We start from the raw sequence: 121896 nt of genomic DNA, 5'->3' as shown, positions 1-121896 counted from the left end.
AAGATATCCGTAACTGATTCCAGAAATACGAAACCATCCCACGTAAAACTATGACCCTACTCTTCCTCCCAGTACCAGTAGTGATCACCATTACTAACACATGTGTTTACTATACTGAGAGCTATTAATGTTACAGTTTCTATCCCGGCATCCTTCGATGTGATTATCTTTTTTCTAACACATTATAAAACGATTAACAGCCCAAACACAACAACAAAAATATCAGTGATATTTGAACCAAAACCAAACGTTCCCGAACCGTCTGACTTGAAGCTACACAGGAGAATCTATGTCTACATCATCTGGACACCAACTGTAATCGTTTCTCTTACCACAAACAAACAAAAAGTCCGAAACGATCCGACATTAAATAGTAGTGTTTTTGTTTATTTGTTCCACCAGTTGATAGTCAGACAGTACACTAAGCCACCGCATGCACGATCAGCGATCGCGTATCGTTCGCTAGGCGCCTGTTTGGCGCGTTTTCGTAATCCGAAATATCAGATCAACACCGAGGGTTATAAACATTGCACGGAGGAGAGTATCAACTAGCGGAGCAATTCGCAATAAATAAATACCTTTGCTACCTTGGGGAGGGCACACGCGCACGCGCCTGCCACTAAACACTAAACGCTAAACAAAAACAAAATACTAAGTTGAGCATAAGTTCCGCAATGCCTTTGCGCATACTACAATCTACACCACCGTTCTAGAAACGGCTCGTGATACTGTGCTGTCGGTGCGACGGCCGCGCGCGCGATCCGCTACAATCGGACCCCGTGGACCGCATACACCGCACGACAAACGCGAAACCCGCGCGAATCCCTAACGTACACCAAGGTTCGATGTCAGTCTACTTGGCGTTTCTTTGAAAGCGCTTACCTAACAATGGGGAGGGTTACCGTTTGCTTCTTTGTTTGCCTACGTACTTTAGATTAAATAAATAAACTCTAAAACGGATCCTTTTAGTTTAATCTTTGTTAGTGTCACAGGACGACAGGGCGCGTCGGGCGGGCACCGCGTCTCCTGGCACCGGGCTGCTATGCTGGTAGCAAATCGCTCTGCAGAAGCAGCAGCTTTAGCAGAGCAATCGCCGCAGCAGTACTAATCAGCTGATTAAATATAACGATAATCACCGGTAATATATGTATAAATGTATATGCATATGTATAGATCAGTAGTGAACGGGTGACAACATCCGCTCGAGATACTAGAAAACACGCACACCAAAAGTTTAATTTAACTACCAACCCAGGGTCTTAATAACAAAACAAAACACACGTGCTCACACGCACACAGACACGCCCAAAAGCTGCCCAAGCTGCCCCCTGGATAGGAGGCGGCAAGCCATTTGGTGTGTGTATGTGTGGTAGTATGATATACTAAACGCGTTCTTCCACACTATTACCTAACAACCCTATCCCCATTAGATAAATGGTTTACTCTCGATCTCTCGTTCTCTCCCTCTCTCTTTATCTCTTTCTATCTCTCTCTCCCCCTCTCATTCTCTCTTTCTATATCTCTCTCGCTCTCTCTCTCTCTCTTTCGCTTTCGACTTCTCGAATAGTAAATTATTGATTAATAAATATTGCATTAAACCCGAGAAGATGAAGAATGAAAGAGATGTGTACACGTGTCTGTGTGGATGTGTGTATGAATGTGAGTGGGACAGGTGATGAGGGAGAGGAAAGCTAAGTCGATCGTCACCACCCTGTTGCGGTGACCACTACACGTCTTATGCCACGCGCAGCATACAGGATGTACTAAATCCTTACACATACCGTCATTTATACGATCTTACACTGTTTCTTTCGTGTGTGTGTGTGTGTGTGTGCTGCTGCTAGCATATAGAGAGACTAAGGACTGTGTTGGGTATGTGCCTGTGCTTGCTGCACAGGCGACTCCGCTCACTGGCTGCTGGCGTTCAGGTCCATCGGGCGCACAGCAGCTCCACCAACCACCGGGCCGTTGTGCCGCGACCGGAACAGACGCAGCGTCATCCACGTGGCGATCGAGTTCATCGGTGCGTTGTGCGTCTGCGACCGGTTCGCGATCATCTCCTTCTGCAGCTGATATCTGTACAGCAGCGAGCCGGCAATCAGGGCGGAGATGATCGTCGCCGAGATGACGAGGATGAAGAGAATGCTGAACCCGGGCACCGGCATGCAGATGCCGTACACGACCTCCTCCGTAATCTTGCCCTGGAACACGGTGACCGCCTCCTGCTTGCTGTCCGGGTTGAACGCCAGGTCCGCCTCCGAGATGACGTCGTAGATGCCGCTCACGCCGATGTCGGCCGAACGGGCCTTCCGGTCGGTGACGCGCACCGAGCGCCGCTGGCGCAACCGCACGCCCGCCTGGTTGTAGCTTTGGTTCTGCACATCGTCCGCGTCCAGGTTGAGCGCGCGCGGCCCAGCGACGGCCGGCAGCCCCATCCGCTTCTCCGCATCCATCTGGCGCGGCCCGTGCGGGAACTTGTCGTCATCCATCGGCGTGCCCGGACCGGGCATCGGTTTCTGCTGCATCTGGTGCTGCTGCTGTTGCAGCGGCTGTGGCGGATACTTGCCTGGTCCTAGGCCCATGCCGGGCATGCCCGGCATACCGCCGCCAACGCCCGGTGGCCCCGGTGGACCCTGCGATTGCTTCTTCATCATGTCAGCGGACAGTGCGGAATGGTCGCTCAGGAACAGTGACTCGATATCGTCCATCGGTTCCCGGTTGTGGTGATGGTACTGCAGGTAGCTGTCCTTCTTCTTTGCCGGCTGGTTCGGCATCGGCTTCTTGTATTGGTTCAGATGCTTCTCCGTGTGGATGATATCGTCGTAGTACACGTCCTGGCCGTTCATGCCCGAGTCTAGGTCTTCCACCGAATCGCCCGCCAGTATGTCGTTGCTGTTCTGGTTCACCAGCGTGTCCTTGCGCTCCAGCAGATCGTGCTGCTTCGCGGCGCTGCCCGGGACGCCCGCCGGACCGGCCCCAACCGGAGCCCCGCTGTGCTGGCAGTGATCCAAACAACCGTGACGGCAAATTTCCACCTTACACTTGATGTGCACGCTGAGCGCGTCCGGGAACTTGAACGCATGGAAGAACGCGTACGTAATGACTGATGCCTTATCGTCTGGGGCACGCGCCTTCAGGAAGCGGGAAATCATCTTCGGTCGCAGTACGCATCCATACTCGTCCGACAGCTTGATCACGTGGCCGGCCCCGTCCGAGGCGACGCACGACTTTACCCGCATGTCGAACTCGCCGCGGAAATCGTTGATCGCCACGACGAGCGTCATGGTGGAGCCGAGCGGCACGATACCACTGACCGCCGGTGCCCAAGGGCCCTTACCCTGCTGTATCTCCATCCAGCAGTCCACGTTATCTCCTGCGAAAACAGCAAGCGGGGAAAGAGCTCAGGTTGGTGAACTACGAAAAGCTGAGGTGCAGCAATCGGGCGAACAAACTTACCTCGGAAGTCTAGCTGAATAACGTCCAGGTCGGCAATCACCATCGGCGGCTTGGAAGCCGTCTTCTCGTAGTCGTTGAACCATTCGCAGCGCAACCGCTTCGCCTCGTCCCACACCTCCAGCAGATCCTTGTCGTACTGGACCACAACCGTGTTCTCGTAGAACTGGCCGTTCAGGTCGGGTTTGGTGCCGCACCGCGAGTACGAGATGCGGAAGGTGAAGAACGTTTTCCCGGTGGACGGAGGCACATAGATGCATCGTGGATCGCTATGCTGACCTGGGGGGTGTGAAAGAATGGAGAGAATTAGGGTATGCAATCCACGTTATGGGTCCAACGGAATCATTCGTTTGAATCTTCAATGAAAAAAGTCGTATCTAGAAAATCGTAATCGTATCTAGAATCTAACTCATCTGAAAGCTTTGTAAAGGATTCACAATTTTTTCTCAGAATCTTCAAAGAAGAATACCACATAATATCTGAAATTCAAATCTTGGTTGGTTGATTGTTTGGTTTACAGAAACTTTAAGCATCTCTGATTCATCCGTCTCACAATTTCAAATCTTGGAACGCATGTCTTTGGAAATACGTCTCTAGAAATAAGATTATCAAGAGCTCAGAGTATGATTCTTTTTTTATGTGTATGAATCATGAATTTCAATAATCATGAATCCTAGGATATGATTGATTCTTGTTGATTAATCTACATGTATTATATGATTCTACACCTTATCTGATATGGCTAGACGACTTTCTTGTCTCTAGGTTATATGACCTGCAGGTATATGCAAATGAAATTTTCAATTTCTTGAATTCTGGACAATTCATAAATCCTAAAGTATTCAGATATTGGTCAAGATATGTTAAGAAGTTGTATGTATATCTTTGAAGACTCCTTGATAGCCCATTACAATCCTGTATCCAATGCATTCAACACAACCTACAACACGTGCCAGCAGTGCGTTACTCACCTTTTGAGCTTACGATCCCCTCGAACGGTGCCGAGAATGACAGATGAACGTCCATGTGGTCCTTGCCGCACATTACCTCCAGCGCCGTTATCGAGGGCATACCATCTGGGCGCTCGACCGGCCATATTTCGTTCGTTGGTGCCGCTAATTGGATCTATTGGCGAGATGCAAAGAGTATACACATTACCGCCGTGGGCCAAAAACTTGTGGGCGACTCGTGGTCGCAACATACAAAGAAAGCATAAAAAAGGAAATAGAGAGAAAGGGAAGCAAGGCAAGAGAGTGAGAGCAAGAAGGTGGAGAAAAAATGGAATCGTATCGTCAGCCTATGCAAGAGTGGTTTCTGAAGCAACCACTAAATGTGTGCCAGAAGGAAACTAGTTTTTCCCGCTAGAATTAAACCGGACACTCGCGACCCCTCTGCACATGCAGTGAGTGACCCGTGTCATCGCTGGAGCTGGGTGTGCAAATTGTTTTTCGCCCCGTTTTGCTGCACCGTGCACTCGCACTCATCGTCAACCCTTGGGCCCGAATCATATTGGAACGTGAACGGGACGTGAATGGAACCCAGTCCGTGTATTGGCAGTTCCTGTTTTGCGGCTCCGGGCTACCTCGCCCATCAATCTGGGCGGGCGTCGTCGCTGCGAACAAAATTGACGGGTACAACTTCCTAAAATGTTCGCATCGAACACGGCAACCCAAATCCGCGGGAAGGTTTGGCCCATCGGTCCCCAAAAAAGTAGGTTGAGCTGCTGTCATTAACAAGTGTGGAGTGGTTTCCTTTCCTGCTCGCATTCTGACGTACCGACGTGGTGCGTAAAGCTATTCGCTACATCCCGCACGGAGGCCAGCGGCTGAGCGTCAACCGTGGCCTCTCTCGCCGCCTTCGGCTAGCGCCTCTCACCAAGCCTCACACACGTTTGTGTGCTAGTGTGCATGTATGTGTATGTGTGTGCACATTCCCAAAACCGGACCGGCGGCAGAGAGAGAGAAGGTTCTTCCGAGACTGACCATCCCGACCCATTGCGGGTGAATCTTGCCCGGGACCGGAAACTTTATTGTACCCAACCCGCCGGTTTTAATTATACTTTCATTTTTCATTGCTAATGGGATTCGATTGCTTCGTTTCCACCGGTATCTCACTTTAGTGCGCCCCTTTTACCCAATCTCGAAGGTGTGTGTGTCTGTATGCTTCTAGATACGTTTTCGATCGTTGCCTCTTATTATTGTTTTTTAATCCCGGACTGTCCAGGCCACGGCTACCGAGCACTCGGTTGTGGTGGGCCGAACTGTGGCCCCTTTCTAGAGCCCGTTTGCGCCCTGCCCCTGGCCGGCTGAGGCAGCGAGAAAGGTGAACCGAAAGTGTGGAGACAACAGCGCGGGCGAATGATCGTGCGCTGGCGGCAGAGTGCGTGCGAGAACAGGTTGCTCTTTTTTTGTCTTCTTTTTGGGTTGGAATTGGGCATTGGTAGAAGGGAATGCCCACATATATCATTATCGGGATGTCGGAATTTTAATTTATTTCTTCATTGTATATAGCCTATGGCCGGGCTATGTTCGGTACACCCGGGGGAACGGACGGTGAAGGATTGAGTTCCTGGGAAAGCGTTCTTCCAAAAGAGCTGGCAGGTATTGGGGAGGTATGCGGCGATGTAGCGAGAGGAGGGGAGAGAGTAGATAAGGAAGCATTAACGAAATGCTATGTAATTTTGATGCAATCCGCCCCGAGTGGGAAAATCAAATTAGCATGAGTGCCAACTCATCCAGTGTGTACATTGTGCCAGATCTCGGTGGAATGGCTTATGTCGGATTTCTTGGGGAAAATGGGGTTGTTATATTTTTGGGGGATTTTTGGTTCAGCCGCTGACATAGTATGCATTAGCTAGTACTTACCAGGTAGCATAGTGCAATCAGTACAATTCGATGGGCCCACATGTTGCTAGGACCCCTACCCGTGCTCCACATGGTTGGAGCCGTCCGAGAACTGTTGTTGGGTTGAGCTGAAATGAAATGTGCAATGAGAGAGAAAGAATTACTACCGGGTGGCTCACTCAACCGAGCCGCATTAATTTAATATCTAGAATTGATAGTCCAACAGCTCTTGCAAAGATCGATACTATGAACCTGCGCCAAACAAACAAAACAAAAAACAAACATTTGAAATTCAACACCTTACGCGCTTGACTGCGTAGAGAAAATTGATCCCACTGCAGGCCTTTTATTTCCAGTACTTTTTGGGACAGAGCTACGCGGGATCAACAAGTGGCCGTGAGGTCCACCGCGAAATGATACCTTGGGACGGTCTCATCGACCGCACCAGCTCGATTGCATCTCCCGACCTGTGGCTGTGTGTCTCACGAGTCCGACAATGACGCTACACTTTCCGGTGGAATTCTGGAGCAATGCCGGGGCTGCGTCACTTTCACCCGAACGCGATGATGCAGGCCGGGAGTCCCCGAGAGTTGACGCACGGGCCCAAGATGAAATGGAGTTGATTTATTTGTTTGTATGGTGATTAGACAGCTATTTTTGCTGCTTCCCATACCCCGGGGTTTTTTGTTGTTGTTGTTCTCTTCTCATTCAACCTTCCATTCATTCATTCACAAAGCTTTGGGCTGCTTGGTGGCGTCGGGCCACGGCCGTGGGTTGTGCTATGACCGGAGAAAGATGAGTGTACCGATTCACCTTACAATGTCGACTGACAGATCGGGCTGACACGCTACGGTTGTGGCTGTGCGCATTAGCATCTGCACGCCAACCGAGGCGCCGCGTGTACCGTTTAGCGGAGAGCACTTTCGTGTGCTGTTTTGTGTGCTCCGAGCGATTGGTGAGGCACTTTACAAACGAGACCATTCGCTAGTCTAGCACGCTACTGTTGGTGGCTCAGTGGCAAGTGGTAGCTATTGGTGGAGATGTACCTACTGCAAGATGTAAAGATAACTGATTTCGTTATCCAAACATCAGTAGCTCGTTACATATCATCAAAGCTACCATAGTTACTTCAGCAAGCTGCTTTTGAATTGTTTAACATCTAGCACAGTAAGACGACCAGATTAAAAAAAAATAATTACCTTTTGCTAATAGTAGAAACAGATTACTAGCAGCTCTAGCTATCGATTGAAAAGTAACTTTGGCTTCTCAAACCCATTCCATCCCTACATATAGGGGCATTGCAGCACAACTCTCTGTTCCGTTGAGCAATTATTTCGGAACGGTGCTCGGCTGCCGAACACTGATTGACCTACTGTCTCTGTGAGGCCGTTCGACACGCAGCAGTGACAGGTGCTGTTTACGATTTAAGTGAAATCTTACTGCGCTTTCGGAGCGGAACGGAACTTCTTCCCGAGATGCCGATGAACGAAATGTGTGTGTGTGTGTGTGTGTGTGTGTGTGTGTGTGTGTGTGTGTGTGTGTGTGTGTGTGTGTGTGTGTGTGTGTGTCTGTGTATTCGTCCGGAGATAATGGTTGAAAATGATGGTGCAGCGGTCTCATTATGCACTCATATTGCGTGTTATTTGACATAATTTGAAAGCACACCCCTGGACCCCTGGAGTGTCATCTGCCCATCAAAACGAGCACAGGGACTGATTTCGTGCGGAGAGGAGGAGCGATAAATATCTGCTAGAGCTCACAGGCCACAGTGAATGCTCCATTTCTTAGACACCGATCTCAGACGTCTTCTTCCGTCGTACGATACAAATTGGCGTCTATCGGAAAGGCTCTGGTGAAAGCTTCTCCAAACCACTTCCAGCGGGATGGGGTTCCCTTCTTATTTATTGAATAATTAAAATATTATGCTTTTAATTTGACAGCACCGGCAGTGTGTGCCGGCCGCGCAACGAAAGCCGTTTCTCACGCTCAGCCCACAGATACACGGCGAATACGGCGTGATGAATTATTCAAACGAATCAAGCAAAAAGCCTTCATAATTCGGTGCACGATAAAGCAAACCGACGACGAACCTAACGCCAAACAAACTGTTGCGAGTGCGCTGCCGGCGCAAACCGAGGCCCCAAAAGCGAGAAGTGTGGTGCGAGGTTTGCCGTTTTTCTTTCACCCTCTGCTTTCAATTTGTGTACATCTTTGCGCCACATCGGCAAATCGGAGGAGCTGGGAGAGCATTCGCCATTATCGCCGAGCGTTCGCAGCATCGCACAAATGTGGAATGCGGTATCCGTGCGGCGCGGCTTGACACCCGGGCAGGCGGGAGCGCTTTCACTGCGGCGTTCGCCTTGCCCGAGAGCGCTTGCCCGACATTCCGGTTCGCCTGGGCTGCGGCGCTGAATTGAAAGCGTCTTCGGACCATGCTGGGCGGCCGAAACGGCTTGGGCAGGTGTGTTTTGATAGTGGATCCTCAATTCTTGGCTAATGCTAAACGCTTGACACTTGGACGCTCATCCGCTCAATGTCTTCAAAGTTCCTCTGGGGAAATCTGAGGCTTACCGTACCTTATCCACTACCAAACCCCCGTGGGAACGCGTCTCTGTGTAATGAAAAATGACTCCCATGCGGTGTGTGTGTGTGTGTGGTTGATCGAGGAAATTAACATCCATCAAGCGGATGCTAGCGTCTGCCTGGGTGGAAAAACCCGCGTGAGATGTTTTGTTGTGTTTTCCCACCTGATGGCGAACTCGCTAGACACACTCACACACGCCGCGGAAAGAAAGCTGGATCGAAGCGAAAAACGTTCAAGATGAGACACTATCAACCTTCAGGTCCTCCGATGACGATCGGTACCATTAAACCAAGTTGTACACTTTTTTAGTAGATCGAGCCATATTGCTGGTATGCCCCAGAGTCGTACACGAAGCGTAGTGCACGAGCTAGCGAGAGCCAAAGAGAGTGAGCGAGAGAGAAGGATAGATAGAGAGAGAGAGAGATACGAAAGACAAGATGGAACAAAAACGAAACGAGTACTCACCGGCTCGGCTGTAGGGTGAGCGAAAACAGAAAACAAAAACCTGCACCATGGGAAGAACGAAAGCGCCAAGAAAACGAGGGCATTATGAGAAAAAGAAAGTTTCTTTCGCCTCTCCTTTCTTCCGTCGAGGGCAACTGCACCGGCGCTCTGTGGTTTGTGTGTGTGTGTGTTCTCGCGGGCCAGGTTGGTATCTTGCGCCGCACCTAGCACAGGAATGTGGGCTCAGTGTTGTCAAAACGGCAAGCCCAGCATCCTTTTTCGCGCTGGATAGCGTGTATGTTTCAAAATCCTGAAGTTTTGCGTCGCAACTGCAGTCGGCTCCAGTTTGGGCAATGGAGGAGCGCTTAATGGATTTTTAATTATTGATCGATCACACCGACACACATGCCTGCACAAAGTATGTACGGGTTTTGATCCAAAATGCCATCTACGGTAAGGTTTCATTTTGTTGTTGTTGGTTTGACAGGTGTACCTGCGGATATTTCCCTGGAATAGTTGTACCAACAGGTTATATTCGTGTTGAAAAATCCCTGGTCAACGCATCTCTAGCCGATGGCAGCATTGCAAACCCGCTAGACTCACTAACTGCCCCACGTCCATCATACACTAGCAGCTATCTTCGCGATCTTAATTGTAGCTGCAAGAAACTGGAACTAATTTCAATCCAACTTCGGAAAAAGAGAAACTTGGCCGACGAACGGTACCCAACCGGTGTCGTTTATCGCTCAACACTTTCCTCCCTAACAGCCATGGCAGGCGCGCGCCATCAACACCGCTGGACCGGCTGGACCGAGCCGTACTGCTTGGATGTGTGCCGCGGTTAGCCGCCTCAAAAGAGCCTTATCTCTGAAAGCGGAACAAATACCGTCCGCGAAACACATCCGGACATTCGCACCTCCAAGTTTGCGCAATACCCAACCCACAAAAGAAAAACAAGGAATGCTAAATACTAGTCGGAAACGTGTTGGGAAGATATTTGAGGGCTAATCGTCACCAGACACTTTGCGCACATTCGGCAACTGATTTGTGAAGGGATTGCCTTAATAATCCGACAGTGAAGAATGGTGCCGCCATCTGCAAGGGGGAAGCGCATCCGACACCTTCCATGAAATGGTCCGGACCGTATCGATGACCGTACACGAGCGCACATTTCTGCCACTTTAGCGATCGCACCATTTAAGGTACGCTAATTGGGTTCGTCGCCTGCTTCTGGACCGCATGTTTGCTACCGCTCCGCGAAGACATTCCAGCTTCACAAGCTCCAAGAAGCGGTGCAGTGGGGCGAAGGGGAGGGCATGGGAAACGAAACCATAAAATCGTTTTGAACGGTGCGCACGGTGAAACCCATCGAGAGAAAACGGGGGAGAAAATCCCCTTGTCATTAGATAATGACAACTAATAACGCTTGCGGTTTATCGTTATCTGCGGAGCGTTTTCACTCGGGAAAATTTTCTATTTTCTTGTCGTTTTCGTTTATTATCTGCACGGTTGCAGCACTCGCGTTCTCTCTTTTTCTCGGTCGCTTTCTATCTCGTTCGCTGTCACCCTGTGTCGGTATGGGCCGCGTACCGTTGGTTCTGGAGCCCGAACCGGTGAACGTGGAGGAAATAATCGGTGAAAGCATAATTCCGTTTGATTGACTTCAAGCAAAGCCGCACGGCCGCTCTTCTCACCAAGCCCGGACGGAGAGCGGATCGGCGTTAGTAGGCAACGGTGGCAACCTCCTATGCCTTCCCGCATATCGCCGTACACTGGGGAGATTTTTCGTGCGAAAATGGTTTCGGGAGGAGCCAGCGCCACGCTTCAGGGTTTAGGGGTTACTTCCTCAGGGAAGTATGGTTACCTTGGCGCAATCGCATTGATTTATATCTGGGCATTAGCGTGGGCATTTGGGGAGCGTTTCTTCCCAGGCTTAACTTGGTCGGCCGAAATTTGTCCCATTAGGCAGCGATTGCATACCCGACAGTATCTCCCGGCTGCTGGGGAGTGGTACGGAGTCTGCACGCGGGTCAAATCACGCCACTTGCACTCAACCAGTACGTAGCAGGGGCAAGATGCCGGACCTTCGAGAGACGACACCAGCGAAGGAAATACCGATGTACCGGTTCGCAGTCTTCACGTCGATTAGAAAATCTATTGCCCGCTGCTTGGGAAAGCTGCAGCACACTGCCTGGGTAGTCGAGTCGGTCCAGGGGAACCGGACTCCGTAGTACCTCCGTGTAGCCAGCGGAGCGTGTGTACAGTACCCCCTTGTCATTACGAATTACCGAATCTCGGCACGGCGGAACTGCCATGAATTAAACATACGATTCTGCGGACACCTCCGGGCGGCTCCAAGCCCCACGGACGCTACCCGTGCTTGGGATATTAACCCCGATATTAGCGATTCATCGACTCGACCGTGTTTTAAGCCTCGGTGCCTTGGCGGGTTTTACCTTGCTGCTCCGTATCACCTGCTGACCGATTTCGCTACCGCCCGTTATGGGAAAGGCGAGCGGGCGAGAGTTGGCCGCGAGAGCCAAACCTCGATCTACGGTGTGATGCCTTACGGATGCAGAAAGGCACAGAGGAAGAAGAAAAAACATATACACTTGTGGCGTGTATGCGAGAGGTGAAAACAGAAAGAGAGAGTGTGTGTGTATATGCTGCAGGAGAATGAAACTTAGTTTCACCAACCCCATTTTCAAAAGACGTGCGCTCGTACACACATTCGTTCCTCCGATTTTCACCACACCACACTTTCTGTGTGAGAGCGCGGACCCGTACGCTCAGATAGCTGGTGGCGCGGACGGAGAGGCCTAGCTCATCAAGCGGTTAGCGGAAAATCGAACGGGATGAAAAGGGCTGCCAGAGGTGGCCGTGGGTCGTCCGGGACGCTGCGGCTAATCGGCGCAGATCTTACACACGGGCTCCAATCAAGGCTTTCCAATTCCCAGTCGCGCTCGGGCAACTTAACGGCGTGTGCGCGGCACCATGCAGCCACGTGCGCAATGGCGCGCATGACCCCGTTGCGATTAGCTGCTCACCTTTTGGCAAGGACACATACACACGCATCCGCTGCCTATGGACGGAGCATCAGAAGTGCCAATAAAACAGAACAAAAAAAAACCCTCCATTCTGGAAGTAAACAATGTCCCACAAATTCTCCAATTGTTGGAAGCTGGAGCCTCAGAGAACCCGGCCCGAGTTAGGCGGAACTGGAGCAGTGGCGACGGGACCGCTTGCTTACTGACACAAATCAGTTCAGCTTTCCTAGAGTCGAAGACGATTCGAATCCAATTTCATACTTCCCTGCTACCGCTGCTGCTGGCCCGCAGGCTCGCATTACCGTTCCGTACGATCGTACCGCCGTATCGTTTTACCACGCCACATTTTTGCTTCATCTTTCGCATTCGCTCACCTGCCCAGCGTGCAGTGCTGCACTGTTATGCCATCCCTGTATTGCAGAAAAAAAGAAGAGAAGAACATTCCCCCAAGTCCTCGCCACTCCCTTCCCCGGGCATCCTTCCCCCACCGAACGCGGCGAAGGTTTTGCAGAAGAAAGCGCGAACAGCGCGCGTACGGAGCAAATAAAAATGGGAGCAGTAGTGCATCTTCCGATGCACCTTGCACCAGCAAAACCACATTCAACATGTTCCGTTGTCCGTTGTGGTATACAGGCTGGTACAGATACACACAAACACACAGAACCTCTCCGTCTCGTCTTTGCGCGTCTTCGTTCGCCACCGTGTCCGGGCGATGCGTCCAACCCATCTTGAGCAGCGGATGAAGACGGCGAACAAACAGCGTGTGGAGGCGCAAATATGGGTAATATCTTTGCCGATCGAGACGAACAGAGCACGCGCGTGCGCGCACCTTTAATGCACCTTTGGGCATTTGCTTCACCCGCCCTTCCTTCCTTCCACTCGGCTTTGCGACGCCCAAACTTCAGCATTTTTAGCATTTAGGACACCCGAAGCTGCAGATACCGCATTCTTCTGCCGACCGAAAGGAATGTATGCCCACTTCATCATACGACGGTCTTTCTCCTGGACTCCGAGCAGGAAGGGGGGAAAGTCACCCGCGTGAAAGTGAGTGGAGAGATATCGAGTGTCCGCCCGTACCACGTTGCAGCCTAGCCAGGCTTTCGATCCGCGTTCGCCAGCCCGCAAAAGGGTTGCCGGGCCGGAACGGTGCGATGATGCGGAAGAGCGAAGCGCGGAAACAAAATCGCACACAAGGCAAGGGAGGTACAGTACATTCCTGCGTGCGTCCAGTAGCGCCCGGGTGTCGGGCGGGCGCAATGCATGGATGGATGCTTATGTGGAACATGGGCCGCCCGAATGAATCATGCGCGAAACGTGCCGAAGATGAGTCAGGAAATGAAATCTCTGCTCGAGGTACGCGTTGATGCCGCTCGGTTAGCAGTGAGGTCAGTGAGCAAAACATACCTGTGGAAAGCTGGCTGCAGAGGTGCACCAGTGACCCTGATGTCCTGCTGTATCACGGAGACTCCCGGTGCGTGTGATATTTGATGATCGGTTGAATGGCGGATTGATTGGACGTTCGGCAACAGCTTGAGAGGGTCGTACACTGCGTCGCGACCGCTTGGACCGTCCGATGAGTAACAGCTACCAGAGCAGCTAACAGAGCAGCGCTAACTTGCTCTGCCTATACTGGACACTTGGTGGAATTTTTGAACACCGAAACTAAGCACACCCAACAAACCACTCACTGATCACTGATCATGCGCTCCCGACCTACACCTTCTCCAAGCGGTTGGAGATATTCAAAAAAAACTAGAGGAACCTCCGCTCTCGTGTCCTCTGACCTGAATTCCCAGCAAACAGTCCAAGTCCCTTTGCCTTGGCTTGGCTGCTGCAACACTGGAGCGAACCGTTTGGGAAACCGAAGCGTTTGTCGCAACACTGCACCCGACAAACCACGCTGGAAACCTTTCCCCGGGTTTCCGGGCGTACCTCAGATGACGGTGACGTCCACGTCCCGTTTTCACAAAAAAAAAACCAGAAACAACTCAATTCACTCACAGTGCCCAGTGGTTGGGCGCTGCCTTGGGGCGCTGGGTACTGTTGCAACGAAACACTGGTTTTTGCCTTCTTTTACGTACGCTGTGCTCTGGAGCTGGAGACCGTCACGCGGACAGGTTCCGAGGCTTTAACACCAAACAGTTGCCGCTGCTTAAGCGGCACGGCTTAACGGCCGAGTCTAAGACAGGCTGAGGCGAGTAAGGCCGTGAGCGCACGTGCTATCGCGACCAGAGACGATTGGGGAATGTCCAACCGTGCAGCCCAGGGAGCCCGATGTAGCCCGGCCCGCACAAGAGCCACAGCGTTGCCCGAAGCGCCCAAAACGCTCCGCCAGGCACCGGTGCGCGCCCGCTCAACGGGAAACGCATCGCACGAACCGTCGCCACTCTGCCACTGCCTGTGTAACTATCTCTCTTTCTCTCTCACACACACACACACGCGCACAGGGGCTCTCTCTCGCTCTCTTGCGCTCTGCCGGTGTGCACACCGGGACCGGTTTTTCTTTGGCCCCGCAGACGCCATCTCGCTCTCGCGCGGCCTAGCGAAGCAGCCGAAGTCCCCGCAGCGTAGCAGAAGCAGATCAACGATGGTGATAATACAGGAGCGACGAAGGTACCCTCTACACACACAAACACATACATTCTCAGCCTGTGGCAAGTGGGACGAAACCCGCTGAATCGCTTATGACGAACGCAATGTGCCTGTGGTAATGGTGTGTACGTTATTTTTTTGCTTCTGTCTTCCTTCTTCGTCTGCCGAGCCGAGAACGGTGTCAACGGTGGAGCCCCCGTGGAGGGGAAGGGTTGAAGAACGCCACACGCAACAGGCCCCATCGAGCGGGCGCGTACCGTAAACACCGTACGCTGGGGCACGCTGGGAACAAGGGACGGCAGAACCGAGCGAGTTTTGGTAGCGAGATGATAGCGCTTTCTCCGCGGCCTGGCCGGAGTTGTGGTCCGCAAGACGGGAGGTGAAGAGTGTGCTGAAGAAGACTACCCAGTGGTACATTCATCGGGGGACACTGGTCTTCTTGTTTGTATAGTTTAGGTTCGAGGTTGGTTTGTGTCCCCGCATGCCGATCGGCTCAATTCTTCAGGTCGATAAGATGTAACTGATGCGAATTTCCCTGGGTACTCTGATATGCATGATGGGAGTATTCCTCTGTCCTCCCCCTAGACACTACTGCTAATTGCCGATCGGGCGAGGAGCTCGTCACACGTTAGAGTGTCTGGAGCTTGCGCTCCGTGGGGATTCTTCAAGAAACAGGTGGTCTTGACCCTGTTTCGCTGTCAGACACTTGCTCCACATTATCTGTCGGGGTGTCTAGAGGCGGCTAGGGATGACACCATTGTGCCACAGCCCCACTTAGCCGCAGCCCCAGCCATTCTTGACCAGGCATGCAAATTATGGGCAATAAGCAACGAAGATTTCTTGCCCCCAACACAAGGTCTGTATGAAGCGATTTGTTGTTGTTGCGTGGGAACCACTGCCAGCTCGGGTTTACCGTAATCGACGATCCGTGGTGTTTGTTGTTTGCGATACCTTTCCCCCAACAAACAGTTCTTTGCGCCCTGTGCGACACTACAGTCTGACAGTTGTCACCTGTCCTAATTGGGTCAAGTCGCGCTTCCTTTCTGGGGCCTCCCGTCCCACCGGAATCGTCTCATTAAGGATTGGTGCATTTGTTTGCGCGTTACCATCCACGGGAGAGCCGCTCCTCATGCTGCCAGAATGCAGCCGAACCCCCAGCCTGGCCGGGACAGTTGCTGGCCCTGGACTACCTTGGTGGGACTACTGGTTCATCAACATTCTATCGTCCAGCCCTGCGCAGGCAGACGAGGCAAACCGACACCCCGTTATAGTCCGCCCGGTTACGGACTGAAAAAAACCTGCCCCCACGTCCTGGTCCAACTGCGCCATCTGCACATGTGCAGATGGCTCTTTCGCCCGTTAATAACTGTGTCGCGCGGGCTACGTCAATAGGCTGGCTGGCTGCGCATCCGAAATGCGTGGCCAGAAAAGGCTAGCACATGGTCAGCACACGGTCGACGCACACACACACGCATAGATGCACACCAGGTCCAACCTTCCGGAACTGGCCCGTTGCCGGGCAGACACACCGAGCAGTTGCGTTTTTGATCGTTATGTTACGCACGAGAAGCGGCCATAGATAACGGTGAACGTGTCTTACGATTAGCCACAAGCTGGCCGCCTGGAAGAACACACACACTAGGGGTAAGCGAGTGGCCGGCCCGCGATGCAATGTGGATCGTTACAGGTGATTTCTGTATTCAGCGATCTTTCTGTACGAAAGCAATTGAATTATTTAGAGACAGAGCATCCATTGAGTGGACCAAGGGTATCGGGGGCCCAAATTGGGAGGGCCATTGTTTATGATTTATTTTGAAAATAGCTTCTACAATCGTTATAGTTTAATTAGCTAATCGATTAATTTCGATACAAGATTAGCCGAATCACTTATTTCGTCATGCAGGATTTCATCTCATGATAGTTCAATAGCTCAAATAATTGATGTTGCTGAGACGGCTTGTGGGCTTAGACTATACTTTATTTTATAATTATTCTTACGCTATCCTATTTCATCCTAATCCTATCACTAACACTAGTGTGTACATGCTTAGGTCACGCTCTAGGCGTGAACAGTCATCTTTCATCTAAATTAATAGATGTTTCCAATTATTCTCTTAATTTTGTATGAAATTCTGCATTTGACGCAGCTTTAGCTCATGCGAATGAAAATCAATATAAATATGTGTGGTTGTCAAACACTTTTTCTACTAGACTACAACAAGCTTCGCAGTCACATTAAAGTTACTCAAGAATCTGAGATTTTTACAGCGTAACAAGGGGGTCAATTCTAAATGCCAAATGCACGTGAATTGACAGCATCTCCCTCTCTCTCTCTTTCTCTTGTTGGCCTGCTCACGATAGAGCACGTCGATGTGACATGGCCCGGTCAACAACAATTCTCCAGGAGGCTCGGTCCCTGGCTGCATCCATGTACACACGATTTCCGACAGGTCTCGCTTCACCTGGTCCAGTCATCGAGTTCGCTGTGCTCCCCTGCGCCTTATGCTGAACTGGGAATCGTTGTCTAACACCTTCTTGGAGTCCGGCATCCTCATGACATGCCCCAGCCTTCATTCTTTAAAAGCGAATCGTATCTTGCCAGCCTTCGTCGCCGTCAGGATGCTCGGTCCGCCGTACAGCTCAGCAAGCTCGTGGTTCATCCTTCTCCTCCACGCTCCATGCTCGAACACACCGCCAAAGATGGTCCGGAGCATGCGTCGCTCAAACACACCCAGAGCGTTTGCAACCTCCGTTCGAATGGTCCAGGACTCGTGTCCATAGAGGACCACCGGACGAATCAGTGTGCGATATATCTCACATTTCGTGCGGGCTCGAATTCTTCTGGATCTCAGCAGTCAGTGAAGCTCATAGTATGCACGATTCCCCTGTACAATGCGTCACCGGATTTCGGTGCTGATGTCGTTGTCCGAAGTAACGACCGTTCCGAGATAGCATAACTCCTTTAGTACCTCGAGATTGTCGCCGTCAACTAATACACTGCTTCCCAGATGGTTTGAGTCTCCGACAAGCAGGTACTTCGTTTTCGTCACATTGATTCTCAATCCAATTCTTGCTGCTTCGCGTTTGAGTCGGGTGTACGCCTCACACACCTTCGCTGTTGTCCTCCCGATGATGTCGATGTCATCCGCGAAGCCAAGAAATTGGAGAGACCGGTAGAGGATAGTGCCATGGATGTCGTTGTCTAGCCCCGTGCCTCGAATGACACCTTCCAGGGCGATGTTGAAGAGCGGACAGAAGAGTCCATCGCCTTGCCTCAGAACCCTGTGAGATTCAAACGCTTCCGACGTCAAGTTCGATACTCTCACCTTGCACTGCACCCGTTCATGGTGGCTACTAACAGCCGGATCAACTTCCCAGGGAAATGGTACCGCTGCATGAAGTTCCATAGCTCATTCCGGTTCACGGTGGCGTAAGCCGCCTTGAAGTCGATGAACAGGTGGTGCGTTGGGATCTGACGCTCTCGGCACTTCTGGAGGATCTGCCGCAGAGTGAAAATTTGGTCGGTGGTGGATTTGCCTCCAACAAACCCAGCTTTGTAGCTGCTGACAAAATTTGTAGCAAGGGGCACAAGTCTGCAGAACAGGATCTGGGACAGAATCTTGTTGCATTAAGGACTGTGATGGCTCGAAAATTTGAGCAATCCAGTCTGTCGCCCCATATGATGTTGAAATATCGGATCAAGAAAAAAATCCTGAGTTTATCAGACATTTTTTCAAACATATTTTGTAAAACTATTGACAAAAGCCAAATGACAGAAGTCCGAGCTGCATATAAATTGATTGAATTGACAGATATCCATGTGTTATGGCAATAGTTGCATAATAATAATCAAATGAACTCAAATCATTGCAAACAATTTAGAATACCGTATTGACGGTAGCTTATAAACACGTTGTTATATAATAAGCACTGTTCACAAAATATAAGGCAGATTTGCAGATGAATTGCTAATGTTGCTGCCAATCAAAAGTAAGAAAGACTGTGATACATTGCCAAAATTCTATGATTACTTTTTGGTAAAAATTCTATGATTGGTGTAATTTAAACGACCTGACTATCTCTATTGCTAAATGTTGTTGTGATAACTTATCATACGACAGATATGCTAATTATTATCAAATATACCTTGTCAAGCCAGGATATTGATCGAGTAAGTGAGATCCGCGACCTCGGCGTTATCTTGGATAGCAAACTAACGATTAATACACGCTAGAAACATCTACTTCACAAAGCCACCAAAATACTATGTAGTCGATCCGATCCTATGTGTATAGAATCACTTTATGTTTACCTTGTCTGGTCAATGTTCGACTTCAACAGTGTTCTTTGGTAGCCGTCCTCTGATTTATGAAATAATAGAGTCAAATCAGTGGCGCATCTGATTATATGGTACCTCTTACGTGTTTTTCTCGAGGTGTCATCAATAGACTTGACTATCGTACACGTTGCTTATTGTTTGGTCTATAAGTTTATCAGGTTAACATATTAACATAATATTTATAATCTCAGACATTGCTATTGCTCCAACATGTTGACAGCTAATGTTGATTTTCATTTGGAATTCAATTGAAATCGGAACTGGAACTTCGTTTGTGTTGACTCTACCATCGATATATAATCGATCAAATAATCGATAGCGTCTGCGTAAAGATAACTTATAAACAGGAGCTAGTCCAGTTCATTTTAAGTATTACATTTGAATTCATTCAAATATAATATCGTTCAAAGTGATTTTATATTAACTTCAAAGTTTGTATTTAATTACTGATTTTATCGTATTTAGCAGAATCCATCAGCAATGTTATGAACTGAATGAATTTTATGAAGGTATAAAAATATAAAAATGATGTTTGTTTGAAATTTACGAAAATACTGCAAAATATGTAATTTTTTTTTAAATAAATACAGTCTTTCCCCGAGTTACGCAAATTCAAGTTCCGCGAATTTTTAATTTTGACAGTTCAGATGTAAAATCGGTACAATTTTCTGCATCAACTGTCAAATGAAAAATAATTTGCAATTTTTGCAAAAGTATTAAATTACTAAAAAGACAAAAATAACCGAAATTTCTTAACGAATTGTATTTAATAAGTAAAAAATTATATCAATGAACTAAATTCAATCAAACAAGCATTATATGCATTATTCGCGTAACTCTGGGAAAGACTGTATCTGTAGGGAAAGGCCCTACAGATATTACCGTTTAGGACCTATTATTCTTATGATCTTCCACTGATTTGACAGTTTTTTTTCGGATTTCTTTCAGTCTGAAAATATATAAACAATCGGATCCTCGATTCGTTATCAAATCTGGTGGTTGAGTTTTTCCTTGGAAAACAGATTTCATTTATCAAAAAAGTTTTCATATAGATTTGATTGAGTGTTTTCAATGACTGGTTGATGTTAACCTTTATTTTTTTCTATTAACAGTTTTTTGTTTGCACAAAAATCACTGTAGGTCTAGGCCTGCCTTTGATACTGAACTTGGGAAAAAAAGAAATTGATATGTAAACAAAAAAATAACTCACTGTAAGATTAGAGATTCAGTACATGATTAACTTTCACGAGTGAGCCAACAAGGGTACTATCTTAGATAATCTTCAAGAAATAGTGATTCATTGCTATGCAATCTACTTAGCAGGCATAGCGTTCACAATTCGCCACTTGAACCGACGTATGCTATCCAACTTCGGAGCTAACGTCTTGGTCTGTTTAATCAATGCCCGTAGTAACTACGAGCTAGATGAAAACGCCAGCGATACAAACCACCACCGTTGCAAATCCGCAGCAGCTAAGCCCACCAGGAGTTGGAGCGCGCACCCGTTACCGCGTTCCGGAATGTGCCGTCTGTGCTGTGACTGTTTTGATTTACTGCCCATTTATAGATAACAGTACCACAACTCGCCATTCCCGATGCTGCCGCTGGGGTCCTTCGCTGGAGCCTGTGCACTTCTTGCCATTTCCAAATGACAATTGTCGCACAGACGCGGGTACGTTCCGTTCGAAACCGCAGCTACCGCTGGTGAAACGCAGCTCCCACACCGAGCGAAAATTGCCCCCGGGTGTTGGCACGCCTGGCATTAAAATAGAATGAGTCGTCAAGATTGGGCCAACAAAACAAATAGAACCATAGAGTTGCGCGGTGTTTGCTTGTTTTCGCGTTTGGCCGCCCCACTCGAAGGTACGTTCGCGGTGTAAGTGACCTCCAACCGTAGTTCTTCCCTATTTCCTCCCTCTCCCCGTTTGGGAAGGTAGTGTTTTTGTTTTCGAGGTATTGTGATGTTACATTCTTTGTTGTTCTTTCGACGATTTCTGTGTTTCTTTATTTATCTGAAACTCGCAAAGTGTCGCATTTTGGCCAAACCGCTGTTTGCCGATTACGCGAGCATGGGGTGTGGAGGACCCTAAGGGTTTCAATGAAAATGTTAGACAAACGTAGTTTAACACCCTTACTCATATTTGTACGTCGCACAAATGTAATTTCGATTAAATTTACAATATTATTTGCTCATTGATGTACTGGAGTTCCTCGACATACGACTGTATTTAGGAGCGAAGCTAAGCCCCCAGACCTAAGTGTGAGGTGACAAAGTCAATCTTTAGACTATACATTGCTTTTAAAGACCCTATTACATTAAAGGAATAGTTCCGGATTTTTTTCTGTCGTTGATTTCATTTGACATAAAAATCGGAATTACGAATACTTTCTATTTCAAATATTATATTTTGGCGAAGGATAGTAGACAGTGGAATTTTCGTTCTTGACAGAATCTACATTCAAAACCAATTCATTTTTCCTTGCAAGGCAAAAGCTGTGAAAAGCCGTTTGACGTACCAATTCCATTCGCAATTCCCGAATGTGAGGCCCAAGGGCCTTAACAGTAGTTAAAGAGTAAAAAACAAGAATGTCGTGTATTTAAATCAAATAAATATTCGATAATATAGTAATTTTATTGCATAAAAAGTATACAAATATTCAAGTTCGGTGTTTAGAGAGCCGTCATAAATGTGTATTTAAATCTTTAAATTTCATCAAAATGGCAACTTCAAACTGCCGAAAATCTCGGAAAAGCGATTCACCGTGACTGGAGTGGATAGTATGTATAGGATTTTCTGTAAAAAAATGGGAAAAAACGTTTAGTGTCATTTGAAATGGTGTTTGAATCCTTAAAAAAGCCTAGCGGCTTATGCATTTCTATGAAGAGCTACGAGCTACGAAACTTATTCGTCAATCTTCAGGCATTCCAACAAAAAAAAGTTAACATAAAACCATAATTTAACATCATTCACAACGCCCACATCCTGAGCTACAGTTGTCTGTCAAAGTTTTGCGGGAACACCCTCGAAATAAATTCCAAAATATACGTCACATAACTAAGAACTGTGATAAGTTTACTGTCTTTTCCCGAGTCATGCGACACTCGAGTTCTCGAGAGCATCTTTTTAGTTTTGACCGTTCATACGTTAAATCGGTAAAAAATTCTCCAAGAATTGTCAAATGCAAAATAAATTGCAATTTTGCAAAATATTTGAAATCACTTAATACACAGAAATAACTGTTTTTTTTTCTACACGAATTGTTAGGAATAAGTAATAATGTTCATACAAGTTTTATAATATATTATAAAAAAAAACTATTTATCAACCGTATTCTGACTGAAAAACAATATTCAATATAACAACAATTTAAATCTGGGAAATACTGTATTTCGAGTACACTGAGCAGATGTAACTTCTGTAAGTAGTAGTTCAGGAATAAGAACTATCCCCGAAGAGCGAATGAACTGCTTCTGAGAATTGGAATTCGCACAGCGCGTGTCCATAATGCCCCGCACTTCCCGTACGCGCAACAGCCTCTGGCACGCAACTCTCACACAGCGCGAAATGTGCATCGACCAGAGCATCCGCTGCAGGGCCAACTCTCGTAGCATTTGCCACAGTTCCAAAGGCAGCATTTTGATAGCGACCAATTTCACTCGAGCCCGAGCTGTTGCAGCGACCCTTTCGCAAATAGGCTGCAACCGCGCGGAAGAAAAAATAATGCAACGGAAACAATAATTCTGAACGCCTTCGCGCCCTATCGAGCGCGGGCTGGGGAAAGGGAAAAAGTGGGCCACAGCACGCAGTTTCCGGCAAGCGTTACGCGATCGTTGCCCTATTAATGGGGCTGACCGATGCGATCGATCACTTGATAAGAGATCGGAAGGGTGGTCCCTCGATGGTGCGGATGGTAGAAGATCACTGGCACAGCAGCAATGTGCTAGTGGCACTTTCGCCCGCCTACGCCTTTCTATCCGCACAATCCCATCCCCACACGAAGAAACTTCTCGTTAGAACAGGCTGCCCTAGAACCGTACACACATACACACACACGCACAGTAAACGCCAGAAAACGGAGGCACCAAATCAAAAATAGGAACGAACCGAGAAATAGATCACATTATTCCTCGGCTAGCACCCAAATGGCAACCCGGTTTGTTTGCTACGGCTTTTAAAATATATTAAATTATTTGCGCGGCCCGTTATCAATATGTTTTGAAACGGACGTCCCGCTTGCGACCGCTTGCCTGCACGGTCCGGTACGCACTGTGCCTGTCTGTCTGTCTGTTTACCTCCCACCGTTGGTGCGGTGCGGTCGCGCCGCCTGCCAAGATGCCCCACACGCAGCCGTGTGTCAACAGGCCCGTGATGCGCACCCCTTCTATTGACAAGAGGTTATCGGGCCAAGGGAGAGGAAGCGGAGGGTGGAGCGCGCGCTGGGGAAGGGGGAGGAAATACCCGCGCGAGGCTTCGCTTAGAACGTACGACGCAGCGTACTACCATCCTTCTTAAACTACGGCTAACCGGGGCGCCGCTCGCCAGTACGGCACGGGACGTTGGCACGGCACGATTGGCCGTCGGATAGACCAAACATTTTGGTTGGTGCCGCAGTGACAAACGGTGACTGAGTGTGCAAGCAGCCGAGCACCTGGGATACCAGTGGCAACGATGCATCCTGCAGCGGACGACCAGCGTCGAGCCGAGGACAGTGGTAGGCCGTTTTGGGTGGCGGGCACCTTGAGGAAGCGCGAGGATCAGTGGGTTTAGTTTGTGCGAATTCTTCCCCATTTCGTTCGAGTAGCTTGCGGCGGATTAACCTTAGCTTAGCATGCGGGTAGAAGTTGTTGACAGGGGACAGGTGTGCGAATCGCAGTAAAAAACACGTGCTCAAGAACCCGGTGGCCGTACAGTGCAGTGCAGCAATCAACGGGCCATTACGGCTTTACGACTGTTTGCCGCCATCGAAAAATACGGTGGCCCAGGGTTGCCCGCGGGAGATAAGATCCGCCCAACGCAGGCGCTTATCTTTCGCGTTAGGCCACTTCAGGATTTTCAGGTAGCCGTCGCTAGGAATTGGACAAGATGTGCAAAGAGAGCGTTGCAATATCTCCGTGTCTCCGTTCTCAACACATCCGGGGATGGCAGATGGACACGGTGCTCGCAAGAAGTACAGATTTGGTTACGAGCGTCACCCGCGTTGGAGTGAGAGGACTGATCCAAAGATGCCTGAGGATGCGTTATCAGGCGGTACCGAACAGTTTACACGCGACTCTATGTAGACAGAGCATGGGGAGTTTGTGTGAGCGATAGCCTCTATCAACGTTTGTGCAGGGTTTTCCACTAATTGCTGGTCCAACCAGGTGCCTGGAACCTGCATTTCCCATTGCTCGGCCTGAGCCAAGTATCTTGAAGGGACCACTGGCAACCCGTTGGACCTGAGCGACCCTGCTCGATTGGAAATGTCCGACCCATCAATCAAACGCCGTCAATCACCGACCGGGTTCATGTGGCTGTGTTTGCTGAGCCACCGACTGTCAATGACCTTCCGAAAAAGCGATATCTCCAGATCCCGGATCTGCAGCTGCACTTGGGAATGAGCAACCGGATGTAGTTTCGGTGGTCACTAGCAATCTCACCTCACCTTTATCTCTGCTCTGAACCTCTACCATTCTCGCTCCAACGCATGTCTTTCCAGTCGGCAACGGTGCGGCGACACACAAATCGGCCGAAATTGTCATCGACCCAGCGCAGGTTGGTGCGCAGAATGGGAGCGCGACGCCCGTCCAGAGCCATACGTACAGCGAAGCCCTCGCCGTGGTCGGACAGGGCCGGTTCCACACGCTGCTCCTGTTCATTACCGGCCTCTGCCTGATGAGCGTCGTCAACGAGACGGTCAACGTGGGCTTCATCATCTCGGCCGCCGAGTGCGACCTGGAGCTTAGCTTCAGCGACAAGGGCATACTGAACGGGGCCGGCTTTATGGGCGTGGTGGTCAGCTCGTACGTGTGGGGCTTCCTGTCCGACACGTGGGGCCGCCGCCGGGTACTGCTGCTCGCGTCCTCTGGCGCACTGGTCACCTCCGTGCTGTCCACCTTCTCGCCGCACGTCTGGGTCCTGATCGGGGCCCGCTTTCTTGTCGGGATTTTGTAAGTATCCGCTCAAGCTCATGGTCCGGGAAAAGAGTGGTCCAACCACGCTTACCGTTCTGTTTCGGAATTGTGCTCCCAAATCTCAAACTAGCGTGTCCGGCAATGCGGCGACCTCGTACGCGTACCTGGCCGAGTTCCACGGCGAAGCATCCCGGGCGAAGGTGATCTCCTGGGCGGCCATGTTCATGTCGATCGGGCTGATACTGCTGCCGTCGCTCGCCTGGCTCATCATACCGCTGGACGCGCAGCTCGACCTCCGCCTGTTCGGCATGCGGTACGCGATGTGGCGCATCTATCTGCTGCTCTGCTCGCTCGATCTGCTGCTCATCATTGCGGGGCTGCTCTACCTGCCCGAGAGTGGAAAGTTTCTGCTCACCGGCGGCCACCGGGAGAAAGTGGTGCAAACGCTGGCCAAAATCTATCAGCTCAACCGGGGCAAACCGGCGCACGTAAGTAAAGGGTATTCTGTGCGATTTTGTCGCGCCGGGGTGACCGGGGCCGGAGGAAAGCCCTCGCGCGGCACCCGTCGGCCCCGAACGCGACGGCGACGATGATGATCGTGTGATGAACTCCCGCCCGATAATTGGACATGGGAAACAGTGCGGCGAAAGCGTGTAGCCCTTGTGTGTGTACACAATTTGCCAAATCTAGCTTATGGGAAGCGGGGGAGATGGGATGCGCCGGCACTTCTTCTAACGCTAATGAGTAAACCATTGTTTTAGCGCCCAACTTCCCATGTTCCGTGCGCATCTCAAACCCGCCCCTCCCATTAACGATTTTCCCGGTTCATTCATTTTCTTTCCCGCTGCTTTGCTTCTCCCTTTCCACTTTACTCGCCATCACCGGCAGACCTTCCCCGTCAAGTCGATCACCCTGGACGCGATCGACAGTGCGTACGCGGACGAGATGCAGCGGCGGTCGAAGCTCGGGCTGCGCTACCTCTGGCAGCAGACGGTGCCCCTGTTCCGGGTGCCGCTGCTCTGCCACACGCTCAAGGCGTCCGTGCTGATGTTCGGCATCTTCGCCACCTCGTCCGGCCTGTTCCTGTGGGTGCCGGACATCCTCAACACGTACGTGCAGCACCAGGATATGAAGCTGTGCGACGTGATTGCGCTGATGCACGCGAACAAAACGGCGGCCCGGTCCGGCCACAGCGTCTGCCCGATCGCAATCAACGCCAACATCTTCCTGATCACGTCCGCGATGGGGGTCGTCTTTCTCGCCTGCTACATCCTGAACGGCTTCATCATCAACCGGGTCGGCAAGCGGACACTGCTCAGTAAGATATACCTTCCCTACCTCAATTGCTCAGACATCATTTGCACCGCAGGAGATGTTGCGAGAAGTTTGCTGGAGATGTAGTCCTCAGTTAGTTATGGGTTTAGTTGGCAAAAATCTGAAGCCGACTTCGAATCGACTCCGTCAATTTTGGAACTGACTCTGGAAGGTAGTTCCGAGATCATTATCTGGAGTCGTTCGGAATCGTCTAAAGCCGTCCGGAATCGCCCAAAATCCGAGACGTCTGGAGTCACCCAAAGTCGTCCCGAGTCGTTCGGAGTCGTCCAAAGTCAGCCTTCTTTACAAAAATATTGTACCTCCAGTGGACTACGAATGGCTCCAGTCGACTAGAAACGACTCCGAACGACTCTTACCGACTCTGGAGGACTCCGGTCGAATCCAAACGACTCCTACTCCGGGTGGAACTAGTGATTCCCATTTTGCCGAAGTCGGAATCGGACTAACAATAGTCGTAGTCTGATCGGAGTCGTGGGTGCGCTCCAGAGAGAAAATCACTAGTCCTCAGGACCTCTTCAAAAACATGGCTTTAATATTCCCTAGCAACAGCAGCAACTTAAATTGTCCTCTTGGAAATTCAATTTTACGAGAAGATCACTTCAGAAGTTGATATGAGGACCTTGTGAGCAAATGGATCGTTTTGTTTTAATTTCCACTGTTTGAAGATTAACATCCCCAGAGGATGTAAATTCATAATAATATTTCCTTTGTTTTTTTTTTTTAATTGCCTCCTTTAGGGCTCAATTTCTCCAGAAATTGTTCTCTGGGCATCTGCAGTAAATAACTTTTTTGTTTTTCATTTAAATAAAATTTTCCCGAAGTTGATCTTAAAAGACATCCTCAGGCTCTTGCCTACAAAATTCTTCACAACTTTTGTTGGGTAAATAACCCTCCTCGACTTTCAATTGCTCCAGAAGCTGTCCTCAGAAGTCGTCCTCAATAGTCAATATGAATAATAACCTTCCTTGTTTTGCTAAAGTTACTCTCTTAAAGCTTCAATTTCCATTTCAACACACTCTCGCACGACCTCCTCAACAATTTCCTCCCTCTTTTCTTCCCCCTTTTGCCCTATCCCGTCGTGGATTTATCCTGCGTGTACAATACCCAACGCCGTATTCGCCTTCAACAATAGAAATTGCCTTTCTCGTACACGGTACACGGTTTTCCACCGCCACAGCGGCCACCGTGCGAACGGCCATAAAATCGAACCATTTCCCCGTACCGGCGCTAAAATGGGAAGGCAAAAGCGCAGCAGGGAAAAGCGTGTGCTCGCTCAATCTCACACACAGAGCTACAGAGCTCATTTTGCGATAGTATCGGCAGATACTACCCCAGATGCCTGCCGTCGTCCCAAGCCGCGAGCCGTTTCCGCGTGCCGCCCGCAGACGTTGCTACGCGCACCTTAATTATACTGATCGAATCCACATACGGGCACATACGCGCCCCGTTTTCCCAGCTAACCCCCCCCCCCCTCCCCCCCTCTAGCCCAATGTCTCCCCTAGCACCTCCCTCCTGAACTCACACATATTTCATTTTCCATTTTGTATCAAAGTCGTCTTGGTCTTTACCCCATCTCGCCCCATCATTTCTCTCCCTCTCTTTTACGCATCCCACGTGCGCGCGTGTGTGTCTCGCTCTAAGGGGCTGCTGTTGATGCTGCTACATATTTTATATGTGTTTTGCTGTTGTTGTTCTTGCTTCACCACACTCGATTCGTTCACTAAACTACGCCACGCTTTTCTTTTCTTTCTTTTTTACTGGTTTTTTTTGTTGTTGTTGCTGTTGTTGTTGTGCTTCTCGCCTTTTTCTCGCCCGTTTTCCCATCCCACCAGACGGTTGGTTCGTGGTGTGCGGTATCTGCGGGCTCGCCGTGCTGTGGACTTCCGATTTCTATCTGACGCTGATACTGATCGCTGCCTTCGTCTCGTCTGGCTGCCTCGGTGGCGTCCTAAGTGCAATATCGGTCGACCTATTTCCGACTAATTACCGGTAAGCTCTTTTTTTATTATTATTATTGCCCTCCTGCTCTTTCTCTCTGCTTCTTTCTTTCTTTCTCACACACATACATAAGCTGCACCCTTTCTTCATCCGCTTGGAGCTGTTTTTTTTTCATTATTTTCTATTGCCGCTTTTTAGATATATTGTTCGCACTTTCCAGCTGGAGGGTAGGGGAAGGTCTTCCGGTGAGCGATGAACGAGGTGTCGATTAGGTTTAGGGTAGGCTTCCGATTAGCCTCGACTCATCCATACACCTGTCTGTGTGTGTGTGTGTGGTTATGCGCGCGCGAGCGTGTGCCACCCTCCTACAGGAAAGCGGAGCATCGCGCAACTGGGGAGCGCACCAAGGGAAGGGTGATGGAGGGCTGTAATTTAGCAAACAACGATCAGTGTGAGGGATTTTTTTTGTTGCACAAGTTGCAAAATTGGGTTTCCCCCCGCTTGGCTGTGAGCCCATTTTTGGGAAAATTTGTTCCGAACGGGAAGGTTTTCCCAGCGATGCGCAATTTTCACCAATTTCACCAGAACCAAGGTGTAGATCGAATGACTGTACAGGTGTTGATTTAAAATCGCCCGTTGTCGGTTGATCGAGAGCGTGCAAAAACGCAAATATTTAAGAGTAATTGGGTTCGACCGGTAAGCACACATTGAACGCTCCAAACTACTGTTCTATAGAACGTCCTGTAGTGATGGGAATGCAAGTAACTGCTGTGCCATTTGAGACACTTTTTAGCACTGTGGTTTACTTGTCACAGGAAAAGTAAAAATAATTTAAACCAAAAGGAAAAAGCAGATACTTACAGAGTAACGATCAACCAGTGTGTGGTTACGAGTAGTCAGCTACAAATACCTACTAACAAAGTTATTGATGAGCATATTATACTTATCAAATCGGCAAAGGCTGACAATTGCAAACCGTGAGTGTAGCGATGAATAGTAAAAACGGTTTGTGGTTTCAAGTTTATTTCAACTAAAAGATGAAACGATTTGAAGATATTGTAAAACAATAGGTGGAAATAAGACTGTTTGGTTTTGTTAAGGTTGTTTTTTGAGGGCCTTTTTTTTGTTTGCGCTAGTTCAGTACAAATGTTGTCAGTTATTTATTTTACTTTGGTTGATATACAACACAGCCATTTTGAAGCGTCATGTTTAAACTGTCATTACCCCTATCAGCCAGAAAATGGCTACCGAGAGGCTTTCGTATTTTAGCGGAAGTGTATGGTGACCACTGCTTTAGCTGGTCGAACGTGTCAAGGGTGGTTTGAACGGTTTAAAATGTGCAGATTTTTGAAGGCGAAGAACGTTCCGGAAGCACCTTAAGATTTGATTTGATTTAGCCTTTCGGATAGAGAACTGCAGGCAGTACACGATAAAGTTCCTGCACTACACCATCAAGAACTTCCAGAGACTGAAGTATCTCAGCAGGACATCTCTCATCGATTAAATGTAATGAAAAATGGTCCGAATAAAGGGGTATTGAGTCCCAAGTCAACACCTGTTACGAGACGACGAACGCTGTTAGTTCACTTGTGAGCATACAATCCTACGGCATCTTTAAACCAAAGTATTAATAAACACTGAAATTTGAAGTGTTATCCCACCCGTTGCATAGGTTACACATTGATCATTCGAAGTACTACGTGCTTTATTCGCCGGAGCATAATCTGGCTGACCAGCACGTCTCTAATTGCGATAAAGTAAACAAAAATTGACCGTTGTCCTATCATCGATAACGTCCAAAGATTTCATCTTTTTTCACGGTGGAAATCTTACATTTTTTTTTTTTTTTTTTTTGGCTCAATAACCGATGTCGATCAAGGCCTGCCTGAACCCACTTGTGGGCTTGGCTTTCAGTGACTAATTGATTCCCCCCATAGCAGGATAGTCAGTCCTACGTATGGCGGCGCGGTCTATTTGGGGATTGAACCCATGACGGGCATGTTGTTAAGTCGTACGAGTTGACGACTGTACTACGAGACAGGCTGGAAATCTTACATTACCGAAACGATAAGAAAGAGTAGGAATTAGCGACGAGCTTATTTATCGTCCATTTTTTCCCACAGATACCGCTTAATGCTCCTGAGATCAGACATAATTGGAGCACAATATCAAGTATAGCTAGTTTCCCAAGGGTTTTTTATCGTAATTCTTATAAAATTCTCGCAAATAAACTTGCTTGTCAGATGGCGAACTAATTGTGACACACATTTGAAAGCTATAGCTTTTGCTATGATCTAGAATTGAGCTTTAGATAGGTACAGGTGTGCAAGCTAAAAGAAGCAAGGACCTGGGACATTTAAATACTCATTAAAACCCAATGTCGAGTGTGTTAGGTTCGTTCGCACACTTAAACCTTTTCGGTGAGTCGGTCGGGCAGAGCGCAGTGAATGGGTGTAGAACGGTGTCTATAAACAATCGTCGCGTATCTGTTACATCACTCGTTCACACTTACAATTGTCCAAAAAGACTTGCGAGAAGCAGTGACTGCGTTTCGGATACGGAATCGCCGATTGGGTCGACCTTGCGCGTCGAGCTGATGACCGAGGCGGAATTCGAACACCGTGGTAGAAGTTGGTGAATTACGAGTGCAACCTTGCACTTAAGTCGATGAGGGATATTGCTGAACGGTCAAACCTAACAGGCTTTGCCAGCAGATAGGTCAGACAGGTGTACGGGAAGAACCAGATCCAAACATTTGACAGTAATGGAGCTTGTTCTATTCTATTCTATATACTAAATAGAAATTTGAGTCGATTTTTCGACATTTTTGAAATATGTTTGTTGTTAGAAGTCTGGTATGCAAAATCGATCGAGACGGGCAGCCGGCATCGCAGTAGGCGACAAATCGTCAGACCAATTTTCGGAGATGACTTTAAAACACGTTTACGAAATTCGAATGTTAGCCAAAATATAATGAGTTTTGAAATAAGGAAAAATAAGGAATTCCAAAAAAGTTACAATTCGAAAGAACAGTTAGACGTTTCATGGATAAAACTCGCCTACTTGACACAGTTCTATGGAATGCTCGAAACTCGCAATTAGAGCCGGGATAGTTTAGTTATAAAGTAGACCTGATTTCCTTAGCAATATTCAATTCGACATCGAGATATCTTGATTCCAAGAATAGAACAAGCCTGAATGTTTCAACAAAGATTACACGATGAACTTTTTGCAGAGATCAGGATCGAGATCAAATCTTTGCATGTGCCCAAGAGACGTAAAACATAATGGAGTACCTTACAAATTCTGGAAGAAGCATTTCTAAGCCAGCATTCAGTAGCTTATAACAAATAAACGATTTATTTCTACCCCGTTTCAACAGGCAAGTTAACATCGGCTCGGCACCGCTTCAATTCGTGTCAACTAAGCCATTTAACTTAGCTGTGTACTAGTTTTTTTTGTTCAGACCTAGTTGCCCTGCGAGATTTGTAAGTTAAGGGTCGGAGGAGGACTCCCCTATTCAATGCTTGAATTTAAAAATTAACGGTTTAACCTGCTGGAAATAATTACCTCCATTTGATCTCATTTACCCAAACACAAACACACACACACACACACACACACACACACACACACACACACACACACACACACACACACACACACACACACACACACACAAACCTTGACCAACCGATACTTTCTATCTTTAATTTCCCTCTTTTCCGTCTGTTTTAATGTCTTCTTCTTCTTCTTCTTTTGCTGGTTTGTTCCTCACCACCTGTTCGCGGCCGGGCGTAAATCTTTAATTCATCATATCATACACCAAACAACAACGACCTGTGGGTCACTGCGGATCAATGCGCCACCCCAACCCCCCCCCCCCCTCCCATTATTGGGGCACGTGTGTTTACCTTGGACCGCCCTTGTGCCGAAAACGAACCTATACTCCTCCCTCCCCCCCCCCCCCCCCCCCCACCCGGACCGGACAATAATAACGAACAAACCAAATAGGGCAATGGCAATGTGCCTGATTCTGATGACGGGCCGGTTCGGGGCAATGGCCGGCAGCAACATTATCGCCTATCTGCTCACGTACAACTGCAATCTGATCTTCATACTGTTCGGCGGCTCGCTGCTAGGTAGGTGGTAGGCGATACTATGATTCTCACTCACTCTCTCTCTCTCCACGGCCAGCGTGCGCTTTCTAGGGACGAACAGGAATGCTTCCGGATCCCGACAAACGATGGTCCTAGAGGGAAAAAATTGGAAAGATTGACAACTGCAGCATGCCAACTGCAAGAGCAGCAGCAGCAGGGTCGGAAACGCTCCGGCATGTCACTCGTCACCGGTCGTCGTCACGCACCGTCGCACTGCCAACGGCATCAGTCAACGCCGCTCCCTGGTCCCTGGTGGTGGTGGCGGTGGTCAGTGAAGCTGATAGCCATCACCGCGCGGTTTAGCTAGTGCCGTTACAATTTCAAATCAACTCTCATTCGCCCGGCCATAACGTTCGAGCCAACTACCAACACCAGGACAGGGCCGGCGATCCCCCCTCCACCCTTTCCTCGTTACGGACGGGCTGGCGGTGTAGCCTCCAAACAACCTCTAACAACCTGTCTTTCCTCTAGCACTGCACTGCTGCCAAACGGCCCCGAAACGACAAAGCGAGAAAAGGAGAGAAAACATCGCTCCCTCACTAGTTACTTTCTTCCCTATTCCCGTTTCGGTGCTTTTCTTTATTATTTTACTCACTTTCTACCTTCCTCACCTCTCCTCTTTTCTTTTCTTTTTTATTTTTGCTTTGCTTTCTTATGCCGCGCGCGACTGGATTATAAACTGGCTGATCATAACCTCTCGTCTTATCGCGATACTTACACCGATTCCCGAACCACCCTCCACGGCCCGCTTGCAACAGTTTGTGCTCTAATTGGAGCAACCTTAACGGAAACGTGACAGGCCAGCTATTCGAAAAATGTTTAATGGCTGCCTGCCCGAACCCCCCCTCCCCCTCCCCTTGGGACACGTGACAGGTGACTTGCAGAGCTGCCCTCCTCCTCCTTCACCAGCTGGAAAGCAGCAGCAGCAGAACCGTGGGCAAAAGTGTTGCCAGCATCAGTAAACCGTCTTGAAGGATCTCTACTCACACACCTGCTTCCAGCCAAAAAAAAAAAAAAACAATAAGGCACCGAGTAGAACAAAACAACGCCCGTCCCAAGTCAAGCAGAAACTCGGAGCACACTGACGAGTGTGTGATCGTCATAGATCGTCTCGAACAGGTTGAGCTGGTTCGATTTTGCGTTTCTAGTGTTTAGAGTGTATCCAAAGCGCACGCCCTGCCGGTAGTAATTAGGGAGGGATGGAGCAGTTTTCAAATGGGGTGGGAGGGAGATGGGAGAGGAATTCGTACACCCGCGCCCAACCCAGCCCAGCCTTTCGATGCAAAACACTGCACCAACAAAGTAGCAATTAGTTTAGCCCGGGTTTGTTGCGCCCACTTCAAACCGTCGTAGCTGTTTAAGACGTTTTACAAGCAGCACACTCAAAACGTATCCCCTCCTCCCTCTTACCCTCCGGTGTGCGAATGGAAGGTAGGAATGGAGGCAGCAGCATGGAGTCAATAAACGTGCCAGTATCATTATCGGTTGTGAACATGTGCCGCACCACTGTCATTGACTGTCTATTGCCAATAATTAGTCCCTCCGGTGCGGAAGGAATTTCTGTGATTTCTGGACGGGAGGAGAACCCGTACGCCTCACCTAAACGCTCATCCGAACCGACATCCTTAAGCCCGATGTCCGAACTCGCACTCGCACTGACCCGGCGCAAACGGTTCTGCGTCACGCACGCACTCCGCAGCATAATTTTAATTATGATCGATGGTTGGGACGACCAAACCTGCCCGATTGCACACCGGTTCCAGTTTTTTTTTTTGTTTGCGGTCCCCGGGTGTCGCATTCCAGCAGGGTGGAAAAATCAAATCTTGCACGCGTTGTCACTGCACCACTGGAGACATTAATGTGCAGCCAGCGAGAAAGTTTACATAAATTGGTTCAAATGCACAATTGCACACTCAAACACACACATACAGGCGAGATAGGCCGGGTTAACATTGAGTACACTTTCGCCCATTACAGCCAAGTGGATTCGCATTAGTAACTGATATAACTGCCCGCATGCCTAGAGCTTATTCCAGCACAGCCCGATCGATTTGTTGCCTTCAATGTATTTCAATTTTAAACTTTTCAATTTCAATTTGTATGATTGTTAGCCTAGTCAGGTTCAACAATACCTATACCAATTATTATCTAATCTAATGCTAACTGTAAATTAGAGAGTGAAGAATTCAGAAAAAGCAAAGAAGTAGTTTTCTAAGATAGTAACAAAACAGAAATAATAATCCTTATAACGAGCTCTGGAGCACACCCACTATTCCGATCCGACTCCGACTATTGTTAGTCTGGAATCGGACTCCGGATAAAATGGGAACCACTAGTTCCGCCAGAAGTTGGAGTCGTCTCGAATCGTAGTAGGAGTCGTCCGGAGTTGAAGTCATTCTTAGTTGTCCAGAGTTGATCGGAGTCAGTCGGAGTCAATTGGAGCCTTCCTGTGCAATGCGCTTGTGATCAGTCATTTCATTTTGTTGTGTTTTGTTGTCATTCACTTTGCGCGTGTTGCTATTGTTTCAACTCCGGACAACTCCGATCAACTCCGGAGGACTCCAGACGTTTCCAGACGGCTCCAGACATTTTCAGACTGCAGAAAATGCAGGGCGGACCTACCCTCCAGAGTCGGTTTAACGAAATTATCGGAGTCGAATCGGAGTCGACTCCGAATTTTTGCCAACTTTACCCTTTTACTTTCACATGAAAAATCAGTTCACCTTAAAGTACCTGTCGCGACGGACGAAGCTAGGACTATATAGCACCTATTCAGCACCGGTACTCACACACGCCACCGAGACATGGACACTGTCCAAACCTGATGAAACCCTTCTGGCCGCTTTCAAGAGGAAGATGCCCAGAAGGATACTTGGCTCCGTATGTGTATAAGGACAATGGAGGAGCCGCTATAATGACGAGCTATACGAGATGTACGGCGACCTCACTGTGTGCGTGTCAAGCTCGCCAGGCTCCGGTGGGTTGGCTATGTTGTACACATGGTAACGGACGACCTACCCCGTAAATTCTTTCTGGGCCGTCCATAAGGACAGAGGAGGCGTGGTAGGCCCGAATTGAGATGGCAACATGGCGTGGAGTCGTCCGCTATTAATGCCGGGATAACGGACTGGCAGACGAAGGCGCGAGACCGTGAGCGGTTTCGGACACTCCTGCGGCAGGCCAAGACCGCAAAGCGGTTGTAGCGCCGGATAAGTAAGTAAGTAAGTTACGCATCACTAACAACGAGAGCTGGTACGAACGCTAAGATTGGGGGAGCGAAGCGGGGAGAGGAAGGAAAATGGGAATTTTACGGCATGGAAGGGTAAGAGGCTTAATTAAATGCACGAATTCAAGTAAGGAAAGGGTCGTTAGATCCGAACACAGTAAGACATTAAACTGCATTCAAAGTATTTCTCACAATCAACTGACATACAGGTGCGTAACATACCAGTGGTCCAAGGAGTGCCGGTGCGTCAATGCTATCATCAAGAATTTTGGAGATGAAGTGAGCATGTGCTGTATTAAGTCGATTTGCCAGAAAATCAAGGCCTAGAATGCAACATCGAGTGTCACAATCAGGCAGAGGGAGATTTAGACTTGTCGGTTCCCATAATTTTTTAGGATCGTCTCACAATGTATTCATCGTATCCCATAGATTTTTGGTACGTTTCCTTAATTTATTGGTATCGTCCGATTGGATATTAATACAATTGAACCAAAAAAATCTGGAAACCGTTATTGGATCGTGGAAACACACCAAAAAATTATGGGAAGCAACCAAAAAATTATGGGAACCAACCAATAAATCGTGGGAAACCCAGTCGGTTAAGTCTTAAAAAAAGTCGGTTTATGAAACCCAGAGTATTATGTAGTTCTAGCGACTATACTTTCAAGATGTTGATGAATTATAAGTTTTTCGGCGAGCAACACACCAAGGCCGCAAACAAGAGAAGTGCGATTGTGCATAATACCACCAAGATAATAATCATTCCATATAGGATTTCTATTACGACAAAAAGATAACACCTAGACTGACTAGAACACCATTGGGTAAATGAATTCAGATAATTTTGGAATATTCGTCAATCATGCAGGCTACTAATATTAAAGAAATGTTCTAAATCATCAGCGTAAAGCAATTGACCATAAGGAGGGAGAATTTCCTGAATGTCACTAATAGATAAAAGAAAATTGAGGACATCCTTGTGGGACGCCAGATGAATACAGCGAAATACGAGTCAAGGTTTTGTAGACAATTTCTCACGTCACTGAGGAAAGACTTGAGCCAAGCAACAACTTATGGAGTTTGAGCAGTAGAGGCTCATGAGGAACAGTGTCAAATGCAACTTCAAGTCAAGAATTGCCAGAATCTATGGAAGATACTACGGTGGACATAAATTGCATCATATTAGTGACGATGGACCGTTTGGGCATGAAACCGTGATGATTGAAGCTTATCTAATTTAGAATAGAAAATAGGATGGAACACCGGACAACACTTTTGAATATTTTAGGACATGCCGGTAAACAGGTAATTCCTCTATAATTATAAACATTCGTTTTATCATCTTATCTAAATATGGGAAATAGCTAACACGATTTCCATAAAGCAGGAAAACATTTAGTTCTCAATGAATCTCAGTTCTCAGATGCAACTTTTAAGAACTGATGCAAGGATTTTTTAATGCATTGCTGATAGGAACAAAGCAATTCCTATTCGCGATAACGAACAGCATACATTCCGATGCTAGTACGTTGTTGGCCGTACCAGGTACGTGCAACGACAGCGAAATTACCTATCGAAGAAACCTTGACATTCCGATCGAGCGTTCCTGATAAGGTGCCTATCTCTGAGGTTGGATTAAGGTAGTATCAAACTATTGTGCTCGTGGGTAATTATCATAGTGATGGATCATACCGTTCCATCCAACACGATCGGCTCCTCACTCACGACTGTGTATGGACCGGAATTGATTTAGCAAGAACGTTTCTGTAACGTTCAGTTTTGTGCGTTAAAGTGTTTTCTCGCTTGCACAAGACACTCTTATCCAGGTCCGCTCCCGTCTTAATGAACTAAAAATTGAACCAAAAGTGTCACTAGTCATCACATTGCAATAAACAGGGAGCAGGAAAGCATTCTTAAATCAAAGAATATGTACATTTTTGTTTAATAATCTACCATATTGCCTTACATTGTGATACTGCACGGTGCAACTTTCTGGTTACCTTCTATGTGTAGTGAAGAATAAAATACAAAGAAAAAAGCTGTAACATCCCTGAGTTTTAGCACCCGGCGGTAGTGCTCCCGGAGCTAGGCGGCATTTCCTGACATCTACCAAAAACGTTCTTCACAAGAGATTTTTCTTACACAAAATGTGAAACCATTGCCACACTTCCCCAACCGTTCGCAGTTTAACGCCATAGGTTCGATCTAACAACGTATGCGTATCCGGATGACTTGATGTCACAGAGCGTCCCGGGTAAGTATGGCAATTTTATCAGCTAATGTGAAACAAACAAACAAAAAATCCCTTCTGCAATCGTTCGCCTTCCGTTTCGTCATCTATTCTAGTGCCTGCCATGCAGCAGTGTGGCCTAAGCGCAACTCACTCTAACGTCCCACTCCACCGCCGCCACCGTCGTCGCGTGCGCGCGCTATCATAGCATCGTGACGCGGCATGTTTTCGAGCCCCGCCGTGTGATGTCATCCAGCACCGTAATGACGAATCATTTTTTGTTTTTTTTTTTACATCCACCGCAATTCCAATCCGTCATCGGCGCATACACACACACACACATATCGCACATCGTGACGCTTATATCCCGATTTTAGTTGGTGTGATGATGGGGGGGAGGTGCGATTTTTTTTTTGTGCGTTCCGGAGACGGACCCCACTTTCGCTACTATTTCGCCGTGCCGTCGTCCGGTTGTACGCGGGCCGCCGCCTGGCACGCTTCGTTCACCATGCGGTTGAACGTGTCGGCATCGTCGGCGTAGATGTGGTGGCCCGAGCCCTCGATGATGCGCACGTTCACGAAGCTGTTCTCGCCGAGCTGCTTGATCGTGTCGGGCGGGCTGGTGTGCAGCAGCCAGGACTTGGAGCCGTACAGCACGGTCACTGGGACGGTGCGCTTCATCTCGCCGATCCGGTTGAGCATCGGGTTTTTGGCCCACGCAAAGTCCTGCATCATCGAGTGGAAGGCACCTTCGCCGCTGCAAATCGAGAGGGAAGGAGGGTTCAATTAGTTGCTATCAGTGCTGCAAAATTTCACTATTCACTTCTTCTTCTTCTTCTTCTTTGGCTCAACAACCGATGTCGGTCAAGGCCTGCCTGTACCCATTTGTGGGCTTGGCTTTCAGTGACTAATAGATTTCCCCCCATAGCAGGATAGTCAGTCCTACGTATGGCGGCGCGGTCTATTTGGGGATTGAACCCATGACGGGCATGTTGTTAAGTCGTACGAGTTGACGACTGTACTACGAGACCGGCTCAACTATTCACTATGCCATGGCACTATTCACTATGTCATGATAAAATCTGACTGAAACTAAATCCATAGCAGCGTCACGAGCTCTACTGCGACGATCAGTTTCGAGACTCAAACAGTTGGTGCGACCATGTCGTGATTTTCATCGACAGAAAATGTCCTGACCAAGTGAGTCAAGCTACCACGAATATGTTCATTGTTTTCGTTGGTGAATATCTCGTGATGCTCATAACATTTTGCAGCACTGGTTGCTATTGCTTGTTTCGATAAGGCAGGAAGCAGGGTGTTGTTAATTCGTCTCGCCTTTAGTTACAGTCAGCTTTGTTACAGTGCTGCATGAGCTGCCTCCAAGCCCGTTGCACTTCATTTCAATGCAATTGCCAATGGTAAGCAAAGTTGAAATGCGAAAAAAAAAACGATCAAAAGCAAGCGCTACTTACGTCGGGTTCTGCGAGTTGCACTGGTGGATGTAGTTTGAGATGTCCATCCCGTCCGTGATGACGTTGGAAAACTTCATCACAATGTCCTGCCGGAACCGGCTCACCAGCGACGGCCCGTACGGTCCCGCGAACCGTATCGGCCACAGCGGGTTCAGCATCTTCGACACCGCGAAGATCGGCCGCAGCCAGAAACGGATGCGCGCATTGTTTTCGAACTCCTTCGGCTTCTCCGGCATGCCCCACGGGTCGGCCAGTATGAGATGGCGCAGCCGGTCCGGGTAGGAGAGCGCGTAGCTCGCCGCAATGAAGCCGCCCATCGAGTGGCCGAGCAGTATCATCTCCTGCAGGTTCATCTCCCGGCGCCACTCCTCGATCGATTTCACCAGCTGCTTCTCGACCACCATCGGGTCGGTGGAGAAGCGGGGCCGCGAGCTGCGCCCGAATCCGAGCACGTCGATCGCGTACACAGGCCGCTCCCGGGCGAGCGCGTCAAGGTTCAGCACCCACAGCGCGACGCCCGCCCCGAGCCCGTGCACCAGCACGAGCGGCACGTTCGGCGACTCCGTGTTGAGCGAGAGCGTCCAGATCTTGTCCGCCTCGCCGACGCAGTGCCCCACGTCAACGAAGCTACCCCGGTACGGCGTTTTCAGATCTGGAACGTTCGAAACGGGCAAGATTTGTTGGTTTGAGTTGCATCATCTTGGACGGTGGGTCGGTGCGTGTAAGAGAAAGAGCATTTCTGTAGCTACTTACAGGAAAGGATGCGCTTTTCTAGCGCGCGTAACATGTCGAAGGATGTGCCCGTCCACCAGTTGAACCAGCTAAAAAAGCGGATGGAAAACGGCGATGGAAAAACCCACGCCAACAAAAGAAAAAACACGGTTAGCACGAAATTGTAGCCACTCCGTTCGGGCGGCCGTGTCGCGTCGGGTACGTAAATAAATCGCGCGCCTCCCAAAAACTAAAGGAAAAGCACCCCGCTTTTCCGGCTGACCTACCGGAGCGGGGGAAATCCCCCGGGTGTCAAGGGAAAGGGAAAAAGAGGCAAAACTTACCCTTTATCCTTCGCACACAGGGACGATTCGCTGCCGCTGCTGGCCTGGTCGAATGCTGCCGTCGGTGCTGTCGCTGTCGCTTCCGCTGCCATCGCTGCGCGTTCGAGTCACTTCCAACCGCCACACGGCTTACGAATATTATGAAATTCGTTGTGTCGCATGTTTGATTGTCGCGGTTCCTCCCACCAGCGACCTCCAACTCCCGCTCTATCCCCCTCTCGCTTCATCCTTGCTTTCTGATCATATTTTGCAAAAATTACATGCGACGCAGTAGCCCGGGTGTTTACATTACAGCGCCGACCTTTGCCAGGTTTATACCGCCCGGTTCAGGTCTGCTCCATTGTGTACGGAACACACGCGCGGCCGCAATTACATCGACAGTCGAGAGCGGTTGTTGTTTGCGTTTGTGTACTTGAAATAAAATTGCTCAAAATACTTTTTTTTGTTCCGTTAGCTTACACAAAACAAGTGAAACCAACCTGAATCCGTTTAAAGCCCTGAAAATAAAACAAAAAATGCTCAACAGGTCCAATTTTGAACCGTTTGAAATGATCAGGTGCGCAGCCACGGTAGTGACAAAATGGTGAAGAAAATGTCAACTTTGTCAAAACTGCTTGTCAACTTCAAAACAGAGCTCGTGGTCTTATTAAACATATTACACATTCATTAAAACTTTTTATTGACAGAAAGCTACACAGGGCTTTCCAAGTCAGTCTCGAAAGTAAATATTCCCAAAGGCCACAAATCCACTAAACGACCACTAAACGGGTTCTAAACGACTCAAGCTTTCAACCTAAACTGAATATAGCAAAGCTTCGTTTAGCAGATGGCAAACGACTCATGCATTCTAAAAATAGCAAAAAGCTGGTGGCGCCATCTGTTAGTGAGCGGAGCTTTCCTCGCTTGGAGAGGTTTTTTCTTCCCTCTATGGTTTCGCATTAGCCGCATTTCGACGAAACGATGTCTGCTAGCAAACTCCTTTCAAAATCACTGTTTATCAAGGCAACGGAAAATCGAGTGGATTTTTTTATTTGGGAAGATACGTGGGTATCAACACCAACGACCATCACTCAAATCTCACTTGCTTCAGTGCTGGTGGTTTACATTGGAGTTTAGTATTTAAACAATCGTATCGCCGTTCTAGTTCTAGCGATGCATAACCTCAATGCGAAACCATACAACAGTACAGAGGAAATGAGAAAGCTCTCCCCCAAGCGATGTAGCTCAACTGGTTGGGGTATCCCACCAACAGATAGCACCATCAGCTTTTTGCTATTTTTAGAATGCATGAGTCGTTTGCCGTCTGCTAAACGTAGTCTTTCTATATTCCGTTTAGGTAGAGAGCTTGAGCCGTTTAGAACCCGTTTAGTGGTCTTTTAGTGGATTTGTGGCACTTGGGACGGAATAAAAAAAAATGATTCCACCGTACGACGAAATCGCACGCCCGACGCTACCAGTCTGAAAACAATTCTCACTTTTTAAAATTTTGACATGCCCGATGGAGGTCTGCCACGGGCCTAAAGCAATAAACAGTTAGCATTTAATGGTTAAATTTGCAAAAGAGCTCGATATTTCAGATGAGAACGTTCTTTTGTACAGCGCAGATTCGATTTTACCTTCTGCACCAAAACGGCCGCCGTTGATGTCAAAATCGGCAGCCAAACGTCATTTTTGGCGGCGATTTCGATTGACGTCCGGCTAACCGCGTATTTTGAAAGCAAACTGTATGTTCCGTTTATAATGCGTACTGCGAAATTCGGAGCAAGCGGGAGACCCGTTTTTCATAGTATGCGTGAGGTAGAATTCTTTCTCTCTCTCTCTCTCTCTCTCTCTCTTTTAAGCTTACAGAACAAGAGAGAGAGATGAAAGAGAGAGTGAGAGAGAGAGAGAGAGAGAGAGAGAGAAAGTGTGAGCGAGAGCGAAAGATATCTTTTTTGCGAACATAAAATACGTCGCAGAACTTGCGAAACTGAAGCACGATTGCGCTGAGGTGAGTGAAGCATTTCCACCGCGCCTTTCTCAAGCAAACGCCGTCGGCGAAGAATTTAAAACTTGTAATTGAAAAACCTCGTGAGACTTCCATTCCCGCAAGCCCGGAAGTCGATTTTAACTGTGCATTGCGTGTCCTGCTCTCACAACCACTCACACATACACACACACACGCAGAGTTGTATTTTTAGTTCTACTAGGCAGGGTGGGAGCGAAAGAAAACACGCTGTAAGAGCAAGAACGCAATTGCCCCCCTAGGTACACGCACTGAACGTTCGGTTTCGGCAGCATTAAAGCCATAAGAAAGAGAGAAAAGGATTGAAAAAAAAAAAACTCATATTCGCGCTCTCTCCCTCTTTCACACACACGCACACTTGCGCAGATGGGCTCGCGCACACACAGGGAAGCACTGCCGACAGTTCGCTTATTAGCCCCATACGCGCGTGAAGCGTACAGAGCGGGTCTGCCGTGGTTTTAATGTTTTTGTTCGCCCTGCCCGCACGCACGGAAACGCACGGAAAGAACGCAATCGCAACGTAGCCTGAAGTCTAGGCGCAAAGCGGAAAACAAAGTGTAAAAAGGTGTGAGTGTGTTTTTTTTTGTGAGGGCACCGGGGCCCACTAGTAGTGTGTTTGAAATTTTGCGCAAAACAATTCGCCCGCAAACGCAAGCAGAGGAAGCTAGTGATACGCAAGAAACAGAAACGGATTCGCGCAGCACGGCGTCGCGCCAAACGTGCGAGAGTGAAGACAACCCCTTTTCCCCTCCCTTTCCGTCGGTCAGTTGTGCGTTTCGGTGTGTTGTTTTTGTATTCTTTCTATATCGACCCCCCCCCCCCTCCCCACTCGTCGCTTTTTGTTGTTGTTGTACGATTCTCGTGAACAGTGAAAGAAGATTTTCAATTTCCGTCTCAAGCGTGATATCGAAAGCATACATTTTCGACGACAGTTTCTGTGACGACGGCGGCGGCGGCTGCGGCGGTGGCAGCGGCGTTCCAGCCTCCTTTCCGAGCGCGTTCGCCACCCTTCTCCTCCTCCTTTCTGCGGAGGAGTTAACTCAGCGAGCTTGTTCGTGCGTGCGCGCGCGCTTGTGTGTGTGTGTGTGTGTGAGTGAGAAGGAGGTTTCAGTGAGAGGAAAAAGGTAAATTTAGAAGCAAACACCCCCTATCCGCCTCCCTCTTTCCCTTCCCGCTCACATCCACCTTTTCGTTGCGCTTTCGTGCTGCGAGGCTGAGCCTGAGAAACAGGAAAACCCGAAAACTCGTTTTCTGCCTAAAAAAAGTATGATTTTATTATACCCCCCCCCATCCCTTGGTTCATCATTCATCCCGTTCCCCTTTGCATTCTCGGCTGACGTTTTCTATGTGGCCATCCCCTCCTGGCCTCGGGCCCCCAACTTCGTGCTGAACTCTTATCATCCTTTTGCGCCCTTTGCGGGAAGGTAAAAAAACAGCCCGTCAGCCCCACAAACAACCATAACCAGTGCAACGCCAAGTGCCCTTAACACGTGTATGTGTGTATGTGCGTGAAAGTGTAAATTTTGGGGAAAATTTGTCCCAAAATTAAAAAAAAAAAAAAACAAAAAGGACGACCCTCCTCCAGACACGAAGCTGTGTGGTCCACGGTGTGCGGCCATGTTTTGTTGTTGTTGTTTTTTTTTTGTTTTTGGCCTTTGTTACTCGGCACAGTCTCACACGGTAGCTCTTGGTTTTAGTTTTGTTTTTTTTTCCCCGTCGTCTCGTGAATGACTCTGAACCCCCCCCCCCCCCCCCCCCCCTGCACGGACGACCAAGGGTCCGGAGGGATGCCGATTGGAGTGGCGGGGAAGGTGCGTCGATTCGCTCGCCCGATGCAAGTGGAATGCGCCTTTCCTTTTTGGTGTGCGTGTACGCAACTGCGAACGCTTGGTGTTGCCGTCCCTTCGTTCCCTTTCGTTTCTTTTTGTTATCGTTACATTAAAATATTAAAAGTATTAAATCACCTTTCGGTGTAAGGGTTCGTCTGTCCAACCGTAATGTACTAGGCTGCTCAATACGTACAACGTAAAATTAATTGCATTTCTTTTTTGTGTCGGTTTAGTATTGATGAATAATTGAAACGTCATACAATTTCGCTCTCTCTCTCTCTCTCTCTCTCTCTCTCTCTCTCTCTCTCTCTCTCTCTCTCTGTCTCTCTCTCTCGCCCTCTCTTTTGCTCTCTGTAAATGCAGTCCGACAACGCGTCTGTCAAATATACGCACACACACACACGCACCTTTTTACATTCCATCTACGTGAACCCCTTTTCTGCCTCTCTCTCTCTCTTGCTCGCTGTTTCGTCAAATTCTGTGCAATTTTTGGATCTACTTTTTGTAACAACAACAACAACAACAACAACAACAACAAACGCTCTATGTTGCCCACACTCCTCCTCCCCCTCGCACCATGAGTCAACAGTCGCGCAATCCAATTCAGCCGATGCCGCTGTTGTTGGTATTGTTTTATTTTGTGTTTTTTTTGTTGTTGTTGTTGCTGCTTATTCTTGCTTCTTCTTCTTCTTCTGGCTGGTCAACACTCCTCAATGACCACACATACACACTCCTGTGTGTGCGCCGGGTGAAACAGAGCTAGAAAGAGAGAAAGGTGTGTGTGTGTGTGCGAGAACAATTCTAATTGCTGCACTTCATTCCCTTTTTGGGATTCACTTCTTTTTGTTGTTGTTGTTTTTTTGCTATTTTAAAATTCAAAACACAAAAAAAAGAGCTTGACAGTTGTGTAAAGTGGAAAAAATATAGATTTATAGAAAGCAGTGATTATCGTTTTGTCTCGAAAAACACTTCTCAAACGGGGAACGGCTTCTCTCGCTGGTTCGCTGTAGCGTTCTCTTGCTCTCCCTTCACTTTCTCACATGCGTTCACACACTCTTTCTCTCTCTCTCTCTCTTTCTCTCCTGCTCTTTGTGTGTGTGTGTGTGTGCTTGTGTTGTCGTCGCTAGATGGGAGAAGATTTTTGACAGTTTGATTTCGTTCCGACCGACAGCAGGCAGCAGCAGCAGCATCGAAAGCAGCAGCAGCAGCATCATTACCAACATCATCACACCGTCATCATCTTCATCTTTCTTCATTTTTGCTGTGTGCATGTGTGGGTGTGTGCGTGTAGTTTTTATTTTTCGGTGACCAGAGCCAGCCACTGTACAGTGTTTTGCATTGTCCTCCTTTCCGAGCGATTTGCGGCATTTGCTCGCGGTGTAAGTGTACTTGCTTGAATGAAACCAAAAAATTAAAAAAAAAATTATAACCGGTCGAGGGAGGGAGCCCGTGGCGCCGTCCGCAAGAAAAAGTGAAGCTATTTCCGGAACGGCACGGTGAAATGCTGCACACATGTATGTGTGTGTTTTTGTGTGGATGCGTTTTGGAGAAGCTGGCTGTGGCTCCACTTGGTGACAGGCGCTCGGACGCCACAATTGCTTCAGGCCACCACCAAACATTTTGATCCGAAAACAGCAAAAAAAAAAACCGCTCACCGTGTCCCGCCACTCGCCTGCGCCTTCCCCGTCGTGTTTCGAGCAATCAAACTCCAAGCTGCATGCCAATCAATGCACACACATACACACCCCGTGTCGCCATCAACCGCTGATCCGGCCCCGTGCTAGAAGAAGTCTTCAATCAACCCGCCGGCGCGTGCAATCCAGGCGAGGAAGCGTGGGAGCGAGTGGTGCATCCTTTAGTGAAGAAGAAGCGGAAGAACAAGAAATCCCGGAATTGACCGTGTTGCCTCAACACCACCCCTTGTCCCGCCATTGTGTCTTACGTTTTGCTGCGTTTTTTTGTTTCCCGTTTTAGGTTCCGGCGGGGCTGAAGAGAGAAAGACCTCCCCCCCCCCCCCCCAGCTCGATGGTGGAAAAGTTAGTAGCAGCAGCACACGAAGGTGTAGCGGTGTAGCAGTGCCAGTGAAGTGAAAAACAACAACAGCAACAAAAAAGCAAACAAAAACAAAGAAGCAGCGGCAATGCGAAGGAGGTCCCAGCAAACTGTTGAGAGCAGGCAACGCTGTGACCGAAAAACAACAAACACTACTGTGAGGGGCAAGGCGATGACCACCGCTGTCCTTGCCGTCGGTAATGGCGTTAGGGGTTAAGGGGGACCCTCAGTAAAAAAAACCCTTCCACCCCAAAACCACCTACCGCCCCCCTTTATAGGGCAGACAACCGCAACGCGGCGCGGATTCATACCACACGCAGTGACCGAGCGAGCGTACGTTTACATACAGACTTTTACACAATTTTGCCATGTCGAAGTGGAACAAGCCGCAGGGCGTCGTGGTCCCGCTGGAATCGCTGCTGAAGGAGCGGCGGAAGGAGAACTGCCCGGCGCCGAGACGGTCGGCCGGGCTGGTTGGCCGCTGGGGCATCACCAGCTTTACCTCGATACGTAGCCGAAGCTATGGTAAGGATATGATGGAATCGCCTCGCTGGCAGAAACTAGCAAAGCATGCAGTTGTAGTGTGTAAAAGGTGTTGCTTACACTTTTTTTTTCTTTGCTGAGAGTGGAACATTTAGACACTGAAACACTAGAATTTCTGTGGTCTTCAATTGGAAAAATATTTTTCCGTCTTTGCCACATATTTGTCGCCGTTGGGAGTTGTAAGTTAGATAGAAACGGGAACGATCGAAGCGATAATTTAAAAGCTACATTAACGATGACTATGGCTGTTTATTTTTTAACCAGTGCGTCATATACAGTGAGCGAAATTAAAATAGCATTACCATGTTTTTTTTAAACAATATTTCTAGATTTGCCTTTCCGAATAGGATTTTTTTTAGTTCAGAATGTTAAAATAACCTGGTTTACACCTTTTAAGCACATTACTTTATTACATTTTGGCAGAAATATTCCTCAAAACAGGTACGAAATATGAATAGTACCACCGCGTTAAACAGCTTTATGTTTTTTTTCTCGAGATTTCGTATAAGTTATGGTTTAGTTTTGATTAATAATCATCAGAAAAGAATGTGTTACTCAAAACGAGCAAATATCTATATCATTTTTTTATTAAAATACCAGGAGACTGATCGCAACATCTGGCGTATGAAAATAAGGTTGAATGCAAAAGTGAATATGGTAAAGTTATATTAAGACCTTGAAGATGGATCAAAAATCGTTTTAAACAGACAATTGAGTCAGCAGGATAGTGAAAAACGTCAACAACTACAGCTTTTCATATAAAACTCGGAGCAAAAACAAGGTTTCAGCGACAGATAGGTGAAGAATCAATACAACAGCTGTGTATCAGTTAACAATAGCTTATCAAAATCGTGCATGATTACCATTTTCATTGTTAAAAATAGTGGTATAACAAACTGTATGATACAATTGCATATATACCAACGTAAGCGATTCTTGATGGGGTTTGTAGAGTTTTCCAAGTCACTTTCGGATGCAAACATTGCTATCCATCGCGAGCAAAATGTTATTCCACACCAATCTGATATTTCATTTCCTTCAACATATTTTTTTAATTATTACAGCATGATTTTCAACACGTCTCAAGCTGGATTGAGTTTGACGGTTCTTTGTTATGTGTTGAAAATCATGTGTTGAAACTGAAATTTCAATTTGAAGCTGTTGAGCTTCAGCTGTTGCTTGCTGCTTGCTGCAGCTTGCTGAGCAGCTGTTGAAAAGCATCTAGGATGCGGCGAATAACAATGTTCACATTCGAAACTGGCTTGGAAAGCCCTGTAAACTATTTGATAGCTGTTGAAAAACAAATAGACCTGTAAACAGTTTTAAAGTGTGAACAAGTCATTACAAGCATGGATTGGATTACTTAAGGCTGGATTTTTGACAATCTTATTGCAGTGATCAAGTGGTCAGCATGCTATCCAGCTCCGACACTAGATAAAAAATTATTTGGTTACCCTGTTTGGGAGCATTTGGAACAGATCGAGTATCACTCAACGAGTCGCTCATGAGTGGGCAGGGTTGTACCACTAGGTTGGCTAGTACAAAATCTATACGGTTTTCTAAATTTTGATCTAGAGGGCTGTGAAATGAGTGAAAATGAGCGTCGCGGCGAACGTTCCCGGGAACGAACGAGTTCGCCGGTACGGCTGATTAACAATATATTAAAGCTGTGCTTGAAAGTTAAAACACGTTAATTTAACATTCTAAACTAGAAAAATCCTTGCCGGAAATGCAAATCCACAATTATTGCAACAAAAAAACTTGGTGGTACTATTTTAATTTCGCGTAGTGTATAAAGCCATGTGGATACAAAAATCATAAATAAGTCTGCTATCGGGGTTGTGAGGCACATTTTTTTACAACCAAAATTAACTTCAAATTAACACGAGGTGCAGAAGATGTTATCGGGACATGTTAGTAAAGCGTGTTTAGCATTAAAGCGGAATTTTAGAACAAGCTAGACCTTCACTATAACAAGCTGGGAATATGCTAAGATGCAAAGAAGTTTTTCAACCCGCAGAATGATCATGTCAACATTATTTAGTTAACAAAATTAGATGTTTTGTGTAGATACAAGAATTGTTCAATCTAACAGAAATGGCTTTTTGGTTAAAATTTGATAATTGTAAAAATGGCAAACATATCCTAATTGATTCGCACCAGGATCAAAGTGTATCAATTATGGCTATAGTATGTCATCGTTATGACGTTTATTTTGTTTTGGGTTGCCAGCGTTTCGCAATGAGCCATGAATCGTGTATGCTACACCAAAAAACTCTTTTTCCATTGTGGCTTTTACCCACAACAAGCAATAATCGGTTAACGGAACATAATTAAGTGTGTGAAAAACATAAAATACGTTAAAATAATCATTTTAGATCACTATCGCAGAGCTAATCCTTGTAGAATGCTGCTAATGGGCAAATTTGCTATAATATCGATAACACACATTGAAACACTGGTTTGCACACGCTCGGCAAACCTTCTTATCAGTTGAAAACTGTATGCCATCTACTGTTTCCGCGCGATGCGCAAAGTAGTGCAGATCACAAAGGTCTATGTTAAGAAGCTGGTTTAAATGACGAAGCGTAGCTATTATTCAAGCATTAATGAAATTTTTAAACATTCTGGTAGGGATGTGTTCAATTTTAAACGATCGGGGAAGAACAATTATAATTTTTTTTTCGTATGCCACCATTTCTTCGTTATTTTGTTTAAATTGGTTCTAATTTGTAACATTTTGTTCATCACTCATGCTTAACATGGATATCAATTCGTTTCGATTGCGAAAATAACAACGAAATTCCCGATTTGGTCACTTGTAAACTTTGCACTGCGACTAAAATGACCAAAAGTTTTAACCAATGCGTCCATAACATGCTGTGACATTGATAGACATACGAAAAAATAAAACGCACTTTTTATAGGAATTTTGCGAAATTTTACCGTGAAGTCATTGGCTCCAAAATGATGAATTTTAGATAAAATCAGGGTTCGATGTTTAAAAATATCTAAAACTCTTACAGTGCTGCTCGCAGCAAAATGTTAAGAGATGTCAAACATCTAGACTACACATTTTAAAAAGGGTGGTATATTATGTAAGTGGAAGTGGCCAGGACGGAGTTACTGAAGCACAAAGGTTTTATAATGTTCATATTTGTTTAAACAAAGTCTATTCGTAGCTTCAGAAAGCAAATCATCTGGTTTAGAGCTAAAATATTGTTCGTTCTAGCCGTAATAGGTGCTGCTATATCCATAATTGATGCACTTACTCTAATTGCTGATGTCATCGGAATGCATTATCCACGCAACTCGCAGGAAAATTGTATTTATTTATTTTTTGGGCTCCATTCCTTGTTGTAATCTTCTCGAACACTAGCGTCCCTTGTGTTGATCGTAATTAAAATAAAGATCAAGCGAGGTCGCACTAATTAGCTTTATTTCATTTTCAATCTCAATTCACGTCAAGCCTGGAAGTTTAGCTCGATTGCTTCCAGGAAGTTGCATTTTGTTTTTAAAATAAAGTTCAGCATTAAAAAAAATCTATCGAAACGGACGGGTCAACACACCAAATCAAATCTCAAAGACGATTGTAAAATGCGCTCACAAGATTGGCACGTGAGCCAATATGATAAGGAATTAGGGAAACATGTTGATTGCAAGAACCTACACACTTGCTCTAGTATGTTTACCACGATGCATGCTTTGGATGAAGCAAAATTAATCAAAACTGTTGCGCCAAGTATACAATTAAAAGATTAATTAAATGCTGTACTAATGGTTCCCTTCGTTTGCTTTTGCGCTACAGTTGCGGAGTACAATAACGTGGATCTGAAGGATGCGACCGGGCTGGACCTCGGCACCGGCGAATCGCCGGACAGCGTCGTCAACAATCTGCTCGGCTCGAACAACAGCGAGCCGGCCCGGCCGCGCAAGTTCTTCAAAAGCCGCAACACCATACCGCCGCCGCCGCCACCGCCCCCGACCGACCATCTCGGCCATCACTCGCCGTACGGGGCGAACGCGGCGGGCGGTGGGTACGGTGCGGCCGGCCCATCCGATCTGTGGGGCAACCGGGCGAACGTGACGACGACATCGCCCCAGCAGCAACAGTTCTATCAACCGCTGCCGGCGGCCGCCGCGACCCCGCAGTTCTCGCCCACCGGGCCCCAGTCGGCGAACGTGGGGCAGCACACCGGTGACGCCGGTCTCGGTTACGCCATGCAGCAGCAGCAGCAGCAGCTACTGCACACGCTACCCGTTACGAAGGAGAAAAAACCGGGCCGGAAAAAGAAATCGCTCGAACCGGCGGATGGTGGTGGTGCGGTTGGGCGTAGTAAGCCAGCCGCCAGCGCCAAACCGCCCAAAAAGGAGAAGGAGAAGAAGGAGAAGCGTCCGAAGAAGGCGAAAAAAGAACCGGCAGCGCCCGGAGCCGGCGACCAGGAGCAGAAGCAGCAGCAGCAGCAGCAGGAGCAACCGAAACGCAACTCGTCCCGCATACGGAACCGGGTGGTGAACTACAACGAGGACGAGGATAGCAACGATTACGGCCGGACGGTAGCGGGGCGGTCGACCGGCAATCATCAGCCGACCCTCGGTACGCCCGAGTACGGCAGCCTGGGACCGCCGGCCACCGACCCATCCTTTGCCGGTGTGCTCGAACAGCAGCAGCTCCATCAGGATGCCCACGTGACGACGGCGACGTACCAACCGATGGCACAGCGGCCCGTGTCCTCCTCTTCTTCCCCGGCCGGCGGCTACCATTCCGGTGGGGAGGGACGGTACGGGGTTAAGCCGACCACAACGACGGTGACAACGCCGCTGCCATCGCCCGGCGAGCATCGGCCTATCCTGCTGCGCATCTCCAAGGTAAAACAAAAAATATTTTAATTTCGTAATGGCTGTAAATTGTATTGTAAAAATTATTGCTGTAACGTTGTATGGCTTCTTTTTTCACACAGTCCGTTTGTGCGTTACTTCAACTTTATTTGTTCAGTTGATTTTTGGAGCCTTCCCTTTCTGTAGAAGGAAAATGGTTTAACATACTCACGTACAAACAAACAAACAAATAGCTTCACGGGTAGAACAAGGCGGTTCCGTTACAGACATAGTATTGTGCCGCCGTACCTGAATGTAAGGTACATATGGTTTGCCATCATTTCGTTCTTATGCTTTGCAGGGTTTGTTGGTAAGGTGTGTTGTGCACACTTTCTTGCGATTTTTTGGGCGATTTTTGCGATGAAAATTTGTTACAATGTGTTTAACCATGCTCCAGCATTAAATTTTCTGGATTTTCAAATTAGTTTCTCTATTTATAAAAATCGCAAACTGTTTAGATCGGCGGCTGTTTTGGCTCGCAGTTGTTGGGGATCATTTTGACGTTCCCTGAACGTTTAAATCTTTGTTTGATATGAAAAAAAAAAAACAAAATAAAAATATCTTTTTCTCCAGCTTAAGAGCATTCATGCTTGAGTTTTGTCTTGAAATAGCAAGTATATTAATTTTGATCAAATTAGCACAAACACAACAATACAAGAACAACAAAAATGAGTTGTTCATTAAAATCTTTATCGGCTTTTTAGGGCCGCATTTAATCCACGAGCCGCAGTTTTAGATCTGTTCGATCGGTTGGAACATAATAAAATAGTACTGCAATGTTCTAATCCTGTAGAAATTTGTCGTGGATAAACCTATCGGTCCACTAAGGTTAGAAAAGAACAACTAAAGTTAGAAAAGACCTTCACCGACGGGTTACTTCAATATGAATGCGATTCGGTTACTTGCCTTTTTGAGGCATTACTGTTTCCGAACAGCAAACCTATCGCAGAGCTCTTAAGTTGATATTCACTTCTTCAATATTTTGAAAAACATACATGAATCCCTGGAGAAATTTAAATCTTCATGGATTCGTGAATCTTATAGTTTGTCCTGAAGTTTGTCCGTCTGCCACCTAAATGAACCACATTACAATTAGACTCGGGTATATGAAAATGTTGTGGCAGCAGATACAGTTCCGCAGCAATACGTTCAGACTATTTTTATTTATTATAAGAATTGTGAACGTATATTTGCTCTTAAAGATGACTTAAAAAAACAAGTTTATTTTATATGGTTCTAATTTGTATTTGATGTGCCAATGGGCCCAAAAATAATCCTGCAGCAACACAACATCAAACAAATCGGTTTGTTTCTCTTGCAATGCAATTGTTGTCGCAACTTGAGTATGACAGCTCTTTCATACTAGTGTTGGGTTTCATGAATTTTTCAAACATAATTTCATATGAACCTTTAGCGATGAGAGATTCGAATCGCGAATCGAATCACCAAAGATTCCAAAATCATATAGATTCATAAATCTCTAAAGATTCATGAACCACTAAGTATTCATGAATATTGAAAGAGTCTTGAATCATCAAAGATTCATAAACCTATAAGATTCACGAATCTATTTAGATTCATAAATCTCCAGGGATTCATACATCTTTAGAGATGTATGCTTTTCAAAATATTGAATTTGCGCGACCCCGTAGTACAGTGGTTAATTCGCACGACAGTAGGTGAATCCCTTGGGATTGATGAATCCCTAGAGATTCGCGATTTTTTGGAGCTATATGAATCTTGTGAGATTTAGATTCATTCATCATTTAATAGATTCATTAAGACTCATGAATCAGAATCAGATTTACCAAACACTAGTTCCTCAGTTTCTCGAATAATGTTTCCGAGCTACATTCACAGAGGCTTAAAGTCATGTATTAAAATAATTGAAAAAAAATCAAACAATTGTACCTTCGTTACCGATTTTCATCACGAGCACACGAACCCTGCCCTATCTCGATTTCTCCTTTCGCCTACTGACGTGAAGTGTGCGAGTCAATATCTAACCCACACGCACCACCACACACACACGCGCGCGCGCACATGACGTGTAGATATGGGGATGGCCACGGGTGTTAGAGCGCGCGCACAGACGGAAAACCCGCCCGTGTCGCTGTGTGCGTCCGCTTTAGCCGGGCCCTACAGCTGTAGACAGTGCGGCGTACAGGCGGTTGCGGTGCGGCTGTGTGCGTGTGTTTGAAAACTGTAACGTACCATTCGTCAGTCGAGCAGCAGCAGCAGCAGGAGGCCGTACGGTGCATTCATATTTGTTCGCTCCGCGCGTCGAGCCACAGTTACACGCGCGCGCGCTCGTTCGCACGAACAGCCGTAGTTAAAGGGTTTCGAAGTTTTCGCGTTCACCCGGTGCCTCCCACAAGTGCCTTTTACATTCCCCCCTCATCCCCAATACCTTCGATCCCCCCTCCACCCTCCTCACTAACCCCATTTGTAGAAGTGTCGTGCCAAAGAGAAAAAAGCACCGTGCCCGTGCGACGTAAACTGTGTGTTGCCTTGCTCAGCAGCATTATTTTGCCCGCGCTTTTCCACTAAAGAGCTGGGTGTCGTTTTTTATATTATCATTGTCCGGCGGTTGCCTACAGTTGTGGCTTTTCTGCTATCAAACGCACACGGCGTGTGCTGCACACATGCCGATGACTGGTAAGTTGCTGTGGGTGAAATTTTCCTTCATTCGCTTCGCGCGGCGGACCCACTGCTGCAGCAAAGTGGAACAACACGATGGGCGATACACAACAAACAAAAGGGGGAAACATGACCCACATGACACTCTGTGTGCGCTGCTATGTGTGTGTGTGTTTGTGCCTGCCTGTGCATCCTACAGATTGTGTGTGTGTGTCGAGCCCTTCGTTCCGCCGACATCTATTGGCACTTTCGCGCGCGCGCGTGTGTTAAAGATGGCGGCGGTGGCAGAGTGGCGCGGGTAACCCTGCAGACGGCAGCAGCAGCCGGTCGCATTTCTTTCCGGCCCTCTATCGCTTTCGGCAGGGGTCGGCAAATGGTTCCAGAAGTCGAATGAAATGAATTGCCAAAGCCATGTTTTTAGACTTTTTTCGTGAAGATTTTTTAAATAAACTATTTTTATTATGGTAAATTTACTAGTTTTTGGCAGGGTAACTAAACACGTGAAATTATGTAAAAAGTGGTAAAAAATGTCTCACAATTATTATGTGAAAATATTGACATTTACTACGATATTTCTTCTATCAAATGCGATAAATTCACGATTAATGCAATAAGTTAATAGAAAAGTACTTATTTGTGAGTCAGTCAGTGCCATACGCTATACCTGTCAAGCTGTCACTTTTCTTCCATGGCTGCTTTGTTTGTACCGTATTGCTTCGAATTACGAATTTCGACACTGAAGACATTTTTGGCATTTAATATTTCCTTACTAATTCATCCTAATACCTAAGTTAACTGAATCAAACCTTCTTACTTTGATAAAACATAAAAGATTTGCAATACATTTACTTAAAACATTGCAAAAATGCATAAATTAACAACGATATTTTGATTCATTTTCCGCACATTTTCAACTTCATGCTTCATATTACGGACGTTTTGATTTAAATTCCATACAGCCACAAAATTTCGACAATAATCTTGGCTTTTGCATACACACTACTACTTTTTTTTTTGTTTTTAACGTATTTAAAGTACGAACACCCAATTCTGAGTGTCAGTGTCCTCCTGGAATGGTAAAGACGATGGTCTTATTGAAATTGGTATTATCACTGTCGAAACACATATTTTTATGCAATTAATCACAATTTACTCCGGTTGTCCGGAATTAAAAACAAGATAAAAAATCTCGCTTTTTATTCCGGACAATATTAAATACGTGTTTTAGTGAACTTCAGGGCACAATATGTAAAAACACTGCTGTTATCACGTTGATAAATACTTCTGTAATGAATTCCGATGTACTTCAATGAATCCGGATAAAATTTATAAGAATTTTAGACGAAATTATACTGGCGTCGGTTATTAGCAAAACTACTAAGAATGCTTCCGGTGGTGAACTGACCGACAGAAAATATTTATTTACCGTGTCATCAGGGCCTACTATGGGTCAGATACATTTTTAATTTATTGTAGTACATCATGTCAAACATCTAAAATTAAAATGAAGCGTGTTCATGGACTGGTTATAAAGATATCCAATAAAAACATGCCGAATGTCCGGGATTTGAATCATAACTGTACATCAAATCAAAAAGGCAGTCTAAACGGGCAGCACGATGACCAAAATGAGCAACATAAAATTAATATTTAAAGTGCTTTTTACACCAATCTTAGGAAAGTAAGAGTGTTAAACTCTTATAAACATAATTTACTACATATAAACATTAATTGATAAAAACAATTCTGATCCATATTCGCGTTACCGTAAATAGGAACAAACTGCCAAAAATAGGAGCAAAACCAATATTTGCATTTTTACGAATAAGTCTAAAAAATTGGCTTTGAAATGGCATTTAAAAAATAGCGTAACATATTACGATAGTTTATCATCGAAAATAACATCAATTTCATGAAAAAAAAAATAAAAAAAAATGTAGGTGAATAAGTAGTTATTGTAAAACTGCTGCACTAGCCTGCGGAAATCTGGTACAGTTACCCAGCTTATTTTGTTTTGACGTTCTAGCAGGCGAACGTTGATGACCCCTGGACTTGTAGGGCGACAGTATTGTATATTGTGTGTGTGTCAAATAGGCTTCACACGTCTACCCATACACGCACGCAAAAAGTGTGCGCGCGCCCGCACCCTCCCGCCCGCTGCGGAGCCGCACTATTGTTCGAGCAATCTTTGTGACGTCACACAGCAGCAGCAGCAACAGCAGCAGCATGCCTTGTAAACAAGGGAGTTTGGCAGATCATTATTTTGTTGCCCTTTTTACGCGTCTGAAGAGAGATGGGAAGGTGCAGCAGTAGGCGCCGTTGAGAGTTTTTTTTTCCTTTTTTTTAATGTTTTCACCTTCCGACAAGTGTGTTTGTGCGTTTGTTAAGCGCATGATTAAGTAGGGATTTATTTTAAAAAATGAAAACAAAAGAAACCATTAGCTGATTCCGCTTTTTTCCGTCACTTTCCGCGCAGGGTACGTCGATGCTGATCAGTACCGACAGTGAAGAGGTTTCGACGAACAACAGTACGCCGCCGACGCCGGCCCCACAGCATCACTACGGCCATCATCACCATCACCAGCCGCTCGAGGCGCAGCAGCAGCAGGAGCAGCAGCCAGAGGAGGAGGACGACGAGGAGGAAGAGGAGGACTTTGATGGAGATTTGCCACCGCGCACGCTGCTAGCCGAAGCGACGGGACCAACGACGACGACGACGACCGTCCACGACAGCTCGGTCGACTATTTCAAGCAGCAGCAGGAGCAACCGTTCTACAATCAACCGATCGAACCATTTCCGCACAACACCGCAACACCCCCGGCACCGTGCGGTGAGCTCGGAGCAGCAGGCGGGGCAGCCGGCGGTTCGGGCGAGGTGGCCGTGGTCGCACCGGCACCGGCCAAATCGGAGCTGAAGATAAAGATATCGCTCGGCGGCAAGCCGCTGATCAGCAGTACGACCAGCGGCGCAGGGGGGACCGCTGCACCAGGCTCGACCACACCGGGCAGCGGCAGCGGGGCGGCAGGGCCGACCACGACCGGCAAGGGCAGCAAGAGCAGCAGCAGCAAGTACAACTTCAAGAAGCGTGCGATCGAGCGGGAAAAGGCCCGGGTATCGTCCAAGCGCAGCAAGGTGGAGCTTTCGGACGGCGAGCAGCAGCAGCAGCAACAGCAGCAGCAACATCCACTGTCCGTGTCGTCCTCGACCGCGGCGAAACCGGCAGCGGCGGTGCTGCCCCGGCCGAGCTTCCCGCTGCCCGGCACCGACACGTACGAGGTGTTCCGCACCCTCTCCTCCCTGTCCGGCGGGGACGACTTCGACTCCCAGAGCTCGATACTGGGCAGCGCGTCGTCGGACAACAACACGCCGAAGCATACGCTCGCGCCGGGCGAAGACTGCCAGATCATCCACAGCCGCGGCTCGAGCGACTGCGGCAGCGACCTGGAACTGTCCCAGAACAGCTCGACGGCGGCCGCCCCACCCTCGGACGTCTACTCGGAGAGTGAAAACACGCAGGACAACAACAGTCACCCGCAGCCGGGCGGTTTGCTTCGCGGGGGAACCGTTGCGCTCGCGGCAGCCTGCACCACCACGACATCGGTTGCCGCTTGCTCCTCCGAGACCGTGCCGCCGTCGTCGGTTGAGTTGCTGCCGGCCGCAGCAGCAGCAGCCCCCGAGCGGGTGGAGGTGCTGAAGCTGAACCTGAAGAATGTTGTCCCTGCCGGTGCACGCGTCACACGAAACAAGATGAAGCACAGCAATCCGGCGGACGAGCAGCAGGGCGCGGAGGGAGCGGAGGGAACTGGGGCGAAGCAGCCGCTACTGTTGCGCGTCGGTGGTCGATCCGGCCGCACGAACCGTGCCGCAGCGAGCAACAATAACAACAACAACAATGTGGTGGTGCGCGGTACCAGCACGGTGAGCGAAAAGCGCACCCGAAAGCAGACGGACACAATGCAGGCGGAGCAGCCGCGGGACGAGGCGGCAGTGGGCGAGCCGATGCCGCCGCATCGGTCACCATCCGCCGTCGGCACGGGGGGCGAAGCGGCTATGGCCCCGGAAGCACCGGCGGTGGCACCGAAGCCGAGCGTGACGCGCCAGTACAGCCGCCGGAAGAAGAACGTGGTGCCGCCCGACTATCTTGGCGAACCGTCCGCACCTGCCGGGCCGGAGAGTACCAGCGGTGGTGGTGGTGGTGAGCAGCGACATAATGGCGACGCACTCGGGACAGAACAGCAGCAGCAGTCGACGTCGAGCAGTGCGGCAACGCCAACGTCGACAGTGGCGCCGTCCGCCGCCGCGGCGCCTGCACAGGAGCCGACCGTACCGCCAGCCCCAATGCGGCTGGTGCTGCAGAAGAAGGGCACCATCTTCAAGAGCCGCCCGCTGGTCGGCTCGAGCGACGGGGCGACCGACACCAAGAAGCGGCACGTGTACAAACACAAATGGGACCACGGGAACGGGCTGCTGGATCAGGACGGCAAGGCGGGCGGGGATGCGCCCGGTGGCGGTGGTAGTGCGGGCGCGAGCGGTGGTGTTGGGGGTGGAGCGGCCGGCGTCGGCGTGTCGGACGGCGGCCTGCTGGCCAACCACCACCATGCGTACGCGACGGACGGTGCCTTCGACGATGATGTGGACGGCGATGGGCACGAGGCCGCTGGTGGACTGGTCGGAGCTGGAGCCGGTGGGGGCGTTGGAGGTGGTGGTGGTGGCAGCGGTGGCGGCGGAGGTGGATCGTCCGGCCCGAGCCAGCTCGACTTTGATGGAGCGTTCTTCGACGGCGATGCACCACCGTCCGCCATGCCGTCCCGCTCGAAGCGCATGAAAACGTTCGGTGCGGGCGGTAGTGCGGGCGGCGTGCAGTCCGGTGGGCTGCAGGGTACCGGTGGTGGTGCTGAGGCTCGGGGAGCGGGCAGCATGCCGTCGTACTATCAGTACGGACGGGCGCAGCACGCAGCCGGCGACGCGTACGATGGTGCGGCGGGCGCATTCGACGATGACGAAACGGACGGGGGCGACGACGAGTACGGTGGTGGTGGCGGTGGTGCGAAGATGCGGTGCGACCGGCAGACGAAACCGTTCTACACGATCGTGCGCAACGTGAAGAACTCGCACCAGATGCAGGAGATCGGCGAGTTCCAGGAGATGGACGACGACGTCGACTACATACTGAGCGCCCTGCACCCGGACAACCCGATCTCGACCCGGTGCCTGTCGGCGCTACAGCTCGCGACCAAGTGCATGAAGCCGGCGTTCAAGATGCACGTGCGGGCGCACGGCGTCGTGACGCGGTTCTTCCGCGCGCTGTCGGACGCCCACCAGGACCCGAGCCTGGGACTGTGCACCGCCGCCATCATGTACGTGTTCTCGCAGGACAAGCTGAACATGGATCTCGATCGCGATTCGCTAGCGCTGATGCTTAACCTGCTCGACACGGACCACCGGCTGTCGGAGGGTGGCACCGCCGCCCAGCAGCAGCTGCAGAAGAACCGGCAGCGGGTGAAGGAGCTGTGCGAAGAGATCAAGGGCGCCGGCAAGGGCGGCGGCGGCGGCAAGCACATCGATACGGACCGCGTGACGGCCGGGTCGCTCGCGATGGAGTCGCTGCTGTCGCTCACGTCCCAGCGGGCGGGCGAGTGGTTCAAGGACGAGCTGCGCAACCTGGGCGGCATCGAGCACCTGATCAAGACGGTGGCGGAGTGCTACGAGCAGGTGCCGGACCGGGCCGCCGACTGGCAGGAGCCGGACGTGGCGAAGCTGCGCAAGATCGAGCGCTGCCTGCGGGTGCTCAACAACGTCAGCCTGTTTAACTGCGCGAACCAAACGTTCCTGCTCGAGCACCGGGCCGGGCTGCTGGTGCAGATACTGGTCCGGCTGTACCGGCAGGTCGACCGGGACCTGCCGCACTACCCGACGGACGACGCGACGCCCAAGGAGAGCATCGGCGTGCTGCTGCGCGACCTGCTCCAGCCGATGCTGCACATGCTCATCACGCTGACGCACTCGTTCGACGATCAAGGTGAGCGAGAAAGATGATTTTGCTATGGCTTTCCGGGGTGTTTTTTTTTTTTTTGTTTCTTTACTCAAATGGTTCCCCCACCTACAGCTCGCGGTGCCCATCTGGTCGGGAAGCAGCCGGACGTGATCAACAACACGATGAATCTGCTGCTGCGCATCGCCAACTACGTGCCGCAGCGGTGCGTGTTCGATCTGCACCTGCTAGCGCTGACGCTGCTGCTTCATCTCGCCCGCCCCAGCCAGCACAACCGGCAGCAGGTGCTGCGCTACGTCGACAAGGAGACGAACCGGGACGGCTTCAAGGCGCTGGTCGCGTACTTTGACCAGCAGGAGGAGAAGGCCAGGTGGGTGGTTCAAGTGTTTTTTACTCCATTTTTTAGAGGTTTAAATGGGATTACTTCTTTACATTTGGGACGCTTTATCGAATCGAAAGACAGCACTTGATAATTATTGATTTGTTTAGAGCGAAATCTCTTATTACGAGTAATATCTCACATAACGAGCAATGCGTGAAGTCAAGATCACGATCAGTTAACATTGGCCACTTATTTAATTTTGAAAATCACTCAAGCAAATGAGAATTTCGACACTAACAATCGTTTAATATAAAATTAATTTATTTTGCCAGGAGAAGAAACTGACGAGTGCTGCTTGTTTTTGTTGTTGTTGGAATGGAATAGAAATCCATCAATGATAAAGATTAAAATAACTTCAATGCATTTATAGAAATCCTTTAAACACAATCCAGCTGAAGAATATTTACTGCCCACACACATTTTAATTGTGATGAAACTGGCTTCCTTTGGAATTGTGTTCTCTTATGTCCGCAAGAACCACCCGGGCGATGTTGTCGCTCTGCACGCATATCACGCGTACCAAACAATATAATTTGTTCACTTTGGGAATTATTAAAGAAAATACTAAAATAATTGATCACATTTTCAACCAAATGCCTAAATAATTATGCCAAAGATATAGTGAATAGTGTTGGGTAATTTTGATTCAGATTCGTGATTCTGAATGAATCTTTGAAATGATTCAATGAATCTGAACATCGTTTGTAAAGATTCACGAATCTCCAAAACATCATGAATCTCGGAACACTCATGAATTTCGAAAGACTCATGAATTTCAAAAGATTCATAAATCGCAAAAGATTCATATATCTCGAAAGACTCACGAATCTCGAGGGATTCATACATCTCCAAAGATTCATAGAGCTTGAGCTTCTCATTATTCTTCTTCTTGACGTAACAACCTACGTGGTCATGGAAGCCTGTATAGTTTTGGGGCTTTTTGGCATGTACGACGCAGCCGGATAGTTTGTTTTGCTACTGGAAGACGGTCCATGCGAGGCTTGATTCCACGACATGTTGTTTGGTGGGATCGCGCACATGCAATATTTTGAAAATCTTACATCTCTAAATATTCATGAAACCCTGGAGATATATGAATGTTAAAGGATTTATGAATCTTATAGATTCATGTATCTTTCGAGATTCATGAATTCTTGGAGATTCATAAATTCTTGGAGATTCATAAAATTTTAGAGATTTATTAATCTTTGAAGAGTCGATTCGAGATTCGAATCACTCATCACTGATGATTCATATGAGTGAATCTAAACTAAAGATTCATGAAACCCAACACTAATAGTGAACTGTAAACATCTTCCCAAATATTAATATTATTAAGACTTTTTTCAAATGCATACTATGCAACCAATTACTTCTACGGTCGGCTGTTTGGCCCCAATCCGGTCTAATTTTTCACCGAATAGTAATTAAAGTCGTGATGGTCAGCCATATCATGTTCCATCGACAAGCGCTTATAGTAACCTGCAGGAACAATATATCCGCTACACAGCGGGGGCATAAAACATAATTTGTCTGTGTTTTTAGTATTTCTTGAAGGTGAAGTTTCTCAAACGTGAAATGACGAGGTTCGTCGCTTGTTGGCCAATTCCCATATGGGACCCAGTTCTCCGCCTTTCTGACCGATTTGCTTGCTTTTTAATTCATGGAGAATAAATTGCTAATGTGCCATGGTACAATCGTCAATTCGCACGACTCAATAACATTCCCGCCATGGGTTCAAGCCTCATTTGGACCGACGCCCTCGTAGCAAGAACTGTCTATTCGGCTGCGTGGTACTGAATAAAGTCTTGAAAGCCTATATAGATAGGCATGTCCGTGTAGCACAATACGCAAAATAGAAGAAGAAGATACTTGAATTGCGTCAAATAGTGGCCTCTTCGGGTTTTTTTCTCCACATTTTCTCCATTTATCTCTCACTTCGATTTACTATTGTATTTATTTATTTAATTATTGAATTAATTACATATATATTTATTTCTATATTTAATAAAATGTCTGTTTCCTTCGTTTTCCCTTCCCTTAGTCATGCGGAGGAGAAAACAAACGCAATACTAGACACGCCTTCCGAAGCGGCCGGTGTTGAGGATGCGGAAACGAAGCGTAAGTTTCGGCGGCCAGTTAGAGCCCACGTTCCAAATTTTCCCCTTCCTCCTTGACTAATGTTTATTCCGCTTTCCATCCCACCGGTGCTGCAGTGATACAAAAGGCGGAGCACCATATGGAGCACACGTACATGGGCAGCCACGTGTGCATGCTGATCTGCCAGCTGGTAATGGACGAGCCCGGGCTGGAACAGATCGCCCGGGCGTATCTGAAGAACGGCAACTTCAAGCGCATGGTGGCGGCACTCAGCCGGTACTACGAGTTCCTGAACCTCACGACGAACGTACGTACGCGCGCCTGCGGGGCACCGAGTGCTGTAGGAGGGCGCGGCTCTACATCAATAACGCGTGTTTGTTTGTTTGTTTTTCCCCTTTTTTTGCAGGCGGACGCAGAAAGTACGGCCCACAAGCGCCAAACGAAGGAAGCGATCGACTATCTCGGCCAGCTCGATGGCTGTGAGTCTGCCGGTGCGGCACGCGCGAGTAGCGGCCCCGGCGGCAGCAGCAGCGGCTCCGGTAACTCCGACCCCAAAGCAGCTGCATTTTGTCAGTAGTAGTGGCAGGATCGACGAGCGTGAGGAGACCACAATCGGTCGGTTTGTTTGGTGTACTGACCAGACACAACACATACACACATAAGTGCCGCATGTAATGTACTGTAATGTACTGCTCGGTTTTAAACATGCCTGCACAGCCTGAGTTTCGGTAGGACTGATGAGAGAGACAGAGAGATGTCTGTGGGTGTGTGTGTTGATTTTATTCTTTTAGCTGTTCCATTTTTAGTCATCAAAACGATTTTTTTAAATTCCTCGCGTAAGGATAGCCTTACTAAAATGGTGTTTTATACCAGGACGATTAACCATATCCGTTATTAAATTGGGTCTTTCAACTGTTCCTTCATCACAGGGGAAACGTTTACAAAATGTTTTTTTCTCAAATTTATTGACTGTTTCAATTACATCAAATTTGACTGATCGTTCTTGAATGTCACTTTTAATTGCTTTTTTCCTGCTCCCGCTGCACGTGATTGGTAGGGAGCATTACTTAACCGCTGGAGTTCAAGGAAATTTGATATTTTAATTAAAACAAAAAAACCTGCACACAAAATTCAAATCTGTTGCCTAATTCCATGTTCAGTTCCAATTGGAAAAAAACGCACACAACTACAGCTCAGAATATCAGGGAAAACAAATTTACCCTACTTCAAGGAACCAAATTATTTATTAAAATAAACAAAAACAAAGGACAGAAGGTTACGTCGAAGAAAATTTTATAAAATCCACACACACACACACACACACTCAAGCACGAAAAGTGGACGAAAAAGGATGAACAAAAGAAGCGATTATCTAAAATACGCATGATGGACGGCCAAGTGCGATTGCAGGCGGAAGGGGGGGGGGGGGGGGGGGAGCAGCATGTACCATATGTTGATTTCAAACTGACATTGTACATATGTAGATCGTTAAGGTATCCTTGTTTAGGTTATATTAACAGTACAGAAAACTCGTTCAAGGTGGCGTGGTACGAGAGGTACCGCCGGAGGGATCGCCAGATATCGAAGTGAGTTAGAAACACGATGTCTGTACGAGCGGCGGGCAGGGAAAAATATGTCGCCGTTAATAGGTGTGGTTGTGTGCACTGTATACATACAATGGTGATGTGGTTGAACAGTAGTGTAAAAAAAAAGAAAGAATCGTAAACACACAAATTAAACAATCACAAGTGTTGTGTGTGTGATGGGTCTGTTTTTGTTAGTATGTGTGTGTGTGTGTGTGTGTGTGTGGGTTAAAAGCTACTTGTAATCCTTGTAATTTAGTTTGTACCGTCAGGTGGAGAAGAAACAGGGCAACTAAGGGGGGAGATGCAAGTGTAAAAGAATATGGAAAAATATGAAACGATGGGTCCGACTGAACACAACACGTTTGATGAATTAAAAAAAAGATGCAATGACACACACAGTCCCAGCGTACATAAAGGAAACAAAGCACGGAGACTGGCGGGAAATGTGTTGGACCCCCATTGATGTACATTTAGAGTAAGTCGCGTAACGTTTTTTTTTTTAAATATACTATAGAAAGAATCAATTAGACGTATAAAAGAACAGAGAAGAAATAGAGCGACACACACACACGCCTGACTTATAAAGTATAAGAGGTGGCAAGGTAGGGAAGGAGGAGGAAGAAAAACAGTTAAAATTTGTTGCGATCTCTTTGTTTTTGAGGCACGTGCTCGTGCGCAAACACACACACACGCGCGCGCGTTGAAGGTGGTACGGGGACGACAAAATCCCCTTCTGGTTTCCGTGTATCGGGAGGAAGGTAGTTGGGAAGTAGTTGATAGGTAGTTTCGGGCAGCCAGCAGCATACAGTCGCTCTAGCCAATGCGGCAAGATGCGACGGTTTAGTGGTATTATCGTCGTCTCCTCCTACCCGCTGTCCTCTCTCCACCCACCTCCCACGCCCTGTCGGTGGTTGCAGATATAGCAGTAGACCCGTTTGATAGGTGCGTTTAAGTAGCTCGCAGACGGTTGGATAATAAAGGGCGCCTAGTATTTAATTAAAAAAGTATTACAAAACGCGTATTGTCCTAACGTAAGTGTTGTGTTTGTGGATTCATTTTTTCTTTTTGCTTTGACAGTAATGTGTTGTAGGTATTTTGAAATGATTTTTCTTTTAACTTTATTTAAAAATGTAGCTGAAATGCCGAAAATATATCGTACTTGGTCCATTAACCCTATCCAGGGATAGTCACTCATTCGGAGCTTCTGCAGCGTGCTCTAGGCAACAGTTGATGCAGTGTGAGATTTTTAAATCCCTTTTTATCCTTTTGTAAATGCAGACATTTTCTCATGCCATCTCTGTCGCATTCGTAGCTCGATTTTCCTCTTATGGGACTGAGCGTTCCTTCATCGCATACAGTTTTGAGCATTACCTTCTCTCCCCAACGGTCACCTTTTTGATTCCTGCTTCGGATCTTGCAAATCTTTGACAGACCAGGAATATTATGACCAGGAGTATATGGCCGAAACTATATTAGTTCATTGATTTAATTAAAAAAAAAAAAACATACCAGCATGCTTGGTGATTTTAACGAATGGTGGGGCCGCAAGGGCTTAATCCTCATGTAGAGCAGGACGACCACGACAAATGGCTTTGCTTGCTTTTACTAAAACAAAAACATCCTCAGGTAAGTACACTGTGGGACCATCCCAAGCACACAATTTATGTAAATATATTTTCAGGCTATGTGAGTCCCGTTTGGTATGACAAACGTTGGCGCTAGATTGAAAGCGTTTCATGGTGCTCCTGTAGACCTCAACACTGGTTAGCGCATGATACAAAAGAAAGCAACTAAGTATGCGACAAATGTGCATGTTACCATTACTGTTCTGTACTAATTATTCATTAATTATGATTTTTTTTGTAATATCCCGACAGCAATCTAATCCTGACACGTTCTTTGCGAACTCCGAAGGAAGAAAACATCTTCTTGTTGTCGACATCGAGCGGTAGCGATACCGAGTCAATCGATCGAAGTATTTGCTTATGGTAAGGCTACGCTAATTTGAATGCCTTTTTTGTTTTAGGATGTTTTATTTTATTCGTTTTAGGGCGTGAAATTCCAATACGAAAGCAAACGTTAACTCGAGTAATGATTTTACTTCTAAAGCATTTCAAGCATTCTACAACTTGAAACACGCGTACGAATCAACAATCAGGCGTCTGGTTTCTACAAATCCAATATGTTGCCCAAGTGTGACCGCTTTCCAACCTATCTCTATTGCCACTAAACTATGTTTTATGGACAACCGAACAGAGCTTTACAGGCTCGATGCTATTTAGTTGACATGACAAATCCGCTGCAAAGTTCTGGAAACATCCATATAAATATCATTGTAAGATCGTCATTGAAAATGTTCCTACAAAGAACGTTTCAGACATACGGTCAATCTGCTCTTTAGGCAACTTTTTCCCAACATAGTATTCCCAACAATTTGCTTCGTCATATTTGAGTAGTGCTCGTGTTTCAGCTGTGTATTTTGAAGCTACAGAACGCTTCAAATGCTAGCCGAATCTTTGCGCGTGTTAAATTTTGAACTGATGAGCAAGTGAAGTGCATGAGTGAAGTGAATATGCAAATTATATCCGGTTATAGTCAATGACTACGTCCGTCGTGTAGCGGTTCCGTAGCTGGTGACCGATTTTGTTTGTTTGGTTGCATTCAAAATATGTTTAGTGTCTAGGGTCACGGTGAAGAAACACCATAATAATTTGGGCGCCTGGAATTAAACCACTGCTAATAACACCGTCTCATCCACAGTTTGTTCTGTCTAAAAGTAGACTCTTCTATAAATTGTTGAGATAAGGTATAAATTGTCCAACAAAATTGATTAATCCTAAGAATCTTCCAACTTCCGCTTTAGTCTCAGGCTTTCTGAAATTCTTGATTGCGCTTATTTTATGTACTGCGAAGCTACTCCCTCTGCACATCAATCCTAAAATGTATAAACTAGACACTCCAAAAACACATTTTTTCTTGTGCAGAATAACAGTATTTCTTTTAAGGATTACCATCATTTCATTTAAACGGCTTTCATGCGGTGCTTCAATCGGCGCTCAGGATATATATCATATCATACATCCCCGAGATACGCTATTAATGGGGACCGAGAAGAAACAACGTATCTCGAATTCCCGCTTAGGTCGAATCACGCACTTTTCAGCCACGGGGGCCGGTTCATGCGAGGATTGAACCCACGACGGAATTTGGTTAGCACGGGCGGACAGACGGAAAAATAATCCTTGGAAAGGGTCGTTGCAGTAACGTTGCATTCTGTTACTGAGAAGAGCGCAGTGGCACTTTTTCGATTGCAAAGGCACGCATTCGATGATAGTGGCATACGATTCGCAGGTGACGCGAATACGCGATTCGAAGCAAATGGCACTAGATTCAACTGCAAAGCTGATAACAGGTGCAATACCAATCCAATTCTTTTCAACCATACTATAGATGGAGTTAATGCAGTTAGCCCTTTTTTCGTCAGAGTTGAACATTGATCGTAATTTTATGGATACATGCATCAAAAATGTTGTCCTCCTGCAAATAGTACTGATTTTGTAAGTAATTTGTAAGACATGCTTAGCATGTTAAGTATATGTTATGTGAAATATAATAATCAATTTGATGCTGATACAATATGTAAATCCAAATAAAAATAGTGGAAAGATTAACATATTTATATAGGACCAGGAAGATAGCTGTAAGAAATATGCTTCTGATGATGATGATGCAAGAACATTGCAAAACGGCGCTGAGCATACGATTAACAGATTTTTTTTGAAATTGACTGTTGTATGGGACAACTTTTCCTTATGTAGAAGGCAATATAATTGTATCTTGTTTCGTTTCAAAAATTGTGAATGCCCCTTAATACAGTTCAAATCACAAAAAAAACTGATCTCGTTCAATAAAAAAGCTGTTCTTAGAGAGAGGGGGTTGAAATCTTGCATTTTTTGCATTACGTAATTAAATGATTATGTCCTATCTAATTCATTTTTTTCTTAGGGCGTCCTTTGCACTTCCGTGAGAATGAGCTACGAGAAACGCTTTTTATTGTGCCGGATACAACGGCACTGTTTTTCGCATTTCGTAGTTTTTTTTGAAAAAAATTCTCAAGGGATTCAAAATCTACTTTTTGGCCATCTACATTCCCTACGTCAGCAAAAAGCCGCAATACATTTACATATCGTCGAAAGGCTATTTTCGGTCCAGTAACTCCTCTACCGCTCCAGCTACATTCAACCAAAAACAATCTATTGAACATAAGGTACAAAGCTTCGTGAAGTCGCTCCATTGTTGCCGTGGCCTTCATTTTGGCCTGCAATTTACGCTTCACGTCCTCAAACTGATCCTCTAAACCTAGATTCTGCTCGAAATCAATTAGCTCCTTTTTAGATGCAATCAACGTAATAATTTCCTCGTTTTCTTGCGTTGGCTGTATCATTTCGGGCGTTTCTTGCGGAACTGGATTTTGGTCGCGTTGAAGCAGCCACTCAATAATCTCGTCGTTTTGCATTTTAATGTCAACAACGATTTTGGTTAGCATTTGAATTTGTTTGCTGTTTAGCAGGGCAATCTCAGCGCATTTGCAATGATGTCCTGCAGTCCCGCAACAGCGTACAGAAGAAGCTTCGGTGAATTGACGATGCATTGTTCATCTGGAATTATCAATGTTTACGATGCTTTCATTATTTTCGTATATTTTTGATTAGAAATAGGTTTGATATACTTACAGGTTGTAGCAGAGCGAAGAAGATAGGTTTTTATCTCTACGATATTGATGATAGATCAGCCGATTTATTTACCAAAAGAGGGGCAACGATGTGACGCCAATGCACAGTAGCTTTTGGTAAAAGTAAGGCGGCGCTCTTGCACCAATCGAACACGACATCCGACTCGAACAAACCCATATAACCTTTAAGTTGGCAACCAGATACCCGGGTATTTTTTTCAACTTCGAACTGCAATAACTTTTGATTCATTGCTTTTATTGACCTGAAATTTTCCGTAGCCTCCCAACTTTTAATTTGTGATTTTTTGGTGTATAAGTTGTAATTTTAAACAGCCTGTAAGTATTTTATTTTGATTTTTTTTAACTTTACCACGTAAGTTGGCAACCAGCATACCCGGGTATTCCATACATTTTGTATGGAGAATGACGTTTCTCTTCTTCCTCTTTTCGTATTGTGCTTATTTTCGAGTCAAATTCAAGCGATTCCAAATTTCAATATGACCGTTATTTTTATATTAAAATGAAAAAAAAAACTTAATGAATAAATGAAATAGAAGAGAATATATGGTCGGCATTACTTGCTTACAGCATTAAAATATAGAAAGCATTGTTTACCTATGAAAATCGTTAATTTTTTGCATCAAAACTTGTGGAATACCCGGGTATGCCGGTTGCCAACTTACGTGTGTAAATCTGGTTGCCAACTCTACGGTTAAGCAGCTCATTTTGGCACGCTAAAGATCGCTGCTTGAATTCGCCTTTTGCAGTAGATAAACAGCATCAAAGTTCTATGTGGGTCTTTCAAACAGCGCCTAAGCAGCTTCCTTATGCCACGGTGCCAGGGATTATTTTTCTTTGTGTTTTAATTTCAAGCAAGCGTCATCGATGAAATAAACAACAAGATTTGTTTCGTTTAATCACATATGTATATTTCTAAATCTTTTGTATTGATGAATTACACACAATTTTACACAATTTACTGATAATTCACAATCACTTCACTCAATATTCATTCTTCAATTAACGAATCTAACTTGTGCAGCAGCAATGAGATTATTGCCGGCGTCCGTCTTTGACACTTTGACAAGAGCCACCTTGTACCGATGTCATGCATTAAAAAGCTATAAAGTTCCACCAAGTTCAGTACCCTTTCTTAACAAGCCTTCAAGTTCCACCATGAACCCTACACGTAGTGCTAATCAGCCGCAAAGTTCCAAAGAGTACCATGTGCCTGTTAAAAAGCTCCATAGTTCCGCAAAGTACCGCCTATCTGTTAATCAGCCACAAAGTACGACATCGGAACGATTTTTCGTTAAACAGCCCTAAATCAGCTATAAAGTACGAGGTGGCTATTTGGGTTAAACTACCAACGTCACACGAAGCGTAAGCTCAAAAAGTTTACGCCTGATTTGTATGGGAGAACGTAAACTTCCCGTCGAAGGATTAAAGGGTTGAATGACTGAAATCTAGTTTACGCCAAAGTTTACGCTTCGGGTAGGGTCACTACAAAAGGTGTTCAACAAAAATGCTGCTTGGGTTTGAGATAAACAAGCGTCACGCGTAACGCTAACGTAACGTAGAGGGTTGAGATTTACTTTTACCCGACCTCAATTTACCAGAAATTACATCAAAATTACACACCACACGTTGTTTAGCTTGACCTATTTCTCACAAATTAAGTTCTAAATTAAAGATCTTTTGTTAGCTCGACCGTTCTTATAAAATTTGAGCTTGAAAAATAAATTTGAAAAACAAGCTCCAAAAACAACCGTTAAAGTTGTCCATGTTGTTGTAATAAAAGCTCACGGTAAATCAAATTCCATTGAGCTGAAACATTCCCCAAAAAACGCCCAGCATTTAGCAGGAAAACGTGCCGTTTTATTTCGGTACACCCGCAAGTCTGGCGGCTCCGTTCACCATGCGCCCATGCCAAGTGCGCGCGTTTGACAGCCCGCAGTCGCTGTCAAAATGGTAACCTCGCGTACCTGTCAGCCCTGTGCCCTTCGCTGCTGTGTGCTATTGATTACATATACACCCGCCCGTTGTGTTAGTTCGTGCTGCTGCAAAACGGCAAACCGCGAGAAGGCGCAAGCATGGCGGCACAACAAATTACCATCGATCAGCTGGACAAGGACCAGATCAAGTCGGTAAGTGTTGGTCTGGCGAGCGTGGTCCATGGTGCCCTTCTCCCAAAAAAAAAAAAAAAACACTAATCGTCATGCTTCCCGTCGCAGTTTTCCGACTTTCTGCTGTCGTACAACAAACTTTCCGAGCTGTGCTTCATCGATTGCGTGAGCGAGTTTACCGGTCGGACGGTGAGCGACAAGGAGGTAGGTGTGCTGTTGTTTACGTTGACGTCGTGCGCTGGCCAACCAAATATTTAACGCCCGCTTTTCCCGCTGCCAACCGAACGGTTTGGCCCTCCCGCAGGACAAGTGTGCGCTGAACTGCATGGAAAAGTTTCTCAAGATGAACCAGCGCATCTCGCAGCGGTTTCAGGAGTTCCAGATGCTGGCGAACGAGAACGCGATCGCGGCGGCCCAGAAGCTCGGCGGTGGCAAATAAGCTGCCGCCTGCTTTTACCATCATCCCTTGCTGCTCCCCCCTGCGCAAAGCCAGCCGCCCACGGGATGGTGCATTTAGTTTTCTGCTTCATATATCTTTTTTTGTTTTTTTTTCTTAATCTGTAGGTTGAATAAATCATTGCCCTGTTAAAGGCAAGCCACATCGGTGTACAGCACAGCGTTGGGTACGGGTTTATAAGGGTTAGTTTATATTAAAAAGCTATATTTTCAGTTCGGGCTGGTTCGCCTCATATGCGTACGCGGAGAAGGAGAGTGTGAGAGTGGTGCGACTCCGGATCTGGGCGGGCGAATGGTTATCATGCATCGGGGAAGCCTTCCGATTCGGCAATCAGTGCGTGCTCGAGAATGACACGGCCTTCCTTGTACCTGGTTGTTGGGTTAGTTGGAAAAGGAAAATGAAAAAAAAAAAAAAAAAAAAACATTAGCAATCAATCTGCAACGATTCCTAGCTCCGTTTTCTCCGCCGTCACTTACTTTTGCGTCTCCTCCGTCGCAAACTCGTACATCCAGCCGAGCTTGGCCTTGCAGTTCTTGCACATCACGTCCCGCACCATATGACGTCCGGTCAGCATGATGCGATCCTGCACCTGGGAGTACGTCAGGTTGACCACCCGCTTGAACAGATAGGCGCGGCCTGCCGGGGGACGAAAAAAGGGGGTATCGGAAACACACAAGATTAGCGAATGATAGTGTCCGTCGTTTCCTTCGTTTCTCTGCCCCCTACACCTACCAGTGGCTCCAGTGAAGCGGGTGCTAATCAGCTCCCGTTTGTTGGTGAGATTCGTCTCGCACGCAGCGCAGTTGTACAGCTTTTGACCGTTTATATGCTCGAGGAACACTTTCCCCATCTTGTTGGCCGATTTTCACACGCTTCGGTAATAGCTGGGGCACGCAGGGCGATCGAGCACGAGAATGGAATGTATGGATGGCTGGTTTTGGCTTTGTTGTCCGAAACGCCAACAGTCGGGGCACTTGGATGCTTTCTTTATTTTGATTGCGCTCTGCTACGCACCAAACAACAATACACTGCACAACTGGTACGACGTCATAGGGCGATGCAGCTGTCAGCCGTAAACGTCACATCAGCTGCTCGATAAGGTAAAGTGGGGCCGAAAGCTCGGCAATTTGTTGGTATTATTTATAAGTAAATTAATTGCACTCAAATGATGTTATTGTAAGACATTATATTTTATTTTCTGCACAAAGCTACAGCATACCGCACAAGTCCGATCTTGCCGACTTCTAAACATCGTCTATCTGCCCGTCTGACGTTTTCACCAGTGTCAAAAGTGACACACAAACTAAGGTTATTAAAGTGTGACGTGTGTAGCGAGGTTTATATAACTAGCGAGCTAAATTCAATGTTTACAGCTCGGCCGTTCCTGACAGTAAATTGTCCTCAATTTGTTTCTATAGTGTTGCTGGGGGTTTCAGTTAAAGGGTCAGAATTCACCGCAATCCACGACCTCAACTTGTCTGACTCTAAAACGCTATCATATGGTATCTGACTTTGTTTAAAACCATCGACATCACGGATTACGTAGCGATCATGTGGCAATCGTTTATGTATGACATATGGTCCTTTAAATTTAGCTACAAGTTTTTTATTTGTATTGGGAGTATTATCTATGTTACGGATGGCTACTAAGTCTCCTTCTTCAAACTCTAGAGCAGGGCGATGTTTCTTACAAAACTGGTTCATGTTTACTTGTTGTGACTTGATTATGTTTTCTGAGGCCTCAGAACGTATTTTTTCAAAATTTCTAGGGTATTCAATACTTCCATCAAGATATTCTGTCAACTCATCAATGACGGTGCCGCGCTGTTCAACACCAAACAAAAGAATGGATGGAACATTTTTTGTTGACGAGTGCACAGTGTTATTCAATGAATATTCTACCATTTGTAATTTTGAGCTCCAATCAGCATGATCTAAAGGATCAGAAATTTTGCTTAAAATTGGTCTTATTACTCTATTTACTCTTTCCACTTGACCATTTGCTTGAGGAGAAGAAACAGCAGTAAGAATGTGAGAAATATTATTATTTTCGAGAAATTTTTTAAATTCATTCGACGTAAAACACGTAGCACGATCACTCACTAGTCGTTTTGGCCGACTGTAATAGGCAAAATATTGTTTTAATGCATTACATACTTCTTTACTACTTGTGGACGTGGCTGAGTATAGTTTTGTGAATTTTGTAAATGAATCGATGACTACAAGTAGAAACTTTTTCTTTGATTGCAGGGAAGGTAGTGGTCCTAGATGATCTATATGAACTGTATCAAAAGGAATTGGAGCTTTGTATATATTGTGTAAATTACGCTGATCTTTCCGTGGTGGTGCGGAGTAAATTATGCATTTGAGGCAATTTTTTATGTAATTCTGCACATAGTTTTTCATTCCAGCAAACCAATAGAACTTACTCAGTTGGGCACAACATTTATCAACACCAAGATGGCCAATTTTTTCGTGAATGTTACGAATTAAGTTGGTTATCATGCCTTTAGGAACAAGCAGTTGCAATTTTCCTTGGGAAGGTTGACGGTACACAGTCCCATTCATTAATAAATATCCTTGTACCGTATTATTTTCAAGCCTAGTTTTTAGTGTTTGTATTTCGGGATCCTGTGACTGGGCAATTTGTAACTGGAAGTTGATGTCAATGTCGTCGACTGCTGCAGCTACATTGCTACGGCTGAGGGCATCAGCATGACTCATTACATTGCCGGGGCGATATTGCATTGAGTAATCGTAATCCTCCAAAAATAGAGACCATCTGGCAATTTTTGCCGAACAATTGCGATTCTTTAGGGTCTCTACTAGTGAATTGCAATCCGTGACTATTTTGATATGGATACCGTGCACGTAGGAATGGAAACGCTTAAGGGCATAAATTACCGAAAGAGTCTCCAGTTCGTAACTATGCAGGTTTGCTTCACTTGCAGAAGCAGTTTTGGAGAAATAAGCCACCGGGTGGAATTTTCCATCATCTTGCTTCTGTAGGAGAATCGACCCAAATCCTATTGAACTCGCATCACAATGCAATTCAGTCTCTCTGTTGGGATCATATATCGCTAGGACCGGAGCATTTAACAATTTTGTTTTTAATTTATTAAAAGCGTCTAAACAAGTTTCATCGAAAACGAATTTTGTGTTCTCCTTCAACAAGTTACTCAAAGGTTTAGCAATATTAGAAAAGGATGGTACAAAGCGTCTAAAATATGAAAAAAGACCCAAACAGCGTTGCACTTCTTTAGCTGTTGCGGGCAATGGATAGTTCTGGATTGCTTTTAAATGATAGTCACTTGGATGTATTCCCTTAGAATTCACATGGTACCCTAAATATTCCAGATCACTATGACCAAATTTGCATTTATCCAAACGCAGTTCAAGCCCGTTTTTCTTTATCGTTCGCAAAACGCTATTAAGTGTTGCTACGTGTTCGTCTATATTTTTTGACGCAATAATTATGTCGTCCAAATAAACTACAAGTTTCCTTTCATCTATATACTCTCGCAAAACTGAATTAATAAACCGTTGGAATTGTGAAGGAGCATTTTTCAATCCAAACGGCATTCTCACATACTCATATTGTCCATCTGGTGTAACAAAAGACGTATATTTAATGGAGTCCTCATGCATTCTAACTTGATGGAATCCGCTCTTTAAATCCAAGAGAGTAAAAACCTTCTTATTGCTGAGATGTTCAAGACACGTGTCGATTAATGGTAAAGGGTAGTTATCCCGTATCGTGATTTTGTTTAGAGGCCGGTAATCGACACACATACGAGTCTCACCGTTCTTTTTGCGAACTAATACTAACGCAGAGGCATATGGGGAACTGCTAGGGCGGATTATCTGTTTTTGTAAAAGATCTTGAACTATGTCTCGAATTTTATTTCGTTCAGCATAAGATAATCGCCTTGGTTTACAATAGATGGGAGTACTATTTGTGACACTAATGGTCATTGAATGAACGGGCTCCGTAATTGACTCTGTTGACACTCGCAAATAATGATTAAATACCCCAGAAATTATTTCCTGTGACTGTTCGTGGTTTAAATTGGAGCCTACATCTATTTTTGCCTCCTCGGAACTAATGTCGATCGCACATAACTCGCTAAATGTCGTGGTTATATTTTCAGAGACAGCATTATTATTATCATCAACCGAACCAATGGACTGCGAATGAATATCCTCCTCATTCTTACAAAAACCCCGCAAAATCTCTAAATGTTCAAGACGCGCTCTCATGTGTGGTTGAAGTTCGTTTTTATTTATGGTTTTGTAATTCATTAAACTTTGTTTGGAATAACGGTAACGTATGTAATGCAAATGAATATTAAATTTTTTTAACAAATCCCGTCCAATGATAATAGACCATGCCATTTGTTTCTTTGGAATGATGATAAATGAATGGTTAACATAAGTGTCACGAAAACGAATTCTTCCTTCTGCATACCCTAGCGATGTCAAAGGTTGATTTCCTAATCCGCGGAATCCAGAAAAACACGGATATTGGGCAAGAGTCGGGACAAGCTCTTCGCTGACAAAACTCCTAGGGCTACCCGTATCAAACAAAGAAAGTACACGTGAGGGCAAAATCTTGAACTCATTAGAGACTTTGAAAGCAACACTTACCTCCTGAATAGCTTCTATCTGAACTGCGCTTTCATTATAGTTCGGTTCGTGGATAACATTGTTTTGATTTGCTTCACTATGGTAGATGGCAGCCGACGTCGATTGAGTACGATGAGTGCAATCTCGAGCAACGTGTCCCATATTTCCACATAGGAAGCAAGACCCATTTCGCCGTCGTGGTTGCTGGCAGTCCCGTTGATGATGCCCGTAGTTCGAACAATTGTAGCATTTTATACCTCCAACATTGTCAGGTCTGGTCATTATCCTTGGTTTGAATGAAACTGACACCGGTTGTAAACGTATCGATTCGTATTTTTGCAGGGCTGTCTTAAGTTCGGTCAAAGAGTTTGCAGAAAAACGAATCGCAGCAGCATTCACAGGATCTCCAATTCCATCGATTATTATTGAAACTAGTTCTTGTTCTGATATTGTGGCGTTTTTAGCAATATTTTCCATTTCTAGCACATATCTTATGGTGCTTTCTTGAGGAAGAAGCTGTCTACGGCGAAGCTGATGATATACACTCTCCGGTGAAGGTTTAGTTGAGAAATTTTCCAGAATTTGTTGTTTTAACTCGTCGTAGCTTGTAAACACTATATATTTTGTCAGCATTGCAGCGGTACCATTCAAAAGTCGGCGCGTGATAATAATTTTTTCTAGTTCATTAACATTGAACAATTGAAAAGTTTGTTCAAGTTGCTTAATCCAACATTCGGCATTCTCATTCTTTTCGCCACTAAAACTATCAACTAGCCCTTCGATGCATTTGATTGTGTCCAACGGCAGTGGTTGTTGTATTTGCTTCATGTTGGCCATTTCTTGTTTAAGAAGCGAAACTTCTTTTTCCAGCTTCAATTGTTTTAATTTTGCAGTCAATGTCTCAATTGTACTCGCCGAAGCTTCTGTATTGCCTGACGCTGCTTCGGCACATGTTTCAAATTCCAGAGAAGATGGCGTGGTCTGGATAGTCGCCATTTTGCTTTCGGTGTGTGTTGCATCAAATAGCCGCCTGACTTGGGAGATGGAAGCTGATTCAGGCACGGTTTCGCCAACTTCTTTAAGAACACCCATCATTTTATCCTTCGAAATAGATGGCTCCATTGTTTTCTCGTTCGATATCCCACTTCTGAGGTTGTAAGACATTATATTTTATTTTCTGCACAAAGCTACAGCATACCGCACAAGTCCGATCTTGCCGACTTCTAAACATCGTCTATCTGCCCGTCTGACGTTTTCACCAGTGTCAAAAGTGACACACAAACTAAGGTTATTAAAGTGTGACGTGTGTAGCGAGGTTTATATAACTAGCGAGCTAAATTCAATGTTTACATTATAATCCTTTTCAATGCTAAAAAGGCTCATATTTATATATTGTTTTGGATTAAGAGTAAAATAAATGCAGCAATTGTTCTCAGCATACAACTGCTCGAAATGAAAGCTTTCGAGCAGCGTAGCCGATGAAAGCTTTGAAAGTGCAGTTGGAAAGCTTACCGTTCGTTGTTCTCAGGCAATTACATTAATTTACCGTTAATTTACATTGTTTAAACAACAGTAATTTAAGCGCAGTTTAGCGGTACGAAGTGTGTTCGTTTGTTTTTCTTTCCAAAGTTGAAAAAAGTACTGAGTGTTGATTTCATAAAATGTGGTCTGAAGAAGACATTGTAGAAGACTAGTAGCGGTTTAGTGCAACCCGTGTGGAGTAAAAATAGAGTCGAGCTAAAAAAATCAGAAATGTGAATTTTGTATTAAATAAGGAAAAAACGATTGAAAATAAAAGTTCTGTTGTAATATTACGCATTCTGTGTTATTTTGTTACCAATTTCATTCAAAAAGTAAATTATTGAATAAAATCTGTAACAAATACTAGAATAGGTAACCCATACGCCATAGATTAAGTTTTAACGACTGTAAAATTGAAGTTACACGCAAAGAAAAAGAAAAATGAATGAATGAATGAATGAATTAATTTATTTATTCATATGGAACCGGATCTAAGAGGACTCTCTCTCTCTCTCTTTTTTCTCTCTCTCTCTCTCTATCTGTCTCTCTAAGAGGATCCGATCTCCGACAGTAATCGCTTCACCTGATCCAGCCATCGTGTTCGTTGTGCTCCCTTGAGCCTTGTGTCGATCTTGGAATCGCTGTCAAACACATTCTTGGTGGGGCAATCAGGTACTTCCCCAAGCGCCACAGATTAAGCTTAAACGACTGGAAAATCGAATATCCATAGAAAAAAATGAAAGCTCCACAGCTTCATTGGTTTGATCAATAGATGGCGTATTAAAACTGATTATTATATTGCTATCCTTTTCTTGCAATGTGTTTCGACAAGTTTCATGTAATCATGACTTATATAACCTTCTAACTTTCTGGGCAAAAATCTATATGAATGATCGTGTGGTCAGATACGTGGGTATTAACACCAACGACCATTACTCAAATCTCACTTGCTTCAGTGCTGGTGGTTTACATTGGAGTTTAGTATTTAAACAATCGTATCGCCGTTCTAGTTCTAGCGATGCATAACTTCAAGGCGAAACCGTACAACAGTACAGAGGAAATGAGAAAGCTCTCCTCCAAGCGATGAAGCTCAACTGGTTGGGGTATCCCTCTAACAGATAGCGCCACCAGCTTTTTTGCTATTTTTAGAATGCATGAGTCGTTTGCCGTCTGCTAAACGAAGTCTTTCTATATTCCGTTTAGGTAGAGAACTTCAGTCGTTTAGAAGCCATTTAGTGGTCGTTTAGTAGATTTGTGGCACTTGGGTCGTCTTCGTCTCATTGATTCTTGCTCCTTCGCGATGTTCAAGAGCAGACAGGAGAGTCTGTCACCTTGCCCTGTGAGATTAGAACGATTCCGACATCAAATTCGACACTCTCACCTTGCATCCCACCCCGTTCATGGTGACATCTAATAGCCTGATCAATTTCAACATCAATCCAAGAGACGACGTGCATGTTGTTGAGTCGTGCGAGCTGACGACTGTACCACGGGACTGTCCTTCTTATTTATAAGATGTGTCTTGGATAGTTAAATTATGTTGCATTAAAACGAAGAAAAATTAAAATCAGGCCACATTTCATGCCTTCAGTTGTTTTTTAATGATCAATGAGGGTAAATCTTTGCATATCAGTAAGCTCGAAGTCTCCATAAAAAATAATTTATGAAAAAATAAAACATTATCTTCATGGCAATTCTTGCTATTTTTCGATAAAATAATAACAGTAATAAAAGGGTTCTTTCTACAGGGTTTCCTGCCTTTTTTGTAGGACCTTGTTGCTCTCCAAAAAAAATGGATGCTTTCCATAATTCTTGGATGCTATTTTAAATGAGTTCTGAACAAAAAAAAAACTATTCGTACCATGATTTACAGGGTTTTCAATGATATTATTGACATGTTCAGCGAGTTGTTGATTCGTTCGGGCATATAATTGACACTTTCAGCGAGATATTGAATTGTTCGTAAGCAGGCGTTGACAAGTTCAGCAATTGTGTAGTGTTGTCATTTGTTTTGTTTACACACTGTGCCGCAGGGTTCAATTTTTCATTCTGAAAAGTCCTAAAAGTAGCTAATAATCATTCTCCAAGCTGTTTAATTCATGAATTAGTTAAAACAAACATATTTTTACGAAAACCGTTTGTTTACTTTCTGATGAGAATGATCCAAGCTGCAGTCCAAGGGGTACGAAAGTGACAGCTCTATAGTATCGCCGAACTTGTCAACGCCTGCTTCCGAACAATTCAATATCTCGCTGAAAGTGTCAATTATATGCCCGAACGAATCAACAACTCGCTGAACACGTCAATAATATCATTGAAAACCCTGTATTGAATGTGTCTCAGGGTTAAAAAAAAAACAAAAATTAAATTTTTAATTTGGGATGATGATCCCTCTGGACCCATCAACCATATCAAATAAGTGCGAAATGGTCAATCATTTGTGACACAACATAAAAAAAAACTACGGAAAATAGCGATAGGCCCAAGGAAACCCTGTAAAGAAATAAAGATCAGTGTAACTCAAGCTCATCATATCTCTCCTGCACTTTTGTAAGCGAATGTAACTACAAAGGTAGGTTAAGGAAAACATAAAAAAAAACATTTCGATAAAGACCTACCATTCCACTTTAGTCAACGCACCCGTCATCACTGTAACGACATCAAACGCTCAAGTTTGTACCTCCATTCGGTTGGGAGTTCTATAGCTCATTGCCACTGCGGGACAGAAACCATACACGGACACGCCACACCGTAGGAATGAAATCATTCCACACGCAGCGCTAAAGACAGACGTTTTGTTATTGTATTCCCTAGCTCAAAAAGGGGAAAAGGAAACATCAAAGAGACGGTTGCGCCTGAAAGTAGGATAGCTGTGCCGCATTATCACACGTTTTACCGAAATTGGCACGCAAATGTTGCACTGCGCCGAGTAAACCGGGTCCGTATTAGTGGTGTGATCTATGTAGCGCATCCACGACTCCGATCCAACTCCGGCTATTGTTAGAGCGTCTCCGACTTCGGTAAAATCGGAACCAATAGTTCCGGCCGGAGTTGAAGTAGTCCGAAGTCGTCCAGAGTTGTCCGGAGTTGTCCGGAGTTGTCCGGAGTTGTCCGGAGTTTTCCAGAGTCGTTTGGAGTCGTTTAAAGTTGTCCAGAGTCGTGCGAGGTCGTCCGGAATCGGCCGGTGTCAGAGTCGGCCGAAGTCAACCGGTATTGGAGTCGGCCGGAGGTATTTCATTTTGAGGTGTTTTTTTCTGTCACTTTGCCCGTGCACTTCTTAACCTTCTGGTCTTTCTTTCTAAGAATTGCGGATTGAGTTGACCGGAGTCTGAGTTGGATATGAAATACCTGACCACAAAAACATTGCACTGGCCATCTTTGGCTGACTCCGGATGGCTCTGGATGACTCCGGGCGACTCTGGATGACTCTGGACGACTCCGGATGACTTCGGACGACTCCAGATGACTTTGGACAACTTAGAATGACTCCAGACGACCTCGAGCGGCTCTGGATAATTCCAAACGGCTCTGGACAATGCTGGTCGGACCTACATTTCGGAGTCGGCTCCGACATTTTCGGGGTAGGATCGGAGTCGACTACGGATTTTTGTCAACTTTACCCATCACTAGTCCGAATGCCACAAATCATCAATGACGCTTTCATTCTGTAGCCCTTAGTGGGTAGTTTTATGTTTTCGGGTTGGTGTGCAGTTGAACGCATGGACAGGGTTTGTTGGGAGTGGTGCAGTCTGCAAATGAGGCTTGACAAAAACAAAAAAACAGAATATCTGGATATGTTTTTTCATTTACATTTTTATACCGTCATAAGATGCACCGATCGGGCCCGTAGATGTCGGCTTCACCACGGCAGAAGCAAACATAATTTGATATTCCCATTTCACTTTCGCCCGGGCAGTGCAGGGAGCCGCCCCAAACAAAACTCATAAAGCTTGAAACATTTCAAACGCTAAGGATATGTGTCACGCTCAAGCAGCAGCAGCAGCAGAAGTGTGGGATGTAGGTGAATAAGAGTATAGCCCGGGTCGCTTTGTGTGTGTGACAAGAAAAGACAACACACAGATTGTTTGATAAGAATTTCGTCGGCATCCTGACGCACGGAGGGAGGTGGAAAAAGAGAAGAAAAAATCGCGTGCCCCTTACTTCATTGTTGTGCGGTGCTGGCGGCAGAATCGAAACAAAGCCAGGAGGGCTGAGTTTGATATGTGGTGCGCATTGTTGTGTCTGGCGCCGCGTACCCCCCCCCCGCCATTGTCAGTGGAAAAAAGCGTAAAGGGGTAAAGTTTACCTTCACTTCAATTACAGCGACATGCATCATCTCAACCCATCAGCGATCCTGTAGCTGGCTGTATAGGAGGGGGGGGGGGGGTCTATACTCCATCAACCCAAATTAAACCACTTCCACTATCTTGGGACTCGAGTGGCGGCTACATGACACGCAGAGAAAGTCGAGGACGAGCGGTGAAAAAGGATAAGGAAAAGTTTTAAACCAACCGCCTTTCAAAGTTGGAAGAGGATACAACACCTACACCTTCCCGGCATGCAGTTCCGACGCTTCGGAAGGATGTCGCGACAAAGAAAGAAAGAAAGAAAAAACAACAGTGAAGGTGCCACCCTACATATCCCTACCTCTTGATACCAGCCACTGACTGACTGCCCGTGACACGCTAACCACCGTTGATTGATGAAACGCTCCACCCACCGAGCCGTTGTGGGAACGATTTGGGAAAGTGTCACGCGCGGTAACGCTAATTCCTGCAAACCGTTCGCGCCGCCGAGTCGAGGGGTCGAGTAGCTTTCGCCGCTAAAGCCACTGCCATCGGGGAAGAAAAATGGGAAGTTAAATGATTGTACAGAATTGGAAATCAGTTTAATAAAGGCTATTTGTAAGGAACATCGATCATTTCCGCTCCAACAAGGAAAAAAAAACAAACAAACAAGAGCTTCCAAACAGAAACGCAGACGAATGGAATTTCATTGGAAAAGTTGCTCCAAAGGCATGCGTGGGCATTAATCAACCCTCATTGCGATGGGTGGGGAAGAGTTTGGTTCGCTTCGTGGGGGGAGCAGGTGTTGCGTCGTCATTGCGGGGAAATGTGTGTCTGGGTGGGAAAACAGCAAACGTACGCAGATTTTCCAATCAGTCAATGCAATATATATACATATACAATACATATACATATATATATACATATCTTTAATTTCGGAAGCGTCGCGCCGTCCTGAACTAATATCGGATCTATGATTAGGCACAAGATTCGACGCCCCTGCTCCCCAGCTTCCCGGGCAAAGCGGCTGTCTGACGGTGTGGGAAAAGGATTGCCTTACCCGAGCCCCAGCCCGAAATTATGCAATGTTCCAATTTATCAAACCACGCTCCCTTGACATGCTGTTTTCTGCCTTGTTTGGCGGGATATCGTTCCGTGTCAGACTGCAGGTTTGGTCGGGGCCGGTTAGCCGACGGATGATGGATTTGTCGATGTCAGCAGAAAACCCTAATAAAACGCGAGTGCTTACAGGCGCCTGGGATTTCGTTCCCAGCGGCCGCCAGGAGCAGTGGAAACATATTGCAGCCGCTACACACCTGTACACCGACGCTGCTCGCTGCAGCCGGGGCGAAAGTCGAGTGAAGCGCTGCAATAAAAGGCGTTAACGAGATTTTGTACGGAACGGAACCGAGAAGGGGGGGGGGGGGGGGGCAAACATCAGCAGCAGCAGCGCGGGGACAATTTTATGCCAAACGAGCACATCATCATTAGCATTTCAGCTGCCGGGGCACACATGAGGCGCAATAAGCGCTTCTCAGAACCATCTTGGGCTTCATCTATAGAATACGTAACGCTTGTAAGCAGAGCGGGAATGCGATACAGTAACATGTTACATGGTGGAGGAGGGAAGGCGATTAACTTTTGTTACGTTACGCAAATCCCAATATTTTTAAAACAAGTTTATCGTTTTGCAAATACAAGAAAACTTTATTTTCTTAAAGGAGTGGACTTATTTATTGCAATTAATCCGCAGATTTTAAATGAAGAAATATATTACCTACACAAATTCATTCACACTCGGTCCGTCTTAAACGAACTGAGACTAGACTTATCTTTTACTTATCGCTATGTTGCTATTTATTATTTATTCATAATTATAATTTGCTTGTTTGTGCAAAAATCGATAAGAATAGAATATTTAATAGGCTTCTAAAATTTCGAGCAAAAATTAATTAGAATATTCGTGTGGTCAGGTATACGGGTAGCACACCATCAGTCACCATTGAATGCTCGCTTGTTTCTGTTTTAATTTTCGTATTATACTTACTTACTTATCCGGCGCTACAACCGCTTTCCGGTCCTGACATGCCTCAGGAGTGTCCGAAACCGCTCACTATCTTCGCCTATCCATCCGTTATCCCGACTTTACCCAAATAGCCAGAATTGCTTAAGCAGCTCATTTTGGCACGCTAAAGATCGCTGCTCTAATTCGCCTTTTGCAGTAGATAAACAGCATCAAAGTTCTATGTGGGTCTTGCAAACAGCGCCTAAGCAGCTTCCTTATGCCACGATGCCAGGGATTATTTTTCTTTGTGTTTTATTTTCAAGCAAGCGTCATCGATGAAATAAACAACAAAATTTGTTTGGTTTAAACACTTATGTATATTTTTAAATCTTTTGTATTGATAAATTACACAAATTTTTACACAATTTACTGATAATTCACAATCGCTTCACTCAATATTCATTCTTCAAGTAACGAATCTAACTTGTGCAGCAGCAATGAGATTATTGCCGGCGTCCGTCTTTGACACTTTGACAAGAGCCACCTTGTACCGATGTCATGCATTAAAAAGCTATAAAGTTCCACCAAGTTCAGTACCCTTTCTTAACAAGCCTTCAAGTTCCATCATGAACCCTACGCATAGTGCTAATCAGCCGCAAAGTTCCAAAGAGTACCATGTGCCTGTTAAAAAGCTCCATAGTTCCGCAAAGTACCGTCTATCTCTTAATCAGCCACAAAGTACGACATCGGAACGATTTTTCGTTAAACAGCCCTAAATCAGCTATAAAGTACGAGCTGGCTATTTGGGTAATGTCGGACGCTTCCACGCCATCTTGCCACTTCAATTTGGGCCTACCACGCCTCCTCTGTCCTTGTGGACAGCCCCGAAAGACTTTATAGGATAGGTCGTCCGTTTCCATGCGTACAACATGGTCAGTGTATCAGAGCCTGGCGAGCTACGAGATGTACGACGACCTCACCGTACATCTCGTCATTATAACGGCTCCTCCATTGTCCTTCCACATATACGGGGCCAAGTATCCTTCTGAGCATCTTCCTCTCGAACGCGGCTAAGAGGTTCGTCAGATTTGGACAGTGTCCATGTCTCAGAGGCGTATGTGAATACCGGTACTATATAAGTACTATATAGTCCCAGCTTCGTCCGTCGCAACAGGTCCTTTGGCAACAGTTGGCAGCCAGCATTCTTGTGCGCAACTCAGCTATCATGCTATTGTCGTTGCTGACCTTTGGCCCAAGATAGGTGAATTGTGGGACGATATCAAAAGTGCGTTTACCTATCTGTACGTCACGCCTACGTAGGTTTGGATTTTAATTGGTAGGGTCGCTGATGTTACCACCATCAGTTTGGTGTTTGTCTTGTTTATCTACAATCCGAGGCTCTCTTCCGCCTGCCTGATTCGTTGGTAGGCTTCTATTACATAGGAGTGCCACAGTTCAGTGATGTCTATATCATCAGCGTATGCCAGGATCTGGATTGTCTTATAGAAGATGGTTCCCGAAGTCTCCACTCTCGAGTCCCGGATGATCCTCTCTAGCGCCAAGTTGAATAAGAGACAGGCAAGCTCGCACCCCTGGCGCAGACCTTTGGTGGTAGCCAAAGGCCTTGAGAGTTTTCCATCCGCCTTCACGTGGCAAGTGGTTTTGGTCATTGTCATAAATGATGATATTTTATATTATAGTTTGGTATTTAAACAATCATATCTAGCGATGAATAGCAATGCGAAACCATAAAACAGCCCAGGGGAAAAAGGTGATAGGTATATTAAAGCGAAGAAACCTACACAATATCCCACCAAACGGATGGCACAGGCTGGTGGTTTGATATTTTTAAAAGCTCCAGACGTTTACCGTCTGCTAAACGAAGTCTTTGAGGATTCATTTCAAGCCGAGAGCTTGAGTCTTTTAGATCCCGTTTAGGGGTCATTTGGTGGATTTTTATCCCTTGGGACCGTTTTGATTGGCCTTCATTACAAAACGTTTTTTTTGCTATACATACAGACTATTTTATAATCTATATTTATTACCAAGTGTATAGCAATACTAAATCTAAAATGAATCAAAACAGCAACAAAAATTCTAATACAAAGTGTACATGTTTATGAAGGATCAGGTTGTTTAGTTAAGGTTGTTTCTGACAATGTTGATGCAAAAAAACGTTAGAAATGGGAATGTTCTGATTACCAGTATCGGCGAGCATTTGATTTCACCCATCCTTTTCATACCTGAATTGAAGTAACAGGTGGAACTTAGCATCACCATATTTAAGTCAAAGGAATCAATAAAAAGGAAAGGCATCAATAAAGAAACCAGGAATTCAATGAATTCCAGTTTTGTGCAATAAATTAAGCAACAAGAAAGAAGGGAGTAGAACATTTTCAACTTTAGCGTTACGTACCTCATGGAAGAAGCCTTTCGAGGATGAGCATCGGGCGTTCGCGTTCGGCTAGAATACGCGTTCTAGCACCGCGGAAGTAGCTATGAGACACTTACTGTCCTTCTTTCCTGTCTTCTCATAGATGCATATCTGCGTACCTTTCTTTAGCATGCCGGAGACAAATTACACGTGACGTGTGCGGACCCTTTTGTTTGCCGGAGCTGAAATAAAACAGCAGCTCTTTCGCTCTCGCTTTTCCGCTTCTCCAGAGGGACAGATCCTTTGCAATCGGGATGACGGGTTTCCAATTGATTTTTCCACTCGAATTTTAAAGCATGGCTGAAGTCGAAATTGAATGTAACAAACAAAACAAAAAAATGCGATCCACAAAACAAAAATAAAAGCCGGCGCCACGGCAATGACAGCGAATGGAAGTTTTGGCAAAAGTTTGCAAAGTGCCTACGGTTGTCCATGCGTCCAAGTGCTCATTTCGCCCGCCGGGAGGGCAAACAAATGGATGGATGGAATTTTGCGCAGGTGCTCTATATTGCTAATGCCGAGTGTAAACAGAAATTGAAAATAATCTCACCAAAAATAATCTTTCCGCTCGAGCGTCGGTGGAGTCGTCGGGGCCAGCGCGGGACGACAGCCAGGTACACTCGAACGCAATCTAGGCGCATTTGGAGCGGTCTGCTGAACCTTCCTCACCTCTAAACTCTCCGAAACTGAAACATACCGGTGCTAAAAGCCCTCGGGTACTGGGAGCCTGTTGAGAGGTAGGACGATGCTCTGGGGGAAGCCAGAAGGCGCCCGGAACGCGTGCTTGGAGGTGTAGAACGATAGAGCGTTCACCGAGAGGGTCCCCAAACCATCTCCAGCCCAGGGACGAGAGAATGGGGAAGCAATCGAATTGCTTAAATCTCCCCTCCCCTGCTTAGCTACACCATTATCGGTGTACTGACAGCTGACAGAAATTCCGTTCGCTAAGGATAGTGGGCACCATTTGGTTCTCCACCGAGGTCAGCGCTACCGTTCCACAGACGTCATACAGAGGGAGGGGGACTGTGTTTTGCGCTTTAACTTTCCCGAAAGGCGATTAATAAACTAATACTGCTGGAACTCTGAAACAGCTAGGGAGGTTTTTCAAAGAAGAGGGTGGTGGCTTTTGAAAGCAATCAGAATTTAGGCTACAACACTGATGACATCATTCCAACAATGATGACTGTTTTTTTGTCTGTTCACCTTGAGTGTGTTTGGCTGTCTACATTTCCGTGATGCTTCATGCTTGAAAAGAGCGATTGTTTTATATATTTTAATTCCACATATTTTCTTCCTGATGTTCTGCACCAATTTGAGCTCGGAGTAGTTGGGAATATTGGGTGGAGCCTTAAGCGATGGGACAAATAGCATGCAGTTATATCAGAGCGTTACTATGAAATTCGATCGATCATACCTTAACAACGCTTCAGTTTACTTTTTACTCTCTTCCCAAACACCAAGTTTGAGGTACCTACGTTAATAATCATACGAAATATGTTTTTGTACACCTTTTTCTAAGCAAACTCTTCAATGAGTTTGGCAGTATGTATGATTTCATGTACACGGGCTCTCATATGTTAGTCACAATGAGTTTCGCATCGTCAGAGATTTTGACAGGGGTAACATTTTCAAAATTCAAAGAACTATCTTCTTCTTCTTCTTCTTTGGCTCAACAACCGATGTCGGTCAAGGCCTGCCTGTACCCACTTGTGGGCTTGGCTTTCAGTGACTAATTGATTCCCCCCCCATAGCAGGATAGTCAGTCCTACGTATGGCGGCTCGGTCTATTTGGGGATTGAACCCATGACGGGCATGTTGTTAAGTCGTACGAGCTGACGACTGTACTACGAGACCGGCTTGTTTTACGATTTAACTACTAAATACATGCAATACGTTTGGTTTAAAAATATGTAATTACATTCAGAAGGGATTTTTGTAATTATTTACTTAAAAAGGATGGAAATAACAAAATGCACACAAAAATGGGAAACGTATAAAAAACGCTACTTTGCATGACATTGCCAAAAATATTTTAAGAACAATGATACGCCACACGTATAAATAATTATAAATTGGTACGATACTTCCTGCGTTCCGCGATGCAGTTTGTTTCAACTAACAAAGCCATTTGAGATCGATTTGGCAGCAATTTACATATTTAGTCAAGATCAACACATTTTGGAGCCAATGGCCCATAACAAATGACCAATGTTTAAAACTCGCTAGGAAACAGTGTAGATTCTAGTACTAGCTTAGGTAGCTCAAAGACTTTTTTGCATGGTTTGGTTTGACGATTTAAAGAATATGGTATTTACTTTACCGTTGAATGTGTGTGTAAAAATTTTAAAATGTTGTCTTGACAGCCTAATTACGGATGGTTTTGTTCCTTACTATTTATTTTTTTATCAACATAAGGATTTAATAATTAAAATAACAATAATAATAATTAAAATAACAATAATAATAATAATAATATTAACAATAATAATAATGATAATAATAATAATAATAATAATAATAATAATAATAATAATAATAATAATAATAATAATAATAAAATTACTAAAATAATAATAATGATGATAATAAAAATAAAATTTATAATAATAATACAGTGGAGCGCCGATTATCCGGGCTCATCGGGACTTGACCTCGCCTGGATATGCAAATAACACGGATATGATATATTTAATAAAAAAAATGTATTTTTTCGAAAAAATGAGCTATGATAACCGATTTTTAAAATATCCTTCTCAGAACGCAATGTCACCATTGTATTGAACTGTCCGCATATTGATGACCGCATAAAAGGTACCCGGATAAACGGCGCTCCACTTTACTAATAGTAAAAGATTATAAAAAATAATAATAATTAAAAAGGACGCATATGGCCGTCAACTACGGATCTAATAATATATTTGATACAAAAACAATTGTTTTAGAAACATTAATCTTGCCAAAACTTGTATATGGCATTGGGATCACCTTTGTTTGTCCTAGCATGTCTAAAATTTTCTACTAACATGTCCTTATATGTTTGAAAATTGATAATTTGAAATCAAATGTCAATTCAAAATCCCTTCAATTCAAACGTAATGGAAGGATTGATTGCTAGTAAGGGAGAAGATGAACACATGACGGTTTTGTTAAGGCCTTGAACAATATTCTTGAAATTCAATAGTAATTTGTGATTGATATGTACGTTCTTCATTTCGCCGCTGAGAACAAAGAAAAAAAGGTAAATAAAAATGAGCTACAACTTATAGTTTTAGCTGGGCGACCCCGTTTAGGCCTGAGTCTAGTTTAGGCCTCCCTAGGTCACTCAGTTCCAATCCGCCTCTGGGTCAGCCTCACCCGGACGGTGCGGTATGCCGACTGCCTATTTCACCAAGTTGGCACAAAACTTTGCCAAACTTCCGCTGACCTACACTGTCTCTACACGGTTGACTGGTCCGGGCTAACGGGGGTGGGGCGGTAGTCAAGCTTGAAACTCGATCAAAAACGTCAAATCGATTACTCAAGTGTCTTGCCTTGTCGCAAAAGGACACACACACACACAAGCGCAAACCAAAGCGGTCGAAGAAAGTGTAAGAATACATTATAAAAGAGGGCCGCCGGGACGAAAAAAAAAGTAAAAGACCGACCGGGCTGGAGAATCGGAAATCGATCCGCTTTCGATTGCCGGTCGAGCGTAAAAGCGAGGCCGGCTGGGGCCCCCGTCCGGTTCGTTCGGCGGCGTCAGCCGCACACAAACACCGAGTTTCGTTAAAGTCATTAAAGCTGCAGCCGTTTAGATGAATCTGCTACCCTGCTGGATGCTGGTCGGCCTTGAAGTAATGGGAACGGGTCGGCAGGCGGGAAATAAGTAGAAGTCACCCGCTATACCGGGCCGCATGACTCGCAGCACTCGACGTGCGATAAAGCCGGAGTGAATGGTTTTTGCGTGTATCGGGATGCGTAGCTGCACGGTATCAGACCAAATCTGACCAAATCGCCCCCATCCACAGCTTCAGCAGCTCACTCGCTCGCTCTTTGTCTACACCACTCCTCCCAAAAAGCAGTCCAAAAACGTCAAACGACGCTCAAACGTAGTGGGATGCTGTGTGCCACGTCATCTGCGATAAGTAGTGGGTAGCCGATAATTTATAAACACATTAGCTACCTTCGTAAAAGCGTGCGTTAGCGTGTGCCTTTGTTGCGGTGCAAAACAGACGGCAGCTATGGGGGTGGGGGCGGGGGGGCGCCATTCTGTCGCGTCCTGGGAAGAAAAAGGGAACGCAGCTAGGAAGGGGACACCGCTGCCTAGAGAGAGAGAGAGAAAGAGAAAGAGCAAATCGATAAACAGGAGGCAGTGCGCAGGATGGGCGATGAAGGATGCGACACGGTGTAAATAGCAAAACTTTTTTTTGTTGTTGTTTGAATACTACCGAGGCAAACGAGTAAAAAAAATTATAAAAAAGACGCTGAGAGTAACAAAGCTCTTCCATCTGGTCCCATCTCTCTCTCTCTCTCTCTCTTTCGCTCGCGAACTCCCTGTTACGCTAAGTAAGCGCCGCGCTGCTCGTGGTGAAAAGGTAAAAGCAGAAAAGGCATTAAATAAAGATTCACTATTCATCGACTGTTGAGGGTGCCGGAGAGCCGGCACTGGCTGGCATGACGGGGCGAGAAAATAAATCGAAATTAATGACGAACGTTAAAGGTTCGATAGCGTGACAGGAGTGTACTTATAATCTAACAACAACAACAGCAGCAGTAGCAAAAATGAGAAATGCTTAACGCACCCGACGTCACCCACAGTTGGCCCAGGTTGGCCAACTGCTCCGATAGCCATCTTTATCAGCGTCATTACCGTTCCCTTCCCTTGCAAACAGTGCTAAAAAACACTGACAACCATGCTCAGCCAGCTCGCCGAGTGACAGTCGCTCCGCACCACTAAGTAAGACATCTTCACCAGCCCCGTTTATACTGCGCTGGTTGAAATTAAGCGATTGGGAATCGCTTCGAGAGACACCTCACGCGGAAAGACACGAAGCAGACACCGCCGGCTGCATCCGTAAACCGTAAACACAAACACACACACACAGCACACCGCTTGGAAAGTCTTTCTCTCCATCCGCTCCATCCCCTCCTCCTCCTCCTCCCCTCCACCGCTCCGTCTGCACTTGCTGGGAGGAAGTAATTCAAAAACCTTACGCCCTATCATCATCATCGCGGCTCGTAACAGCATTTTATGTGGTTTTTTAAACTCCTCCCCTCCCCCAGCCGTCCCTACCTTTGCTGCCATGCCTGCCGTTATTATCAGTGCAGGGGCATCAGGTATAAGGCACTGTTATAACATTGTTATACCGCGTGCGAATGGCTTTCGATGGGCTCGTTCCCCACGAGCGAGCGAGCGGGCGCGCGCGCGCTCCCGCCTGCAGAAACATTTGCGTGAAGTGGTAATCGTATCCAGGAAGCGTGCGCCGAGGACAGGTTGCAAGAGAGCCCCGGGAAGGGCCATGAAAGCTAACCGCAGATGGAAAGTGGCGTTCCCGAAAAACCGCACGACCCTTTTCGTCGCCGGGAAGGAGCGCGGCCGGGCGGGGTATGGAATCTAATTAAAATTTTAACCTGTTTTGTGTCAACTGTAGCACAATTGGGGCAAGGAAGGGGAAGACTGGCGGGCACGTCATGATGTTTGAGTGTTTCGCGTAAGGAACTACCTGTGTGAGTGTGCGAGTGGTGTGGACGGGAGAGGGTCGCTTACAACCGAACAACGTTGTGTGTTGTTTTAAGGTAGCACGGGGCAGAAGAGCCACAAACAAGTTGAACACGAATGCAGACTAGCAATTTGCTTGCAACAAATGTCTAGTTTGATTCCTATTGCCTACCTTTAGGCATTATGCAAAGTTCAGCCATTCTGTCAAAAATATACAATTTCCCTTGCTTGGTTATATAGAACGCCTTAAGGTATGTAATGTATCTGTTTCAATTAATTATAAAGGACCAATTGAATTTTTCAAAGCATTCCTCCATATCCAGGCTGAGAAAAACAACAAATATACACTTCATGAAATTCGATAACAGACTTCGTCAAAGAGTTTTTGGTAACCGTGGAGATCATTTCGTGCATCGCTGAACGCCTGAAAATATGCAATATGGTAATTTATCGCCACTCATTTGAATCATTTTCAATCATTTAATCAAGGTACTGATTAATTCTCGGCGGTACTGGCTTAGGAACTATTGGGCTTCAAATGTTTATTTATTGCATTTTGTTTTTTTTATGGATTGTTTTGTAATATTCAATACTTGATTGAATATTGCAATATTGATTGTATGGAACATAAATATCTGAATATTTACTCCTGAATAAAAAAAAATCTAAATATCTAAATATTCATGTTATAACATATTTCTTCTTCTTCTTCTTTGGCACAACAACCGCTGTCGGCCAAGGCCTGGCTGTACCACTAGTGGACTCGATTTTCAGTGACTTATTTATTACCATAGCAAGATAGTCAGCCCTACGTATAGGGGCACGTTCCATTCAGGGATTGAGCACATGACGAGCATGTTTGTTAAGTCGTACGAATTGACGACTGTACCATCAGACGGGCCCAACATATTTCATAAATAATTAAATTATTTGTCGTAACAAAATGATGGAGAATATTTGAAATGATAATTGATGATGAGCACATTGCATACTTTTAGGCGTTTTGCAACGTCCGTAAAAGATGATCTTAACGTTTACCAAATATTAATTAATCAGTAAACATGTGACATAATACAATAGTAAAGCAAAGAAAATATGAAAAGAAAAATTAATAAACACTCACTTGTAGCCAACGTGCTCCTGAGTCAATACAAGCTGAGAATCGATAATGGTATTTTTTTACTTCAACCGAGATGTTTATATAAAATAATATATAAGTGATGCGGTAGGACTAGCTGTACATAAATTATATTTTAAACGAATCAAAATACAAACCTAAACTGCTGTCTTGCATTTGTGTTTGCTTTGTTTTACTAAGCGCAATTTAAAAAAATGAACTTACCATGTCCGCGTTGCCCCACCCTCTCGTACGTGCCGTTAATTATGTACCACCGCTCGTTCGTTTTAACCGCTGGCGGGTTTTGGATTAATTCAATTAAGGTATAAACACCGCAGGGCACGGTGCGATGACTACCGCCGGTTAATCACACTTAACCGAATTAACGAATTAGTTTACTTACCGGCACGCCCGGGCACTGGCCGGGGATGGCGTACGCCGTGGAATGCGATTATGCTAAATTTACCGGATGCGGTGCGTGAGCGATACTTTCTCCTGTCCAGGGCACGGCACCAAACCAGATGCCTACACTAGTGAGTGGAGGGTTGCCTGATGCCTTGGTGCTGGTTTAATGTCGCAATTAAAACGTGTGAAGATCCGTGCGGTAACGTGAAATGCTCGCAATGCTTGCAGTACGGTCCACCCGTAGCCCATGGCATTTGCTTTCGCAAGTGTCCGTCTATCGCACGGTCGCATGCACGGGGGGTCGGAGTTTCGGCGGAAGTGATCAAATTATTTCCCGTTGTACATCTAGGGCTCCCCCGGGGTGGTGGGGCAGGTAAAAAAAAGTACGAAAAAAAACGATTCTTTGCACTGCAACTGAAGCCGCACGCCGAGCGGTGTCTGCGTTTCTCGAGGTGCAAAAGGTGCCCGCAAGGCCACCGGAAAGTGAAAAAGTTGCTCGCTAAACTTTAAATAAGCCGGAAATTATTCTGCCCTACGCTGTGTGCATGTGTTTCTTTTCTGCACTCGTGGGGAGGGAGTGAAGCGCATCATCGCTGCCGCTGACACGTTGCCGGTGGCGCGTACACACACCCTCACAAAAACGAGCTCCTTGAGAAATGATGGCCGGTTGACGGTGACACAACTGAAGTGACACAAGAATAGCAAGAGACAACGAGAATGAGTGAGTGTGAGAGAGAGAGAGAGAGAGAGAGAGAGAGAGAAGGGAAAAAAACTGAAGAACTTTGGAGGGAAATTATATTCGGTTAATTTTGTGCGATGTCTTGTAATTACTTACGCACCGTTGTGTCAGCCTCAGGGCCATGGTGTGCCATTCCTGGGCGTCCCTTTTGCTGCCAGCGCTGCGTGACTGGAGGATGGATGATTTCTTTTTTTTTGTTCGCCCCATTTCGTGTAAGATTTTCGGCACGGTGGGTATTTTTTATCATTTGCATTGACTCGCTTTTTTCGCTTCCGTCTCGAGAGCATCTCATTCCGTCCGACTTCAGCATGGTGCCGGCGCACGGTGTTTGACGGGTTTTTTTAAAGTGTCGTCTGTACAGTCGCACCTCAGCAACAACTCTGTGTGTGTATGTGAGTGTTGTCACCTCGAGCAATTTACGCACCTTCTGTGCACGCCCAGTCGGCCGAGTCCTTCTGGCTGCTGGCGTGTTTGTTTGTATTCCCCATTGTGTAGACATTTGATCAATTACAGACACACACACAGCGCGCGTTGGAGCCGGATCAACGCACCAAAGACATGGTCCAAACGAGACAGCTGTCAACATCCAGGAGGAGCAGCAGGTTGAGATTGTTGCTTCGACGACGGTGTTACCGAAGGTAGGGTAGGGGATGAGTGTGTACTTTTAATCAATCAAACGTGTAATTTACTCCCTCGCAGTGCGGGAAAGGTTTTTCTGATCCACTCGCTATTGTTTTGCACGTGCCCTGGTTGATAAGGAGGGGGGAGGGGGGAGTCGGTGTGGATTTACCTTAATTTGACTTCATTCATCCTTACTTCCGACACCGCGGAAGATGCCCTGCTCGGTTGTAGGAAGGGAGGTTCTATGCGAGAAACGGAAAAAAGAAAAAAAAAACAGTGCCAAAACCACAGAAATTGCTACGGTACGGGGGGTTCGTCGCCTTGCTGTTGACAGGTAGAAGCGCAATGACATGGAAGTGAAGGAACAAAACAAAAAAATGCGCGATGATTTCCGGAAGCTAATATGGAGCTGCGTGTGATTCCGATCATATTTTGTTGTTGTTTGACATTGGTCTGCAATGTGAGCAATGCTGAAGGATGTGTTTTTTTTTAGTAAGCAATGATGACAGCAGAAGTTAAAAAGATGAAAACGAACTGTCAATAAAGTAATTTTTGTTAATGCATATTGCATAACTTTTGGCGCTGTGTTGCACCCTATGTTTAACACGTACTTTTACTTTCGTACGTAAAATCTTCTGGTATTTCTGAAAACTGTTTTTAAAAAAGAGCTGCCCGACTATAATGTCATACATTTTGCATAGTTTTAGGCACAATGTCTGTGTCTAATTATGTCACACGTAGGTCTGTGAGTACGGCAAAAGTACAATATAATCATGCTAGCGTTGCGAAGCGCCTGAAATTATGCAATTTAATAATATTTTGTTAAAGTTCTCATTTTAATTTAAAAAAATATTTAAACATTCAATCTGAACAATTCAAGCGAAAGATCTTTATAGAAACATTTATAGCCTTTAAGCATCTAGACATGATAGGAATGATTCGGATGGTTTTCATAGTTTTGGAAAGAATTAATTTTTACTAAAACTTGTAAAAAATGCAAGAGTTGTTTGTTCATATTGAAAGTTTCTATATTATTTAGAGGTTGAAATAAACATAAACTCAGTAGTAGTTTATTTGATAATATTATTTTAATTTGCAAGCATAACCTTAGGCGCTTTGCTAAGACGAATGCGAAGTGCGCTCGCCTAAAAGTTCTCTATCAACCTAAATTTATCAAAAATTGTAATGGAAATGAGCGAAATTTGATTCATGCAATTTATACGTGTGCTTCTGATTAAAGGACACTTTTGGCAAAAGAAAAGACACCGCAAAAAAAAGAAATCAATGTACAATACAGATCATAACACGAAAAAGCAAGAGGTGAAAACGAATGGACCGTCTGTTTGCACAAACACTTCCCTCAGGTTGTAATGGGTTCCCGCTTAACAGGGGCTTAACCGGGATAGGGTAGGAAGTGGCAAGTCGCCCACACGGCCCTCTTCAATACAGCCGTAGCGTAATGGTGCATTTACGGGCGGATTATCGGTGGATGACACCTAAGTGACATCTAATTTCCACCTTGCGCTGGCGGGCATTTTTGCCCAGCAGCGGAGACATTCCAAGTTTGCGTTCGGGCTGGTAGCGTGGTGTAGTGCTGCAGAGTGGTGAAAATAATCGCCGGAGGGAAATAACTCATCGGCACAATGAGCTGACGATGTGAGGGCAAACGTGATGTCGGACCGGGAGAGGGAGTGCGAGCGAGTGAGCTGGGTTCGTGATAAATTATTTTTACCCTTACTTAGCGGGAAAAGATGATGTCTTTAAGCGTCCGGGTACCGGAGAAGGGGAAATATTATTACGCTTTTACCGAGTGTTTCGACAAAAAAAGGTCTCGAACACACTTTCAAAATGCTTCAAAATGGGAAGTAAATACCTTGGTGAGGTGAGGAATCGGATTTTTGTACTCTTATAGACACATTTTTGAGATTATTTTGAGGTGCCAGAATCACATTTTAACACTTCAAGATTGAGGCCTGAATAATGGCAAATTAAGTCATCGCTTTAAGCATATCCAGCGACACCTTAAACCGAAAGTATCACTCACTTTGCGAAATGTTTCAATAGTGCTGGCCTGTTCGCTGTTTGCCGTAGCATCCAAGTTTCGACGGAAGGAAGCGTTACCAGCTGCCGATAATAGGCTAGCTTGCCCCTTTTACCACTCCTCAACTAAAACGAATTAACAACAGTCGGAACAGACTGGCTGTTCGATGTAATTGAGGCCATTTCTCACTTACGCCCCGAGACAGGAATCGAAGTCGTACGACGCAAACCGATTGTCGATTGGAACGATACTTAAAATTCAATTTCGAATCATCGAGTTATTCATTGGTCCTTAAATTGCTTTCCCAACCGCTTTCCTTCCCAGGAGCAGGAGCGACCAATCAGCCAGCTAAACGCCACGCCAACCGACCGAACGAACCCTGGGCCGGCGAGTGTGGAGTGATTTTGGGTTCAGCTCTCGGTCCGTCTAGCGAGCGCAGCGAGGCTATTGTTATCGTAACGCGGTGAGCCGTAGTCCGCACCAACCTCGGGTACAATGAATTTTATGACCCTCTGCTTGCTGTGACTCTGCTCCGCTGCAACCCGAAATTCCACTCCGGACATCGGGCTTTACCTTATCCACACTGCTAGGAAATGGTGCAGCTTCACGCGTTACGGTGGGTGTGCAAATACACGCCAAAGCAAACACACGCTTCGCACACGCACGGCAACAAATCTTTACCAATAGAATATGTAAAACTTTAAATTGGTTTTACCGATGGGCACCTGCGCTCATTTCGGGCTGCTGATTAAATCGACCAGCGCGTCCGCCCACAGCGTGCTGTGCGTATCTGGTCAGCAAAAGGGCAGGGTACTGCTTTGACGGGTGCGCCTGAAAGGTAGGCACTGCCGCCATACACAGCCGTATGGTCGGCAGAGAGTGCGGTCGCACGGTTTGCTGCGAGACTCAGCTGCTCGTGTCAATCTTTCGAACCTGTGTGCACCTGGTGCACGGTTCGTCGTTTGCCCCTTGTGTGCACCAACCACCCTTGCCGCTCCTCACACACACACACGCACACATTCATACAGATTGTTAGAATGCCAATGTGAGTCATATTTTTGCCGACTCCAAAACCGCAAGTCGAAAAATTCCAATTCTAAAATTTCCCTTTCGCACACACACCCAGACATACACCCTTCACCATTCGACCTTCCGTTTACCGTAGTTGGTTATAGCACCGGCATGAGTGTTTGTGTGCGTGTGTATATTAATGTCACATTATCTGCACATCCTCAGCATCCCGTACGAGGAGCGGGAGCTACGACCGATACAAAAGGGGTGCAATTGTACCATTTTCAACCACTTGTGCCGAGCCTTTCTCGTCTCGTCTTGAATATATATATAGCCCCTCGCACGGTGAACCTCTCCCGGCAGACCCCTCTAATCAAACCAATCCCTCGGCGAGTGTGCCGTGTTTCCTCCCTTGCCGTGCGGACGTTCCTACCCCAGGGGACAGTTCAAGATTATGCCCGAAAGGGGCCGCTTCTCGAGCACGTGAGTGGGTTCGTTCGAACTGAATCATCGCGTTGATTGAGCACCGTTGCAGGCACCGCTTCTTTACAAACAAGGGGAAGTTTCGGTCGTTCGTTCCTTCTTTCTTCTTCTTCATTTTTATTACCTGCCAGAAGACATGCAAATGATCGCATTTTATTTGTGGTAATTTAATTATCTTCCACTTCGCACTGCCGTTAGCCGCGAGCGCCATTGTCGTCGTCATTTAATTTATGTTTCTGATGGCAATATTTTATAAACTACCGCCGTGTGCGAAAGGGATTGAAGGTTGAGTTTCAATGTGTTTGCACTACTTCGTTTACGCAGCGTAATACTCGTTCGAAAAAGAAAAGTGGAAAAAGATTGTTGCGCACAGGTGCTACGCCACGTGTGAACGCTTGATTTGTATGGAAACAAGGCAATTTATTGCTTGGATCGCATACGTTTGGGGGTAAATTTATATGACCTGTTTGAAAATGAAACTGATGCGCCACGAAGCGCGTTAGTATGTAAGTAATTTATTGATATGTTTTGTAACAATATTTCACGAATTTCACATCGGTTCCGATCGATTGACCTCTACTCAATAGTCTGATTTTAATAATGCTTTGCGTATTTGGATTGTACATCTTTACCTGAGTTGAAATAACTTGGGAAAAATTGAAAACAAAGCCTCTGATTATTTTTACATTAAGTTAATCCTACATACTAAATTCTACTCCTATACTTACATCTACATTGTGATCTAGCTATTTACAGATGTACCTTTACTGGCATTTGAAATCTTAAGTTTTGCGACTTTTCACTAGTTTCGCTTTTCACTAGTTCAATTCCAGTAAGTATATGAATATCATACGTGCTATGCCATCGGGGAAGGTTTACGACTCTTTACAAGAACTTATTCTGGAAAACTTGTATCTTATTGATATGTATATTAGCACAATTTGCCCATATTATGAAAGAGTATAAAATAGGTGGCCTAATTACGGTTTTGTAAAACTACAGCTTGTTTTTTAAGTTTAGTTTGGAGTTAATTATAACTATATAAACTTAACTATATACACTTTTCTTCTATTTTTTTCCTGAGGATTTGTCCAAAAAAATCCTGAACTTTTCACAATATCTTGATAAGCAATATCTCAATCACTTATTTTTAGATTTCGATCCGAAAATTTGTGTGCGCTAGTACAACTACGAAGCGCGTTAAAATATTTTGATTGCATACATTTAGGAGTACTGACGTTGCTGTTTGATATTGCTAGTTCTGGGATATACAGTGTAGCGCCGTTTTTCGAGGCTCCGCGGCACTTGACCTCGTCCAAATAGTGAGTTAAATGATGTATTTAATCACCTATTCCTGATTAATTTTTGGAAAAATGTCTTATTTTTTTATAAAAATAGCTCAGTTTTTATAAGCTTCAGGTTATTTTCAATGCAAATATTTGAAATTTGCCATGAATAGTAGCGTTTTTGATATGACAATGTGCTCTTTTAACCGCTTTTTTCAACTATCCTCCTCATAACGCAATGCTACCTTTGTATTTAACTGTCATATCTCAACAGCACGGATAAACGGACAGCCGAATAAAAGGTGCCCGTAGAAACGGCGCTTCACTGTACTATCGAACAAAAACATCTTAAAAGAATAAATATAGGTTATTTTGTTGTGCAGATTGTATCAGCTAATCAGCTAATAAAGCAATATAAATAAAATTCTTAATAACAGGCGTCCCTCGAGTTACGACCTCCTCGAGTTACTACGATTCGCAGATACGACGATTTTGATTTTGATAGTTAAAAGTTGTCATTGAGAAGAAATTGATGTATTTTTTTATTTCTGTGCCGTTACACACTCATTTCCTAAAATTTCACAACTACTCAATATTGAATATCTATATCGTGTAAACAGCTTTTAGAGTAAAATTAATACATTATCGAGCGTTATTTTAAATAAAATACACGATACCATAGATTCCGAGTCTTCAACATCGGTTATAAACTTTATATTCATAGATATTCGACATACGACGTTTTCGACTTACGCCTTGCTTTGGGACCATTTTTTCGGTCCCAAATACAGTCGGATCTCGGGGGACACCTGTATATGTTCCTGTTTTTATCAAGTCAACGATACAGTCAGGAATGTGTAACCAGCAATTTCATTTATATTGCTTTATTTCATTCCAAAATCTGCATGTCTCTTATGTGTGCTAAGCAATCTAAAAACTACCCTCTACTGTTAAGAAATGTAACTAACTTTCCGACCAAGAGCTGGCGTTAAGAGAATTTAAAAAAAGGAACTAGTAGGTGGTTTTTAAAAGAATCTATGGTGCGATTAAAATCGAATGACAAATTGAAACTTCAATACATGGACAACAAAGGCTCATTAGAGCTATATTGACGATTCCTAGTCAATTCTTAAGAGGTCGAGATGTCTTACTGTCCTAGTTGGTATATTGATGTTCATTCTGGTCAGCATATCTGAGAAGTCAATAGAGTTTCGAGGCTATTTTTGCCACAAATACACCTTAGGGGAGTTTTGAACAAAAGAACCTCAAAGATATGCTTTGCTTATAATCACTGAATGGCATTAGTTTCAATATTATATTCTTTAAATTTTTTAATTTTGATTCCTAGATTGCATACTTTTAGGAGAAAGAATGGCTAAACAGCGCATAATTTTATTATAATACGTATTATTAGCAAGATAGTACGGTAGCTTATTGCAAATGCTCCATTTTCACATAAATTTCAGCACTCTGTATTGCAGATTGCATACATGTAGGGGTGTTTGTAAGCAAACGTCCCTAAAAGGTATGCAAGGCTCAACGCAAAATTCGCCTAAAGTCAACCAATTAAACCAAACACCACTTACGTCTTACGAGCAGTGCTCTAATTCCTTACACTTTATGCCTTACCGTAATCAAAAGGACATAAAGTAAGGTGATCGCGCGCACACACACACACAGCGCACCCGAAATGGGCACCCATTGGCGGCAGATTTTATCTCACTGGGGCTCGAAACAAAACCACACACTCACCCATTTCGCTTGAAATGATTTTAATTGAAGTGAACCGCTTGGTCGGCTTCTTCGCACCGTCAGCAAAACAATGGCCCTTTGGCCCAGCAACTGCCCAATCCATGCCGTGATTAGCTGGCGTGCACGGGAAGCGAAAGCGATCCTTTCACTCTTCCCACCACCCTCAAAAGGGATAGGTGGGGCGTGCTGCTACGACGTGAGGCCTGTGCGGCGACACACACACACATACGCACGGGAGCGAACGGCGGGACGGGCACAATATATCACATCAAATCCGTCGGGGATTAATTTCAATAAACGCGCGCACAAATTGTGTTCCTCTTAGCTGCCCCCCCCCCCCCCATTGCAATCCCCCCTTTTTCGGGTTCCTTATCGAATGTCCTTCCTTGTTAGCTGGTGTGACTTAACGTTGTCTAGATTTTTTTCTGCTTCACCCTATCCCTGCGCAACCGCTCCTGTTCGCTCTTGCTCCCTCTACCTTTGAAGCGTTCCGTAAGGATGAAAGCCGTTTTACTGATTTGATTTTAGCCTCCTTCCGCCTCTTCTCGCCCGCCGAAAGCGTACCGTCCTACTCCCCGATAACCTACTGATCTTGGGGCTACTAAAATGCAAGACACACACACACACACGCACACGCACAAGGCCAGCAGGAAACGTGCAGTGACGATGTGTGTTTTGCTACTTTCTTGCCCTTGCCAGCCCTTTTTAAGCACGGCCACGGCACATCTTCGCTGTTACGAGTTAAATTTCGTCCGAGGCCCGTCGTGTCGGTTGGCGAGCACGAAAAAGAAGAAGCAGAGGAGTAGGAAGAGAAGGAGGAGGAGGAAAAGAAGCGAAACAAAATCCCCCGAACAATAAAAGAAAAACCGACACAGATCGGCATCTTCGCGCGGCAGCGGGAAACAAGCGGATGGGAGATGTGTCACACACTTTCCATTCGCATCTTTTTTTGTTGCTTTCTTCCCTACATTCTTTCAAGGCACTTCGTCACTCTACTCCCCTGCTCCACACACAAGTACGCGTATCAACCGCCTGTCTTTGGTGTCGCCGTCGTCGTTGTCATCGGATATCGTTTCGGGATTGAAGCTGGTCACCGAACATCCACCATTGACGCGACCAAATGGAAGCGAGCGGAGCGAGGGCGGGCGGGAGGATACAAAGCGACAAAGCGCGCGGAAAGCGGAAAGCGGGATAATGGTGTGGCCTTGCCTAAAAGGATGACTGAAAATCGTTCGCTGGATTCAGGTCGTTAGACTTGATTTGATGCGAGTTTTATTACCGCAAGTGAAATTGGCAAACCCCTTTCTCTCTCGCATCTCGCCGGATATCGTCGCTCGGTCGATGGCGCTGGGTGGAGAGGCTGGATGGAGCGGAAGCGGATCGGATGGTTTCACTTTCATCTCTGCCAGTTTGGCGTGGTGAGCCCAGCTGGCCCAGCAGCTCTTGTTAAAAGCGCGAAAACAAGCCGCACCAGTGCGCATAAACAGAGGCTTTTGTGATGCACATTGCATAGTTTTGGGCGTGTTTTTGTTGTTGTTGCTTGTATTCGATTTACTGTTTGGGACACATTTTGCTAGACGCTTTGTGATAACTAAACCGCCAACTAAAGGCAACGTTTGTGTGCAAAAATGCCTAAACTTATGCAACCCGCGGTACAAAAAAAACTTTTCCACAGAGAGCTGCTCGAAAAAGGCACCCACTTTTCACTGCTCTGTCAGCGGGAAGATGGATTTTTGGTTTGTTTTGTTTCATTCTCCCAGAGCAGAGAGGGAGAGCGATTATTGGGAGGAAAAAGCACCAGCCAACCCGGGCAGCCCAATCGCTTTATCCCGAAAATGGTTTTTACAAATTGAAATTGTTTTCAATTCACAGCACCGTCGGTCGAGCCCGATCGAGCCCGGCATGGTTTGGGTGTACCGAAAACGCACGTAACAAGAAAGAAAAAGGTAGTTTGCCCGCCCGTGCCAGGAAGGGACCGGGCTTACGGTTATGTTGTCGACAGTTACACTTACACACGGCCGTGTGCATTCAAAACTTTTGAACTTTTGCCTTTGAAACTTTAGCTAGTGAAGTAAAATATAATACGACAAAAAAAGACTATATGTAAATGTTTGCTTGCTAGTTCGCTCACGCACTCACTTGCTGCTTTTAATTACGAACGGACGGGGTGCGCCTCACCAATCGACTTTGCACCGATTTTGTACCGGCCAGGAGGCAATGCGACAAAATCTCAGCCATCGCCAACCGCACTAACCACTTTGGTTTGAAAATCTGTTTCACTTCATCCGAAGATTACTTCACTGATAAACGGGGAAAGATAGATCCAAGAGAGAGAGAGAGAGAGAGAGAGAGATAGAGAGAAAGAGAAAAAGAGACCGAGTGACAGCAGGATGAGCGTAATCAGGCGCGCGCCGTGGCGGAGGGTAAGAGTGAAAGAAAATCCGCTGCGTTTTTTCAGTGTGATTTCCGAGAGCGAATGTATGTTTTTATTTAACTTTTTAATTAAATAGCTACGGCGAAAGTGCGGCGAATGAGTTTAAACACCGTTTGGTAGTGGGTGGTAGGTGGAAGTGCGGAGCAGGGGGGGGGGGAGGCAGGGGGTATCCGTGACTAATGCCTTTTTTCCCCCTGTCGATGAGCATGCGATGCGATCTGCGGATCTGGAGGATGGCCGGACGGCGGATGTGAAGCGAGCAGGAAGCGAAAAAGGTAATTAAAAATTCCTTCCCATCTTTTTGATTTCTGCCACTGCTCCACTGCTTTGACCCCATCCTCCGATCGCCCGGGAGTGGGGTTTTGGGTGGTTCCTCCCACACGATGGCGAATGCGCGAAGCAATCGCGCAACGTCACGCTGGGGGCAGTGGGACCGAAACTTTCCCCTTACGAAATTGCACCCACCGAGCGCGTTTGCTGGGAAGGAAGTTGTTCCGGTGGAAGAGAGAGGAGGGAAGGGAGGGGGTGGGGAAGGTACTGGGTGATACTTTTTAATTTCCAATGCAAATTGATTAAGACGTTGAGTACACCGTTGCGTAATTTTTCGGGCAAAGGCGGGCTTTTTTGCTGCCGCGACGGGCGCCTGGGAAAAAAAACAACCGGAAAGCCATTACCCGCAAAGCCAGGGGGAAACTAGGGGGGCGACAGAGGGAAAGGGAGAAGCACGAGAACGGGAATTGGATTCGCGGTGTGAGTCCACTTTCAACTTTTCAAGCCCCGGTTGCCGCACGATGATGGAAATTGTCTTTGATTGCAGCGCGGAACGAAGTGCTCGAAGTGCGCCATGCCCCCGACAGCGGAGTCGCGCATCATTGCACGTGGCATGGTTTTCGAGTGGTTCGGGTGGGGGAGCGGAATGGGAACCAGCGAGGCCGGTGAGAGTAAAACATCGTTTTTCCGCTGCGCTCGGGTGCCTCCGCGTCCGGATCGAGAATCGCGGGAATAATAATTGGGAATTTGTCTCAACCGGAACCGGTACCGCTTCGCGGTGGTGGTGGCGCTTCCGATGGAGTGCGCCGCGATTGCGATTGCCGGCCACCGAAAGTGAGCCAATTTCGGAGGTTGTGTCAACGCGCGCGAGCGGACCGCAGGGGAGCAGCAGCGCGCGATGGATGAAGGATAATTGTTGTTATTTCAATTTCGTCTCGGAAGGACGAAACGCAAGACACTAATCCTTTCACGCTGGGCTTTCACGGGGGTAGGGCCCACTCCCTCTTTTTTCCTGTCGTCGGTGGCAGGTTGTTTCTTTCTTTCCGGCTCATTTTATACGCGCACCAGCAGTGGTAGGGCTTTTTGAAAGGTCAATTAAAGCAACCGTTGGGACGATCTTGGGACGTTGCGATGGGACGTTTATCTGCCCACGCGGTATCACAGCAGCTGTCCGAGCAGCTTTAACGGTCGATAGGTCGGCTAATCAACGGTATCATGATAACATGATGGATTTTTTTTGTGGATTTTTTTGTTGTACTTAGTACATTATTTGTCACTGCATTAGAAACACTCTTTGGCTGGTGGCCAAATATGCAAAAAGATGAAATTTTTTTAAATATCATTCTCAAGTGTTTTTTTTTATTTTACAAGAAATTGGATTCAAATTGACAAAATAAGGTTTTTTTGCAGAGCGGATTGCATACATTTGCATAAATGGAAGGTTTGTAATCTGCAAGTTTGTTTTACTTTTTCTTTTAGTTCTTTTTTTAAATAAACAAATAAGTAACTATATATATAATCGTGGGCGAGACCCACTGGTATTTTTGGCAATAAAAAAATACACTACATTGAATGTTATAACACCGGATACAGGAAGACAGTTTGATACATACATTTAGGCGTGAAATGTTTAATCCTTGTTGATTTTTGCACGCTACTTTTCCCCGATTCACAGTGTGTATACTGTATTGATGAAGCACTTGAAGGTACTAACATATTGTGCGTTACATAATTTTAGGCGTTTACGAAAAAAAAAAGTGATTGATAATAAATCAAAAGCAACAAAATATGGCAAAATATGGCGTTGTGAAAATGTTGGCATTTTATCAAACACCATAGATGATGAAAGCTAGGTGCATACATTTAGGCGTGTAAAATTCGAGCAATGCTGATTTTTATTATTTTTCACGCTTCACGGCGTGAAATTGTCTCGATATGTCTGGTTTCACGGTGACACGGTGACATGTAGTCTCGACCTTATTCATTTATTTATTAATTTTTTTTATTTATGTTTTTATTTATTTATTGATGTAATTATATATTTATTTAGTCATTTATATATTTATTTATTTATTTATTTATTTAGTCAGATTATTTACTAAGGTTATCTGACAAATTACTGCCTACCTAACTAATACAATTTTACATCTAAATCGAACATAGCTTTGACACATTAAAGTTTGGAGCAAGGACTCACAATTCACCACACCAATGAAAAAAACATAGTAAAATAAATTAACTCATATAATACCTATCCTGATTCATTGAAACATTGAAGTTTATTTGGTTATACAGTGAGGTATAAGTATTTTATTATTTGTATTATCGTGTCATGAAACCAAGACGGAATAATTTCAGCACCTTGTTTAAAAAACAAAAATGAAACGAATAACGCAGTAAAGTTTGATTTGCAGTGCTGTTTCTTGATCTTAGTTTAGAGTTTTAAACCAAAAATTAGTAGCCATATGACATATTTTGCATGATATTTCTTACAAGTAAGCCTTTATAATACAGTGACGCATGCAGCGTGTAAAGCCACTGACATATGGAAACAAATCTCAATCTAACTGCACGTCCTTAAAAGCGAAGTAATATCTAAGCAGAATGTACGTAAATGCTCTTTCGTTCTATCCGTGCAAAACAGAAATGTGATAGATGAATAAACAAATCAGCATAATTAACCTCCTGCCGGGTACGGTTCACTCGCACCGGCTCTCGGTACGAAACCACATCCCGCGCCAGGGAATTGCAAACTGAGCAGTGCCAGTGGAAATGGAATGGAATGGAAAAGGGAGACATTTATGCTATCGATCAAATCAATCCCTCGATTTTTTTGTTGTTGATGCCGTTGGTTCCCCACTCCCGGCGTACATTATTGCGCCGTATTATTAGCCCGTGTCTTCATTGCTCATTTAGAATCTTTTCTTTTGTTGTTTTGGTTTGTCGGTGGGTGCACTAACGCTTAAGCCAGTGAAAGTCTACCTCCGGCGTGCATGCCTGTGCCCAACACGGGTGCCGCAAAAGTAGGGCTGTCCTGGCTGGGGGTGTAGCGCAAAACGTTTGTATCATTTCCTGCTGAACCTGGCCAGGATCAAAAGTGAATATGACAACCTTACAAATCCCGCAGCAAAACCAAGAGAAAGACAGCAAAAAAAAAAAGAACATGCACAAAATGTTCACCCGTTACGTCCGCTTACTTACTGTTACGCATTTCATTATCCAAGAAGGGGGACGCATCGCAACCGAGATGGGTGAAAACTTTCAATCTGGAAAGCGGGCGAGCGCGTGCTAGATAAACGTGAATAGCTTGGGAAGAAAGGGCAGGCTAGGCTTGGAGAGGGCAAGACGTATCCTTGACGCCAGCACAGCCATTTCACTCGCTGGGCCGCCTGCTCCGTCGCCGTCTTAACCGACGTTTGACCGACGTCTTTTTCGCTGCCGTCGTCGTCGTCGTCGTCGTCATCGACTTTCCCAAGAGGCGAGAGCAAATGCGAAAAGCGAAAGGCGCTCTGGCATTAGGCCATTCCATCCATCTACATTCTACTAGCCACACTCACACACATACACATACATACATACACAGATCTTCGCCTGTGCCCTTTCCCCTTCCCGTGCGCACCGAAAAACTAAAGTAATCTAATGCGTACCAAGTGCCCGCCAGCCTGGAGCCAAACGTCTCATCGGCAGTTTCGACGCTTTTTTTTCTCACCCTCTTTCTCTCTTTCTCTCTCACTCTCTCTACTCTCGCTCTATTTTCTTTCCTCGCCCTCACAGTCTTCTGTTGAGCATCCTCTCCATCTGCACCCTCTCCTGCTGCTACGTGAAATTCTTTCCGTCTTTGTGTCGATGTGCGATGCTGCTGCTCGCTCGCTGCTGTGTTGGATCCTTTTTCCGTAACACCCAATCTTCGGTGTCGGTTTTCCCCCCGTAGGTTTTGCTGCTGCCGTGCGGTGTTTGCCTTGGACACGGGGCCCCCTGCTGCTGCTGGCAGGCAGGCAGGCAAGCAGGCATCGCCAGGAACCCTGAAGATGAATGAAGGTGAAGTGGTCGCATTTTCGGGTTTCGGCTTTAGTTTTGCAGTAGTTTTTGGGGTGCTGCTGCTGCTGCTGCTGCTGCTGCTGCTGCGAGTTATTCCAACCACGAGCACATCCCAGACACATCAGAGATCGCTCGGAAGCAGCCGGGAGAAGGGGGCAGAGCGCAGAGAGGGTTGACTTACTTTCTTGCACACGCTGTTACCGGGGCGAAATGGAAATGATGTACCGGCTCAAGAGGCAATCAACGAAAGGAAAAATATGGTTACTACAATGTAATGTAGCGTCGTTGTTGCTTGTTTCCTGTCCTCCAGGCACCGACGCGTACGTGCTGTGGGGTGTTTGGCAGGGTGCGCTGCATGCTCCCGCTGCCGGTGGATGTTGATGACTTCATCAAAATAAATTCAACCGACGAGCGGAACTATCCGCAAGGCCGATACAATTGAGAGTCAGAGCGCAAAGCGTTGCACGTAAACTGTAGCAGCTCGGCTGCTGTGTTATGCTTTTGCCTAAATCTAGGCGGAATTGGAACACATGCTTCGCCTAAAGCTATGCACCTTGCAGCACAAGTGAATCATTTTGATTTGTTTTATCCTAAATTTACCCCTAAAAGTATGCCAAGTGTACAGCAACGAAACATTTTTAAGCGCACTGTAGTGTGTTTTACCTGGCCCGTGTGAGTAAAGTACAGGAGCTTGAGTCTGCATTCAGTTTTTGATCTGAGCTCCCGCAGGGTAGCTAGCCTCACACGCAAAGGCCAACGTCCACAGGAGGTTAGGTCGGATGACAGCTCGAGTACTACTGCTGCTGTCTCACCACGGGGGGGGTTGCGTCTTGTGACCATTTTGCTCCACAGCAACGACAAAAACATACTCTCTCTCTCTCTCTCTCTCTCTCTCTCTCTCTCTCACACACACACACTCACACACACACACACAAACACACACACACACACACACACTTACTCGCATACTCGGTCTGCTGGCAGAATGAAGTCCTCCAATAACGCCAGGCCTCGTCTAGCGTGCCTCTTGTCAGCCATCAATAAAGCCGTCAGTATGACAGTGACATTGGCGAGTGATGAGGAAAAATAGGTGCGAATGATTATCGTCATAATTGTGGCCATTATTCTGGCCCGAGCTTTATTGGCACATTCTCCGTTCATTGCCACGAAACTTATCCACACACGAACACTAACCTCACCACAGCCGGTGGATGATGGGGAGAAGATTTATTTGCACCCCCTCCCGCCGTCAAAACGCTAAATGCGAATATTTATTGTATAAGATGGAAAAAGCAAGAGCGCGAGAGATAGAAGAAGAGTGAACGAGAGGGCAGAAGGGATTTTTTTGGGTCACGAACTAGCCCAACGGAGCAGGTGATGGATTTAGTGGACGCTGTCCACGGGCTAAGTGTTGCATCCGTCGTGACGTGGGGAATGGTTTTATGGGGTGGTAAAAAAAAACACAACCAAGAGAGGAGGAACCAATAAACATTCACCCCGAAACCGTGCGTCCTTGTGCGTCGCACGTCACGTGTGTCCTTACCACCTCGCCCCATCGGATGTCTTTGTGTACATTTAAATAATTCGACTCAAGACGTGACGCACTCGGGCGCTCCGGGAGGGGTTCGTTGCTTACCGTGCTGTCTTTTTGTTTTTTGCCTGCCGTCCTTGCCAAACCATTGCCACCATCATCCTCATCCCGGTCACTGGGCGCTCAATTATGCTCATTATTCTGGCACCTTTTTGTCTCCCAGCCCGCCTACCCGTATATTTTCTTCCGTTCACGTGGGCTCGATGCTTAATTTGATTCCCCTGGAGCTCTCGGGGTCATCTCTACCTTTGTGCCACCTTCTGTCCATCTCGTTTGGTACGTGCACGAAAAACAAATAGACGGGAGGGAAACGAATGACGAAACGAAAAAAAACTCTGCCTGTATCGTCTATACTAGATGAGGAAGTGAAGGAAAGTAGTCAGCAACAGAGAGAGATAGGATGGAAAAAAATCAGCATCAGACGAAAGAACCTCAAAGAAGTACAGCTGCATATTACTACCGCCACTACACACTGTGCCCACCACGGTCGAGCACTAGTCGGGCAGCCGCAGGATCTCGCTCTCTCGAAATAATGTTTATTGCATTATCTTGTATTTTATGACAAAAAGCTTTTACTTTTGCACCACGCCACTAAAGCGCTGGAAGAGTCTTTAATTTAGCTTCGCCGTCCTCGTCGTCATCGTCTTGGAGTGTGCCGGACTCGTCTTGACCGAGCGTGCCGACCCTTGAGCCTGACCTGCTAGGTGCTGGTCAACCCCTGACCGGCCCTCGGGCTTGACCTGCCTGTCCTGTCTGTCTGTATGTGTGTGTGTGTATGTGTGTGTTTATGTTAGGGAACGTAGCACGTTGCAAACGATTCGATGATCGTTTCGTACTTTCGCACTCTCAGGTTAGAGTAGCTATTCGCCCCAGGGGCGCTAGGGGATTGTGAAGTAAGGATGAAATGTTTGCTACTTCTTAAGGTGCTAAAAGCTGGTAAGTGGCTGAAAAGGTGGCCAATGAACTGCAGGTCAGCGTGCGAAGAGTTAGTGTCTGTATCCCAGGTGACGCTCCTTCCCGTTGGTTGCGACTGAACTAATGTAGTTTGGTCGTGTGTTTGGTATGAGAAATAGAACCCTCAGTTAACAAAGCCTGTAAACGTAGCATTTTTTTTTCTTAGCATGCATACATTTGTGCATTTTTCTTTCTTTCTTTTTAGTTAAAACAGCACTTATATGTGAAGTTTTTTTTCTACCAACTAGCCACCAAAATGACCCCCAAAACGCCGTAAGTTATGCAATTTTTAAATAGCCCTGGCCTTTTTCTTCTTCTGATGAACTATTATAGAGAAATTTAAGGCCCAATTCAAGTAGTTCTTTAGAATACTTGTTTGGTTTTTGAAATAAAATAAAAACGAGCAGTTACGATTAATAATATCTTTTATAGACATGAAAATCCAACACATTTTCCTATCTTCGCAAGCAATAACTTCTTATTGTACTCAATAACTGTAGTGTTTAAAGCTATTATGTACAGTACATTAAACAGTGCAGAAACATACATGACAACCCTTCACAAAAATAGTTTAATGCAAAACTGTGCATAGATTTAGGCGCTGTTCATAAAATTAATATATTTTCAAATGTTGAAAATGCCTACAGCTATGCAATGTTTCAAATAATATGTTAATACTACTTTTGTAGCTGCTTTTCCAAAATGAAAATCGGCACAACTGAAGTCTGTGAACGAATCGGAGGCTTCCAAACATGACAGTTTATGACCAGTGTTGTTTCTTTACATAAAAAAAAGATATTAGAAAAAATCAATAGTTTTAGGACTTATTTTTAATTTTTAATTATTAACTTTGCTGTAACACGCCTAAATGTATGCATTTCATTCATCATGTAACTATTTAATTGCATACAGTTCGGCGTATTGCAGCAAAGTCTATGATTTGAAATGAAGAAAACAGTCCTAAAACAATTGATTTTTTTTGAATGCCACTTTGCAGTGGCTTATTAACACTTTCATAATAAGGATAATTTGAGCTTGTATGGATTTCAGTAGCTTGGGCGTACTAGTTCCCGGTCGGGGCGTGCTGTAAGCGATATAAAAATATGCTTGGTAAGATTTTCTTCAGTTTACGGAGATGATGTGGCCTCCCGTGGGGAGGCTGGTGCCCAGCTTTTATCCTTTTCTCCGGCAAAACGAGATCCATCGATTTTGGTGCGAAAGTTTTCTGGTGATAGTGTTTTCTTCCAGTCTTCTGTTTTTTTTTTTTATTTACTGCTGTTGAATACTTTCCCCATCTCTCCGGCTGCACCATGACATCCTCTCGCTCAGTCCCGGTGAGTCGCCGTGTCGCCACCGCAAAGCTGAGGGCTCGAAATGGCAAAACTTTTTCTTAATTAAATAAATAATTCACTATTTGCCCGCTGAAACCCGCTTCCCCATTAAAGTGAATTTCATTAATGGGTTGGAAGGTTGGTGGCGTTTTTGGCTGGGGCGAACGGTTACGGTAAAAGGTGGCAAGTAGTAAAATCCCGATCCCCGTGCCGTTGGTTCCCGTCGGTGCTCAATAGTGCGACTGATGCGAGGGTTAAGTGTGGCGAGAGCGTAGTGGATAGAGAGTTTTGGGACCGGTTTTTCCCTCTTAAGCCGGGCTCGGTGGGTGAAAGTCATCCACCTTTTTCCCGAGGACAACGACGTTCGTTTTCAATCTGAAGATGCTACCAGCGTGTGGTTGTGTGTATGTGTGTGTGGGAGAGAGTGTTTACGTCTACCTCGGTATCTCCGTCCAGCAACGAAAGGACGTAAATATCGCTCCATAAGTGTCGTTGCATATTTTAGGGTTCGCTCCTTACCACCGGCCCCGATGGCTGCTTTGTAGGGTGACCCCGGCGAAAGGTGTTGATAGTTTTTACGACCCACTTCTCACAACCGTCCCCCCCCCCCTCCTAACATACGCATACCTCGAGAAATTATTCACTTCCTGACCAGAAAGCCCTCAGTGAGGTGGAAGTCCTGCGGTTGAGGTAGCTTTCACACCGACGTCCGACCTTTTCGGGATTAAATGGTCTCTGGCATTAAAACTGAGTGTGGCGCGGTAGGGGCAGGTGGTAGCATGACACGGCCATTGGGGTCCGCACAGCCTCGGTCCCTCTGCCCGTAACCCAATTATCTTGCCGGCGCCAACGGTACCTTTTTCGGGTGTTTTTTTTTTTCATTTAGTTTGCCTGGGGTTGCTGTCCACTCCAGCCGGCTGTCCCAAAAAAGGCTCAGGCTCTTGCCCGTGAAGGGGCTAGGTAAGTGTCCCTGTGGAGCAGGGGGTTGTGGCTGCCAAAAGTTGCCTGCCCTAAAAACGTCAAAAGTGAAGCCGTTGGGTGCAGGAAGATGAGTTTCGAGTTCAGAATTTTAATACCACCCCGAAAACGGGCGGGTCGGGGTGACGGACAGCCTTGAATACACCTTCGATTAACATCAGCAGTGCCTGTGAGGTGTGAGATGGTTTGATGAATTTGATTTTATTGGACCGTATATAGGAGAAGTTCCTGGGGAGACAATGATAGAGAGAGATAGGGTACGAAAAATGTACAAAACGCTGAAGGGTGTACAGCAGTGTAAGTACACACCGTCCGAGGGGGGGCAGCTGGCCGTGATCTGTGCTAAGTCGTTAAGGATGTGTACCGTGTACACTGTTGTTGTTTATGTTCGGATTAACCTAATTAAGTGAGGCTACCGTACAATCTGCCGCTGCCGCTGTACACACCTTTTACCGGACCGGGACGAACTCGCATGCGAGATACGACGACCGTTGTAAAACCAGCAGCTAAACATGGCCCAGTATCTGGTGTGTAGGATCAAGAGTAACCCCTTTTTCCGGTTTCGAGACCTGTAATGGGGGTTTGCTTTGCTTTGGTTGCTCCCGTAGCGAATGCTACGCTCGGGTGTAAAGCATAATTCACTCTTAACGTACCGATAATCCTGACCGGCGAAGTTGTCACCTTACGCTGGTGCATTTATGGAGTGGGATGGGCTGGACTACTCGCTGTTTTTTTTCTCCCTTCTGCCATTTTCCACCCTACCGGTGCATGGAACGGCACAAAACGAATGGAAAACTCGAGCAGCGGGTGCGAGGGTGCTATTGAACGTTTATGAGTTTGATGGGCATAAACCCTGGCGCTGGTGATGTATGCAGAGCAAACCTAATAAATACTATTCATTCGCCTCCAGTCTGTGTGTGTGTGTGTGAGTGCTATTGTAAACTGGTATTGCCAGTGGAAAACGGTGGAAAAGGAAAAGTTTTACCCTGCACAGTGTAACTCTTGCCCTGTACCAAACCCCCCTCCAACCCAGTCTCCCCAACCCCCCTGGAGTTCAGGAAGCACAAAACTGGGCAGCGAACAGATTTGCACCCATTCTTCCATAACCGGACATATGCTTCAGTTCGTCGTTCGTGTTTGTATAATGTGATTTTCTCTTTTTTAGGTTTTCTTTTTTTTTGTTTTTTTTGTTGTTGCGTGTGTGTGTGTTCATGTTTCAAAGCGGGACTGGTAAAGATGGAGGGCCGGCCAGGGCTATAGAACGCGGGGTGTTGCAAAATTTAAGCGTGAAAGTAAATACCTATAAATATGAGATGAAGCCAACGGCCAAAAGAGAGCAGCTGCAGGGGGAGAGATTTTGCACATTGGTATGTGATGCTCTCATACACACACACACACACACACACACACGGTCAGATGGTATGTTCGCGATGGCCATACGTGTGCTAAATCTTTGGTGCCCGAAGCGCCACCGGCCCGGCATTATCGGGTAACCGGGGCCACCGGCACACCGGGACTGTTTATCTTCGCTCGGTTCGCTCGGCTTGAACCCTGACTCGTTGGGGCGTTTGGTATTTTTGAACGTTGGCGGAGCACCAAGGGTGACAGGGCCGGGGTGTAAAATCATTGTAAAGCTAACACTGTAGGAGAATTTCGCACGATCGAACGGGTGAAAAAATGAAGCATCCTTTTCCCGTGCAATAATGTACTCGAATGTGGTGCACATATAGCACAGTTGTTGGTTTGGTGCCGTGACTAGGATTTGAACAGTGCTTGTCATTTTTGGGTTTTAATGTCAGTGCTGTGATAGTAGCGTATCCATTTTACATGTAAAAAAAACTATTTTGATCAGCAACTGTACTCTTCTATAGGATTTGAGCAGCAATATTATCCTGCTGGTGCTGAGACTAGGATAATTAGGACATGATTAACTTTTTTGCATTTTCAATATGGTTCGTTTAGTTTTCGTTCAAAGAAAAAAAGAATTTCTGTCATTAAATTTGTTTCAATACTGTTTCATTGGACAATGCCGTGGCCATGACAATTAAAGTTATCAATTTTTGCTTTATTTACTGCATATTTTTTAGATTGAATTTGTTTAGGTAAAAAAAGTTCAATGTTTTGTTTTTTGTTTTGTTTTTGAACAGCTCTATGTTTTTGAATAACCTAGATGGTTTGCAAAAACACTCACAAATATTAATTGGTTTAAATAATTTAAAATTGTTTGGTGCCGTGATCAGGATTATATTTCTCGAACTACTTTTTTTAAATTTCTTATTGGAATTCATTTCCTCATCTGGAAGCTTGTGTAATATTGATTGTATGAAAATTAATGCACCAGCCGTTGTTTGTATATTACTGGCTTCGAAGTAGCGTCCAGATTTTGGACAGCAAATGTTCTTTTTAACGATTTTTATTAAACCATTTAACACTCACGAATGAACTGCCACGCTGGTTATAAAAGTACTACTCAGCCTACTTTGATTCAAAGGTATTCATAGCAACGCTCACCCTTGCCACTACCATGGCCAGTGAATTTGGATTGTAATTCTTTTACGACCAAAACGCTTTACAGCTTCAACCACGTAAAATGTCCGCGCCATTCACTTGCCGCAGCGCACAGTGCCGAACAGCAAAGTAGCAGGTGCACAATGGATTCTCTGGGGGAGACAAAAAAAATGGAAAAATAACGCAGGTAATCGGCATTTCGGCAGTAAGTATATCGCGCCCACGACACCGAGCCGCTGGCCGAGAGAAGGGAGGGGGGGGGGGGGGTGTGCGCGTATAAAATTTGAAAATGAAAATAAAAATAACGTCTAGGTATGTGGCCCGATTTTATTGGCCCAGCTGCTGCTGCTCACTTGTCGCTCGGTCGGACCGTCCCAAACCAACAATCCCCGCCGTACCCCCGCACTGTACAGAAAAAATGGGGAGGAGAGATACACACAAAAAACGGAAAAAATACTTTCGAAAATAAATAAAACCAATCACATGCCCACGACGAGGAGCGTTCATACCGCCAGAAAGAGGCACAAAAAATATAGAAGAAAAAAAAAACGCATAGAGAACATTCTGAAATTTATTTGGTTGAGGACACAATGTCCGAAAAACACACATGAAACAACATAAAAAGGAAGGAGAGCAAAACAAAAAACAAAAACAGCAAGAAACAAACACAAAACAAAACAGCATAAAAAGATGCCGCACCTCATGCAAGGTGAATAAAGCAGCGGAATCGATCAACCGATACGGTGGCGCAACCAGCGTTCGAATCGGACATTGACCACCCCATTTTCGTCTCTCTTCCTCGACCCCGAACAATGCAAGGGAGGCTGTTGGGCACGATTTTGGGTGATTTAGAGACAAACCAACCTCCCGGTTTTTGCCGATTTGCCCAATTGTCAGGAGCGTTATCGGCGCCTAGCTTTGGGGGAAAGCGAGGAAGGGTTGGTTGGTGCGCGGAAAGGAAAGGTATATAAAATACAACACAAAAAAACGGAAAGTGGGCGCAAAAGTTATGGGGCCCGCGTTGGACGCGGAAACAATTTCAAACATTTGCCCTTGCGTCACTAGCGCCTGAATGTATGCCTCGCCGTGCAGCCGCGTTGCGGGACACGTTGACGCGTTCCGATTTTATTGCCAGGGTGGGCAACGGTGGAAAGAGGAAGCTACGTGAGCTGTTAGGTAAGGTGGAAAAAAAAAAACAAAAAAGGGATGCGGAATGTAGTTCCGGTAGTTCCCCTTTTATGACTGTGTACGTGTGTGGATGTGTGTGTGTGTGTTCCTTTCGCACTCTGGTCCCACCGGCTGTCTCCCGGCGGCATTGGGAACGGTTTTGTAATGCGGTAAAAAGTACATCTATATTTATGGGAATAAAAATCCCAGATGTTGCCCTCTTCCTGGCGATGCAGCAGCAGTACACTCATACACACACACACATACAGAGACGGAGACAAGACCAAGTAGACCCTTTTTATTTAAAAAGTAGCAAACCTTTGCCGGCTTGTGCAGAAGAAACGAGCGGCAACACGCCAACACCTCACGGTTACGGTTGACGGCTTCTTTATTATGTTTTCCGGCAAGGGCGAAAGTTGAGCAACTTGAGCGCTCGGTTTCGGGCAACACCTTTCTTCATCGGCACCCACACACGAATCCAATGTCAGCTGGTTTGGGTGAAAAATGTAAAACCACGGACGCCTTCCTATATTTTCCACGAGAGCAGTCAGCGTCAACTGAAAACACACCACCTGCTTCGCACGTTATTTAAAGTTAATGTAAGGCGTGCCTATGTGTGTGTGTGCAAAAATAACTTCTCAGATTTATGTTGCTGTTTCTTGGACTAGTTAATATTGCCCGAATACAGGGTTATGGTCTGTTGGTCTGTTCCAAGCAAGCTTACTCAAAAGTGCAATCAAAAGTGTCTTTATTGCCAGGTATGATCCATTATAATTAACCGGCAAGCAAACCGAAACGGGCAAAGATACAACCCGGTTCATGTCCTGATCCTATTTCTTAAAATACCCAAAAGTTGATTCACTTTTACCTCTGTTTCGGTCATATTCCCAAATTTCATATTTAGTCCATTCGGGGTTTAGGACCATGGCGGACATGTTGAATGGCCCGCTTCCACTTTCCATTGTTTTCTTGAAACTTCTTTAAATCTCAATGCACAATATTCACAATATTACGTCTATCAACATTCTTCTCCTTCTATTTGGTGTATTCATATGACATTTATATTTTCTATGACTATCATTGTGGATATGCCAGCTCATACAGGCATTCGAGACTTAGCCAGATAGTCATGCCTTCTGTTCGTTATTAAGTCACTCAAAACACTAATTCATCATTTCTAGGATCTTTATCAGTTTGATACAGTCTACTTCAGAGGTTACACAGTTCTCGAGTTACGCGGATTTCTAAATAGTTTATGAATCAAATCATTACAATTACAATGCTCCAAGAATTGTCGAATGATAAAAGGATTGCTATTTTGTTAACATTTTCAAATTACTTTAAAGTCGTAAATGTCGAAATACTCTCAACGAAACGTATTCAATCGTTTATTAAGTAAAGAGAAATACTAGGTTTAATCAAAAATACCCAGCGAGCATCTATATTTTGGCTGAAAAATGTGCTATTAGACTTTCGCGGATATTCGAGTAACTCGAATGCCTCGGGAATTCATAAACCGCGTAACTCAAGAGCGTTAACATGGATGTCGTTTATCGTCCAACGCTTGTATGGATGAATCGCTATGTCGTGACTGAGAGTGCAAGAATGCCTACAGGAACGAAGATACAACAATTATCCAATTAATCCGCTTCTAACCAAGTAACCATCATCCTCCCACTATAGAGTTAAAGAGTAACGCTCTATAGTGAGACGATTGTAAATGAGAACCTTTTTGTAAAACATGGTTTATTTGGGTTACAGGGTTATGAAAGAGAATTTCACAATCTTTAATGACTTTAGGATGCGTGTAAATGTTTTTGGAAAAGGCAACGCAAATTTCGGATGATATTTAACTCTAAATGTACACATTAAAAGAAGCTGATTGAGCACCCAAACCGAACTTGCGGGGGAATCCCGAACGCATTTTGATCCTGGAATGTTATAGATCTCATACTGATACTGGAACTAATTCCAATCGCCTTACAGGTGTTAGAATTACCCAAATACCGGTCCTGGAACTACTTCCAAAGTCGTACCGGCCCTTGAATAGATCACGAACGCACACCAGAACTTACACTAATCCCATACTGGTCTTGGGACTGATCCTGACCTTTTACAGATCCAGCACCATGTAGCTACTGGTACTGGAACTGATCCCAAGTCCATACTAGCCCTTGAAATGATTTCAAGATTACATTTCGGCCCTACAACAGCATCTGATACAGCGCTCTTTTAAATTCGATACCAAAAATAGTACATGCATGTGTCTCAGTAATGGAACTATCCAGTCCAGCGGTTTTCATATGTTGTTGTTGTTGCCTTTGCGGGTCCCGCAGTATTATCGTTGATTTGGACGACCTAGGACGGTCCTCGTATGGATCGTCGTTCTAAGAAAATGTTGATTATTCGGCTGCGTGATTCTTAATAAGTCTCGAATGCAGGTATAGGCCGGCATGATTCGTTACCCCAACAAGATGCTGTTGATTTGTTTGTGAAAATTTTACCGTAATATTTTTATATACTCAAACCAAAATTGACAGTCACCTGAAGTAGGACACCTATATTCTTGTTGTAACTGATATAGTTGTCATTTTATAGAGGTAGACTGAATAAAAATCATCTAATCAATCGTGAATAAAGGTTAAAAAAAGGCTGCAGGATCAAAATCACACGCGAATTAAGTTATTATCCTTACCGGTATGCCAATAATTAAGAGGCCGCTTCAGCAGAGACTAAAGTGTATTCATCGGTGGTGGCATTGGTGTGGTGCTAAGAGCAGTACTTGGCACTTTGTAGCGGGTGGACAGGCGTGCAAAGTGCGCACTCGGTTGCACTTAGCGAAGAAGGTGTCTGGGCAGGTCCCGTTCGGTTTCGGTTAAGATTTACGGGCTCCATTCCAAAACCGGACACACACACACAAAGAGGGTCGAAGAAGCGGAAGAAGCGCCCAGCCCACCCGAACGCGTCGTTTGCAACAATGACAAAAGTTGTGAAGTTTATTCGCACAGCCTCACAGCCACAATTTGCTTTCGGAGAACGGCAAACGGATTGCATTTGGTACTTGTCGTTTCCTGGGGTACTGTCCCGGGTCGGCGCACACCTGCTGCAAAAGGAGCCGGCGCTTTATAGCACTCTGTGCTCGGGCTGTCTCCAGCCAGGCAAATCCCCGTCCCCGGGCTGTTTGTGCTGGTGCTGTAAATACTTGTTTACGGCCATGCGGGCGGGGAACGGTGGGACAATACATCTTGCTGTCCGGGCGACTGGGTGATGATGAGCAATCACCGTACCGGTAGCGTGTTAGGCTAGGTCCCTTTTCGCCTCGCCATCCCGACTGCCGTGTGGCGTTTTTGCCGGCAGGACGCACTCGGGATTATCTCTCCGGGGATGAGTTGGCGAAACGGTTACTTCCGGAGTTTGCTTGAGGACCGAAACAGTAGCAAAGCGGAGCGAAGATTGGAGAGAGCGAGGTGAAAATGAACTATAAACACCAACCTTTTCCAGCAAAGTAGTCGACCGGTAGTAGTGCCGGTGACAGACTGTGGCTGCCCGCTCCGTTCGGGCCCCGGATCAATTTCCAGCAGGCGAAACAAGCGAAAGATTAAAAGATGACTGAGACTATACCTATACAAGCTTCTCATACCTACGGTTCGGTGCTCGGTTTCTTGACAGTGTACATACACAACAGTTAATGGAAGACGTCCTGCAATTCCAATATCTCTCTGTATGTATGTGTGTGTGTGTGTGTGTTTTTGTATGTTTGTCGACACAAAAGTCGACAGATGACGATACAGCGACCGGGGACACCCCAACGGGAGCCGAGGATGCAAAAAGGGACAAAACACATCCGTTAAAGAAATCAAGAGTATTAAGGTAATAATGCGTGCTCCCGGGTAATCTGTTTATGTTACGGGCAACTGGGCGAAGTGGGAAGGTGGGTGGGTAGAGCACAATACCGCTGGGGTATCGTCTTGGTCCAAATGGGGAAGTCAAATTGCTTTTTCGGGCTGTCATGAGTCGTCGGGCATTTAGGGCGTCACAAAGGCGGCGTTCACCTTCCCCGCGGAGGTGGGCACGGAGCGGCCACGGGGAAGAAACTCAAACAGAAACACTGTCATCCTATAGCCTGCCTCGATATCTTACCTTAAGACGCGCAGACAGCGGAAGTGGCACGGCACAAAAAGGGTCTGCTTCCCACCGGACACGTTTCGTATCAGCATTTCCAAGCCGGGGTGGCCCGGGGGAAGGGCGTGACCTCCTGTGCTTGCACGCGGAGACACTTGATTAAAACTCAAATTTAAGGCGACCTTCAGCGGAGGGTTCTTCCTCACAGGTTAAGGTGAAGGCGGGTGCCCCTCAGGCTCAGGCCGCACGGAAGTTATCGGAGGGAGGAGCAAATAAGATTACCTTCATTTCATCCTTCATATACTGTCCCCGGTGTGTCATTCTT

The 121896-nt window shown here is 45.8% G+C and overlaps 6 protein-coding genes and 1 long non-coding RNA gene across 10 annotated transcripts; 3 read left to right on the top strand and 4 right to left on the bottom strand.

The window, feature by feature from the left end:
• Positions 1 to 1818: 1818 nt before the first annotated feature.
• On the bottom strand, positions 1819 to 14640 carry LOC1272378 (uncharacterized). Its single transcript, XM_061651339.1, has 5 exons — positions 13776 to 14640; positions 6318 to 6424; positions 4425 to 4578; positions 3457 to 3732; positions 1819 to 3373 (listed from the first exon to the last, which is right to left on the bottom strand). The coding sequence occupies exons 2-5, from the start codon at positions 6387 to 6389 to the stop codon at positions 1908 to 1910; spliced, it is 1968 nt and encodes a 655-aa protein (XP_061507323.1). The 5' UTR covers positions 6390 to 6424; positions 13776 to 14640; the 3' UTR covers positions 1819 to 1907.
• Positions 14641 to 23799: 9159 nt separating this feature from the next.
• LOC1272376 (synaptic vesicle glycoprotein 2C) lies at positions 23800 to 34359 on the top strand. Its single transcript, XM_311324.6, has 7 exons — positions 23800 to 24015; positions 25000 to 25450; positions 25545 to 25902; positions 26303 to 26732; positions 28582 to 28738; positions 32702 to 32829; positions 33606 to 34359. The coding sequence occupies exons 1-7, from the start codon at positions 23973 to 23975 to the stop codon at positions 33641 to 33643; spliced, it is 1605 nt and encodes a 534-aa protein (XP_311324.6). The 5' UTR covers positions 23800 to 23972; the 3' UTR covers positions 33644 to 34359.
• Positions 34360 to 37983: 3624 nt separating this feature from the next.
• On the bottom strand, positions 37984 to 41115 carry LOC1272375 ((Lyso)-N-acylphosphatidylethanolamine lipase). The gene is made up of 4 exons (XM_311323.5): positions 40831 to 41115; positions 40529 to 40596; positions 39776 to 40427; positions 37984 to 39060 (listed from the first exon to the last, which is right to left on the bottom strand). Exons 1-4 carry the CDS (start codon positions 40920 to 40922, stop codon positions 38751 to 38753), a joined length of 1122 nt encoding a protein of 373 aa, XP_311323.4. The 5' UTR covers positions 40923 to 41115; the 3' UTR covers positions 37984 to 38750.
• A 1686-nt stretch (positions 41116 to 42801) lies between these two features.
• On the top strand, positions 42802 to 65873 carry LOC1272374 (protein wings apart-like). Of its 4 annotated transcripts, XM_061663240.1 has the most exons (9): positions 42897 to 43400; positions 45836 to 46043; positions 46639 to 47241; positions 51068 to 52128; positions 57254 to 60797; positions 60885 to 61140; positions 63197 to 63273; positions 63369 to 63559; positions 63659 to 65873. In XM_061663240.1, exons 3-9 carry the CDS (start codon positions 47085 to 47087, stop codon positions 63827 to 63829), a joined length of 5457 nt encoding a protein of 1818 aa, XP_061519224.1. In that variant the 5' UTR covers positions 42897 to 43400; positions 45836 to 46043; positions 46639 to 47084; the 3' UTR covers positions 63830 to 65873. The 4 variants fall into 4 exon arrangements, with proteins under 4 accessions (XP_061519228.1, XP_061519224.1, XP_061519226.1 ...); XM_061663244.1 differs by lacking the exon at positions 45836 to 46043 and having other exon boundaries at positions 42802 to 43959; XM_061663242.1 differs by lacking the exon at positions 45836 to 46043.
• Positions 65874 to 68494: 2621 nt separating this feature from the next.
• LOC4575956 (uncharacterized) lies at positions 68495 to 70471 on the bottom strand. Its single transcript, XR_009767088.1, has 2 exons — positions 69572 to 70471; positions 68495 to 69496 (listed from the first exon to the last, which is right to left on the bottom strand). It is a non-coding gene; the product is annotated as an uncharacterized LOC4575956 (long non-coding RNA).
• A 1084-nt stretch (positions 70472 to 71555) lies between these two features.
• On the top strand, positions 71556 to 72295 carry LOC1272373 (mitochondrial import inner membrane translocase subunit Tim9). The gene is made up of 3 exons (XM_311321.6): positions 71556 to 71717; positions 71805 to 71900; positions 72001 to 72295. Exons 1-3 carry the CDS (start codon positions 71664 to 71666, stop codon positions 72133 to 72135), a joined length of 285 nt encoding a protein of 94 aa, XP_311321.4. The 5' UTR covers positions 71556 to 71663; the 3' UTR covers positions 72136 to 72295.
• A 25-nt stretch (positions 72296 to 72320) lies between these two features.
• LOC1272372 (protein yippee) lies at positions 72321 to 73222 on the bottom strand. The gene is made up of 3 exons (XM_311320.4): positions 72886 to 73222; positions 72630 to 72789; positions 72321 to 72521 (listed from the first exon to the last, which is right to left on the bottom strand). Exons 1-3 carry the CDS (start codon positions 73001 to 73003, stop codon positions 72452 to 72454), a joined length of 348 nt encoding a protein of 115 aa, XP_311320.3. The 5' UTR covers positions 73004 to 73222; the 3' UTR covers positions 72321 to 72451.
• Positions 73223 to 121896: the final 48674 nt, after the last annotated feature.

Source organism: Anopheles gambiae, chromosome X (assembly GCF_943734735.2).
Source record: "Anopheles gambiae chromosome X, idAnoGambNW_F1_1, whole genome shotgun sequence".
Classification (NCBI taxonomy): Eukaryota; Metazoa; Arthropoda; class Insecta; order Diptera; family Culicidae; genus Anopheles; species Anopheles gambiae.
Note: the sequence above shows the minus strand (reverse complement) of the source record. Positions and strands in the feature narration are given on the sequence as shown.

What these genes read in the sequence shown, in the direction of transcription:
- LOC1272374 (XM_061663244.1), top strand. Translation starts at nt 47,085, where the DNA reads ATGTCGAAGTGGAACAAGCCGCAGGGCGTCGTGGTCCCGCTGGAATCG. An exon ending in GATACGTAGCCGAAGCTATG is followed by an intron (nt 47,242 to 51,067) that starts GTAAGGATATGA and finishes TTTGCGCTACAG; the next exon opens with TTGCGGAGTACAATAACGTG. An exon ending in TGAGGATGCGGAAACGAAGC is followed by an intron (nt 63,274 to 63,368) that starts GTAAGTTTCGGC and finishes CCGGTGCTGCAG; the next exon opens with TGATACAAAAGGCGGAGCAC.
- LOC1272376 (XM_311324.6), top strand. Translation starts at nt 23,973, where the DNA reads ATGCATCCTGCAGCGGACGACCAGCGTCGAGCCGAGGACAGTG. An exon ending in CGCTTTCTTGTCGGGATTTT is followed by an intron (nt 25,451 to 25,544) that starts GTAAGTATCCGC and finishes ATCTCAAACTAG; the next exon opens with CGTGTCCGGCAATGCGGCGA. An exon ending in CGGCAAGCGGACACTGCTCA is followed by an intron (nt 26,733 to 28,581) that starts GTAAGATATACC and finishes CCATCCCACCAG; the next exon opens with ACGGTTGGTTCGTGGTGTGC.
- LOC1272372 (XM_311320.4), bottom strand. Translation starts at nt 73,003, where the DNA reads ATGGGGAAAGTGTTCCTCGAGCATATAAACGGTCAAAAGCTGTACAAC. An exon ending in CCGCTTCACTGGAGCCACTG is followed by an intron (nt 72,790 to 72,885) that starts GTAGGTGTAGGG and finishes GTCCCCCGGCAG; the next exon opens with GCCGCGCCTATCTGTTCAAG. An exon ending in GCGACGGAGGAGACGCAAAA is followed by an intron (nt 72,522 to 72,629) that starts GTAAGTGACGGC and finishes CCCAACAACCAG; the next exon opens with GTACAAGGAAGGCCGTGTCA.
- LOC1272373 (XM_311321.6), top strand. Translation starts at nt 71,664, where the DNA reads ATGGCGGCACAACAAATTACCATCGATCAGCTGGACAAGGACCAGATC. An exon ending in ACAAGGACCAGATCAAGTCG is followed by an intron (nt 71,718 to 71,804) that starts GTAAGTGTTGGT and finishes TTCCCGTCGCAG; the next exon opens with TTTTCCGACTTTCTGCTGTC. An exon ending in GGACGGTGAGCGACAAGGAG is followed by an intron (nt 71,901 to 72,000) that starts GTAGGTGTGCTG and finishes GCCCTCCCGCAG; the next exon opens with GACAAGTGTGCGCTGAACTG.
- LOC1272375 (XM_311323.5), bottom strand. Translation starts at nt 40,922, where the DNA reads ATGGCAGCGGAAGCGACAGCGACAGCACCGACGGCAGCATTCGACCAG. An exon ending in AGAAAAGCGCATCCTTTCCT is followed by an intron (nt 40,428 to 40,528) that starts GTAAGTAGCTAC and finishes CGAACGTTCCAG; the next exon opens with ATCTGAAAACGCCGTACCGG. An exon ending in TGCAACTCGCAGAACCCGAC is followed by an intron (nt 39,061 to 39,775) that starts GTAAGTAGCGCT and finishes CTCGATTTGCAG; the next exon opens with CGGCGAAGGTGCCTTCCACT.
- LOC1272378 (XM_061651339.1), bottom strand. Translation starts at nt 6,389, where the DNA reads ATGTGGAGCACGGGTAGGGGTCCTAGCAACATGTGGGCCCATCGAATT. An exon ending in GGGGATCGTAAGCTCAAAAG is followed by an intron (nt 3,733 to 4,424) that starts GTGAGTAACGCA and finishes CACACCCCCCAG; the next exon opens with GTCAGCATAGCGATCCACGA. An exon ending in TATTCAGCTAGACTTCCGAG is followed by an intron (nt 3,374 to 3,456) that starts GTAAGTTTGTTC and finishes CTGTTTTCGCAG; the next exon opens with GAGATAACGTGGACTGCTGG.